The sequence below is a fragment of the Micromys minutus genome (genome assembly GCF_963924665.1).
Source record: "Micromys minutus genome assembly, chromosome: 19".
Taxonomy (NCBI): domain Eukaryota; kingdom Metazoa; phylum Chordata; class Mammalia; order Rodentia; family Muridae; genus Micromys; species Micromys minutus.
In genome coordinates this window covers 12,200,488-12,344,666 of record NC_137954.1, presented here as the reverse complement: position 1 = coordinate 12,344,666, position 144,179 = coordinate 12,200,488, and the positions used below count along the sequence as shown (strand labels likewise).

At 40.4% G+C, this 144,179-nt stretch overlaps 2 protein-coding genes across 57 annotated transcripts in view; one reads left to right on the top strand and one right to left on the bottom strand.

Annotated features, from left to right (window-relative positions):
• The first annotated feature begins 42,763 nt into the window (after window positions 1-42,763).
• Window positions 42,764-112,104, top strand: RAPH1 (Ras association (RalGDS/AF-6) and pleckstrin homology domains 1). 7 transcript variants are annotated; one of them, XR_013975446.1, is made up of 17 exons: window positions 42,764-43,043; window positions 66,728-66,847; window positions 73,254-73,359; window positions 74,681-75,186; window positions 81,019-81,108; window positions 86,915-86,989; window positions 93,722-93,799; window positions 94,366-94,525; window positions 95,568-95,689; window positions 96,758-96,823; window positions 97,963-98,106; window positions 99,029-99,139; window positions 100,159-100,257; window positions 100,902-101,022; window positions 101,945-102,087; window positions 105,305-107,410; window positions 111,953-112,104. XR_013975446.1 is itself a non-coding variant. In XM_080933477.1 (17 exons), the coding sequence occupies exons 2-16, from the start codon at window positions 66,728-66,730 to the stop codon at window positions 104,191-104,193; spliced, it is 2,007 nt and encodes a 668-aa protein (XP_080789603.1). In that variant the 5' UTR covers window positions 42,764-43,043; the 3' UTR covers window position 104,194; window positions 105,305-105,441. The 7 variants fall into 7 exon arrangements, 5 of the variants coding, with proteins under 5 accessions (XP_080789603.1, XP_080789600.1, XP_080789599.1 ...); XR_013975447.1 differs by having other exon boundaries at window positions 105,305-108,000; XM_080933477.1 differs by lacking the exon at window positions 111,953-112,104 and adding an exon at window positions 104,119-104,194 and having other exon boundaries at window positions 81,019-81,099; window positions 105,305-105,441.
• Window positions 112,105-114,146: 2,042 nt separating this feature from the next.
• Window positions 114,147-144,179, bottom strand: part of ABI2 (abl interactor 2) — a 67,710-nt gene continuing 37,677 nt past the window's right edge. For 8 of the 50 annotated variants that reach the window (XM_080933138.1, XM_080933109.1, XM_080933136.1 and 5 more), the window contains 5 exons: window positions 143,582-143,706; window positions 141,954-142,136; window positions 137,871-138,029; window positions 124,744-124,917; window positions 114,147-118,269 (listed from right to left, as the gene is read on the bottom strand). In XM_080933138.1, the coding sequence (XP_080789264.1) occupies window positions 118,094-118,269; window positions 124,744-124,917; window positions 137,871-138,029; window positions 141,954-142,136; window positions 143,582-143,706 (817 nt within the window). In that variant the 3' untranslated portion in view covers window positions 114,147-118,093. Of the gene's footprint in view, window positions 118,270-124,743; window positions 124,918-130,449; window positions 130,537-137,870; window positions 138,030-141,953; window positions 142,137-143,581; window positions 143,707-144,179 lie in introns of all 50 variants that reach the window. The other 42 variants (XM_080933126.1, XM_080933102.1, XM_080933121.1 and 39 more) reach the window with 14 other exon arrangements.

Below are 144,179 nucleotides of genomic sequence, written 5' to 3'. Positions count from 1 at the left end.
ATGCACTATGTACATGTTCCAGACAGAGTGAAATCAACCAGACTGTGTGTCTTCTCCTTGTGATGGATATGAAGGAATCTAAACATCTCAAAGAGATTCCAGAGGCATTGTAGAGTCTCCTGATAAAGCCTCCCCTAATCAGAGATGTGTGAAAATAGAACCCAAGGTAACCATGAACTCTGTACCATGCTAATGTTTTTTCTTTTCGAACTATGACTACTGAGCCTACTGCTACTGCACACTTTCTTCAGGCCAGACTTATTATGATTAGAGAGTGCCTCAACAGGACCAGGGTGCCTTTGGCATCCAGTTTCTACCTTGGCAAGAACCCAGCCTAAGAAGGTGCTCTTTGGCTCCTAAGGACCAAGCCCATCCAAAGCAAACAGTTCCCATCACTGTTTACAGCAGAACAAGCTTCTTCCTTTAAACAGGGTGAATGTGGAAAATCACTCTGCCAGACATTGCCTGTTATTTCAGCTTCTGAAACCCAGAGAGGGGCCCCTCCCAGCCAAGAGATCTAGTGCTCCTCCAATGGGAAAGGCATAGGGTGGGAAACACACCAAACGTCCAATCAGTGCTTATGAGGCAGCGTTGGTTTCTCTAAAAGCACATCATTGTCTTAACTACTTAGCTGATCTCCACCCAATCACCCCGTTTTGGCCCAACTTGAAAATTCTCCCCACTTTTCCAACACTACCCAGAAGAGTTGCATAATTTGCCCGTGTTCTTCTGGACTGGCATCAGCAAGAAAGAGCTTAGTAAGTTGTCTGCCTGTCATTAGCTTTCAGTGCTGTATCATTATAGACTCCTAATTAAAAAGTAAGGATTATCACATTATTACTGAAGTACGTGTAGACAATCAGTAGTGCATGCTAAGTTTCAAAAAACAGGGCTGGAGAGGTGGCTCAGAGGTTAAGAGCACTGTCTTGCAGGGGACCCGAGCTCAGCTTCCAGCATCCATATGGTAATTCACAATCATCTGCAACTCCAGTTACAGGGGATACAATACCTTCTTCTGGCTCCTGTGTGCATCCAGAGAGAGGAAGGGAGGGAGGGAGGGAGGGAGGGAGGGAGGGAGGGAGGGAGGGAGGGAGGGAGAGCTGAGGCTTCACAGACCCATGTCTGAAATTCAGTGAGTCATAATAAAGCCTCTGGACGACATGCCCAGTGGTTGGCAGTTATATGAAATTGAAAGAACACAAATATAGAAGACATACATGATTTGGGTATGGCCCTTAGCTGTTTTCTTTATCCTCCATTTCTACTTCTCAAGTGCTAGGCATCTTTGACTGAGCCACAACGGAATATCCACCGCTTCAAGTTCTAAAATGACGAGGCCAACTAAAATACCAGTGTTGAGTGTACTGGGAATAGTAGTGCTTATTTATATGGAAGCTGTTCTAGAGATGGAAACAGCATCAAAAAAAAAAAAAAAGTGCTCATTTCGACTATCCCCATCTCTACCCTGCTGAAGGGAGAGGTGGGCCTCAGGTGGAACCTCGAGCCTCAGAGCTTGTTTCTGACTTAAATACGGTGAAGTATTCAAATGCTTTACAGGGGTTAATGTGGGGCTGTCCAAGCTCCTGGTGGCTGATGGCTTGCAGTGGCGCATGAGAAGGGTCTCTGGCAGCATCTGCTCCTCTTTGCCCAGAAGTGAAGGCAGAGAGGAGAGAGAGTAGATGTCGGCTCTACTGTCGGAGTGCCTGATGTGCTGGGACGCGCTGCACATGGCTCCAGAGAGTTCCGTGCCCACAGACTGGCTTTTCTATCCCTAATCCCAGGGTTCTGTGTGTTGTGCATGAAATTACAGCCTATCTGCTCCATCAGTCCAGGAAGCGAACAACACCCACACCGGGCACCAGAGCGATCCTTTCCAAGAGCGTTAAGAAAACAAATATAGACATCTTTGTGTACTCCTTTTTAAATAAGAATCCCTTGAAATGTGGAAAATGTATTTAAATCATTCTCTCTCTCTCTCTCTCTCTCTCTCTCTCTCTCTCTCTCTCTCTCTCTCTCTCTCTCTTTCTCTCTCTCTCTCAATGGAAAAGATAAATTGAATGAGATTTGAGAGATTTTCTTAAAGAGAAGGTTCTCGGCTGGCTCGTTTTTATTGTATGGGAAGACACTATGGGAAAAAGTCGTCAGTGGTATTACTTGCCTATGAGCCCTGTGAGCTACAGCCAAACTGTTATGCAAACTGTACCCACTGGTGCCAAGGTGATATGATTGTTATGGGAGAAACCAGTCACTTTCTGATTAGATTTTTGAGCCTCGCAGTAGAGGATTTGTACCTAGAATTGTAAATCTGGTCGAAAGTCCAAGGCTGGGAAGGTCACAGGCCCTCAGGATAGGAGGGAGGGCTCTATTACAGTTGTGTTAATAATGGGCATATTATCAAACTACCTCCTGAATATTTACATTTATACTTATAGACTAGAGCTTTTCTCAGCCTTGCTCAAGAAGCTTCCCTCTGGTCAAGGTGCTGGGAATAAGTGACTGAGAACTTGGCACTAAACAGAACATCTGCCTCACCTTTTCCAAAGCTGGGGAGGAAACAGAAAGAATGTAGGAGGTAGAGGATGCAGATGAGCACTGTGAAATGATGTCTTCTGGACATGGTATGGCCGTTGCATCACGGACTTCCAGTAGCTATGGTTACTTGCACAAGATAAGATCCATCAGTCTTCCCTGTGGGTGGAGGGGGGCTCCTGAGGCCTGGCCGCTCCCTGGGGGGGATATTGACAGCTCATTATTGCTGAAGGAGAGGGAGTAGTTGCTTTCAGTACATGAAGCTATCAAAGAACAGAAACTTTTAATTAAAATGAATGTTAGTCTTGAAGGGTTAGGAAGTGATAGACTAATTCCATAACTAATTCGAGATTATGTTAAAACAGACTTTGAAAGTGCACGTAAGGACCGGTTACTATTCCTGAGCATGTTTTTATTTTGTCTTATTAAAATACATAATGCCCACTTCAACTCGTTTTTAATGCTGTTGAATTAAGTATGTCGATGGTATCAAACCAGTGCCACCGACTTCAGGCTGAGTCAGTTGTGTTTGTTTCTGTTTATAAGCCCCACCTCCTGCCAAGAGAGGGCCTGAAGTTGCTGTTGCAGTTGATCAGACAAGTCCTTCAACCTCCAAGTCTGGCAAAAACCAGTATTTCTGGTTCTGTACTGCTGGTGGAACCTTACAAGTACTGATTCATGGCAACCTGAGACCTGTGCAGACTGGCTCCAAGAACCCTCAGGAGTACTATATGGGAATTACTTATTTCACTAGACAAGAGGGGAAACCAGCCAACGTTTTGAATCCTGTAGACCCTGTGTCTTTGTTCTCAATGCAGGGCAAGCAAATCACTTCTGCCACCACCCCTAAGTGCACCAGGCAAAAAAAAAAAAAAAAAAAAAAAAAGCCCAATTTGAAAGCAAACATCTCAAAGGCATTGTGTCCTTGGCTGTGACTGTCAACTATCAACACAACCAACATTATCTCTCTTCTGCCGGCTCAGGGACATGTCTGGGTTCTGTCACCACTGGCCTTCATCTTGTCAAGAGAGCTTTCCAAAGGAAGGCTTCCCATTCACGTGTCTTCACTGTGTATTAGGAACCAGGGATTTTTCCAGGAAATCCCTGCTAAAGGGCTGGCTGGGCAGACAGTGTTTGATAACTCAGAGACACAATGTTCCTTTGGGCTATGAACCTGTTACCTCTCATCTTAGCCTCAAACAGTCCTTATGCAAGAGCTTTCAGAGGAGAAACTTCCTGATTCTGCAGAATCTAGTGTTTGTGATCCAAGCGACAATTTTCTCTTTTAAGCTTGATGTTGAATTAATACTATTTGTAGCATGGCCCTCCAGGCCTGGCTTTTGTTGTTGCTGCTTGGTTGCTTGTTTTTTCATGTTTACTAAAAGAATATGAAAAAGATCTTAATTCATTCCTGAACAGTTTTATGGCTTCTTTTTGTGTTGTTTTGTTTTGTTTCTGAGACAGGGTTTCTCCATGCAGCCCTGGCTGTCCTTAAACTCTGTCTGTAGACCAGACTGGCCTCGAACTTAGAGATCTGTCTGCCTCTGCCTCCTGAGTGCTAGCATTAAAGGTATGCACCACCAGTGCTGGGCTATGTTTTCTAATTAGAAGCTAATCCTGACCTTCTCCCACCCTCCTGTAAAAATCTTATCGGTATAAAGTTGAGAACAGTTGGTCCTGCAGTGGTTCAACTTGACGATCCACATTAGAACTCCCAGCCTTTCTCTGTAAGATCCATCACTATTTCTGACGAAGAGAGAAATAGACAGCGTTGGCCCACCCTGTTACTGCTGAGGAATTTCACTCTGGGATCCCTTTGCCTCTGCACTTCTTCAGGTTTGACTGACAGCTCTTCCTCAATATCAGAGTGGCTCCAAGACTTACAGAGAAAACAAATAAATAAGAAAATTTATGAATGAATGATTTTCTCTCTCTTCCATTCTCCTCTTTTAACTCCGGTCTCCTGGGTTTCATTCACTCCAAATTGCTAATCTAATCAGTGGGTCTTTCTCGGAAAGCTTGTCAAGTTGAAAAGAAGGAGACTTTCCAAGTACAAATCAAAACCTATTATCCTACCCCTCACAGCCTTAACGTTGATTGGCAACTAGACTGCATCTAGACGCACCTAGGATAAAGCCTCCTGGCACATCTGTACAGGTTAATCTAGTTTAGTTGATCTGGGAAGAGCCATCTTAACAAGTTGGAAGTACCAAGCCCATGAGCTGGGGTCCTGTACTGAGTAAATGAAACAAAACAAGCCAAGTACTAACGCTCATCTCCCCAGTTCCTGTCACCATACTGTGCTACCACAGACCTTTAAAGTCTGAGACAAAGTAAACCCCTCCCTCCCTAAATGGCTTTTGTCGGGTGTTTTGTTCCGACAAGTCACAAAACTAACGTGAGCACTAACTCCACACTCAATACTTTGAGTGGAGAGAAGTTAGCACCTGACGGTCTCTGGATGTTTGCACTGTTTATTCTGAGTTGTCAAGACTCTCACAGACAGCAGGCGTGTCTGATGGCTCAGTCTTTACCAGCACACGGGATTTGAGAAAGGGATGGGAAACACGAAAACAAAAGAAAATAATCTTGAAAAAAGGACAGCAGCCTCACTGGGTATAGAAACCACACTTAAGGGCAGGCCCTAGCTAACATAGTAGATGGCCAAGACAGAAATGAACTCAGTGGTATTTTTGTAGACATTTTGTCTCATGATGCTTTGGCTTTTTTTTTGTTTGTTTTGTTGGATTTTGGTCTTACTGGTCTTTTGCTTACATATTATGGCTTCTGATTTGTATTTTTTATGGTGTGTGTGTGTGTGTGTGTGTGTGTGTGTGTGTGTGTGTGTGTGTGTGGTGTGATGGCAATACAGAGAATAGTGATACGATTTGCAGTACTTGGGTAAAGACAGAGGCTTGAAAGTCTAAAGACAGCCTGGGCTACACTGACGGCCCGTTCTCTGTGCAGTCAGCCTACAGAAGATAAGCAAGAGAATTAGGAATTCAGGCTGAGCTACAATGAGGGATGAAAGGTGAGGGGGTGAGAAACTGACATGACATAAAAATATATCTACTTAATATCTTTACTTTACTAACAACAAAAACATTGCCGGAAAAAAAAAGAAGGTAGCATTTACAATGTTGTTGGAAAATATTCATAAGGAAATCACATATTCTTTCTGCCTCTTTATTCCTATCCAAAAGTCCTCTGTTTTATCCATTTCCATCAGAAATCAAATGGGAGCAATGAAGAAATAAAAGATGTCATTGTTGCAAACTCTTCCTCTCCATAACTATCAGCAGTTAACTTTACCAAAGAAAGCAGCAAACGGAGATGTCTGTCATTGTACCTTATCACCGTCACCTCATGACTTCATCTTCAACCACTGAAGACACCAGCAGCCGAAAGGGCTGTGGTCAGGAGGAACCATCAGACAGACAGATTACAAACCAACCGGAGCGGTGTCACACGAAGCCCCTGGAACTAAAGGCTTCCCTTTGCCATTTGAGACTAAACCTAGGCATCACCATCCACGCCGGTGACAGGCACTTTCTACTCACAGTAGTAACACATGTGAATACCAAGTGTGAAGACCAGGCACTCCCGTATCTCAAGGATAGGTTTACATAATTATGTGTGCGAACGCCTCAGATAGCCTTGCCAAGTGGTATTAGTGCGTTAGCTCCCTGACATTAAGGGGCCGGTAGTTGACTTAACATGAAAACATCTGACCTGCATGCCATTTGTCTTATAAATGTCAGGGGGGGATAAGTAATTAATCTGGCTTTTACATCTCCTGAAGAGCTCCTTCACCATCACCTTCTAACTTTGCTTTGCTTTATTATTCTGCCCTTGCCCTCTCAGAGCTCTCGTAATCTTCAGCAGCTTAACTTCCTCCTGAAACCCTGTGTACTGCAGCCTTTTCCATCGTATGTAGACCATTCCTTCAGGGCCTAGTGTCCATCCTCTACTCTGTCCTGTTCTCTGAAATTGTGTGGTCCCCAAAAGGTTTCCATGCTCTTCTTATTCCCCCCCCGTGTGTGTGTGTGTGTGTGTGTATGTGTGTATGTATGTGTGTGTGTATGTGTGTATGTATGTGTGTGTGTATGTGTGTGTGTATGTGAGTGTATGTGTGTGTATGTGTGTGTATGTGTGTGTATGTGTGTGTGTATGTGTGTGTGTATGTGTGTGTATGTGTGTGTATTTGTGTGTGTGTATGTGTGTGTGTATTTGTGTGTGTGTATGTGTGTGTGTATGTGTGTATGTGTGTGTGTATGTGTGTGTATGTGTGTGTATGTGTGTGTATGTGTGTATGTGTGTGTGTATGTGTGTGTATGTGTGTGTATGTGTGTGTATGTGTGTATGCGTGTGTGTGTATGTGTGTGTGTATGTGTGTGTGTATGTGTGTGTATATGTGTGTGTATGTGTGTGTATATGTGTGTATGTGTGTGTGTGTATGTGTGTGTATGTGTGTGTGTGTGTATGTGTGTGTATGTGTGTGTGTATGTGTGTGTGTATGTGTGTGTATGTGTGTGTGTGTATGTGTGTGTGTATGTGTGTGTGTATGTGTGTGTGTATGTGTGTGTGTGTATGTGTGTGTGTGTATGTGTGTGTGTGTGTGTGTGTGAGTGCAGACGTGTGTAGAGATCAGGGCGACCTCAGGTGTTGCCCTCCCCCTCCGCTTGGTTTAACAGGGTCTCTCTCTCATTGTATGTGCTCCAAGCTCACAAGCTTCCGGCAGCTCTCCGGTCTCCTTTAGCAGCACACTGGGATCACAGGTGTGCACTGCTGTTTCCAGCTTTCACATGGATCCTGGGGTTCCTAAGCCAAGTCACCCAGGACATCTCATATTCAGGGAACACTTTACACAGAGAGCCTTCTCCCCCAGCCCTTCTCCACAGTTTTTCTTGGCCCATGACTTCTACAATTACACCTGCATGTGCAGCCACACCACTGGTCTCAAAATTTCCCAAGACAGGTCTCCACCGACCTCCAGGATATCAGACCCATCATATCTAACTCGTTCCCCAAATGGCAAATACACAGACAAACTTTCTGTTCCTCCTGACTTTGAGATTTCCCAGCCCCTCAAATCCTGAAGCTCTGTTCCCAATTCTTCCATTCTACTTTTCATGGACAGTTTTCTGTCTCAAGCCGCCTTCTCCAGAGTGCATGCATTCATATAGTACCCTCTTGTAAGCGAGTATATGGTACATGCAGCTTATGGTCCTTGCTAGAAGCCCCTTGTGGAAAAACAAACAAAAACCCCCTTTAACCAATGGAGTTTCCCTGGCAGTCCCAGCATAGCAGTGGGTGTAAAAACGATTAGCCATGTGTGGTTGACACATGCCCGTAATCCCAGCACTCGGAGATAGGTGGATGGTGAGTTTAAACTCATCTACATAGTAAGACCCTGTCTCAAAACACAATGAGCATTCTCAGACGCATCGGCCTTGTATTTCTCACACCCTCTGTCATCCACAGTCAATGACACTGAGCTAGAACTGTCTTTAATCTTACTACTCAGGGGGAAACTACCAAAGAAACATTCTAAGTGATCCCATAACGTGCAGAGTCCCTACTGTGTGGGATTCATTATGTGTGTGGCCAGCATTGTCAGTCATCAGTGACCACATAAAAACAAAATCTATATTTGGAAGAAATGTGTGGGGAACCGAATGTGCGTCCCACGTTAGAGCTACTCCCTCGATGTGTTTCCTCTCGGTGGAATCCCATCTCCAGTTCCCTATAATTTGTTTGTCCTCTTATTACTCCCACTCTTGGTTATGGGAGCTCTGGATTGCTAATAGCTACACTCAAAACACTGCAACTCTAAACTCAGTGAGAGCACACAGCTAGCTCAGCAAGTGACTCAGCACTGTGACAGTGCCCATGCCTCCTCTGTCCCCGCTCACCGCCTCTGCCAGCTCTGGGTTTGCTGCAGCCTGGAGCTAATTAAGGACAGATAACAAACCTTAGGTTTAGGGTTTGCTAACACAATCAGCACCATATTAAAGGTAGCGTGGCCAGACTTTCTGAATTCCTGGCCGGATGCATGAACTTAATCTAACAATAGGAAGAAAGCTGGTATGGGGATTCTCGTAGCCTGGAGCACTGGAATAAAGCCTGCACCAACGATGCCACAGACAGCCTTCAGAAAACTCAAACAAATCACTCCATTGGCCTCCTCTTAGCATAGGGACTATAAACAGGTGATGATGCGTTCTTAAGGGTAGCTCATGCAACTCAACAATTTTTATGACTGTATGGCTAGTGGGCAGTACAGGCTCACACACATGTCAGCATCAGGTCCTCTATGAAAAGTCTGATTCAGTCAGAATGCTATAGCCAGTAGTTAATTCTGACAGAATTAGCATTTACAAAGCAAGCCTGATTCCTACTTAATGGACAGCGAGCTGGTTTGAGGGAGGACACCGGCACTCAGTTTCACACTGTGTGCTCACGGATACAGCCCCTAGGCTGTGCTGCCTGAAGCAAGGCTGAGGTACAGACACAGCTCTGATCCTTGCTGCCCCGTAACCTGAGCCTCACGCGCTGCTCTCCCTTGTCCACCTCCTCTGTCCCACTCGGGAATGCCAGACAACTGCACAACTCCCTCAGTCTGTCCCCTAATGGATCTTTGCTTCTCCTTACTCAGTGGGATATGCCAGTTCACTGAGCTCACCCTCGGGGTTCAGATCAAACCACAATTCCCATGAGTCTCCATCAGACCCGACATTCCCTTTATCTGTACTCATTAAACTTAACTCCTTCTATTAACATGTAAATTTCCTTTGGCTCAAACTTTTCTGTATACTCATGGCGTATGGCAAGTTTTTCCATGTAGAAGTCTATTAATACAGCATGGCATCAAGGATGGCTCAGATGTTTCCAACATCATGAGAGGAAGCAGAAAGCCTCTGGTGGTTTGGCTGTACTCTCGGGGCATCTCTAAGCCTTCCCTATGGGCTAACGGTCATTGCTAGGAAGAGTGTGGGTGTCCATGATGTTCCTTTCTCCCCACGTTTGCTCTGTGCAGATCTTCTCAGTATATTTGCAGCTCTTCCCTGTACTGTGGCTTCAGAGTGCTCTCTTTCTGTTACGCTATGTCAGAATCGAGCATGAGGCATGTGTTTCTAAAGTGCCATAAAAGGAACAAAAAACACAGTAAGTAGCGGTCTCATTTCTCCCTAAATCAACGCCAGCGTTCCGTAGCAGCCAGCCCAGAGCCAACGCTGCCTTCCCAAGTCTTCCTCCATTATCATCTCCGATGACACCAAAGGTATCATCACCGTCTGTAACTTACTCAGTTGCCAAAGAATACCTGGCATCCTGCGGAGCCCTTGGACAAAACTACACCTAATTGTGGAGAGTGCAGTCCCTAAGTTCTTGGCATTTCCTTTAACGTTGAGTGGCGTTAGTGGGAAGTGTCATTAATAAGTTACAACGCTGAATTTTCACAAACAAATCGTGAGTTAAACTTTTCAAGCAGGCACTGAGGAATAGAGCGCAGTTCTGATGATGTTGGCAGGGTCTGAAGTTATTATCAAATCTCTCTTTTGGTTTGTTTTTAAAAGTCAGTTTATGTTTGTCAGATTTTGTTCTGCTTTTGGCCTCAGTTTGATCACCAGGGCTTGTCTCTAAATGTTCGTAGATGATTTAGAAAAATCACTCTTATCTTAAGAAACTGAAAACTTTCCCTAACTAAGGATATTTTAAAGAGCATGCCAGTAGCCCTGAAGGCTATTCTATAAATACCTCGAACAACAACAGTACTATTTGAGTATATGTATAATCTTATTAAGAAAGAAAGAATACTTAGAGTGATTGTATTTAGATATACCTACTTTATAGTTGTACTTAATGTATTTCCAGAAAACCACAAAAGCTAACAGAAAAATCATTTAGACATTTTTTTGGCCAGGTATAGTTGAAAAATAAAAATTGTATATATTTAAAGTAAATATTGTGTTTTTATTCATGCATACATTGAGAAATGAATACCAGAATCAAGCTAAGAAATCTATCACATATTTGCCTTTTTTAAAAGGTGTATATCTTGAGAATATGTTCTATTTTAATTCCCATGATAAAATATTCTCACCAAAAGCTATTTAGGGAAGGAAAAGGTTTGTTTTAGCTTACAAGCACAGATAGTATTGAGCAAAGTCAAGGCAGGGCCACAGCTTGAAGGCAAGCCTACTTGTTCTCCCACACAGCGTCACCTCCAACCAAGAGACTCACATCACAGCGGTTGAAATGCATCCGAACGCTGACCAATGCTGCTTTACTAGGTCACTTATTGGCTGCTTTGTGTGAAGCTAGCTTTCTCACACAGTTCAGGGCTGCCTGGAGGGGCTAGCCCTTTCTACATCAGTTAACAGTCCAGACAATCCCTCAGAGACCTACCAACAGGCCAACCTGAACTAGGCAATACTGTAGTTGAGGTTTTCCTCTCAGATGACTCTAGGCTGAGTCAAGTCGATCATTAAAGTTACCCAGGACAAAATGTTTAAGATCTACTGTCTTAGCAAGTTTTAAATATATTGCTATTACTATATTAATTTTGTTTCGAGGTCTCCATAGATTGTTCAACTTATAATTGAAAGTCTTGACACAGTGTAGTATCAGCTTTTAAAGAAAGTATCCAAGGGTTTCAGACAGAATACAAATAGCTTTTGGCTTCTTAACTCCTCAGTTAACAGATGGTGTGGCCAATAGTAAACCTTCTTCGGTTGGTGACACATAGCCACCTAATGTGCACAAGGCACTATACTGGGTCTCCAGAACTGGGAAAAATAAACATTAAGGTAATAATAATCACTCTTTTATTGAAGATTAACTTCTTAAAGATCCAAAACAGGAGGATGAGGTTAAGCTGAATGGAGCAAAATCTTCACACAGCCCACACAGAACTGTTTGAGAGGGCTCCATAATCTTCTGCTGTTTCTTGGGATTGGTTGATTTTATTTTAGGACTAATAAGTTGCTGTCTGTTTTTTCAAAACTACGATTAACGGTTTAAGCCAGGGTCCTTGTGTTTCCTAACACCCGTGTGCCTGGCACCCTAGTGCTAACTAGAACCTTAGCTCCCCTGGGATGCAGGGCAGCAGGACAGAAGGACAGCAGGACCTATAGATGCCACTATGTACTCAGACAGCACAGCTGGATCATACCAGTTGGCCACATCACTCTGTCAAACTGGAGGGGGATGAGCAAAGCCGGTGGTGGAAACCCAGACTCCTTGTGTCAGGAGTACCTGGCGGTGTTCCATGTGTACTGATAATACCTGTTGACTTAACCACTTAAACACAGATATCTGATAAATGGCACGTAAGGAACCTCCCTACAGCAACCGAAATAACCCGAGCTGTGAAGATGCCAAAGTCCTGCAAGCAAAATGTTACTATAGGAATATACAGCGATGTGTTTATTCAAAAAATAAAAGAGAGAGAGAGGGGGGGGTATGTTTGGTGGAGGCGTGGTGAGGTGTGGTGGAAGGGGGTGCCTCCACAAGCACATGCTGAGGCATCCCTTCCCCCTGAGGGACCAGCCACAAGACGGTATAATGCAGAATAAACTGAATAGTATAGTTTATTCAGGGCATGTGGAGGGGAGTCGAGAGGGTAGTAGAGGCAGAAAGAGAGAGAGAGAGAGAGAGAAGAAGAAGAAGAAGAAGAAGAAGAAGAAGAAGAAGAAGAAGAAGGAGGAGGAGGAGGAGGGGGGGGAGGGGAAGGGAAGAGGAGGGGGGAGGGAGGGAGGAGGAAGAGGCAAGCAGCCCCTTTTATAGTGAGTCAGGAACACCTGGCTATTGCCTGGTAACTGTGGGGTGGAGCCTAGACAAAATGCTAACACACAGAATTAGTATAAATACCATATCTGCCCCTAAAAAAATTCCTTAAGGAAACACCTTCAATGTTATAAGAGAATTGTGTATGAAGGGCCTAAGTCAAAACAGTAATGATTCGAATGCTTCTGTTTATTGAGCACCTGGTATGTGCGTACTTAAAAGTACTGTTCCCACTCGGCTGGCCGAGAAAATAAACCTCAGGAACTCAGCTAGCAAAGAACAAGGTCTGTGTTGTATGATCAGAAGCCAGATGGAAGATTCTTTCGGAGCCTAATTTCTCTCTAAATTCACCTCAGTTCTCATGGCTAATTTAGGTGCCAATGAGGAAAAGGACGGAGAGGAAGGTGAGTAAGGAGAAAGGAGGATTGTAACCCAATGTCCGTCGCAGGAATTCTGATCTACAAGCCCATAATCCCCAATACACCATATCAGTTCTCAGTTTTAGGGGTTTTTTGTTGTGGTTATTTGGTTGGTTTTGTTTTGTTTTGGTTTTGGATTTTTTTTTTTTTTTTTTTTTTTTTTTTTTGTTGTTGTATTATAGTACCATTTTCCTGGAGTTGGAGTTTGTATCCTGAAAGACAGTATTTTCTGTATTTTCTCACTAGGAGGTCCCCAGCACTTCATACAGTGCCCATTACAATGCGTGTTGCTGAATGGTATATAGGATGGAGCGTTTTGAAGGGACTGTGGGGTGGGTTTAGGAAAATAGCTGCCCGATATGACTAAAGAGCAACAGAAACTGCCTGTCTTAGTCAGGGTTTCTATTCCTGCACAAACATCATGACCAAGAAGCAAGTTGGGGAGGAAAGGGTTTATTCAGCTTACACTTACACATTGCTGTTCATCACCAAAGGAAGTCAGGACTGGAACTCAAACAGGTCAGGAAGCAGGAGCTGATGCAGAGGCCATGGACGGATGTTACTTACTGGCTTGCTTCCCCTGGCTTGCTCAGCCTGCTTTCTTATAGAACCCAAGTCTACCAGCCCAGGGATGGCTCCACCCACAATGGGCTGGGCCCTCCCCCCCTTGATCACTAGTTGAGAAAATGCCTTACAGCTGGATCTCATGGAGCCATTTCCTCAGCTGAGGCTTCTTTCTTGTGAAACTCCATCTTGTGATAATTCCATCTTGTGTCAAGTTGACACAAACCAGCCAGTGCACTGTCCCTTACTCACATGAACCTCCCAGGGACGTTCTACTGCTTAAGGTCATGTGTCTACACACTTATGGTAATGTGCCCCTGATACACTAAGCATAAGGTGGTTGACACCTTGGTGTCTGTGACTAGGAGAGGGAGTAATTGGAAAGAGAGCATTGGAAAACATCATTCATTATTAGCCTGTTGCCTTTGCACTGGGAATTCCTCCCCCATTTTGCTCTCGATTTTCAATTGAATCTCTTCTTGGGCCAACAGTTCTTTATTAAATACGACTCAAAACATCTAACAGTATCATTGGTGCTAAGCTATGACAATGCCTCTGTAAGGTCTGACTTCTGCTACTTCTCTTCACGGTCACAGCGTGTGCCTCTCACTTGAGTTTTCTAACATTGTCATTCATTGCTTAGTCTCGTTGACTTTGGCTTTATCACAGAGAACAACTCTGTCTACAACTATGACTATCATGTATTGTTTACATGAATCACACAGACGTAGACGTAAAGGAGTTGTAGCTAAGTGAGAAACACAGAACAATAAATAAATAAAATCTGCACTTTTGAAATTGGTTAGTTCTCAGGCATCAGTGATGTCGTGGAAACCCTGGTAAGTTAAGTCTCATAAATCTTCAAGTCCTAGCCCATGACTGTAAGTATTTTGCAGCTCCCTTTAACAATGCACACCTCATAGAGCTGCTAGGAATGTGAAAAATGATCACAGGGCAAAGTGCATTGTGGAATAATAAAGCTCTGCTATGGTCTAAAGGGATAGGCTTGGGCTGGGGACATGGCTCGGTCTTAAAGGTGCCTAAATCCCTGAGTTCAGATCCCTAGTATACAAGTAAAATCTGGGCACAGTGGCACACACCTGTAACCCAACAATAGGTCTAGGAGCAAAGACATAGGGGGTCCCTGGAGTTCATTGGCCAACCAGCCTACCCAAAATTGATGAGATCCAGTTTAATGGGAGAGGGTATATAAAAAATGCAGAGGACAGAAGACACTTGACATCCACCTCTGCCTTGTACACACACACACACGCTCCAGCAAACTCCTGTAGCAACAGATAGACAGACGGACAGACAGACTTCACAAGAAATAGGCAAACTTTGATTCCTATCTTGGTTTTACCATCTTTTTTTGAGCCATTTAACATTGTATAATTATACAATGTAAATTTCAGAGTCTTCATTTTAAAGTGGAGACAACAGTACCTTGCAGGGATGTTTTGAGGCTACCTCAAGGACATGCTTTGGTAGCTCTGCCTGGAACAAACCGAGGATGCAGAAAACACTGTGTTCTCCTGAAATGGGACTGGCTTCCATCATTTTCTATTGCACAATAATGCACAGGATAAATTTCGATAAACAATGAAACAACAAAGTCGTAAATCAGTGATCAGACGTAAACAGTGGTGTTTTCCTGCCGAACATCGATCTCCCACTGTGCTGGAACTGTCAAAGGGCATCAGGCACCAAGGAAATGGCAGGAAGTAAGCATGACAAGGTAAGCCAGGCTGGCAAGCTCCAAGGAAACTGAGGGATAATCAGGAAGAACCCTGTGCGCATCCAGAAACATAAGTACAAGTCGCTCAAACAAGGTATATACAAAAAGAGAAATGGTTCTTTGGCTCCCTAAGATCTCGGGGCACTTTGGGTTCATGCCACTCAAGCTGTTTGTATGATTTATCAGGGATGGCTTCTCACCACAATCCAAAATGCATGACATCACTCAGCCTGCCTCTCAGCGCTGCTGCTGTATGTTGCTTCCTAATTAAGGCTGCAGACGATTGATGTCCACTGCACATCTTCCTGAGGAGCAAGGTGAGCGCGAACATTAACTCCAGCCCACGGGAGAAATGCGGTAATTGCTATCACTTGCTGCACAGCAAATCACGTCGTCCTGGAATTACAGATGAGGCACTTAAGACTAGAGAATCGGGCTGCATAAAATTGGAGTTCTGCTCATTTTGAGGGACATCCTATGAGGCCTTCTTCTCCGCCACTCTTCAGGAGATAAATTAATGACAATATAAGTTTTACTGTTTCTGTTCAGTTGGAGCATCATAACAGTAAGCATCATAAAGGTTCACTTTTCTCATCTTCAGAATTATTTGAGTGTATACATACTCATGTGTAAATGTACACATATGTGCATTGGCCCATACATGTGGAGGTCAGAGGACAATTCATGGGAGTCAGTTCTGTGGGTTCCAGGGATTGGCAGCAAGAACCTTTAACCACTGAGTTATCTTGTCAGCCCATGGCTTGTGTTGTTAGGTTTACATTTGCATCTTACAGTTTCTCAGGTCTCTGGCCTGTGTTTATTCTTGCCAGCTTAGAACAGACTTGTAAAATGTAAGCGATGACAACCATCCTTGAAAGGATGTTAGTAAGTGAAAAGTAACTTGGCTACTCCCATCATCCTGCATCTGACGCAGCTACTTCTTCCCTCTATATGGAAACATGAAAGTCCCTACCAATTGAACCAGAAACATACATGAAGCTGCACCAGGTGTGATATAGATTTTACATCATTGGCAAGAGTCACTTCAGAGAATAACCCCCTAGTTATTAAGTAACAAAGACTTCCTACCAAAGTCATTCTTATAAAGTAGACGTGCTACAAAGTTGCATTTTTTGGCAAATGCCTTCACCTTCCAACTTACCTACTTCAAAAAAAGTAAAGTTAAAATGCTTATCAGCTGGAGATCAACTCAATGATTTCAGCAAATAAAGCAATAAAATACTTAAACAGAAAACTGAAGCAGGTGGATAGAATAAGGTTGTTTATGGAAGAGAGAATGAATATGGACATGAATGTGTTGTACATTTGTATGCTCCAAAATAGAAATAGTACACAGAATGTGGGCTCACTTCTTAAGAAAGAGAAAAAATAAAATTCTAAATTCATGTGTAGTGAACATTTCTTGAAGGGTCTTTGAATATAATTTCCATATACTTGGATTATTTACCTTTTTCTCTTACAATGTTTGCTAACCTAAAGGCATCATGAGCAACTTGAGTCTCTGTTCCCTCAAGTTATACAACCCTATTTCTGCACTGGTCAGGAGAGTGACTCTGTTTCAATGGGAATCCCAACGTGTTTGGTTTCTGCCAAGGAACATGTTGGTGAAGGCATGGTGGTAGCATGAAGTATGACCAGGGTGTCTAGTTCATGCCTTGTCTAGGGTTTTCCCAAATCTGAAAGAACGCATGTTGATTGTTTGGCTGTTTGGGAATAAGAGGAGATAAACAGTCTCTCTTTCACTGGAGTGCTCTGTGGATTCGAATGGCTCACGAGCTACATTTTAAAGGACAATGTGCCCCTCCCCTCTGAAAAGATAGAAGAGAGTAAACCAGGACTTTGGGCTCAATCGAGCAGAAGAAATTGGGCTTCCGGGATTCTTTTATACTTGAAAACACGTCAAAGAAACTGGGGTGAATGTGTTCACAAGAATGAAAAAGCTTTCAAGAATTAAAAAGCTAAGTGCAAACCAGAATGGGTGGGGTTCCAGAGTAGCAGCTTGAACTTTGCTCCCTAGTCAGGAACTACCTACCATTCATTGACCTAAGACAGCTCAAGACACAGTCATAGAACCAGAACAAAAAGCAACTCTGAATTTGCCCTTGAAGCTGCCTCCTTATGTAAAAACCAGAAATGTCAGGAACAACCCTCTCCGCAAAGCATCTCATTGGTCCTGCTCTTTGCTGGGAAACAATCTTTCCTTCCACCAGCAGATGGGAACAGGCTGGTTTGATCAAATCACACAGTCAGGTGCCAGTAGAGTGGAAATTGCTGTCTCCATGCTCTCTGGCCAGCTCTTTCCACAGAACCACCAACCTCCTGTTCTAAAGTCTCCAAGAGTTTCCAAAAATACAAGAATTGCTTACTTTTGAAGTGCTACCAGCAGACAATGGACCAGTGTTGTAGTTTATCAAAGGCTTCTGCGTTCGCCTACCAATCCTGGAAGAAAATATCAGACCACAAAAGAGCAAGTCTCAAATGATGAGGACGACAGAGTAGCCCGACTGGCCGTCACTTGTCTCCTTTCTTTTCTCTACCTTCATACACTGAGGTTATTCCACCAGCAGTGACGCCAACAAACCTCCGTGTAACTGGGTTGGAGGGTAGACAGTATGCGTCTCCTGAAACAACTCTCCACTTCAAGGCTGTACAGATCATGTCTGATTTTGCAACTTAGTGGGGTTTCCAGCTAATGCCAGCGCTTTTTCTGAGTCAGTGCCATTATTTGGAAAGTAAATAAAAGAACTATTTTTCAGTCCCCCGAATATCATTCCAAATGCAAATACTTAGGGAAAAAGAAGTCTCGGGAAGTACCAGAAGAAACAGACTTTTCAAGCAGAAAAGAAAGAAAAACATTGTTTTTCAAATAGAGGATTAAGAGTTCTTTTATTTACTCATGGAGGAAAGTAACTAAATATTGACAGTGATCTTTACTATAGTTAGGATTACATACACGAGAGGCTGTTGACTCTAGATATGCCAGACAAAAGCAAACCTAAAACATTTCCTTTTCCGTCAGTACAATAAGAAATGATGGTATTATAAATAATATCCTGTCTCTGTCATGCTGAATGAGGAAGAGATCCCAAGATTTTTCTGCTGTAAAGAGATGGTCCCTGAGGTTCTCTTCATTTGCAGGCTTCAATTCTTTCTCTCCACCATGCGACAGGAGAGTAGCCGTCCATCAGCTTAGTTAATTGCAATGAATCAGTGGTAATAGGACATTTTACCTTGGGCAATTCTTTTATGTCTCACCATGTTAATGAAGCTCCTTAGAGTTAAACCAAAACCCAGATGGTTTAATTTGCAATGTCAGGAATAGGAGGTATTTTTTCCTTATGGCAAGCAAGTTATCTCTGAAGGCAAGACAGCATAAAACCTTCCTAATCCTTTCACATTGTTTTTTACAGACTCTATTGTATTGAAATGTATTGACTAATGATGGTAAAATCCTACAGGATTAGAATCCCTAATAGACTCCATGGTGTTTAAGAAATGTGCAATATTGCTTTTGGTAAGCAATTCCCAGAGCAATGTGTGAATTCCCTTTCCAAGGAGGAAAAACAGAATTATTAATTCAGACGTTCCCATTCCTCACATGGTTTTTTCCTTTTGCTCCACATAACACTTGACTCCTGTATTCACTCTTTTTCTATTGCTGTGATAAATACTTTAACCAAAGCAACACATAGAAGAAAAGGGTTTTTTTTTTCTTTCCTCCCCCCCCCCCAATTTTTTATTGGAAGTTCTCTGCATTTACATTTCAGATGTTATTCCTTTTCCATAATCTCCCCACCCTCCCCCATTGCCTCCATGAAGGTGCTCCCTCTCCCAACCACCCTCTCCTACCTCAGCACCTTGGTGTTCCCCTACACTGAGAAAATGAGCCTTCACTGAACCAAAGGCCTCTTTTCCCACTGATGTCACAAAATGCTGTCCTCTGCTACCTATGCACCTGGAGCCATGGGTCTTTCCAAAGGAACTCATTGGTTGGTGTTTTAGTCCCCGGGAGCTGTGGTGGGTTTGGATAGTTGATAATTTTGTTCTTCCCATTGGGTTACAGACCCTTTCAGCTCCTTCAGTCCTTTCTCTAGCTCCTTCATTGGGGTCCTCATGTTCAGTCTGACAATTAGCTGCAAGCATCCTCAACTGTATCAGTATGGCTCTGGCAGAGCCTCTGAGGAGGCATCCATATCAGATGAAGAAAAAGTTTATGGTTCTAGAAAGTTAGGCTCCACAATGTCAGAGACAGAGGTGGCAGACAAAGTGGCTGGGGCTGGAAGCTAAGACCTCATGACTCAAACTGCAAGCAGAAACAGGGAATGCACTAGAAATGTCAAATGGCTTTTGAAACTTCAGAGCCCACCCCAGTAATATACTTCCACCACCAAGACCATATCTTGTAGATCTACACAAGCAGTATCCCAATTAGGGACCAAATATTTAGATGCCCAAGACATCTAATTCAAACCACAGCTTTCAAATTAGAATTTGGATAAGCAGTTAAATTGGTTCTAAGTAAAACTTCAGGGTCCAACTTGACAGACATGCTTTGCTCAAAATAAGCACTGAAAATTTTTACTTTGCTTAATAAATTTTCACATGATTAAATGCAAATTCTAGTCAAAGAATTTGTTATCACTATCTCAGATTTTAGATTAGAAGTCTAATTATAGCAATAATTTGGGAGGAAGAAGAGAAGTTCATTATTGTCCTCTAGCTCCCTAACTTTTAACTTCAAATTTAACTGCCAAAAAATGAAACTGTTTTGTTATTTGACCTTGGATTTACATTATTGCTTCTTATCTAAGAAAGATTATTATCTTAAATAGTTTTTAGATGAACTGGAACCTCTCACAGTAACTTTTAGGTATCTACTTAAAGCTGTAACCATGGTTTCCTTCCACTCAAGCTCAACAAATTATTTCTTCCTGGGGCGGGGGGAGAAGTTCCATTTTCATGTAATCATGCCCTCCTCCCCAGCCCTTTCATCCCCCTAACTCTCCACATCCCCCCTCCACCTATAAGCAATTGCCACACCCATTTTACAGACAGGAAAAGGAAGCTCAAGGGTTGTTCGTGATATTCAAAAGCATTCCGTCTCTAAACCTAAATTATTAGGAATACTGAGTTTTGTGTGAAACCCGTAAGTTCTGAAACATGGTTTCCATGATCAGCCATGGCTCAGGGAAAGTATCTCAGTCTGAGGTCAAGGGTACAAACACACTTCTGTCTGTGACTTAAGGACTGGCTATAGGGCTGTTTCCAGTATGTAACACTGTGTCTGAGATTGCACTCTTTCCATTAATCTCAGTTGGAACAGCTAAACTGTAATCCAATAAACAAGTGATTTGTAATTAGATAGTGTCTTCTTTTGTTCCCCTAAAATAGTATTTTGCCAATTGTGCTCTTCAGAAAATTGCCCAGAGATGCTAATAGCTGTATCATAAGAATGGGCTCTCGTGGTGAATTTGAGAAATATTATTCATTCAGGACTTTTAAAGAGAATTTATAATGCATATTAGCTTGATAAAGGTACTGAGATCTCTTATAATAAAGACTCTTGTTTAATTTTATTTAACTATTTGCCCAAAGAAATCAACCTCTCTTTTGTAGAATTACTTTAACATTTCTCCATACATCCATGATGTATGAACTACAGATTCAGAAAAATTCCTATTAAGCTGGACTTGATGGTACACATATATAAACCCAGCACTTGGGAGGTAAGGAGTCACGACAACCACAAATTCAAAGCCAGCTCAGTTACATATCCAGACCTTGTCTCAAAACAAGACATTTAAACTAAAAATCAAAAAGATGAGAGTAACAGAATATGGCTAGGTGGTGGCCCACACCTTTGACCCCAACACTCGAGAGTCAGAGGCAGGCAGATCTCTGTGAGTTCAGGGCTAGCCTGGTCTATAGAGTGAGTTCCAGGACAGCAAAGACTACACGCAGTGAAACCTTGTCTCAAAAACAAACAAATAAAAAGGTGGCAGAGCAACATCACAAGAAAGCAAAACAAAATTCTAGAACAGGAGATGTATTTTGAAAATGTTAACAGACAAGAGTAGAAAAAAAAATGTGGACTGTCTGTGGGCAATTTGATGGATAAATCCCAAAGGGCCAGAGAATCCAGGCTGTAATGGCGCATCACATATGCTTCTGTGAAAGAGAGCTCCGAGGTTGTTCCGGGTTACGCTGAGCAAGAAACCCAGACAAGAAAGTCATAAAGGTCCAAACAATTCAGTGACAGAGACGGTGTCAGGTGCCAGAGAAAAGAGCAAGCTGAGAGCAAGGTTAGGAAGTACCGGCTGTACTGGGGGCTGGAACTGAGGGCCACAAGTTCTGTCTTAGGAGCATAAGTGAGAAAAACAGAAACTCTTGCCTCAGAAAGAGCTGAGGATATAGGCAAAAAAGAAACAAGAAGAGATACCTATAAAACTCATGTCCCTATACAACATGATACTACATTCTAATATAAATTAAATTGCATTTTGCACACGGTACGATTAGCAAGGGGCTGAGCCTGCCGCTAGAACCAAACTCTGGAGTTTCCACCTTCACCACACTCCCACCCAGGGCGCCTAGGGCGCTCAGAAGAGCTACTGTGTCTATACAAGGTGGATCCTGGCAACTAAGTATCCATAGTGCTGGGGCTGGAGTCTCTTCTGCAGATAATGAAACTAGGCCATCTTCGTTCCCTTCCTTAAAAAGGAAGACAGTGTATTTATACCCTAGGGCTGCCACAAAAAGCTGGCCAGACAGTGTAGCACCGCAGAGACACTACAAGAAGATGGCATCGTTACTTGGCCACACGTTCCCTTCCTGTCTCAGGTAAGAAGCACTCTTACATGCACTCCTCTTCTATGTTTTTCTTTTTCTTTTAAAAGATGTATTTATTATAGATGAGTACACTGTAGCTGTCTTCAGATACACCAGAAAAGGGCATCAGATCTCATTACAGATGGTTGTGGGCCACCATGTGGTTGCCGGGAATTGACCTCAGGACCTCTGGAAGAGCAGTCCCTGCTCTTGACCTCTGAGCCATCTCTCCAGCTCTGATTTTCTTTTTCATTCTTCTCTCAAACATTGTATCCCAACCACAGTTTCCCCTTCCCACCCACCCACCCACTTTCCCTCTTCCTTAGATTTGCTCCTTCTCCATTTCCCTTCAGGAAAGAGCAGACCTCCCAGAAATACAGAACAGAACATGACATAACAATTTACAATAAGACTAGGCACAAGCCCTCACATCAGGGCTGGAAGAGACGACCCAGTAGGAGGAAAAGGGTCCCAAGAACAGGCAAGAGACAGCCCTGACTCCCACTGTTAGGAGTTCCACAAGAACACGGAGCTATACAACCATAACATCTCTGCAGAGGACCTGGGTCAGACCCACACAGGCTCTGCGGTTGTAGATTCAGTCTCTGTGAGCCTCTATTAGCCCTTCTTAGTTGATTCTGTGGGCTGTGTTCTCATGGGTGTCCTTGACCCCATCTGGCTCCTATAATCCTTTCTCCCCCTCTTCAACTATGTTCATAGCAGCTTTATCCATAATAGCCAGAAAGTAGAAACAACCTAGATGTCCCTCCAATGGATAAGGAAAATGTGGTTTATTTCCACGATGGCGTATTACCCAGCTGTTAAAAACAATGACATCATGAGATAACTGTAGTTCACCACATCAGTTCCCTCCCATCTCTTGCTCAGTTGCTGTTTGTTTCACCCATGTAACATAATTGCAACCTGATGCTTGGTTTTCAAGCTACTAGAGAGTGATGAATTAAAAAAAAAAAAAAAAAAACATAGCTGTTCATATTGCATGTATATATCTTCACTGCCTTACTCCTACAGCCATGTTAAATATATATAAAATAAGCTTTCAACTATGTTCAGCTACTGTGAGGGAAGAACTATGTATGAACTCAAAAGAAAAAAAAAATACTGCGGTATCAGTGATGTCCACAGGTCCCTTCAATGAACCCTCAGATTCATCTCCATTTTCCCTTAGTTCTCTCCCCCTACCCAACCTCCTATTCCATCCCTGACCTCTTCTGTCTGAGCCAAAGACTTACCAAACTCTGACTTCCTAAGACAGCCATGACCATCAGAGAGGAATTCCCCCAGCTTTGGGGTGTTCTGGTACCTTGTATTCCTATCCATCCCTGTTTCTTCGCTTTCTCCCAATGTGATAACATCTCTCCCTCTACCCAAGGTTAGCTCCTCCCCAACCCCTTCTTTACCTCAGTTTGCTTTCATCTCTCCTGTTATCAATCACCCTTCTCATGGGTTTCTCTATCAACTCTTATCACTACTTGGAGATTCTGGAATGTTCTAGGTTCTCCTTTTTTTTCTCCTCCTCCTCCTCCTCCTCCTCCTCCTTCTTCTCTCTCTCTCTCTCTCCTCCACCCCCACCCCAGGTAATTCCTATTCCCATCTTTATTACAGAAAAATATCCTTTGGGGAAGCATTCTCAGACTTCACCTCCATCCCAAGGTTGGGATTTCACTAGGTCCTCCCCACCCTATGAGCCTGGGTAACTTCCACCTACCCTTCTAAACTGAAGGGTATGCACAAAGTGTGTCCAGTGCTTCACACAGCACATGCCACATGGCAAGGGGACAGCGAGAGGGGCATGCGGTCACTGAGTAAGTACAAGTCGATGTGATAAAAAGCCTCTACAGGCAGGCTGACTTGTCTAGGGACTGCCCTAAAGCTCTTTTAAATCTCCAGACATGACAAAGACCAGTTCCCAAATGCAAAAGCGCCACTGGGCCTGTGAGCAAAGCTCTCTGGATCCCAGCTGTTAGAACTAAACAGAGGAGAATGCAGGAAGTGGGGAAGAGACTAAGGCTTTAGCCCTGAAAGGAGACCAAACAGATCTTTTAAAGGGGCTTAGGGTTTAAGAGGGACATAAAAGTAGACAAGCGGGGATTAAAGGGAGCATTATTCTGGAAGGTTAAAATCAAGGAGAGAGGATAGGAATTTGATATGAGAGTCTGATCTAAATTTAAACTCGAGGTTCTTTACCCCCACACTACTAATTTGGGAAATGCAGCCAAGTCAGGGAGCTGTCAGAGTGAGGTTATAGTAAACATGCATGTGTGATCTGAAGTAGGCTCTGCCTAGTAGTTTATAGCCATTCAATTCTTGTAGCGCTATGTTCCTTTACCACTACATAGAGAGAAGGTAGTATTGGAGTCAACAGAGCAGAAGATAAAACTTGCGTTCTGCTTGAAGGTCCATTAGCAACCCTTTGATATGGTTTCTGCATGAAAAGTGGTCGTAAGTTATAATCAGCCCAAAACCATGTCACTAAGAAATTCATTTCGGGAGCTAGACAAGTGGTTGAGCAGTCAAGACCATTCATTGGCTGCTCTTTCAGAGGACCTGAGTTCAGTTCTTAGCACTCACACCAGGCAGCTAACGACGGCCTGTAACTCAAGTTCCAATGAATCTGATTCCCTCTTCTGACATCCAAGAGTATGTGCGAAGCACACATGCTACAACCCCACAACTGACCAAAGTTCAAAGTCATCCTTTCTTATCTAGCAAGTTTGAGGCCACCTAAGGAGCATGAGACCCAGCCTCAAAACAAAAATTACTATAGTTATTTTAAATATGATTATTTGTGTAAAACTATTGGCTTGAAAAGTGTTACTATTTCAGATTTATTAATGTGGAATATGAAATAAACAGTAAAAGGTTTGATGAAGATAAGGAAATCTGCCTCTCAGAATAGTTATATAAGCAGGCTTGATATCTGACACCAATAATCCCAGGACTTGGGAAACGGAAGTGGAGAGGTTGCTGAAAGTTCATGGTTAGTCTGGTCTACATAGAAAGTTCCAGGCTCTGATAGAAAAATAAATAAGTAAATAAATAAACAAACAAACAAACACTAAACATAAAGGCTTATTTCTCCCCAACACCACAGAAGTTTTGAACATTAATTGTTGCTGTTAAGTCGAACCTGGTGACAAAGGCATATAATTCCAGCTCCTCAGGAATCTAAGGCAGGAGGGTCACAAATTCAAGGCCAACAGAGTAAGATCAAGACCAGCACGGGTAAATTAGAGCCTGTCTCAAATAGTAAGAAGAGGGCTGAGGATAGGGCTCAGGGGTAGACCTATTTCAAGCTATGGCCCCAGGTTCAGTTCCCAGCACCACCTTTCTGTGCATCCTTAGAGTGCTATTTGGCATGTAGCAAGAGCCATAAAAACAAAACAAAACAAAAAAAACACATAAAACATTTTTAGCCTAGTATGATTGACACATGCTTGCAGTCCCACAATTTAGGAGGCAGAAGCAGGGGAAAAGAGAGTTCAAGGCTAGCCCATAATACATAGTGAGCTATAGGATACCATGTATGTATATGTGTGTGTGTGTGTGTGTGTGTATTTTTTTTTCAAGTATGTAAGATATGAAAATTCTGGAAAACAAGAATATGCAGACAGTTAACAATCCTTTAATAGACATGTAAATTTGTTGAGAGGGCCATTTTGTTATTTAATTCTGAGACCCTGTCTCAAACCTGTTTGTTACATAGACCAAGCTATCCTTTTTTTTGTTGTTGTTATTTTATTTTTACACTCGAGATTTTATTCCCCTCCAGGTCCACTCTCCTACTGGTCCCCATCTCACACCTCCTCCCTGCCCTCTGTCTCCATAAGAATGTCCCCAACTCACCCACTCCGCCAGACCTCTCCACTCCCTGGGGCCTCCAGTCTCTTAAGGGTTAAGTGCATCTTTTCTGACTGAACCCGGACCCCAGAGTTCTCTGCTGTATGTGTGTTGGGAGCCTTGTATCAGTTGGTGTGTGCTGCCTGGTGAGTGATCCAGGGTCTGAGAGATCTCAGGGGTCCAGGTTAGTTGAGACTGCTGGTCCTCCTACAGGGCCTCCTCCTCAGCTTCCTCTAGCTTTTCCCTAATTCAACCATAGGGGTCAGCAGCTTCTGTCCATTGGTTGGGTGCAAATATCTGCATCTGACTCTTTCAGCTGCGTGTAGGGTCTTTCAGAGGGCGGCCATGATAGGTCCATTTTGTGAGCACTCCATAGCTCAGTAATGGTGTCAGGCCTTGGGGATTCCCCATGAGCTGAATCCCCTCTTAGGCCTTTCCCCGGACCTTCTTTTCCTCAGGCTCTTCTCCATTTCCATCCCGGCAGTTTATTCAGACAGGAAAAATTATGGGTCAGAGTTTTGACTATGAGATAGCAACCCCATCCCTCACTTGATGCCCTGTCTTTTGTTGGAGGTGAGCTCTACAAGTTCTCTCTCCCCACTGTAGGGCATTACATTTAGGGTCCTCCCCCCCTTGAGTCCTGAGAGTCTCTGGTACTTTCTGGAGGGTCCTCCTAACATCCTATTGCCCAAGGTCACCTGTTTCCATTCTTTCTGCTGCCCCTCAGGGCTTCAGTCCTTTTCCCCCCACCCAATACCATATCATGTTCTCCTCCCCAGCCCACCCATGTCCCCTTTCCCTCCCGGGTCCCTCCCTCCCCCTTGTGGTTGCTTTCTTCTCCATCCCAAGTGGGACTGAGGCGTCCTCACTTGGGCCCTTCAACTTGTTGATTCCGTGGACTGTATATTGGATATTCTGTACTTTTTTTTTTTTTTTTTTTTGCTAATATCCACATATTAGTGAGTACATACCATGCATGTCCTTCTGGGTCTGAGTTACCTCTCTCAGCCATTTTTATCGTTGGGGCTTTTGCCTTTCCAGATGAATTTGAGAATTCCAAGCTATCCTCAAACTTGTGGCTATTACGGGTGTGAGTCACCATGTCTGGCCAGGATAAACTAATACTATGCATCTTTTACCACGAATTTTAAAAAGCTGAGTTCAAATAGTATTTTTATTTAAAAGTAGATCGGGGCTGGTGAAATGGCTCACTGATTCTCCAGAGGACCTGGGTTCAATTTTCAGCACCCATGTCCGGGATCACAACCATCTGTAACTCCAGACTCCAAGGATCCAGTACCCTCTTTTGGCCTCTGAGGGTAGTAATTACACAAATGATCTGCAGACATACAGACAGACAAAAAACCCCTCGTATTCCATTAAACAACAGTCTGAGGACACTACTCCAAGAATAGTTCTGGTTGCTGTAGCAAATAAACATTGATTGTCAAACAGCTATTACACATTCAAAAACTCTATCTTCTCAACGGTATGTATGGTGACCAGGCAGCTTTCTTTCCAACGGTGAGTTATGTCCCCAGGCTCCATGCATGTGTGGCTCTAGCTTTCCTAGGGCCCATTTTCATGTTTCTCGAGCTAGACTGAAGAAGAGGAAGGGTTGGGAGAAAGATTGAAGAAACTGAAAAACACACCTGCCTTTTAAAAGTCTTGGCCCAGCAATTCTGCTGGCCAGAATTATCATATGGCCGCATCTAAATGCAAGAAAGTTTGGAAAATCTAGGCCCCGACTCAGCAGTCATGTTCTGATAACAATTCCATGTGAAGTAGTACAAATTGTAAAATTCCCAGACATCTCAATAGAGAAATTTTAATCCAGGAACATGGTTACTCTGGCCGAGATACAAACACACCCTTAGTATACACATTTAATCCCAAACAATGAAGGGAAGGTTAGTGTGTAGAAGGAAGCACCAGGGTTGGAAAGTGATGACTAATTGAGAGGCAGGCAAAGTGACAAATCAGAAAAAGATTTGACAGAAGGGAATATGCTCAACTAACTCTCACAAGAACAGAGGGAAAGAAAGGCAACTGAAGAGAGAACAGCACAGAGAGGGGGATCACATTCCAGAATCACAAATTTTTTGTTACTTTACTGATGACACTGTTTTAAAAAAAAAAAAAACCTATTACTTCTGAGAACAACCTTATTTCTATATACAGATTGCCTCCATTCAAGTTTTTATTTTATATTTTGATTAGCTTACCAAATATCAGAACCCCCTTTTGGCTTTTTTTCATACATCCTTAGTTTTGATTAACTTCCTCTGACATCCCCAGTATTTTCCCACTTTTGTTCCGCATGCTTATTACTACCTTAGAGTAATAAATGCTAAAAATCCCAGAGCAGGGTTTCTTCCTTAGACCATTCATGTTCCCGGACTAAAGACACACCTGCAGCCTGTATATTTCTAATATGCCTTAGGCAGCACAATAGCTGGGCAGCTTCCTCCCCTCCATGCTGTTAGAATCCACCCCCTACTGATAACCTATCGAATAAATTATCACTTACTATTTACTATGTTCCATCTGGGATGCTCCTAACCCAATTGGGCAGCCCTGTGGGCCACGTGCTCCTGTCCCCTAGCCCACGGTGGCTCTCCTTCTCCCGCCTGCACATTCTTCTTCTTACATGGCAACTTCTCTCTTTTTTTCCAAGCCCTCGAAACCTCTGTCCCACCTATGTTTTTTCTGCCCAGCTATTGGCTATTGGCATCATTTTTCACCAATCAGAATTACCTTGGGGGCAGGGTCGCATGGGCTACGTGCAAACTCCAGGTATGGGGAGGGGCACACTTAGCGTTACTATAGACAGTAAAAGACAAAAACCTCAACAGTTCCCTTCTACTACTCCAGCCACTTAAAGGCTCTGTTTTTCTGGGCTCCACATACATCCATTCCCTCATAAATACACATACAGTAAGGTAGGCGGTAACACACACCTTTAATCCAAGCACTGAGGAGGCAGTGGTGGGCAGATCTCTGTGAGTTGAGGCCAGCCTGGTCTACAGAGTGAGATCTTGTCTCAAACAAACCGCTCTGCTCTGCACGGGCACCAAGTCAGTTGGTCTTTTTAGGAGCAAAACTTCCAGACTTTAGTTTTGTGGGGGTTAATCAAACCCCTGGCTCTACAAAGCAGATGAGCTGTTTATAAAACTCTTTTTTCCCTTTAGATGTGTCTGTTTTGTTCTCTGTGTATGAATGTTTTGCCTGCACATATGTCTGCGCACCATGTGTACCCGATGCCCAATGAAGTCAGAAGAAAGTGTCGGTTCCCTCAGGACCAGGGATACAGATATTCGTGAACCATCACGCACTGGGTATGGAACCCTGGTCCTCGGCAAGATCGACAAATGCTCTTAACCACTAACCCTTCTCTCCAGCTTCCGAAGAGCTCCTCCTTGATGGAGCTGTGTAAGAGCTTCTTTTGGGTGGACACAGAGCTTGAATATCCGGAGCGTTCAAAGTCCCATTCAAAACCCAAAGGATCCTCAGGTCCCTTCTGTCTGCTGACTTCTTTATGCGCGCCTAGCACAGGTTATGTTCTCACATCTCAGTCCTAACTCTACCTCTCTTTCCTCCCAGATTCAAGGTACTTATTATAATGGTCCACCCCTACCCACGAGCGCCGAGTGCTTTCTTTAACTTCACTTATAATTTAAAGTGCACACTCAGGAGCCCCGGTGGTATGCTCAGCCAGCATGTCCTACTTTAAATTGTATGTTCAGATGAGGTTTTACTTTTTTTTAAAGACATCTACCTGTTGCACCGTTCTTAATGTCGTTTTCTCTGCTAGCTGCTACCCTACTGTGGGCTGAATCACAGAGCTCACGGTTGTTAACGCCCTATAATCCCCTCACTCCAATTTTACAGTGTAGATCCATCATTTTAATAGACGTTTTAATCAGCCTTTGAATGAGGATATAAACCTTGCAGTTATCCAAGAGGGACCTCATAAAAAGTGTTTCCTTTCTTGGTTTATGTAGTGAAAGACGCCATCTTCAGTGCTTTCAAACGGTGGGATGAAATTTTAAGTGATAATTGGCAATGGAAGACAGCTTCTCAGCGTTCAAATGTCCCCCCCCCACCCCTTAAACTTGGTCCTGTTTCTGGCTCCAGGGGATCCGGGATATCTGGAGGTACTTTGTGCCTTCATTCCAGTTACCAGCATCCCTTGTTTTCCATGGAGATTTTAGCTTGATTTCCTCTCTCTCTCTCTCTCTCTCTCTCTCTCTCTCTCTCTCTCTCTCTCTCTCTCTCTCTCTCTCTCTCTCTCTCTCTCTGCTTCTTTCTTTTACTATAAACAGCAGAAATCCCAGAAATCCCAATGACCATTTATAGTCATGAAAGTATTCATCAGAAATCTGGAGAGAGGTCCTTCAAGACCAGACCAATTACTGCAATGTCGAAGAGCCAGCCTGCTTCTCTCTGGTCCCACTACCCTTTCCACACTGCCTGTAGAGTGTTCATATACTGCACATCATACAATGTCATACTGTACATATTAATGTTTGTATTTGAGGCCCGAAGGCAAAAGTTCTTTTCACCTCGGTTGATTAAAAAGAAAAAAAGCATGATATTTCCCAATTCCTGCCCTTTCTCTCAACAGGTGTTCTTTAATATTTCTTGGGTTAGAATTAGATTACAAGGTGACCTCTGATAGCTAGGAAATACAACTAGCAGATAACAGTGGTAATTTTTCTTTCTTTCTTTCTTTCTTTTTTTCTTTTTTTTTTTTTTTTTTTTTGGAATTTCCATTCCAGTTACTTTAGACCTGGAATCTATATTTTTCCTGACCTCTTAGGAGACAGAGTAGCATCAGGAACTCTAGACTCACTCCAGAGCCACATTACCCACTTTGTTCTTTCTCCCACCTAGGCTGTTCATGGCTAGTCCGTGACTGCATGGCTGCTACGCTCAGGAGACTCTTTGTACGAAGAGCTCTCCATTGATTTAGCAGAAGTCACCTTCAAAGGACCTGCTTTGTATGTCAGGGACAGCGTCTGGAGAACCCAGATCCCAAGTCCTCTAAGCTGGAAAGTTGGACTCTCAGGGCGTGGTAAGACTTCAATAAATGCTTTTATGAATGAATGAATGAATGCACAAATGGAAATGTCTACCTGGTAGATGTGGCTTTAAATATGCAAAGCCAAAATTTAAGAGGGAACAATTTATGATTTTTTTTGTTCTGTGTGATACTGGGAACACCAGTTTCTATGTGATAAAAGTTCTCACTGATGACTTGTTCTTCTGCTGTCTTCTGTTGCTAGGCTGCTTAGAGAAGACTGGAGGATGACATTTTTCTCTTCTTTCCTGGAGCTTTGGAGAAGAATCAAACACGTTCATGTCACACAGAGACTAATAATCTTTCAGTTAGCCGTCCATTTGTGCAGTTCCGGAGTCTTACACTGTAGCCCAGGTTGTCCTGGACCTCACTACACAGATCAGACTGGCTTCAAACTAACAGCCCTCCTGCCTCAGCCTTTCCAGTGTTGATATAAAAATGAGCCACAACTGGCAGCTATTGAAAATTTCTAACTCTGTCAACTGACCCAGACTGTAGGTGCTCAAAGCTAACATTTTAGAGATTTGTAAGGAAGGGTAGATACTGAGTAATTTGCTGATCAGCCCCTTGCCATTTAGTCTTCAGGCAAAACGTAGTTCCTGTTAACTCGGCTAAGCCGTGAACACTGCTGGTCTTTATGCCTTCCTCTTCCTGGTCCATAGCCAGAGACTGTAGCCCCTTTGTGCTTCTTTGCCTCTGGGAGTATGTCACAAGGAAGAAAGCAGAAGGACTGCAAGATACTTCTCTTCTGGGTTTGTATTATCAACCTCCTAAGCCCATGGAAAAGCCTGTTCTGGACCTGGTGGAGGAAAAGGAGAACTGGGTTTGCTTCTAGGGAGGAAGATGGTTCACTAGGAGGAAAGAGGCTGCAGAGCACTGCCCTTCCTCCTCCTTTTCTCATCCTGCCTCCCTAGAGGTACCTAAGCAACTCTAGCTCACTAAGACGCCTGTCCCTAGGGTGCTGTGAAAAGCAACAACTTTCTAACGCTGCGACCCTTTAATACAGTTCCTCCTGTTGTGGTGACCCCCCAACTATAAAATTATTCTCATTGTACTTCATAACTGTAATTTTGCTACTGTTAGAAATTTGTAAAGATCTGTGTTTTCTGACATTTTAAGATAACTCCTGTGAAAGAGCATTTCAACTCTCTCTTTAAAGTGGTCATGACCCACAGATTGAGAGGCGTCGGGTAGTGAGTGCTTCCTGGGAACCCCTCATGGGCTGATGGTGGAAGGGACCTTGTGGGCCTGCTTAGAAGGCGAGATAAGGACTAAGGGAGGAAAACCCCAATGGTGACTAAGGTTTGGATTTCTCTGACCCCCCAAAAAAATGGGGGACTCAGTTAAAATTAAATTATCTCCAGAAACCCAAATGAGTTTTTTTTTAATTATTATTATTCCATACAGGAGAATCAAAAGATTAAGACACATAACCAGAGCAAATAAATGCAAATGTTTGAAATCACAGCAAGAGAAGACTTCTTTCCCAGATGAAAAAAGGGGCTTCTTTTCACCAACAACTGGAAGTCTTTATTTTTTTTTTTAATCTGGTTGTTGTTTATTTGGGGGTTTTTTGTTTTGTTTTGTTTTTAATTTCCTCTGTGGTGAAGCATACATTAGGATATTCGAGAATGTGGCTTTGGAACACATATGAAGCTCACGGCATCTCATCACTGGACATTTAATTATGAAACCCTATACCATTCCTCCGGATTCCCCATTCACGAAAGCGGTCATTTCATCCCTCACTCACTCGTTCCCGGACCCACACATCCATTGCCTGTGTGTGTTTCCTGTCATGTACTCTTTCTTGTACAGCGCTTTCCCTTGGCTTTAGTAATATTCAGTGTCCAACTGCTGCTGCTGTAGGTTGTAAAGTCCATACGATAAAAAGCTTTGAAAGGATCGATTCTTCCCAGTGCCCTGGTAAACCCACTATTTGTTCAAGTTCTACGAGTTAGTATAAAGACAAGAACAGTAAATGGGAGTATTAACCCTGATCCAGCACAACCTAGTACTATGACCAACACAGGTTTTCTCCTCCAAATTAGAGCCCAAATGGACACTGAGAAGTTACTGCAGGAAAGGAAGAGGAGACATTTGCACAGGTGTTTGCCGTTACTTCCAGAGAACAGTTTGGGGTTCTCCCCAGTAGTGGCTTGAAAAGCTAAAGCTATGATACTTGCATTAGAACTCCTGAGGAAAAAGCATCAATGTCTAGGCACAGCCTATTGTTAAATATTGGGGATTATTTGATTTGTTTCTATATCATTTTATTGTTCTGGCTCAACATTTATATGCCCTCTTGTTAAAAAAGTGGCAGATGTGATATCAAAGATGGAAGAGGGTTATATCTGAACATAGTTATGGGTCCCCCCCCCCACACTTTGGAAGAAAGCATATCAATAAATCAAAGATTTTCTAACTTATCCCTGTATAGGTTTGAAATAACCCTTTCCTTTAGTGAAAGAAACAATAAAAAAATCTGTATGTTGAATGTAGTATTTTAATTTCATTAAAATTATTTTCTTTCTTTATTAATACCATTAGGCAGACTCACCCTTAATCTAGTTTCAAATAAAGACCACAAGGCAGCAAAGGCAGAGAGTTAATTCTTTAACTCATTCTTTACTCCTCTTGATGAATCCTACCACAGACACACACACATACACACACACACATACACACACATACACACAGACACACACACAGACACACACACATACACACACATACACACACACATACACACACACATACACACATATACACACACACATACACACACTCATACACACACAGACACACACACATACACACACATACACACACACATACACACACACACATACACACACACATACACACACACACATACACACACACAGACACACACACACATACACACACACAGACACACACACACACACACACACACACACACACGGTGGTAAATGATAAGTAGACAACAATAGGAAAGCTAAAAATTGCTTTTGATAAGACAATAGATAAAAAATTTTCCTCAAAACATAGTTTGTCTATAAATATGAGTATGTATGCTATGAAGTATGAGAAACTTAGATAAATAATTTAATTTCTACATATTGAGTTCCTTGTTTACATCTTCTGTGGCATACTACAGATGCATATTTATTCAATGAAAATCTGAGACACAGATGGATGTGCAGAGCTTATGGAAAGATAGTTTCAATTTATCATGTTCACCGCAACGTATTGGATTATATACTGTTAGGGAGCAATGCATTAAACATCGTTGAGCATGTTATATATTGTAATGTCAACAAAATTTTTACATATAATGTGCATATATGTGTATGTTTCCTATCTTTCTCTCTCCTTCTCCCCTTTCTCTCTCTCTCTCTTTCTTGATTCTTTTGAGACAGGGTTTCTCTGTGTAACCCTGCCTATCCTGGAACTCACTATGTAGACCAAGCTGGCCTCAAAATCAGAGATCTACTTGCCTCTGCCTCCCAAGTGCTGGGATTAAAGGTGTGAGCCACCACTGCCCAGCTGTGTTTTAATCTTTATAGATACCATCTGCGTGGTTATATCTCTTCAGCTCTGATTTATCGCTGTGACTATAATCCCTTCTGTTCAAGAAATATTTGAGGCAACTATAATGAGCTGACATGTGCCTCTCTTAAAATTTATATGCTGACGCCTCGACTTAGGTTGCCAGTGTATTTTCATATCAGAGGAAAAACAGTTAAGTGGGTTATTGGGGTGTGTGCTCTAGTCCAGAAATAACGGTGGCCATTATTGAAGGCTCTAAGCCACCAACACTTAGGAGATGACCTTGTGAACACTCAGAGAGAATGTAGCCACCCCAAGACAAGGAGAGAGGCTTTGGGAGAAACCAAGCCTGCACACATCTGATCTCAGACTTTTACCTTCCATGACCCTGAGACAATCCATTCCTGTTGTTTAAGTCGCTCACAATGTAGTGTTTTTTTTTTTTTTTTTTTTTTTTTTTTTATGGTGACCTGGGAAACCACTACAGCAATCTATTATCAATTAAGCACAGTGACAGTGGATGACAAAAGGCTCTTCAGCAGTATAAAAGAGTGTTCCTCAGCCTCGAGGGTGAGCTCGTTTCTGATTTCCAGCAACTCAGGACTAATTCCTGTGAACATCCCACCATTATTTCAAATATTACTGGTCCAAAGCTGAGCTTGTGCCTCTCAGCATCCTTGCCGGTGAGCAGACTGTAACAGAAGAGGAAAGGGCTGTGACTGTTCCCTGTGGCCTCTCTGTCACCCAGCACAGAGCTCCGGACTTGACAGGCAGTCAGCCTTTATCTGTTGACTTGGCAGTGACATTGATCCTTTCCTTGTAGCAGTTCTTCCACCCTGGGAACCCTGGAGGCATCTTCATGCTTCATGGACTCTCACACTCGCCCGGCCCGTCACCTGTGCCTGTCAGTCTCTGCAAATGACATTCAGTCTTCTGCCTTTTCTCATTGTTCAGCACTGGTGTCTGGATGAATACAAGTGACTTCCATTTCCCTCCTTACTCCCGCCTGTTCTCTAAGATCTGCCAAACTTCTCTTGTCAAATCTTATTGTCGCTTTATTTTATAGATACTGCTGGATTTTTTTTTTTCTATGTGTAGTCTCCCATACGAGATGCTGGAGGAAAATCAGCATGAAGAACTCATGGTCGCTGCCTTTAGAGGAAGTCGTGTCCTTTTAAGAGAATTACGCTACACAATTACCGCTGCACAGAGATCTTGGAAAGCAGGTTACTCAGCAGTAGCTTTGTCTAGAGAAACTGGAGATCTAGGAGGAGACGTGACTGATCTGTCACAAGCAAGAGCACTGTGGGGGGGGGGGGGGGAGACATTCCAGACAGAGGGAATCATATTGCAAAGATGCAGGCTTAGGGAAATAGTTATCAGACTCAACCATGGACTTGGTCACATACTCTATAGCATTGTTTCACAAACCTTCTGCTTAGTCTTAGCTCCTTCATAAACTGTCTTTTAATCTTATATCCCTGAATGGACCTCTTCAACTAATAAAACAAACATTTCTGTTATCTACTAAAAATCACCTTACTACAATATATTTGTTACGTCATCCTCCAAACCAAAATGCTTTTCTTTCTGAAGAGTTGGTTCCATGCCTGACCATGCCCCACTCTAAATGGATAGTCTGGTGGAAGTTTGCGTTCTGCCTAGTCTTTCCCTTTGTGGATTTTCTAAAGCTGAGCATAACCTTTTAAGTTCAATTTTAGGCATCAGACACAAGTCATTCACTCTTTCAACTGATGTGAATGGCGAATTTCACAAAGGCAGTTTAGTTATCACGTTGAAAAGCTAGCTTTAAAGCAGCGCTCAGTATCTGTGCGTCATCAGAGAATTGCTGGGCTCTGATTGGCTCCCTGCACCCACAGCCTGACTGACTCAGAGGTCAGAACATTCATAAAGGTTCAGGTTGTTACGATAACGGCTATTGTGTAACAGTTTGCAGTTGTTCCAAGTAAATATCTGGAAATGTCCAGATCTGTAGATTTTGTTGACAAGGTGCCTCTCGGGGCTACTTGTAAATAATTGTAATATTACAAAGAATGTTTGTAAGAGTTATATATATTACAAATCCCATTTGTATAAAGAAGCAGAGACATAGTTGCCAGTAAAGGTAATAGGTTCTGCAGCTGTTGTCTGAGAGGAGTGAGGAGTGTCCTGAAGGGAACCCTGGGGCCCTGGACCCAACCACCATTAATACCCGAACTTTGTCCCTCCCCCCTCCCCCGGCATTCAGACTCTGTGCCAGCGGAGTCTTTTACAAACCTAACTTCTTCCCACCCCATTCAGTTTCTTCTGAACACTGTTGTACCTCTAGTTTGTGATAGAGTTTTGAACTTAGTTGTTCTCTGGTTATTTTGATAGGGTTTTGTCTCCTACACTAAGTTTCTTGAATACAGTGATCTTTCAAATTTAAAATTGACTTTATGTACTTTGTATGCTGTTTTAAAGATTTGTCCATAAATGTTGACTTCGTTCTTTTTCTGACACAGGTCTCAGTATATACAAACTGGCCTTGATGTCTTTTGTTTTCTTTTAAAATGTAATGTTTTATTAGTTTGGGGAAATTGCATACATAAATACATACAGGCAGACAGACAGACATATAAGGTATTTTGATTTACTTCTTTACTCTGTCCTCTTTTTGGGGTTTTAGGGTTTTTGTTTTGTTTTGTTTTGTTTTTTGTTTTTGTTTTTTTTTTGTTTTTGTTTTTTTTTTTTTTTTGGTTTGGTTGGTTTTTTTTTTAAGCCCACTAATTCCAGTTTGTGCTGCCTGTATACTTGTGGTGGGAGACCATCCAGTGGAGATTGGATAACCTACCAGGGCTACACCTTTAAAGAAAACTGAACCTCTGTTCCCCAGAAGCCATCAGCTGTCTGTAGAGCCTCAGCAGCAGGATCGGCTGGCTCGATCTTGTGCAGGTCTTATGTGAGTGACCATTGCTGCTGAGGTCATGAGCACAGCAGTCTTGCTCTGTCCAGAAGACACTGTTACAGTTTGGTCCTCCCCAGCCTGAGCTCTTACAACACTCCCTTTTTGACAATGGTCCCTAAGGCTAAGTCTTGGGTAGCAGGTGGGGATGGATATTCCCCTAACAATTATTCTCTGCACTTTAACCAGTTGTGAGTTTCTGCATTAACTGCCAACCACTGCATAAAGATGCTTTTCTGATGAGGTCTGAGAACTGCAGTTACCTGTGAGTAGAGAGAGAGGAATCTAGAGGGATGTTTGATTCTATGTCCACTTAGCAAAATAATAGTAGAGTCACTCCTGTGGCCCAAAATCCTAAGGTAGCCCAGGCTGGCCCTCAACTCAGGATCCTTTGGTCTCACCTTTCCATGCACTGGGATTACAGGCAAGGGCCATCGTAGTTCAATAGTTCATTCATTTTAATTACCAAAATAAAATACATATTTTATTACTAAAAAAATTAAGGAAAACTTAAAGTATCATAATCATATAACCGTGCAACATTCTTGTCTTCTTGTAATTTCTTCTCCCCTTTTCCTGTATTTTTTTCACAAACTCATACTGCACCAAGTGTTTGCAGTTTTCTAACAAGCATGTACTGGGAGCATCTTTTCAGTTCTCATAAATACTCTTTCATAAACCATCATTTTCTTAAATTGTTTCCTGTGACTGGACATTTAAGAAATGTCGTTACTTGTCATCATCCCACAATATTTTTGTTCTGACTGTTTAGTGTTTATTGTCAAATGTGCAGACAGAGACGGCAGTGACTCACGTCCCCACCTGCAGGTCTCCTTTTGCCTGTACCAACAATAAATGACATTGAGTATGAAGGTCAGAGATTGAGTCTTGTGTTTCTCTAGCGATTATTACAGAGCTAGAAACATAATAGCCACTAATTTTTTGGTAAGTGGGTTAATAAACTATCTGTTCATTGACCTATTAGTTGTGTATCTGATAGCCCTTGATCTGGATATAAAAATTACACAGAATGCCATCTGCATTTGAAGCATAAATTAAGATGCTGACTAATATCAAATGTAACATGTACAGAAGTTACTTCCAAAGTCCTAAGAAGCCTTTTAGAATGGACAAGTTGCCTTGTTTTTCTAAGACTAGGAAGTACTGAAAGTAAGGAACATAAATTTAGCCTAAGAAAACTCTCCCGCCCATTAGCTATTTGGTCTAAGAATGAAATATGTCTGAGAAGTCAAATTTAGCATTCATTTTCATGGTGTTACAATTTTCTAAAAAATTACTGATTTGAAACCTCATTTAAAAGAAAACATACAATAATTATTTTATTATATCTTTCTCCCCGGAATTGGTGGAAGGTTCTGGAATAAGTTTGTATCCCATAAAGCAATATGTAGTGGAAAGAGAAAGTGACCAGGGTCAAGATAGGAGTTCTAGTCCAGCATCTTCCAGTAACAAATATTTAACTTTAGTTGGGTCATTTCATGTATTAGGGCAAGAGTTTCTAACTATAAAATAAAAATCTGGATATGGTCAGCATTTCCCAAAATGTATCCAGTGTAACACATCTCTAATGATCTGTTCCATTAGAGGAAGGATTTCCTAGTTGAATACGTTTGGGAAATACTGACTCTAACACCTGTATAAGAATCTCATGTATACATTACTGCACAAAAACAAGTTCTCTAGTTGAGAAATCCATTGGATTTTGCTTAGCATCTTTTATTCATTTGCTTAAAGGAGCTCAAAGCTACTTTGGAAACATGCCTACTGTATTAATCAGAGTTCCCTAGAGTAACGGAACTTATTGAATGGATACATGTACATTCATATACACACGAACAAACATACATATACATAATGATTTATTAGAATGATTTACAGGCTGTGGTTCAGCTAATCCAACAATACTTATGAATGGAAGGTCCAAGTATCTAGTAGTTGCTCAGTCCACAGAGACTGGACACTCACTTTGTCTTCAGTGTGGGATAGAATCATGAAGAAGTAGACTCGAAAGTCAGTCAAAGAATGGACTTGCTAGCAAAGGAGAGTATATGTAGGCAAGGAGAGATAACTTGCTTCTTCCATGGTTTTATCTAGTCTGAAAGATGTATCTTCCAGGACTGGGGAGATGGCTGTTCAAAGCATCGACGACTCTTCCAGAGGACCCAGGTTCAATTCCCAGCATCCACATGGTAGCTCAAGTTCCAGTGGGTCTGATTCCCTCACACAGACATACACCAAATGTATGTAAAAGTAAATTATAAAAAGGTGTATCTTCCCACCACAAATATTTGGGTTAGAAGTGTCTTCCTAGAACAAATTATTTAGTTGAGAAAATGTCCTTCATAGGCGTGCCCAGTGATTGGGGTTTAGTTAACTAGGATTTAGTCAAGTTGACAACTAAGACTAGCCATCACATCTACCAAAATCCTGTGAAACCTCTGTTTTTAAGAACACACTTTTGCAGACTAAGATAACTTTGAGGTGCCTAAATTCATGGTGTGTGTGTGTGTGTGTGTGTGTGTGTACACACGAATTCCAGTGCACATATGCACAGACACACCACAAGATCTCTAATTGTACCTAGGGCTTATCCGTTTCTCAAGACTACCTGGCCAGTAAGTTTCGGGGACATTCCCCTCTCTAAGCACTGGGATTAGGGATGGAAACCACTGAGTGCTAACCAGAACTAAGATCATCTTTGCTCAGTAAGCCCTTTGTGGACTGAGGTCTCAGCCTCCTCTGGTAATATTTTCCTGTATAACTATTTAGCTGGAATCCTCCTGCATTCTTATTTCAGGCTGGGTTCGGCGGTAGCATCACCCGCTCAGCCTCCCCAGACAGGAGCTTGCTTGCCGTTTGTAGAGGTTTCTCATTCAATCCTCCAGCCAATTTTCCACGAAATTCTGTAGATTCCACTTTCTCATTATATCCGGCACTCAAGGACCCTTCCCGCTGTACTTCCTCTGCCTCCGTGGAGACCTAGGTGATTCTCACCCCCTCTTATTTGCTTCCATTGTTCAATTTTTCTCTTGTCACTAAGCATACTCGGTTGTCCGAAACTAAAACTTGGTATGTGGTTTGATTATGCTCAGCCCAGGGAATGGCACTATTAGGGGCTGTGGCCTTGTTGGAGTGGGTGTGGCCTTGTTTGAGTGGGTGTGGCCTGTTGGGGGAAGTGTGTCACTGCGGAAGTGGGCTTTGAGACCCTCCTCCTAGATGCCTGAAGACATGCTTTTCCCGGTTGCCTTCCAATCAAGATGTTCTGTTCATAGAATGGAAACCCTAAGACACACTTCAAAGAGCTTATTCTTTATTATGAAGTTTGACCTCCGCGTAGCACATGAGCTCTTGATTAATACGGTCCTTTCTACCATTCCTCACCTCTCTGAACCTTCTCTGCATCTGTCCTGAAGAGATGGAATTACTTGGGAGGAAGCCTCTAGGGCATGCATGGTAATACAGCTAACATTCACACACCTGCACAGGCGTCTCTGCCTTTCTCTAGAATGCCTGTTCCCTCCTCATCTGGTTAGCTCCTCTCTGTCATTAACCGAGTAGTTTATCTCCCCACAGGATAGGCACTTCCGTTCTGGGAATAGACGAATTTTCTAGTAGTGGCTTCCCTGCCTCCTTGATCCAGAAGTCTGTGATTTCTGGGGGTCGGAGGCATCAAGTCTTTCTTGTCTTTGTATTTGTGACTGGGAAAAGCTGGCTGAGGAGCTATCTAAAGAGCACTCAGGAGCCTGTTTTGTAAGAAGGGTTCTGTAAGAGTGAGACTCTTCCTTGTAATGTTCATGTTCAAGCCAAGTAATAATAACATTTGAGAACAATGGGTTATTAGGTTTGGGCACCTAGGTATGTTTAATCTCAATAAACTTAGTCATAAGGGAAATGAAGAGGCTCCAGACAACATTTATATGCATTGTTGATTAAAAATGTCAAAGCATTTGTCATTTATACAAAGGTCTACAGTAGATACTGCACAGGGTATAAAATGGATATGCTATGGTATTCATTAAGAGAATATAGTGTGCTGAAATAATTAAAAGTAACAAATGATGACTGAATTCAACAAGGAAGAGAGGTCATGGGAACTGGCCACTTCCCCCATTTTTAGTTTATGAAATGATGCTATTTTACACGAGATTACTGAAGTACCTGCTAAATTTAAAATACAAAAAATGCATTTATTTGCTAAAGTACAAATATCTCAAGTGTGAAACAGCCAAATAACTGTACTGGACAGTTCTAAATGCCAGTTTGAAACAGATTGTGCAGCAGTTTGGAAAGACCACTAAGAAGACTGAAACCACTTGGAAATCTCCTAGAGTATCAGGAAGTAGAATGCAATTAGTCAAACTGGGATTTGATCCTAGAATAGAGAAATGAATAGTCATTCTTAGAAAGATCGCCAGAATTTCAGAAATACGTGATTTTTTTTTTTTTTTAAATCAAATTACAGAAACGGTTAAAGAGCGGACAAAACGACATGGGGGAAAAATGCTGAGCGTTCAATGCAGCCAATTCCAGACCGTAGTTTAATTTCTTTAATGCTAACGAAGTATATAGCCAAGCAAAGGTAATTTAATACTACCTTTCCTTTCCTTTGATCAACTTTACATGAAGGTCATAATAAGGACGTAGATCGAAAGAAATCTAAGTCTGCCTAAGTCAAACCTGCATTAAAATAAGCAGCTTTTAAGTAATTTAGAGCTTGGAATCAAACTCTCAGTATTTTAAATGTAGTACTCAGGGGAACATAGCTCAGGGCTCAGGAAAGATTGCCAACACCCTTGCTGCGAAGACATTAAGTAGAGAAACCAGGGACACAGATGAACAGGCTTTGGCGTGGAAAGGTAAAGATGAATGGAATAATGTCTGGTTCCTGAAGCTTCCCATACATTGCGCGATACTGCAGACTTTAAGCTAAAATGGGATTTCCTAAGGCAGTGCCCCCAGATTTCAACAATAGTCGGTGAGTGCCCGAGGAAGCCCCGGGTTGGTTCTGGAGACCGAGGATCCGGCAGGCAAAGGCGCACAGCCGAGACCGGTCTGCTCGTCCGCCCTCAGTCTCCAGACCCCCTCGGACCGGAGCAATTGGGGAGGCTTCCCGGGAAGGGCCGCGGCGGGCGGGACCGCGGCGGGATTTTCCTCTCCGCTCATTCATTCTCTGATTCATTGGTTCCTGGAGGCGGCTCACACGGACGCGCGCAGGAAAGGCAGGGCGCGGAGGACGGCCGCGGCTGGGTGCGGCCCCGGCGCCGGAGGGGCGGCCGGTGTGTGGGGGGCGGGGGGCGGCTGGTCAGGCCGCGAGGGGCGCGCGCGTGCGCGCATGCGGAGAGGCGCGCGGCCCGCTGCGCCGGAAGTGAGCGGCGGCCGTGGCGGGGAGCGCGCGCGGCCGGGCGCGAGTCGGTCCGCCCTCGGGCCGCGCGGCCCTCAGCCCCGCCCTGCGTGCCGGGGCCGGACGCGCGGGTTCTGAGAGCCGAGCCGCGGGGCTCTGCGGCCGCCCCGCCCAGTCCCCCCGCCGACGCCCGCTCTTCCCTGGGTCGGTCAGTCAGTCACGGAGCGCGCGCCGCGGGAGCTGCGGGCGCTCTCAGCGATCGGGAGAGGAGCGTCGCGCCAGGCGAGGCGGCGGCGGCGGCGGCGGCGGCTGGAGGGCGCGAGCAGCTGCTTCCTAGCGCGGGGCTCCGGGAGGGCCGAGGGGCTGCCGCGGTGAGTGCTCCGCCGCCTGGCCCTCGAGGTCCGGGGAAAAGGAGAGATCTGGGTGCTCGGGAGGCGCTGCGGTCTCCATTTTTCCCAGCGCCCAGCGTTGCCCTCCGGGCGAGCGCGGGCGGCTGCAGCCCGGGGCGGGGTCGTTGCCTGCCCGGCTCTCGGCGTCGGGCAGAGCCGGGCCAGGCGGCCCGCGGTGGGTAGGGGTCGGCGGGGCCTGGGCTGCACCCCGCGCCCCTCGGGGCTGCACTGTGCAGACAATGAGACCTGGGGCCGCCTGGGGAGGTGCGGCCGGCTGCTGCTCCGCGCTAGGGCGCGGGTGGCCGGGCACCGCGGGTAGAAAGGAACTGGCCCCCGGTAGCCGCAGAAACCGGCGGCTGGATGCGGGATTGTTCTAGCTTCCGTGCCCTGCCCGCCTTCATAGATGAGTTCACTGCAGAGATTTAGAAAGGCGGGGCGCCTTCTGTGTCTTCTAATTAAGCCGGCAAAGTAATTGCTCCTGTGCTTTTTAGCTCCATCTCATCTTTCCTTGTACATTCCCGCCGGAAATCCAAACTGCAATTCAGTGGAGGACGGCAGAAAGAGGGAAGGCTGCCTAATCATGTTGGTTGGGATGCGTCCGTTTTAAGACGCCTGAAAGATACCCTTTTCTTATTCAGACGTTGTCTTAGGACGGCCCCGCTGTGTGAACTGGAAACTGCTTGATCCTTACGTTGGTATAAACATGTGCCTAGGAGCTTTGGGAAATGATATGAGTTGCATGTTTCCTGTATGTTGCATTTCATACATTTTGTGGGAAGAACAGTTAGGGGTGGATGCTGCCTGCAGCATTTCTGGTGGAGAAGTGGAGAGCCGCCCAAGTAGGCAAAGTCCCCCCCTAAAGGAATTATAAAGGTAGCAGGCTGCGGTGAGGCATGATTCGATTATTAAATGGTGGTGTTGTGTTCGTAAGAGCACGGAAACCTACTCAGGTATAGTGGGAGACACTTCTACAATACTTGAGTGGTGGAAACAGCGCGTTAAAACAGTAAACTAACATTCCATGCGCAGAATAGGCTAGCTACGTGGTAGTAGACAAGCAAGCCGTTAACTATGCAGTAGTTCCCTACCGGTAAGCAGCAGTGCGCCACCTGTTTACCTTTCTAGCCTGTGGTCAAGAAGACTGAATAAGAAAACGTATGCAAAATTGGTAGCCCCCTGCCTATCCCTGAGGTGCTCAATACGTGAGGGGCGGAGTGTCGGATGTCTTCTGAGAGGGAGGGTCAGAAGTGAATGTCGGTAACTGTGTGGTTGAGGATTGTGTAGCATAAGGCAGCAAAGAAAAGGTTGATTCTACATTGAGACGTCAGTGGGGGAATCTGTGGAAGCTGCCAGTATAAAGTGGAACCTTTTAATAGGTTGAATAATACTCCTTTTAAAGACAGCATTTTATCATCATGTATTAATTATACATAATACTAGGTCTCATCATGATCTTTTCATACATGTGCATCGTGTATTTCAATTTCCACAGGACGAGCAGGATTTTAGCAGTGTAGACTGGGAAAAGGAGACATTTCACTTGTAGGTGGTGATTATCCTTTTAGAGCTGGGTTCAGGAGCCAGACATGGTGGATCAAGTCTGTAGTTTGCACTTGGGAGGCTGAGGCAGGAAGATTGACGTGAAGTACAGGTCAACCTGGACTACACATTGAGAGCCTACCTGAAGAACCATCAGACCACATAAAAAATAAAGTAAAATCCGAATTCTCTAAGTAGAACCCTGGGGAGGTGGCAAAATAAGACACCCTTTAAAACTCTTGGTTGGGTTTTTCCAGACACCAGTTGAAGTAAGTACAAAATGTCTACAAAGCTTTGTAAGTGATTTTTCATCAGACATTTTGTGGTGTTTGGACTGCTGCTCACTTGTGTTTCTCTGTGGTGAATATTGGTTCTACTTACTGTTCCACACAGACTTTTGACTCAGGTCTCACTGGGGTCATTCACTTAGTGTCTGGCAGACAGTAGTGGAGTGAGTGTTAGGCATCTTTTGATTGTGGCTTCACGATTTTTAACACTTTGTTTTCTGGCTAGATGCTTTTAACTGTTATCTTTGAGGATGATTACGTTGGGTTTTTTTTTTTTTTTTTTTTTGCTGTTTTGTTTTTTTGCTGAGTTTTGACTCTCTCCAAATAAATAAATGTTTGTGGACTAGAAACAAGGATGACAGATTCTGGGACGCATTTGCTTTGTTGGCTTTAGATTGAAAGTCATTGAATGTCAATACTGATCTTAGTCCCAAACTCTTATTTCTTTAGGAAAGGTAATATTAATGGAGTAAGATATGTAACTTCAGGCTAATTATTTGGAATTCTTAATTCCATTACCTATTAAATGGGAAGTTTGGGGTAGATTACTGATTTTCATTTGTTATTTCTTACTGACCTTGAGAATTTTGAGGAGCTAAGTGTAGTAACAGCCTGTATGTGAGAGGGGGGATACTGAGTTTGAGGGGGTCTACATAATGAGACTTTGCCCCAAGACAAAACAAAAGGAATAATTTTGCTGAAGGGCTTTTAAGGTTCTACAGACATTTGACCTAAAGTTCATAAAAAAAAGTTTAAAGATACAGCTGTGGGAGAGCAGTCACCAAACATATAAGAGCCTGGGTTTGATACCTAGCACAAAGCCAAAGTCTAATTTGTGTGCTTGAAGTCAGGACAAAGCATTACATTGAAATCAGAGCATATGAGAAGCAAAGACAGGGGCATTAAGGCTAGCTTAGGTTATATACTGAGGCCTTGACTCACAAAATTTTAATTATAATTAAAAACTGTTACTAAATACTGTGTACTACTTTCAGTGCTTCCTGTTTGTTGAATTATTTATGCTTCTATGAAGAAGGTTCTGTTGAGAAAATAAGCAGGGATAATAAGTTACTTTCTCAAAGACTACACACCTATAGTAAACAGGTTTAAAACTAGGTAGACTAACTCTTGTATTCTTACCACTTTCCTATGCTGCCACCAGCAAACTAGCACACCCCCCCCCATTTTAAAATGTTTACCCTTTTATACAACTGTAGCCATTTAAAGCATTAAGTTGTTAACTTTGGGCATTAAATACGGTCATGTTATTGTGTAACTGTTACACTGTCCTTTTCCAGAACTTTTTCAGAATCCCAAACTGAAATTTAACCTGTTAAAAAAAACAGTAACTTCTCCTCTATCACTGCAACTTCTAGTAGCAAAGCTTTTTTACTTTGTCTCTATGCCTTTAACACTTTGGGTCCTTTCTGTTAGTGTAGTCCTTGTTCTATTGTTCTTGGGCTTTTCTTTTTTATCCAGAATCTTATCTTGTAGCCCAGGTTGGACTGGAACTTATTATATAGATCAGGTTGACTTTAGCTAATCACTTTAACATGTTTGTTTAAATTCTTTTTAACACATTAAAAACTGGATGACCTACAGACTAAAGCTTGTGAATTTTAAATGAACACTTGAAACTTCATAGACTGAAGACTTTTTAAGGCTTTGGTCTTGTGTACTATTTATTTAATTGTCCAACAGTTTGTTACGACTAGTGCCATAGATTAAATAAGCAAAGCCAAGCATTTCTATGGAGGTTGTACTCATTCTGTTAAGTCATTGGTAAAAACAACAATGAACATTTAACAATAAATTCTGGTATCTTATCATAAATGTTTTGGTAGTTCCTTGTGCTTCTTTATTTCTACCCTTTTTTGCTTGTTTGCTTGTTTGTGTTCTAAGACAGGGCTTCTCTTTGTAGCCCTGGCTCTCCTAGAATTTGTTCCATGCGCCAGACTGACCTCAAACTCGGAGACCTGCCTGTGAAGAAACACCATGACCAAGCCAACTTGTGAAAGAAACATTTAATTGAATGCTTGCATACAGTTTCAGAAGCTTAGTCCATTATCATGATGGGGAGCATGGTGGCATAGTGCTAGAGAAGCAACTGAGAGCTACATCCTGACCCACAGGCAGCAGGCAGAGATGCTGAGCCTTGTGAGGGCTTTTGAAACCTCCAACAAGTTCACACTTTCTAACCTAACCCTTCCAGTTTCACTACTAGTGACTAAGCATTTAACAATAGGAGCCTATCTCCTTGGCCTCCATAGGCTTATAGCAGTACCATGATGCTTAAAAAAAAAACAATCCATGCAGTAGTCTTTCTTGGCCTTCATGCAAGGACATAACCTGACACACTTGGCCTCAGCCACTTTCCCGAAAGGAGATTGTACCTTTCTTGTATCCTTTCCTATAAAGTCAGAACCATGTGCTGAAGCTGCTAAATTCTACTGCTTAATGGGGTTGGAACTCAGCTCCCTCTTCAATAGCTAATACATCAGCCAATGTTTCTGTTGTCGATGGTTTCATTCATTGCTTAAGCTTTCCTTTAATTCCTTTTCACAAGTTGGAAGCTTAGCTGGGTGGGGGTTTTCCCTGAGGTCACCACTCCCTTTATTCCATTTAATATCAGGTTTTTCTTTCCACTTTTATCTCTTTAGCTCCATTATATTAACAGGTACTCACGTCCTCCTCAAACTGTACATTTTTTTGTATTTCTCTTTGTCCAGCTTGTTACAGATCTGCATAAGAGTGAATGCTAACAGCCATATGACACAGTTTTAGGCTGTCTTGAAATCTTTGCCAACCCCAAGTCCATCTGGAAAAGCTTGTGAAGTATCAGAAAATTCAGGTTACATGATCTTTAAAGCATCATCCTGTGTTCTTATTGCTATTTTAATAAATGAATCCTTAAAGCACATCACTAATTAGCTTTTTTTTTTAATTCTTTTTTTTTTTTTTTTTTTTTTTTTTTTTTTTTTTTTTGCAGGCAATACAATGCACAGTTTCTCTGCTTTAGTCAGAACTAGGCATATGGAGAAGTCAGAGATAAGCATTCTTTTCTCCAAAACAGAATGCCAAGGTACAAGAGGAATTACTAGAGAATGTAACTGAGGAAGCCAGGTGTTCAAAGAGACTAAGATAGAACTAAGGTTGAAAAGAAGTAAGGAGATTGGGTTTGGAAAGAAAGACAATTATTTGGTAAGAAAAAAAAAAGTCACTAAGATTTAGTAGATCCTTCTTGATTGATACCTTATTGTGTATGCCCCTGAGTCAAAATGGTGATACCTGGTGAAAACTGGGCATATAAATTTAGTAATGGGCTGAATTTTTGTTTGTTTGTTCAGGGTCTTGCCTGGGCTACGGTCTTATAGGAAAAAAGACTTCTGCAGAAATGTTCACAGTCTCAAACTGGAAGTATTGCAGTCACCCATTATTGGGAGCTGTATTAAGAAATCTATTTCAGGTCATCTGTACATACATCAATAGATTATTACTTAGCAATAAAAAAAGAGTTATCAATAGGTGTAATAACATAAATGAACCTTTAAGATAACATCTTCACTAAGAAAAAAGAAAGCTGGACATAAAAAAACCTATGTAGGTCTGATTCAGTTAATACAGGCAGAAGTTATGGGGATGTTACCTGTGGTGAAGCAACTGTGACAAGAAATGAAAATCATGTATATTTAGGAAACTATATCTTCTTAGGAGTGCTGAAGAAAATGCTGTCTATATCAGTCACTGTGGACTTGCAAAAAAATGTCAAGTCTATCAAACAACACTGAATTACTGAATTAAATACTTAACGAGTATAATGTGCTAGGGATAGAATTCATCGTCAGGCAAGCAGTGTACAACTGACATTTAAAGGCATTTAAAACTTGTATATCTGTAAATGTTTTATGTGTATGAGTAAACATGTATGTGCACCATGTTTGTGTTTGGTGCCCACGGAGGTCAGAGAGAGCATTCAATCCCCTAGTATTGGAGTTACAAATGGTTGTGAACCACTATGTGTGTACTGGGAACTGGACTTGGGTCCTCTGCAAGAAGGATGTTAAGAACAGTGCAGAAGATGGAGGCCTGGCTTGTGAAATTTCAGAAGGAAGCTTAAAGACTGTTACTATTTTGATTGTGAAGATTCTGTGGTTTTGGTTAGCTGGGGCTGAAGAATCAGCTGTGATTAACATGGACACTAAAGCAAAACCTTTGCATTACTGGGACTAAAGATGCTGGTCAACTGGAGCTAAGAAATTAGTGGTGATTAAGAAGAGACCAGCATCATTGAGGTGAAATCTTCTAGGAAGTGTTTTCTGAGAGCACAAAGAAACTGTGCTCCAGAGGTAGCCAAAGCTGTACCTCTAGCTGTGGCTGGACTTAGAAATGTGTAAGAGTCACCCAGGTGGTACTGGTTTTGAAGGAATGAAGGGGCCATGAAGAGCAGATGTGGCTTGGCACTGTGAGAGGTCATGGAAGGCCATTGGTGAAAGTGCAGCCTCAGTGCCATGGGGTGACCATGGCAGTGGAGAACAGGCAGGTGGAGCCTAGAAGACAAGGTGTGTGCTACAAAGGGCAGAGCTGGAGAAGTGACCCAAGCCCTTGGAGAAGCCCAGAAGATCGTGAGTGGATCCCAGACATTGGACAATTAGAGTTTGATTTTGCTTTTGATTGTGACTGTTTCCTATTTTTCCCTCTTGAAGGAAGAAGTGGAGCCCACAGTTAAGAGACTTTAAATTGTAAAAAGACTTTGATTTTTAAAAGAGGCTGGATATTTTAAAGGGATTGCAATCTTAATATGTAAGAATTTGTAAGGACTGTGGGACTCTTAAGGTTTATTTAGGTCTTGGGGATCAATAAGAAAGTAAGGGTTGAGGTTTAATAGTGATGTGTTTGTGTGTCAGGTTGACAAGGGGTCAATTGTACTGGCTGTTTTTGTGTCAACTTGACACAAACCGGAGTTATCACAGAGAAAGGAGCCTCAGTTGCGGAAATGTCTCCATGAGATCCAGCTGTAAGGCATTTTCTTAACTAGTGATCAAGGGGAGGGCCCAGCCCATTGTGGGAGGTGCCATCCCTGGGCTGGTAGACCTGGGTTCTATAAGAAAGCAAGCAGGCTGAGCAAGCCAGGGGAAGCAAGCCAGTAAGTAACATCCCTCCATGGCCTCTGCATCAGCTCCTGTTTCCTGACCTGTTTGAGTTAGTCCTGACTTCCTTTGGTGATGAACAGCATTGTGGAAGTGTAAGATGAATAAACCCTTTCCTCCCCAACTTGCTCCTTGGTCATGATGTTTGTGCAGGAATAGAAACTCTAAGACATTCAGCTTTCTTTTCCTTTTGGCTTGTAACAGTTTTTTATGTTATTTATCCAGAAATATTTTCTCTTAATTTGGTACTCTCCTGCTTTTGTTTACTTATTTTGTGACAGGAACTCACCATGTATCCCAGGATAGCTTCATATTCATGGTCTCAGCCCTCTTGAGTGCCAAGATTAACAATGTGTGCCACTTTGTGCCTGCTTACCTTTTAAATACTCTTAATAATGTACTCCATCAAGATTGTTAACTTTTACTTTTCTGACTATAGGCATGTTCTGTGTCCTAATAAATTCCTATATCAAAGTTGAAAATATATTTCTGATTTTCTCTTGTATGAGCTTTATAACTTTTCTTACATTTCATGCTATGATCTATTTTAAATTATTATTTTTTTATTATGGTACAGTGTGGAAATTGAAGCTCTCCTTTCCTTCATGTCTAATTATTTCAACATTTTTCAGGAAATACTTTCTTCTTTACCTACCTGACTTCCTTGTTTTGAAAATGATTTGATTATATGTGTGGATTAATTCATGGACTCTTATTACAATGATATCATAATTCCCTATTCTATTTTGCCAGTATTGTTTTAAATATAATTATTTTGAAGTCAGGTAGCATAAATTCTTCAATCTTTTCATGATTGTTTTGACTATTTTTTGATCATATACATTTTAGAATCCCCTTGTTTGATTTACTGATTTACTTTTTGTGATGTTGAGAGTTGAACCACTGAGCTACATCCTAGGTCTATCTTATTAATGTCTGTTTTTAAAAATGCCATTTTCTTTTAATGTTGGTTGTAATTACCTCGACTGCCTAGTTTAGTTCGCAGAGAACTTTCAAAATACTGCGTTTTCTAATGTATTTATGTTGCGCATCTGTCTGTGCAGGTCTTTGGTTTCTCAACAGTGTTCTATATTTCTTCATGTGTAACTTTTATTACAGCGTTACAGAAACATTATGTTCTGCCCTGTTTCTACCATTCCCTACACTCTGAAGTAATCCTTTATACAGTTTCTCTTGGCAATATAAATTAAGATTTGCTATGAAGATTTACCAAGTGATAACTCCATCTGCTGCAGGACATGACTATTACCTGTTCTGATGACACATTATTAGAAATAGAAACTTAAACTGTCTTCAGAAATGTAAAACTAAAGATATTTCCAAGGCTGGGATTTAGCTCCTAAATATTTAAAATTAGAAGTTAAAAGCTGTGTTAAATCTTTTGACTTGTATGGCTTTGAGACTAATTTAAATTTAAATGAACTGTGTTTCTCTCTCTTTTTTTTCTTTTTGGTCAACTTGATATAAGCCAGTGTTATCTAGGAAAAGGAGAGTTGAGAAAATATTTCCATCACATTGCTTGTAGGCAAGTCAATGAGACAGTGACTGATATGGGAGGGCCTGGTCTACTGGCAGGAAGGAGGATGCCATCCCTGGGCCTGTGATCCTGGGGTATGTTAGAAAGCAAAGTAAACAAGCTAGAGCAGACAGAGTAGTGAGCAGCCTTCTTCCTTGGCTTCTGCTTCAGTTCCTCCCTCCAGGTTCTTTCCTTGAGTTCTTGGCCTGACTTTCCTCTCTAAGGAGAAATAAACCCTTCTCCCTCCAAGTTGCTTTTAGTCATGGTACTTATCACAGCAGAGGAATCCTAACTAGGACAGCTAACATGGTCTGATCTTTTTAAGAAAATTTAAATTTATCTATTTGTGTGTGGGGTTGGGGGCAGGGTATCAGAACAATTTTTGAGAATCAGGTTTCTTTTCTACCATATGGATCTGGGGGAGCTAACTCAAATCTTTGAGCTTGGTGGCAAATACCTTTACACACTAAGCCATTTTGCTAGCTTTTCAGAATCTAAAGAAAAATAGTCTTACAAATTCAATTGGAATGTATATTTTCACCAGATAAGTTTACATTTTATGGTTTGCTTTTTTCTTATACTAATATTAACACAGTAATGTTCAAAGTAGAAAAATGAAACAATCTTATTCAGAAATTACTACATTTAACATTTTATTTTCTTGTACGCGTGATTGTGTTTGCACAGTTCATTGGGAGCACAACATAGTTCTGCTTTTTTTATTGAAAGTGTTTTCGCTTCCTGAGCATATCCATATATTAGGCTTTCTACATTTTGGGCTTTCCCAAAATTTTTATTTTTAAGTATAAAACATGATATAAAGTATAAAACATACACAGCTACCAAATAATCAGTTGTTTATATTTTGGTTTGAATAATTATGTTTAAAGAGGTATATGATGAAACTCCCAGAAAATTTGTATTCCCATGCATGCTTTAATATAACTACTTGTTCATAAACTTTTAGGTTTCTAGGGATGGAGCGATGGCTCAGTGGTTAGGAGCACTCGCTTTTGCAGAGGACCCAGGTTTGATTCCTAGCACCTACATAGTGGCTCACAACCATCCAGAGTCCCAGTTTCTAGGAGATCTGATGCCCTCTTCTGACCTCTGTGGACCACAGGCAAGCATGTGGTACACAGACATATGTTCAGGCAGAGTACAGATAATTTTTTAAAATTAGGTTGTTGTTCTATACTTTTTGACTTAATATACTTAGGTTGTTTTAAATGTGGGTTGCTTGGTTTTAGACAATGTCTTACTCTGCACAGTCTGAGTTGAACTCAAAATCTTCCCACCCCAGTCTCTAGCATATCTAGATCAAAGGTGTGAACTAGCACTGAGCACTTTTTGTTTTTTCTTTAAAGGTGAAGTCTTGTCCTGATTTAGGAGGCTTAGGATATCATGTAATGTCTCTTTTGGTGCTCATCTCTAAGTTGGACATTTAAAAGTGGTATCTCAGGATCATCATATAGATCAGTAGTTCTTGACCTGTGGGTCATGACCTCCACAGGGGTCAGATATCTTGTATATCGGGTATTTACCATTCATAACAGTAGCAAAATTACAGTTATGAAGTAGTAATGAAAATAATTTTATGGTGGGGATTATCACAACATGAGTATATCAAAGGATCCCAACATTAGGAAGGTTGAAAACCACTGATACAGATAATCTCCAATAGCTTCCCAAATGATGAGAAATCTAAATCTTCTCACTAGAATGCTCTCATTGACCCATGTTCTCCCATGTTTTTCAAGAAGCAGTTTTAATCCACATTCTCCCATGTCTTAATCCAAATGGTGAGGCTTGACTGTGAGTGTCTTTAATTGCAGTGAGCCATCTCAATAGCTGAAAAGGGAAATTTTCAGAAGAGTTTTGAATAAAAGTTTTGCTTATGTTTATTAACAGCAGAGTAAAGGGGTGTATCATAAGGAAAGGTTAGCTGTCCTGGCAGTACAGCTGATTGGGGAATTACCTAATATATATTAACCCCTGGGTTGTGAAATCTGTATATAATTGAGATGATTTTTTGGCTAACAGAACTCATGCCTGTTTTATTTCCTGTAATTTGGGTGGGGGGTGTATTTAATTATTGGTAAAATATAAAAACACAGCATCTGGCTATACTTTGTTTACTTTAAAACATTAAAGTTATTTTGTTTAGTTTTGTCTGTTTAAAGTTTGAGTAATTGTTGAGTGCTTATGATGTTAGAATAGACATTACTTATTCTTAAAATGCTAAATGTATATTCTTACACTTAAAAAAAATGCCTCACTATATAGCTTTGGCTGGTCTGGAACTATTCCAACTCACAGTGATTTGCCTGCTTCTTCCTCCTGAGTGCTAAAGGTGTACATCAGCACACCCAGCACACTGTTTTCTGTAAAGCTGCCCAATGCTTTGCTTGTCTATGTGTGTGCAGCTGCCTATGTGCATGTATGTGTACTACATACTTGTCTGGTCCCCATGGAAGTCAGAAGAGGGTGTCAGATCCTAAGGACTGGAGTCACAAGGAGTTACATATGAGCCAATATGTATGTGCAGGAAATCAAGTCTCGGTCCACTGCAAGAACAGATGCCCTTGCTCCTAATCCAAATCCAGCTCCAAATCTTCCATCTTCTTCCTTGTGTGTGTTTTAAATGATTTCAGATTTCAGAAAAAAATGTTGAGAATGGTCTTCCTCCTGTCTCAAAGATCAGCTGTCTATATTTGTGTGAATCTATTTCTGGATTCTCTGTTCTGTCTCACTGGTCCAGTTGACTGTTCTTTCCAGTACCCCACTCCTTTCTATTATTGTAGTATTGTATACAATTGCCTGATTTTATTCATTTCTTTCGGGATTGTATTAACTACTATAGATCTTTTGCATCCACCCAGGAACATCCAACCTTTTGACATAGGCATGGTGCTGTCATTTACAAAGTTCACTCTCTTGGGAACTGTACAATTGATTTACAAAAAACGCAAAAAGTTCTCATGGTGTTTTGAAGTAAATACCAGTCCTGCGTGAGCCCACATTCATAGCTATCCTGTTGTACAGTGCAACCCTCTGAGCTGAACACACCTGATTACTTGGTAGACTTTTCATGGGGATTCTGTTGACTCCATAGGTGAAGCCAAGAACTGACACCCATGAAGGTTGATATTTGTCAGGGTTTCTTTTGTTGTTGTTTTAGATATTTATCAATTTGGGCTCCTTTTTCTAGTTTACAGGGAGAGTTTGTTTGTTGCTTTTTTTTTTTTTTTTTTTTTTTTTTTTTTTTTTATCACATATGAACCTTGGATTTGTCATCTTCTTACATCGTTTGATCACGCAGTGCTTCTTGGAGGCCCACTGATGTAATGGATTACACTAATTAATTTTCAGATATTGAGTCAGCATTGCATACTTAGAATAAATCCCACTTGGTCATGGTTTATAATTCTTTTAGCTAACTTTTGTTGAAGATATTTCCATTTATTTTCATAGTTAATATTGATCTGCTATTTTCTTATGTCCGATTTTGGTGTTAGGGTTATACTAGCCTCATAGAATGAGTTAGAAAGTGTTCTTTACTTATATAGTTTAGAAGAGATTTTAGAGAATTTAATCAATTTCTTTCCTAAATGTTTTAACTAGACTTTACCAGCAAACTTATCTGAACTTTGTGTTTTCTGTTTTAGACAGTTAATTGTTGATTCAGTTTCTCTTAGATGTTATTTTATGTGTATGACTGTTTTGCCATCATGTATGTCTGTGTACCACTTGTATGTCTGGTGCCTACAGAGACCAGCAGAGACCCCTGGAACTGACAAACTGTTGTGAGCCACCATGTGCATGCTGGGAATTGAACCAAGGTCCTAGAGGAGCAGCCAGTGCTGAGCGCTTATTTTTCCAGCCCCTGATTCAGTTTCTTTAAGATAGTATTTTAAATTCACTTTCCTCAATATCTATATTATGACTTCACATTTAACACGTTTCTTCTAAGACATAGAGTTTTTTTTTAATTACTAGGGATTAAACCTGGGTGCTCTTCCCTAGAGGCAATGCTTTACCGTGAGCTACACCCTCATGCTCTCTTATCTTTTGCTAAGTGTTTATATAACATTCTTTTGCAGTGATTATTACTATAGTTGGATAACTATATACTGAGTTTGTTATTGTTGCTCATTCTTTGTTCCCACTTTTATCTTGTTCTCCCTTTCAACCCCTTTTTGTTTTAATAGAATATTTTCTCCTCTTCTTTGTAAATCATCTACACTTCCTTCCCTACTTTTTAGTGGTTGCTTTGGGAGTTTGTCCTAATCATTTTAGCTAATGTAAACACATTTTCAATAATACTGCTTCGACAACATAATTTGGATCCCTTATAATGACAGAATTGCTGAATCTTGCCTGCTTGTCTCTTGTATTATTGTTGTCATTCACGTCACTTACATGTAGGCACTCGTGTGTGTGTGTGTGTGTGTGTGTGTGTGTGTGTGTGTGTGTGTGTGTGTGTGTGTAATGTACACATCAGCATACATAATCAAATACAGCATTGCTACTATTATTTTGAACAAATGGTTATCTGGTCAGTTAAGAATAAGGAAAGTTGATTCTGAGCTTGGTATCTCCTGTCTGATGCCAGCTCTGTGGAGATTTAAGAAGACCATAAGTTTTAGGGCAGTCCAGTTGTGTATTAAGATGTCTCAAAAAATAAAAAAGATGAAGTTTTAATTTATACCTTCACTAATCTAACTGGATGACTAACTGTATCATAGTTCTTTAGTGTTTCTTGTGAAGCAGTTCTACTGATGACAAATCTCTCCGATTATTGTTTGTCTCAGAAACATTTCATTTTTCCTTCACTGTTCTCATTTGCATTGAGTTTATTGGAACCAGGACTGGTAGCATAGAAAGGAAATTTTCTTAAAATGAAACTAAAATAAAAACCAGTATGGCAACAGGCAACTTAGGATGTAATAAAAACTTTGGAGAAATGATTTTACTGAGTATTGTATATGATTTGTAAGAGCACTGAAACATACTATTAAGGACTTCATTTATATAAAGAAATAGACATAATGTATGCAATTTCTCTTGCTCTAGAAACTGCATAGAAGTCATTTCAGGTTCTTGCTGTCAGTAGAAATTCTGAGAACTAAGCCTTTTGCTCAAAAGTTCACTATCCTCATTCTCAGCATTGGAAGTCTAATGTGTCATTGTGTAAAGGACAGGAAATGAAGTCTCCAGTGGGGGGGGATCACTTTAAAAAAAAAATAGTGTCTCTGTAACCCAGGCTCTTAGGAGACTCACAGCAATCCTCCTGCTCAGTCTTCCAAGTGTTGGCATTACAGACATGTGCCACCATGCCCAGCTTTTCTTCACCTTTAAAGGATAACTTTTCATGGTACAGGGGTCCTATGTGTATTACTATTTTTTTTCTCTCAAAATGTTAAATAGTTTACTTTAATCTTGGATGAATTCTAAGGTGTCAGGTGGAGGTTTTGTTCTTTAGGCAAGTTTACAGAATGTTTGAAGTGTTTGACTTGGAATTCCAACTCAGTAGTGTAAAAACTGAAACCCAACTCTTTAATTAAGGAATAGGTGGTTCACAGTAAGTTTGGCCAACCTGGTGTACTTTGCAAGTGCCTGGCCAGCCTGGATTATAATAGTTCATTTTGTCAATAGGTGATACGTTGAATGATATGTGCAGTGGAATGAAGGACTTAGCAGTATGCCTGTTTAGTATTCATTTTTTTAATCTCAAAGGGAAGGATTATGGGAGAAGCTGCTGTAACTAGGGGTGTGCATGCATGCGTGTGTACACATGCGTGTGGAGTGACTATAAGACCAGCTATACATGTGAGACAATTCTAACATCTTAGAATCCATTCAGTCAAAATTAGAGCAAAACATTTGTTGAGAGAAGGGAAATGGGTGTTTCGGCCATGAAAAAAGCAGTCCACCGAACTCTACCTCCTGGCTGTTTTTATTTCTATCCAGGTGGGAAGATGAGAAGAACTGACATTTTGGAATTTTGATTCTCTTTTTACTCAGCATACTGTCTGGTCTAAGTACATAATGGTTAGCCAGGCATTGCAGGGCTTTTTTAGTGAACCTAATAGTTTTTCTAAGTTCTGCTCATATTTCACTGAAAGGTTATTAGAAAAGATAAGTAAAACCTGTAAAACCTTTCTAGTCTTCTTTTTGAGATTCTCTTTGAATTTGTTTCTTTATGGTAATAGAATAAAGATATTTCTACCATTTTTTATTTCTTTTCAAATTAGAATACTGTAATTCCTACCTCCATATACACACAAGGATTGGGGCAGGAGAGGCACTGAAAATGCAAAGCCATAGAAAAGACAACATTATCCTGAACATTTAATTTTATTGATCTGATTTTAGGCAGCTTTAAACATTTTTCTATCCTAATTTGTTTTATGGGGCAAAATTTAAAATTGATATCAGTTTTTAATATAATTGGCTTTAAAAGTTGAGGTATGAAGCAAGCCTCCTAGAACATGGTTTATTCTGTCACTGTGGTTGTCCCTTTGTGCTTCCTGGATTCCAGAATTCGTTGCATAGGAAGTCATATTTGACTTTTCATACCCATGACCATCTGTTCTATTCAAAGAGTGATTCTGAAAACAAAAGTAAAAGTAAGATTTACAACTATTAAATGCATTAATTAGAGGTCTGAGCACTTTGTACAAATTCCAGACTCCTGCGGAGATTTTATGAATCACTGTGGATAGGGGTTTGATCTGAGGAAAAGTGAAGCACACTGGTACCTCTTCTGGAACTAAGAGAAGATTGACAAATTGGTAGGAAATTAGAGTGAAGTTACCATTTAAATAGTAACTCCTCACAGAAGAACAACTCAAGGTGGGTGGAGAGGATTCCTCTAGTGTCAATTTATCTGTCTCTGACTTCCTCCTCCTTTCTTTCTACTTCTCTGCAGGTTAAGAAAACCATGCCAGTGATTTAACCAGAGTTCTGTCTAGTTGATGGTAAAGTTGGGAGAGAACAATCATTTGAGTTTTTCAGACCCCTGTTTAATTCTAGGTGGCTCAAACTAGAGGATTCTTAAAAGACGTGTTTTCTTAGGCTGATCTTTTTAGTGCAGTATAATGGCCATTCAGATTCAGGACATACAAATAGGTGATTTGCTTATTCGAAATTTCAGATTTAACAAGAATTTGTTTTAAAATGTTAGGAGACACAGAAATACACACAGAGACAGACACATACATTTTTTTAAAGGAAGTTTTTAAACAGAAAGATGATTAGCATGTATTATTTGAATACTTAACAAATTGAAAAATCTTATTTTTAGGATTAGGTATTACTGTGTAACACTGGCTGGACTAGAATTCACTGTAGACAGCAGGCTGGCCTCAACTCCCAAGTGCTATATGCACCACACCCAGGTTCCACGCAGTTCAGGCTTGCCTCAGACTTGCTATGAATGAGGATGATCCTGAACATGGCCAGGTAGGAGCAGAACTTTTAAAAGAACGTGTTGGAACAGAGATAGTAGTTGGTTCACATTTTGTCCTAATGACACTGTCCTTTGCCATACAGAAGCTTTATAATTTTATGAGGTCTATTCTTGATCTTAGAGCATAAGCCATTGGTGTTCTGTTCAGGAAAATTTCCCCTGTGACTAGGTGTTTGAGGCTCTTCCCCACTCTTTTATTTTTTAGTTTGAGTGTATCTGGATTTATGTGGAAGGCCTTGATCCACTTGGACTTGAGCTTTGTACAAGGTGATAAGAATGGATCTATTTGCATTCTTCTACATGCTGACTGCCAGTTGGACCAGCACCATTTATTGAAAATGCTGTCTTTTCTTTCCACTGTCTGGTTTTAGCTCCTTTGTCAAAGATCAAGTGACCATAGATATGCAGGTGGGTTCATTTCTGGGTCTTCAATTCTATTCCATTAATTACCTTCCTGTCTCTGTACCAATACCATACAGTTTTTATCACTATTGCTCTGTAACATAGCTTCAGGGATGGTGATTCTCCCAGAAGTTCTTTTATTGTTGAGAATAGTTTTCACTATCCTGGGCTTTTTGTTATTCCAAATGAATTTGCAAATTGTTCTTTCCCACTCTATGAAGAACTGGGTTGGAATTTTGATGGGAATTGTATATGATTGAACCTGTAGATTGCTTTTGGCAAGATGGCCATTTTTACTATATTAATCTTGCCAATCCCTAAGCATGGGAGATTTTTTCCATCTTCTAAGATCTTCTTCTATTTCTTTCTTCAGAGATTTGAAGTTTTTGTCATACAGATCCTTCACTTGGTTGGTTAAAATCACAACAAGGTATTTTATATTACCTGTGACTACTGTGAAGGGTGTCGTTTCCCTAGTTTCTTTCTCAGCCTGTTTGTCCTTTGAGTAGAGGAAGACTACTGATTTGTTTGAGTTAATTTTATATCCAGCCACTTTGCTGAAGTTGTTTATCAGCTGTGGGAGTTCTCTGGTGGAATTTTTAGGGTCACTTAAGTACACTATCATGTCATCTGCAAATAGTGATATTTTGACTCCTTCCTTTCCAGTATGTATCGCTTTGACCTCCTTTTGTTGTCTAATTGCTCTGGCTTGCCCTGTGTTTTATGTTATGTATGGGCCTTGGATTCCTGATCTTTCCAAGGCTTTTACCATGAAGGGGTGTTGAATTTTGCCAAATGCTTTCTTAGCATCTAATGAGATGATCATGTGTTCTTTTTCTTTGAGTTTGTTTATATAGTGGATTACATTGATGGATTTCCGTATATTAAAGCTTCCCTACATCCCCGGGATGAAGCCTACTTGATCATGATGGCTGATCGTTCTGATGTGTTCTTCTTGGATTTGGTTGTGGTTGATGTTTTTTATCAACACTGTGGAAGGGTTCGTTTTTGTCCCATTCATCTTTTTGTTGTTTGTTTTCTTATTGGCTGTGATTCTTAGGTGAGATAAAATCTCTGTGTCAGTTGCATTTCTCTCATATCTAGTGAAGTTGAACTTTCTTTCATACCTTTATTGGTCATTTATATTTCATTTTAAGAGCTATCTTTTCATTTAAGTTAGCCCACTGTAGATTTCATATTTAGTTTTTTTTGTTTGTTTTTGTTTTCTTTTAGTTGTCTGTATATCCTAGATATCCTGTTAGCTGTAGAACTAGCAAAGATATTCTCCCATCTTGGTAGGCAGTCTCTTTGTGCCGAAACTTACTGACTTCACAGTTCCCATTCGCTTTATGACAGAATGCCTTAGTATATTGTTCTTTGTGTAAGCACTTCTATTATCAAGATCAGAAAGTAAAACATGGATCCATTTCTGTGATTAGTTTACAACAGATAGTAAATTTGTTACTCACCCTAATACTGCCTTTATATTTAACCTTTGTCTATTCTATGTGGATCTAGGTTCCTACCTAAAATCCAACATTGCATTTAGCTATTGTGTCTCTCTTAAGCTTCCTCAGCCTTTATGATTTTGAAAGTTATACGCCAATTAATTTTTTAAAGATTTCATGGTTTGGTTACTTTCTGGCAAGAATACTATAGAATAATGTCTTCAGAGTCATGTAATGTTGGCTTGCCTCAACATTGCGATATTGTGATCACTTGGTTAAGGCAATAATTTGTGGAGAAATACTCTGGAAATATGTAGTCTCATTACATTCCCATTCTCTAGTTCTAGTACATGTTGAGGATTCCCTTCCTTGATTAAAAATAATAATAACTTATTTTCATTACTTCAGAAACTCAGTGCTGCTGGGTGGTGTTGGTGTACACTGTCTCAGTGCTTAGGAGTTCAAGGCCAGCCTGGTCAGGACACCCAAGGCTACACAGAGAACCCCGTCTCAAAAACCAACAACAAAAACAAAACAAAACACCCTCAGTGTTTGCTTATTATGATAATCACAAAATTGTGATTTCTTTTTCCTGTCATTTCATCTACATTAACTACTTGGTATTCTATAATGAGGAAGAGTCTATTTATTTATATCAGTATGGTCCTCTGATCTCCACATATGTACCTTTGCATACCCACTCATATACAGTAAATAAAGCAGTAAAGTAAGAGTGTAATAAAAACTAAAAACAGAGGCATAGAAATTTCAAACTAGCCTATTCTGAGTCAACAGCCTCTTGTCTGCTCATTGTCTGTCCACTTTTTACTGTGTGGTTTCCTATTTCTTCATTTCAGAGCCTTTCATCTTTTTGTGCTTTGCTAAATATAATATTCTCTTTCTCATTCTCTCTCTCTGGCATGTGTGTGCATGGGTGTGTGCACGCATGCATTTCTTACTTTGCAGCAGCTGTATCTTGCATGGTTGGAGGCACTCCTGGAACATGAAAGTCTTCACAGTCTATCTGCTGAAGTTTGCTTTAGAATTACTGTTACAGCAGTGCAGCAAGTGTTTCGACAAGACATTTTTGTGAGAAAGCTAATAAAAATAACTGGAAATGAACTAAAATTGTCTAAAGGGGTAAACAGTTGTGTTGTAATAGAAGAAAATAATTGAGTATGTCATTCCTTTTTTATCCCAATGATGCCTAGTTTCTTTATTGTATACTACAATATTATTCTAGTTTGTTCTGCCTTTAATCTAATCACAGCTACATAAAACTGCATCACTTGATTTCTTAAAAGTAGCTATAGCAAACAGTCATTTATACTTTAGTTACCAAACTTTAGAGAAAGTTCCTTAAAATTTCTTACCTTCTTGACAGTCTTTAGTAGGTAGGCATAGGCAAGTTGTTTATATACTGTAAGTTTGTAATGGCTTTGAGGGGAAATGTATCTTGGCAGTCAGGAGCTAAGGAATACCACAAAGTCACACAACAAACCTCACACGAGATTTATTGGGAAAGACACAAAAGGATGGCTGCCTCTGCCCAGGTGAGATTCAGCAGAGAACTGAGCAGGAGGAAGACTATATATAGGGCTTCTTCAGGGTGGAGCTTTCCAGGGTGGCCTTGGATTGGAGAGATATTTTGGCCTGGTCCTAGGGGTTTTTTGTTTTGGGTTTCTTGTTGTTGTTTTCTGTAGTAGTTGTGGTGGGGTTTGGCAGGGCCTAGCCATTCAAGCCTTGAGGGCTCAAGGATTAAGGAGCTTACATATATGGTCTGTTGGGTGGCTGAAGAGATAGCTTGGTAGTTAAGAACACTCTTCCAGAGGAACTGGGTTTAGTTCCTAGCACCAGCATCAAGCAGCTCACAGACATCTGTGACTTCAGCTCCCTCTTAGTGTCCAGTGCACCCACACATATGACATAAAGTTGTGCACAGACATACATGTAAATGAAAATTAAACAAATTAACACCATATGCCCCCAGGTACTTCTGATGTATACCACAGCTAGAAAAACATTGTCTTACAGGATAAATGTCCAACTCAATGGTTCTTAACCTGTGGGTCACAACCCCTGTCTGGGTTGCATATCAGATATTTATATTATGACTCATAAAGGTAGCAAAGTTACAGGTATGAAGTAGCAAAGGAATAATTCTGTGGTTAGGGGTCACCACAACATGAGGGACTGTATTAAAGGGGCACAACACTAGGAAGGTAGAAAAGCACGGTCTAACTCTTTCGGATGGGATGTAGTTCTACGTTTCCCTTGTCTCCAGCTTCCTTTTCTTCCATGAGTTTATACTTCACCTCAAGAACACTAAGCCAGTTAGAATTCCCAGCATCCTTATTCTCTGATACCTTTTTACTTACACAGTGGTTCCTCTGCCTAGAACATTTGACGATCTGTGCAGGAGGTACAGTTCCGTCTGTCTGTCCTGAGTGGTCAGTTTCACTACAACCCTCAGACCTTTCCATTCAGTGGTTGCCTCAGCATCGTCACCATCAACTTCTCTGGAGACAAACCCATTAGACTGAACTTGGGAGCCAATGCAAGTGTGTCTCAGACCTCAACTCCTGTGTACCTCAGGTACAGGACTTTGATCCCACTAGGGTCAGACTTTAGAGGTTCATGTTAGATGAACTGAGGGAAGTCACTGCAGCCTCCTCTGAGCCAAAACCCAAAAGCTTTCTGGAATTTTTAATTTGTTTTTTTAATATAGGATACATAACTTTGTAAAAAGCATTTTTTTAAATTAAAGGATAAAAAACTCTAATGAGTAAGGCACTATGACCATGTATCATGAGTTTTTCTCATGATTTCATTAGCTATGACTTGTATAAGTTGTGTTTCCTCCTAGAGCATCAATTTCCTTATATATAATTATCTCTACCTAGTATTTAGAATGCCTCTCCAGTGGTCTTTCTTGATACAGTCACTCTGCCCTCTGAATAAAAACCAATATGTACCTTTCCCCCTTTCTACCATGTTAAGAATACATTGCCTTCAGTGGTGTTGTGCATAGGAGGAATGACATGCATCCTTTTCCCACGGCCTAGAAGACAAGAGCTTGCCTTAGTTCTTGTCAGTTGTTTTCTGCCTCTCATCCATCCCTCCCCTCTCTCATCTTGCTCACTCTCACCTCACTTATAGTTTACCCTTCTGGATAATCACAGTTCCCTCTACTCTCAAACAAGAAATTGAATAATAAATCAGACCCCTAAACAGACTATTAGTAGGGGAAATGGGCATGAGTAATTAGTTTCGTGGAAAATTTAGTAAAAATAATATTACTTCATACTAAACTATACTTAATGGATAGTTACATTGTATGCAGTTGGGTTTACTATATACACTGTAATTCCTGACCCATAATAATTGAGCATAATTATTTACTGCCTAACATAGAACAATGGTAGATTAGTACCTCACACAAACTCCACCGCCCCTTAATGGGACTAACAAGATGATTCGGCAGGTAAGGGTGCTTGGCACTAGGGTGGACAACTTGAGTTTCACCCCTGGGACACCCATGTTGGACAGAACCAGTTTCCACAAGTTATCCTCCTAAATGTACATTCCTCGTGACCATAGAATAAGGATCCGCTAGGAAATGGGTTTTAGCTGAGCTTGTAGCTGTGTTCTGTTCTTAGTATAGTGCTTGCCATATGAGAGCTACTCAATATATGTTACTGAAAGAAAATGAGGTACTTAAAAAGATATATCCTTCTCAAACTTTTCTATATACATGGGAGCCAGTCAAAGCAACTCTAGAATAGTCAGTTCAAAAACCACTAATCTAGTAAATAAGTCATACAAATTTTCACACTGTTGTTTACTATTATTAAGCTTGGGAAAAGTTACTTATTTTTCTCAGTCCAATTTTCTTCATTTGCAGTTGAATAAAGTTAAATAGTTGATGTAACTATTTAAGTTGGCTACCTAAGTTAAGCTAACGCTGGGATTTTGAAATAGTGTTTGCCTAGCATTCAAGAAGTCCCTGGTTGTGAGCCCAGCACCACATACATTTTAGTGTGCACACCTGTAAATTCCAACGCTCAGGAAGTGGAAGCAGGAGGATCAGAAGTTTACCGTCATCCTTAGTTACTTAGAGTTTGAGAAGTGTGAAACCAGTCTCAACTGTATGATACCCCATCTCAAAAGAAGTATGTAATATTAAAACTTCTGTTTTGCTTTTTTAAAACAACTTATGTGTATGTATCTGAGCGTATGCTTGTGGACTGTATATAATACGCAGTGTGTGTAGAAACCAGAGAGGGCATCAGATCCCTTGGAACTGCACTTAAAAACAACTGTGGGCTTGGATATTCAGCCTGAGTCTTAACTCCTTGGCCATCTGTCTAGATTCAAATGAAAGGGTTTTTTATGAAGTACCTGCCTGTCCTAAATGCCTAATGCTCAGTGTTTTGTCAGTCCTTCATCATCTGTATAATAATGTTTATTTTATGGGCTTTGTTTTTAAATTAAGCTCTTACGGACCTTTTAAAAAGTTGGTGGTGGTGGTGCTGTGTGTGTGTGTGTGTGTGTGTGTTTAAATACTCATTTATTAAGCAGATACTTAATGACATGACTGTGATCCAAGAGCCAGTCACTAAAAATATATAGATACAGAAGTTAAGAATCTTTCCTTCCAATGAAAAAGAGAAACAATACATGTGACTATTAAAAGAAGCCTGGTGTGGTCACACACACCTTTAGTTCCAATACTGGAGACGCAGAGGTAGGCAGACCTACTGAGTTCAAAGTCAGCCTGGTCTGTATGAATTTCAGGAAAGTTAGCACTACATAAAGAAACTCTGTCTCTCCTCCGTCCCTCTCAACCCCCCTCCCAAAAAAATAATAAGAAAACTAAAACCACACAAGGGCTAGAATGTAACCAGAGCGGAGTGCTATTTTGATGGGATTCTTATCTAGGCAGAAACCTGAAAGAAGCAAGGGCACATAATCTAGAGGAAAGAGTTCCAGATCAGAGATCTGACATTGAAAAGGCTAGAGGCTGGAACATGTCCATATGTTCCAACAAGCAAGATGGGGTGTCTAGAAAGCTGGAAGAATGAGGAAACAAGAAATGGGGAGGAGAGCAGGTAGTGCATGTCTTCAATCCCAGCATTTGGGAGGCAGAGGCCAGCCTAGTCTTCAGAGCAAGTTCTAAGACAGATAAGGCTACACAGAAATGCTGCCTCAAAAACCATAAAGAGAAACGGTGAGGAGATGTCTCTGAAGGCTAGGAATTTGCGAGCCTTACCTGCCAGTGGCTTGGATTTTATTATCTTCGGTTAACTATGCATGCTTTGCATGTTGGTACATGATTTGAGGTACAGGATGTTCTCTGTTTCAGAATGTAGTTGTCTTGTAATGGATCAGGAAATGAAGTGAAATTTTAGCATAGCCTATAAAATAGCCTAATATTTATGGGATTTTGTTGAAATCTTTGGAAGTATATTTGGAGTATTACAGAGTCTGTCAGCAGAGAGATGGATCCTGTAGTTACACTCTGCTAATTGAAAGGAATGCTCTGTATGTTTTAGAAATTATTTGTGAATCTAGTCATAATTTGATAGTTTCCTTTTCTCAAGGGAACTAACTTCCCAGCCTCTCCTGTTCCTTAAAGACCTGTAGCTTCCTTCCTCATTTCTGCTTGTCAACATTGTCTTCATTGTTAATTATTTCTGTTTTTTTTTTATGATATCATTTAATTTTGAAGACTCCGTTTCAGAGAGTTACATCATACATCAAACCTTGTACTGGATAATTTTTAAGTTAAATTTGCAACTGCTCATTTAACACAAATTATCTGTATTTCAGATGGAGCAACTATCAGATGAAGAGATTGACCATGGTGCTGAAGAAGATAGTGACAAGGAGGATCAGGACCTGGATAAAATGTTTGGGGCCTGGCTTGGGGAGCTGGACAGACTTACTCAGGTTAGAAGTGTTGACAACTGGCTGAAGATTGGACACCATCGCTACATGTTTAACATTTCATATACAAATGATATGGATGCAGACACAGATTTAAAATATTGCTAAAAGAAAGAAAACATTAACAGGTTGATGAATATAAACTTTACATTGCAAGATAGTATCCTTTATGGTTATTATTTGTATATGCTTATGTGATACACATGTTCATCTGTGTATACATATACATGCAGGTAGAGACCAGAGGATACCCTCAGGGTTTCTACCTTTGAAGAAGGCACCACTTCTTTGAAACATGGGGTGTCCTCCCTCTCTCTCTCTCTCTCTCTCTCTCTCTCTCTCTCTCTCTCTCTCTCTCCTCCCCCTTTTAATGAGGCAGAATTGGAAGATTTTTATTAAGGATAGTTTAGTACAAGCTTAAGCACCAGGGCTAGAGTAGGGGAAAGGGGCTCAGAAGAAAGTAGGAAAAAGTTAAGAAAAGCTTTCCCTAAGAAGTAATCTCTAGATATGATAGGCCTTTCATTGGTAATATGCTTACCAATTTGGCTAGACCCCGAGGGATCTTGCTATGTCTGTCTCCCCTGAGCTAGGATTCCAAGTACCCATCATTTATTTAGATATGGGTTTGGGAGTCAAATACATGTTCTTCTAGGTGTTTTACCAACTGAGCTGTCTCTCCAGCTCCTTTTCTGAGATCATTCTAGGTTTTAAAAAACAGTCCTTTAACAGAGTTTCTCTCCATCTGAGAGGTGACTTAATATCTCTTTTATAAATTTGAGATTGCCAATGTGAGAGTGGCACTATTAGCAGGTGTGGCCTTGTTGTTGGAGTAGGTGTGTCATTGGGTATGGGTTTAAGACTCACACCCCCCTCCCATGCCTGGAAGTTAGTAATCTGCTAGCAGTGTTGAGATGAAGAAGTAGAACTCTCAGCTCTTCCTGCACCATGCCTGCCTCCATGCTGCCTTGTTGATAATGGACTGAACCCAAGACTTGCCTTGGTCATGGTGTCTGTTTACAACAGTAAAACCCTAACTAAGACAGTTTCAAAGTCTCAAGTTTAATTAATTATCTAAATTTTGACATTTTTTCTATAACAAATTTAAATACATTTGAAGATATTTGTATTTTCTAGGTTATATTTTTAAAATACTGATAAAAGTTTATTCAGACTACATTTAAAATAGTTCTAAAACTGTGTTTGGGTTTTGTTTTGTTGTTTTGTTTTATTGGGCTGTGGATTTCTTGTCACTGTGTGGTGATGACGCATGGTTGCTTAGTTTTGAGATGGGGTCTCATGTAACTCAGGTAGATTTACTTGACCCATTCAAAAATTACTTGAGCTGCCGAGCTCCATAGGTGAGGAACTAGATCTAACTGGGTTTTGGAAGCCTCAAAGCCCACCCCCAGTGATACACCTCCTCCTACAGGGCTGCATCTCCTAATCTTTTTTATCTGGTCTACTAGCGTGGAACCAAGCATTCAAATACATGAGCCTATGGGAGCCATTCTCATTCTAGCTACTGCAAATGTAATAAAAAAGGTAACGTTTCTATCAGATCTCTTATGTATGTAAGTACTAAAGCATTTCTGTTTAACTCCTCTACAGTTCTCAGGGACAGGCATGTGTATACAGATGTATAGAGAGTCCAGAGGTTGACACCTGGTGTATTAATAAGCATTCTCTTAAGGAACAGAACTAGTAGAATGAATTCATATATATTAAAGGAGGTGGTTATTAGGAGTTTTACAGACTGTGATCCCACCAGCAATGGCTGCTCCTGATGGGAAGGCCAAGAATTCAGTATTTGTTCAGTGCAGAGGTGCAGGTGTCAGCACTCCCATTCTGATGCTGCAGTCCTGGGGTAGTCTGTGTTGGATCCTAAAGGAGTAGATTCTAATACCAGCAAAGGAATAACTTAGCCACAGGATAGATGAAGCTGCCAGTGAGATAGTAAGCTCGCAGGCAAAAAAGCAAAAGCTTCCTTCTTTCATGTCCTTCTAAGTGAGCTGCCACCAGGAGGTATGGGCCAGATTTAGGGTGGGCCTTCTCACCTCAAATAGTCCAGTCAAGAAAATCCCTCACATCAGTGCACAGTTCCTTGGAATGGGAGTGCTGAGACTACACCTCTGGACTGAACAGCTACTGAAGTCTTGGCCTTCCCTTCAGGAGCAGCCATGGCTGGTGGGATCATAGGTGCAGCCAGCTTGATACCAGAGATTAGCCATTATGTTCAGTATCTACCTCTATTTCTATGGCATATTTACGTTGTCTGGATGTGGGGGCTGCATACTGTGGAGCTGGTTTTCTCTTTCTACCACGTGGGTCTCAGGGATTGAATTTAAGGCTTGACAGCAAAGGCCTTAACCTGTAACTGTCTCTGCTACTCTGTGGATTCTTCTTTCTTCCACCCTTCTGCACACTTTTAACTCCTAACACCAGACAAGATAGACAAAAGGATAGAAAGGAAAGGGAACATTGCATTAGACTGCTTCCTGCTGATTGGATCATCCAGTTCCTTTGCTGGCAGGACATCTAATTTCTTCTTCTCTCTTCTTTGAGCATGACTACTTAACCAACTACCAATAGCCACCCCAACCCTTCACCTCTCACCCCACCCTTTCACACCCCCCGACCCCCACTTCTTGGGGACCCAGAATTCCAAATGTCCCACAATCTCAGAAACTGTCTGCAGCTGATGAAATCACATCTCTGCTAGAGCATGAGGCAGATTATAGGCAGCTGCTGCAGATGGTCCAAAGCAGCCCCATATCCCCGCTCCTGAGATTAAAATCAATGCATATAAGTTATCTCTCTGGCCCTCACCCTTACGTTTTGGAACAGTCTCTTGTTGAACCTGAGGTGTACCAGTTGTCTAGCCTGGCTGACCAGCATGTCGCAGGATCTTCATGTCTCTGTCTCCCCACAGGCACCACCCAGGCATACATGCCCACCTCTTCCATGGGCGCTGCAGATCCAACTCAGGTCCTCATGCATGTGTTATAAACACTTAACTGAACCACTTCATAATTCTTTTTTTTTTTTTCTACAGAAAGCAGTGTTGTTAGAAAGATGATGGCCAACTGTCCAGTTATATGTTGGTGTGGTGGTTTGAATATGAAGTGTGTTTCCAATAAAATTAGGTGTTTAAATACTTGGTCCCCAGTCAGTAGCTCTGTTGGAGAAACTATTGGGGGAGGGGCTTGCTGTAGGAAGTATGACACAGGGACATATTTGAGAGTTTAAAGCGTCACACCTCTTCTGCTTTGCTCTCCTGCTGTGTCTGTGGTAAAGGTGACATCTCTCCGCTTCCTGCTTCTACCAACCCACTCTGCCAGGCTTCTCTGCAGTGATGGACTGACTCGTATCCCTCTGCAACCCTTAACACAATAAACTCTTTGTTTTATAAGTTGTCTCTGACATAGTGTTTTTTCCCACAGAAACAGAAAGTAATTAATACAGCTGAGAAGAGAAGAAACATATAGAAACGATAGTGTATAAAGGAAATTATCCAAGGGCCAGCTAGGATGTTGTGTCTGTGACCAAGTGGTTGTGTACTTGAGTAGGAAGCAAAAAAGAGAAAGCAGGTAGGAATGAGTGGAGCTGCCTTGGCTGAGGCAGGAACTCCACTTAGATGGTGGTTCTCCACACTTGGTACCATACTCTCACATACATTTCAAGTTGCCTAACTTTTCATCATAGAAATCTGTCATTAAAGAGAAATGTTGAAACCGATGCATATTATGACTTACTGTAAACATGTTAGTTTTTATGGGTATTTTAAGAAATAGTTGACTTACTAAGATTCAGATTTATTTCACTATTTTAGTTCACTGCAGTATTACCTGTGCACATATTCAGTGTTAATCATTAAACCTAAGTTTTAAATAGTTAATGATTCCTCTCAAACAGGTGTAAAAAGTGTGTATGTTGGGCATTTTCCTGGAAGAAGATCTGTAAGTTTTTTGCAAATTCTTAGCAAAGTTAAAAATCATCATATTACTAAATTTGTTAACCTAAGAAGAGTCTCTAAGTATTCCTTTGTTGTCACAGCACCATGGACAGGTAATTAAAATACATGTTTATTTATTTGAACTGTTAAGAGGTTGACTTTTCATAAATCTTCTGTTTTAGTCATGTAATTTTATAGAAAATATTTCCCCTTCAGCTTTATTGAAAGGATTAATTAAAATTGCTTCTGAAGTATTAGATTTAAAGTTAAAGGAAAATTTCTTAGCTGTTTTTTGAACTTTTGAAATAAAACATTTATTGGGTTGTGGATCACCTTCATTTGATAGCTTCAAAAACAAGATAAGGACTGGATAAATAGCTCAGTGGTTAAGAGCACTGGCCATTCGTGCAGAGGACACAGGCTTGGTTCTCAGCACCCAAATAGCAGCTCATATCTGTGACTCCAGCTTTGGGGGATTTAGCTACCTCTTCTAGCCTTTGGTACATGTCTTAGTTAGGGTTTTACTGCTCTGAACAGACACTATGACCAAAGCAACTCTTATAAGGACAACATTTAATTGAGGCTGGCTTACAGGTTCAGAGTTCAGTCCATTATCATCAATATGGGATCATGGCAGCATCCAGGCAGGCATGGTGCAGGAGAAGCTGAGAGTTCTACATCTTCATCTGAAGGCTGCTGGTAAAAGACTGATTTCCAGGCAGCTAGGATAAGGGGGCTTAAAGCCCAGGCCCACAGTGACACACCTACTCCAACAAGGCCACTACACCAAGGCTTTACTTCCTAATAATGCCATTTCCTGAGCAAAGCATATTCAAATCATTACAGTACATTTGCATACATTCAGACAAAACACTCATGCACATAAAAAACCAATCTTTAAAAAATGGAATGGAGACTGGGAGTGCATGTGCTTCCCTAGTAACCGAGACCAGGTGCCATTCTCAGTACCACTTATGGCAGGTGTGGTAGCATCTAACTAATGCTAGCAGTCTAGAGGCCATCCTCATTTAAGATCATTTTCTGCTGTATACAGTGTTTTAGCTCAGCTTGGGCTACCGAGGAGAGTATATCTAAAATCAAGATGGGCACTATTTGTATGAGCTATAAAATCTTGAGACAGGTAAATAATAAAGATAGCATTCTAATGTAACTTTATAATTCTATCTGAATTATAAATACCTGAAGTTCTGTTTTTGTTTTTTTTTCAAGATAGGGTTTATCTGTGTAGTCCTGGCTGTCCTGGGACTTGTTCTATAGACCAGGACGACCTGAAACTCACCGAGATCCGCCTGCCTCTGCCTCCAAAGTGCTGGGATTAAAGACGTGTACTACCATGCCCAACATTTTAAAACTTGAACTTACTTTATATGACATTTGTACGGAAACTAGATGTAAAACACTACTCTGGCTTTGAATAGTTAGATATCTTTTACTCCTCCTTCTCTGTCATTGTTGCAATTTTCTGTTTAAATTTTTTTTCCTCACTGTAGAAAAGTTACAGGTGAAAAGAATATCATTCTAAGAAGGTGGTAAGGAGTATGACCTGTGGTAGATTTAAGTGCCTGCTATGCACAAGGCCTTAGGTTCAGTCCCCAACATCACAAAGGAAGGGAGGCAGGGAGGGAATGAAGTTCATAATTGTCCTTTGTAATAGGACATAATATGTAATGAGGCTAGCTAGATCAAAAACATACTGAACTCTTCATGATTCTTTACCATATCCATTTAGTCATATACTTAAACTATTTCATAGTGAACCTATGTATAATTAAGTCATTAATTAATGATATATTTAAAAGGAGATTTACCCTGAACTGTGACAGTTTTGAGTCCATGGTGTATTAAAAGTAAGTATATATTTAGAATTTAGGTAATGAGTGAAACCCAGTTATGTTTTTCCTTGGGGCTGTCATTTAGAAAACTTTAAAACTTAAAAACTTTAGCCTTTTTAATATGTGTGCTGAATAGTTCTATGTCAACTTGACACAAGATAAAGTCATCTGAGAGGAGTAAAGCTCAAGAAATGCTTTCATAGGATGAGCTGCAGACAAGCCTGTAGGGCATGTTACTAATTAGTAATCAATAGGGAGGGTCCAGCCCACTATGGGTGGTGCCACCCCTAGGCAGGTGGTCTTGGGTTCTATAAGAAAGCAAACTAAGCAAACCATGAGGAGCAAGCCATAAGCAGCATCCATCCATGGCCTCTGCATCAGCTCCTGCCTCCAGCTCCTGCCCAGTGTGAGTTCCTGTGCTGTTCTTTAGACAAACAGTGATGTGAAGTGTAAGCTGAATAAACCCTTTCCTCTCTCACTTGGTTTTTGGTCCTGGTGTTTTCATCAGTGCAATAGAAACTCTAAGACAGAATAGCAGTTCACTTATCTTTTGTGTGATGAATGCCCACATTAATACGACTTGTTAAACTTTCTTCTTTTAAAGAGTTTGGATTCTGACAAGCCCAAAGAACCAGTAAAAAGATCTCCTCTTCGCCAGGAAACAAATATGGCCAACTTTTCTTACCGTTTCTCCATATACAACTTGAATGGTGAGATTTGATTAAGTAAAGTTCTATAATATAAGAATAATAGAAATGCAGTTCTAAATGTCAAACAGTATAAAAGTTATACACATAATTTGACTGTGTTGTTTTTCTTTTTAAAAGTTCTGTGCGCACGCGCGTGTGTGTGTGTGTGTGTGTGTGTGTGTGTGTGTGTGTGTGTGTGCATGTGTGTGTGTGCATGTGTATGTCTATAGGTATACATGTGAGAGTACAGGTCCCTGCAGAGGCCAGAAGTGTCAGATAATCTTGAAGTCAGAGTTATAGGTTGTTGTGAACCATCTAATATGGGTACTAGGACTCAAACTCAGGTTCTCTGGAACATGCTTTTAGCTACTGAGCCATCTCTTCATCCTGAGGTAACTTACACATATTCAGATTAATCACAGAAAAGGAACTAGAACATAACATGATTTTCTTGTCATGTATTTAATACTTGATACTATGCATGCTAAAGAGCAAGCCCGCAGCAATCTGATTGTATTATTTTCTGACTAAATAAAGTTTTTCCTGATAATTTAAAAATCAGCCTGTGTAACCTGTATTTAATGTACCTAGTCACTTCTTAGTGTTTGCAATAAATGTTCTAATTTTTTTAGACTTCCCTCCTTATGGTCTTTTTCTCTTTTGGTAATAACTATATCTATCTGGATACTGAATATATTAATAGTTGTCTTAGGGTTTCTGTTGCTGGGTGAAACACCATAACCAAAAGCAAACTGGGAAGCAGGGGTTTATTTGGCTTATGCTACATTCACTGAAGGAAGTCAGATCAGGAACTCTAACGGCAGGAACCTGGAGGCAGGAGCTGAGACAGGCATGGAGGGTGCTGCTTACTGGCTTGCTTCCCCTGACTTGCTCAGCCTGTTTACTTAGGAAAGCCAGGATCACCAGCCCAGGGACGGCACCACCCACCATAGGTTGGACCCTCCTCCCTTACCAATCACTAACTAAGAAAATGCCTTACAGCTAGTCTTATGAAGGTGTTTTCTCCTTTCAGATAACTCTCACTGTGTCAAGCCAGCACAGTAGTACAAAGTTACTTGAGAAATTGGAATAAAACCATGGAATAGTACAAGTTTTTTTCAGTGTGTCTTTAAACTTACAACTTTATTTTCCTTACCAGAGTTCTTAAAGAGTAGGCTTTTTGCTTCTAAAGAGTCTCTCAGGACTTCAAACCTGTTAAATACTTTGATTGATTTTAGGTCCAATAAAATGTATTGTTTTGTTTTTCCCCTCTGCCTGTGGCTTATTTATAATAGAGTGTATAGGTTGTGATTGTGTTCTGAAACTTCTGTCTTCTCTGTAGAAGCTCTGAATCAGGGTGAGACTGTGGACCTGGATGCTCTGATGGCCGATCTCTGCTCTATAGAGCAGGAGCTCAGCAGCATTGGCTCAGGAAATAGTAAGCGTCAAGTCACGGAACCGAAAGTTACTCAGAAGCTACCTGCTAGCCGACATACAGCAAAACATGGCACCCTGCGAGGATTCTCATCTTCCTCCAATAGGACAGCTCAGCCGTCCCATGCGAACTGCTCCCTGGAAGACATCACTGCACAGTTAGAACAGGCGTCCTTGATCATGGACGAGGCTGCCCAGCAGTCTGCGGCGGAAGAGTCCAAGCCTTCAGTGGCGCAGCACAGAAGGACCGCGTCCGCCGGCACGGTGAGCGATGCTGAGGCGCGCTCCATTAGCAACTCCTCCCGCTCCAGCATCACTTCTGCGGCCTCCAGCATGGATTCCTTGGATATTGACAAAGTGACGCGCCCTCAAGAACTGGATCTGACAACACACCAGGGGCAGCCAGTTACTGAGGTAAGTAGAGAAAATGTTTCTCTGTTACTTTGACCTTAAAATACAGAGGAATGGCTGGGTTTTGTTTTCTTTTAATTTAGTTTTAATGAACTTTCTTCTTTAACATTTAAAATTTATTAAAAGTACTTTTCAGCTAAATAAGCCCACAGAAAAGTGCCTCTGGACATAGTGTCACACAGATGGACTGGAAGAGGCTTACATTTTTTTTTCTTCTTGTCTTCTTACTTGTTAGAATCCCTTGAATTAACGCCAGCTATTCCATCTGATTTTTAAAAAAGGAATTATGATTTGCAATGTCATAAATAGTTAATAAGCTGACAATTGTTTTTAACATGATTAAAGTGAGGCCATAAGCCATGTAAATCTTCATTGTAGACTTCTAAGGTTTTACTGCTTAGAGTTTGCCCCGTTCTGTTATCCAAGGGCTAGTTAGTATGGTGTAGTAGAAAGAGAAGCTGGACTTCTCAGTGTGCCTTCCTGTCTTCCTCGTAGATGATTAAGAGACTCAGTATGTAGATGATGGAAGATGGCATTTTCCTGAGGGTCTGCGATAAGAGTGAAGGTGGATTTTTCATACATAAAGTATTTAACAAAAGACAGATTGCCTTCCTGATTTCCTTACATTAAGAAGACAGCAGTTTCGTTGTATGTTAGGAAGAAGCAAGAAAATGAATGGAGCCGAACAACGTCAGCCTTTCCAATGAGCTTGTATTTACAACTCTAGTACAAAGTAAAAGACTGTTGTGTTACTACCACTAATATGAGAAGAATAATAGAGACACTTGAAATCTATGCTGTCTCCCATCATTAGACTCTCCCCTGCCCAACTAACTTAATTATTTAGATTAACTTAAATTATTCAGTAACTCTGGGTATTTACCAAATGCTCAGCTTTGTTTTAGGTACCATGGAGCACAAAAGAAGCATTAACCATTGTGGTTTAAAGACAAATGAATAGTTGCAAAGAAAGTATGCAAATTATATAGACCAAAAGAAGAAATCCTCATTTATCAAAAACGGGTGTTGTCTACCTTCTGAATTCTATAAAGAATTTGAAAACCAGTTTCTACCTTATGAAGAAACCCAGTGTCTATTTACTTTCTGGCCTTGTTTAGCACCAGCTCCTCACTGTTCCATTTCATGCCTGTCAGGTTTACCTGCTAAGGCTTAAGTAAGCAGTATTTATTAGAGATATGTTTTTATCTTCTTCGTCTTGTTTGTTATTACTTCCTTTCTGTCCTATTATTTTGAGTTAGGTCAAAATGCATGAGAACAGATCTGAACTAATTACTAGACTGCCTGTCTATCCTGTCCTCTGTTTTTCTGTCTGTAAAATACCAGTCACTAAAGTTCAAACGGTGTGAGAGAACACAAAGTGAAAGTCCCAGCTCTTAGGAGACACATCAGATACCATGGGCACAGATAGCAATATTTGGTGGTGCAGTGTTTAATATAACATTTCCAATATGAAGTTTGATAGGTGAACTAGGAAAGGTCTAAAATCTTATCTGGCTCATACCTTTTCCGGAGTGATTTTTTAAAAACTAGTTTAATGTCTTGCTTCAATATTCTTTTTTCTTGATATACTATGTTGTGATTCAAATAGAAAAAACTGAGATGAGCTCATTAGATCCAAACCCTATGTATCAAATAGTCTTAAAATCAAATCAAATACGACTTTGAAAATTATAATTAGTTTTTCATACATGGAATTAAATATTTCTTACAGAATTATTAAATATCTTCTACCATACACATGTCATATTCTGCTCCCGGAATATGAGCACTTTCTAATCTTTGATCTGGTTCTTTTTTTTTTTTTTAAGATTTATTTATTCTGCATAAAGCGTCTGCCTGCAGTACACCTGCAGGCCAGCAGAGGGCACCAGATCTCATTATATGGTTGCTTGGAGTTGAACTCAGGACCTCTGGAAAAGCAGCAAGTGCTCTTACCCACTGAGCCATCTCTCCAGTGGAGCTGGTTCTTATAACATTTATTTCCCATATCTTTAAACCCTGCTGTGTATATTAGGTTCTGATGTTGAAAGGTAGGACTATAGCTTAGACTTCAGCATAAAAACACAAAATATGAACAAGCAAGACAGTGTGCCTCCAAAAGAACCCAGCAACCCCACTAGGCCCTGAAAAAAATGCAGTAGGGGCTGGGCAGTGGTGGTACCTGCTCTTAATCCCCACACTTAGGAGGCAGAGGGAGGCAGATCTCTGAGGTCAAGGCCAGAGATCTACAGAGCGAGTTCCAGGACAGACTTCTTTAGACATTTAGTTACAGTTCTTTATTTCCTTCCTTCCTTTCTTCCTTAATATGTGCCCTACTGAGCTAAACCCCCAACCCTCCCAAAACACGAAGTTCTTTGACTGTACACTTGAAGTTCTCTGCAAAACCCTATAAAGAATATTCTTTTAAGGGATAGAATTTTGCTTTTTAAAATCAAAACAAACCAGCCCCGCCCCCCCAAAAGAAACCCTTCATTTTCACTATGTTTATTATTTTAACTCTTAATTTGCAATAGTTGATTCAATTTGTTTAGCTTGGATATAACTAATGTTCTATTAATTTCTTTCCTATTAAACTTCCTTTTCCTCCTAGTCTCTTATGTAGGATTATTTATGTCTTTTTCCCTGAGACCACTCACCCTCTGCAGAGACAATTCTATCTGTCTCTGGCATGAAATGGCCCGGCAGCCAGTGTTTCAGCTGCCTGTTAGGGAAAAGAACAGGTTTGGATGTGGGATTGTGTCTCATCTGAGCCTTTGGATTTCTCAACACAAACACAACTGAGACTTGGGCTAGGCAGATTAGTTGTGAGATGGTGCCCTGGATATTGTAGGATACTTAGCAGCACCCCAGCCTGTACTCAGTAGGTACCAGTAGCTCCCTTCCCGTTGTAAACATGATTATACACCAGTGAGACATAAAATCACTCCCATTTGAGAATTTTATTTCTAGGCAGAAAATTAATAGCAAATTGGAGCCTCCCCCTCCCCCCAGGAAAAACAACCTTGGGTTTTCCTTTTCTTAGCATCTTTTTCTTAGGAGCATACTGAATTAAGATTAATTCTAGAAGGCTAGTGCAGGAGAATAATATGAGTTCTTCAGCCTGGCTGCAGGGTGAAACACTCCCTCAAACAAATCAGAATAAAAGACTGGCTATAGAGTGTTTCTAGGCAGGGCCAGAGACGTAGCCCAGTGGTACATTGGTTACATAGCACACACAAGGCTCTGCACTCAACCTCTAGCACCAAAAGAAAATGATTGTTCAGAAAAGTCACCAGGTACTACTGTTCATTTTAAAATCACCCCCAGATGAGTAAGCACAGACGGAACAGGAAGCGTGTCCTGAAGAACATTCTAAGACCTAGGCCCTAACTTTCTCGTATATGGTGTAGCTTTGGTAGGTGGGAAAGAACGTGTCTATGAGGGGCTTTAGACTTACATTCATTACTGTAAGACATTACTGCTTCCTGTCCAGTGTGACATTTTCACAAGCCTCGGTCATTCTGTGCTTACCAGTGTGGCCTCTTTTCCACACAGCCACCTGTCATTCAATGGGCCCGAGAAAGGTCCCCCGTGAACACATGGAGGCTGAAGGTGAGGTTGCACAACTGAGCGGGTGTGAGTCTGAACATGAGCACACTGCTGATGGGCAGGTGAAGAAGGAGCTCTGGGGAGCCACTGCTTCTCAAACAGGCTGTGTAGTCCTTGTGATCACTGCGGCTTCTGCACTAGAGCGCAGGTCACGAGGCTGTCATTGGGCCTCTCAAGTTGGTGACTACACAGACATACACTTTGTACCCTCCAGAAACTGTCCTTGTCTGCTTGTAACTTTGACATCTTTCAAACTCTTCATTTTTCTTTTTGTGGGATTTGGAAAGAAAGTAGAAATACCTCGTTAGTATCACTGCAGCCTCTTGACTTTTGGGGTGCCCCACAGTAGTCTGAAGACTGCTTTAATCACATCCCTCTACCCTGACAAATACAATTTTTAAAAATGTTTTCTTAATTTTTATACAATATATTTTTTGATCATGTTTCCCTCCCCCATTCCTTCTAAATCCTCCTCACCCATCCTCTCTGCCTTAAACAAAAATCAAGAAGTGAACACACACACAACCTCACAAAAACAAAAATCAGAATAGGCTAAAGACTAATAACAAAAATGTCCAAACAAAGCAAAAGGCGCCAGAATGTCACAAATACCACTGAGTTTTGGCCAATGACAGCTTGACACAGGGCCTGCCTTGACGCATGGTTAATATACTCTGTGAGACGTCAGTGGAGAAAACTTATTTTCCTTTGCCAGAGAGTATCAATTGCAGATAGCTTATTTAGAGATGGGACCCTGTGTCCCTTTCACAGTGCTGGGACCCCGCTTAGCTTAAATCCACTCAGGCCTTGTTTGTGCTGCCGCAGTCTGAGTTCAGATGTGTGTCTGTCCTGTTACATCTGGAACATTTACCTTACTACTCCTTTTGTTGTTGTTGTTTTTTAACCTCTAAGCTATTTGAGAGTAGGCTGCATTTGTCATGACCTTTTTCTGTTTGTCCTGGCTACTTCCATTTCTAGTTCCTGAGAGCAGCATTAACAAGATAGAATTTATAGACTTCTTTGCTCTAGTAACTGAAATAGTGTTACAGAACAAGTTTAATGAGTAATGCATAGAAAAGGAAGAGTCTTCATCTGACAAAGCATATGGCATGAAGACAAGGCAGAAGTAGTTATGCATTCCACAAGTAGCTACTTAAATATCGTCCAGATACTCAGTGCCTAGGCATCGCACTGGATGGCAGAGGATAAACTGGTGTCAGCAAGGACTGGAGGGATGGCTCAGTGAGCTAAGTGCTTGCTATAAAGCATGCGAACCTGAGTTCAGGTCCACAGTATCCATGTAAAAGCGGGGCCTGGTGATACAGGTCTGTACCAGTATTGCCAAATTAGTGAGCTCCAAGTTTAGTCTCTGTCTCAGCAAATATGGTGGAGCATTACTGAGGAAGCCACCAGACATCAGCCTATGACCTACACAGGCATACAGAAACACATCACACACTCAAGGTCATTAGTCACTCTGAAGACTGAATACAGAATGCTTTACAACTCAATGGCTGGCCGGCATCTTCTAGCGGAAAGATGTGCAGAGAAGTAAGAAATTAATGGGTGGCTAGGAAAAAGTACGGAATCAGGAACTTTGACATAACAGAGAAACAAGAGGCAAGTAGCAGGTTAGCAAGAAGACTTGAACATTTTTTGCCTCTTCCTTACCCTAGTGAGTTGACTTATTTCAATGCCAGACATACTGAAGGAGGAGATGCTTAGCTTTGGAGGAGGGCTATTTATTCTTATAAAATGTGAATGGTAGATGGGGAAATGTTGAATTTAGTACAGAATACACTTTGCTGGTTGAGATGTGATTTTCCTTGTAAGGGAAGAGGGAAAGAGAAAGGCAGAAGCTTGGGGAACTGGAGTGGAGGCACTGGTTTTGAGGGGTAGTTGACATCAGGGAGGAACATGGCCAGGGGTCCCAGCAAGTAAGGGCTCCTAATGTTAGCATGGACTGCTTGGGGCATAACAGCTGCTAAGGGTTTCTGGCAGCTGGATTGTCTAAAAGTAAAATATGGGTATTCTTAAATTGTTAACAGTTAGGCAGATCATCTGGTTCTTACCTTTCTACTTCTTGTGGACAAGAATAAAGAGTAAAACAGTTGCAGGTTTTTATTGCTGTTTATGTCACTTCAGTGACCCTTTTCTTTGTGGGGACTGGAGAGCTGCTCTTTCCCCTCCATTAGCTGTCATTCTTTTCCTTCCTCCTTTTCACAGCATGCTATCCCTCTGGGCTGTCCCAGTAAGCAGGCCAAGCACCACTCTGACTTCACTGAAGAGCAGGCTGAGCTGACACCTGTAAGTTCTGTAAGCATATCATAGAGCTATTTAAATCAACGAAGAAAAATAGATTCACTAAAATTCCAAATGATGATGTCTGATCATATAATTACATCAAATTTTCTTTTGTTTAAAAATTTATTTACAAATATTTGTAAATTAAAAAAAAATTCTACATCAAAATTAACCAGACCCAAAGTCTATACGACTCAATTTCCATACGGTTAGAGTAGGCATTTGGAATTGATTAGATTTTACATTATTGAATATATTTTATGTACTTGCCAACCATGATAAAAACAAAACAAAGCAATTCATGACAGGCAGAACTAGAAAAACAACTTAGCTTTATATCTGCCTTCATAATTCATATACATTACTTGCATTCAGTCCTTCTTTATCCCCTAAAATTTGGTATTTTGTCTTCTTCATGTTATACTGTACCTAGTGTACATTTGTTTATCTGTATACATGTATTATTGATGAATCTGTATATGAAAATGAACATGTGATTATTTTTCTTTGTCAGATTTGTTTACAGACAATTTGATGTGGGTCAAGTGGTATCTCAAAGCCTACCTACCTATCTACCTATCTATCTATCTACCTGTCCATCCATCTACCTACCTACCTACCTACTATCTATCTACCTATCCATCCATCTACCTACCTACCTACCTACTATCTATCTATCTACCTATCCATCCATCTACCTACCTACCTATCTATCTACCTGATGTTTTGAGACAGGATTTCTCTGTCTAGCTCAGGAACTCACTCTGCAGACCAGGCTGGCCTTGAACTCGCCCAGATCTGCCTACCTCTGCCTCCCAAGTGTTGGAATTAAAGGCATACACAACCACCACTTGACTTCACAGTGGTTTTGTTTGTATTTCCTTGATTGCTGGGGATATTAAACACTTTTTAAAGATAATTATTGGCCACTTGTATTTCTTTTTTTTTTTTTTTTTAACTGTCTTTTCAGTTAATTTACCCATTTGTTGATCGGCAGGGGCTGTTTTCCCCATGGTGTTCAATTCTGCAATTCTTTGTTCTGGCTATCAGTCCTTGTCTGAACTGAAGCTGAAGGCCCACCATGTGTGGGCTGTCTGTTAACGCTGCTGATTGTGTCCTGTGGTGCAGAGAAACTTATTTTCATGTAGTCCTTCCCATCTGTTGATAATTGGCGTTGGTTCTGTGCTGTTGGTGTTTTGTTTTGTTTTGTTTTGTTTTGTTTGTCTTAGTTCTTGCCTACCCCACACCTTGAAGGATGTCACTTATGTTTTCTTCTGAAAGTTTCAGTGTTTTGGGCTTTAAATTAAGATCTCTGATCTATTTTGGATGATTTTCTTTTTACAATGTAAAAAATATAAACAAAATATTCTGCAGGTAGAAATCAAGTTTTTCACATAAAAATTAACCCAGACTTTAAAGAAAATGATCAAAACCAGGCAGCCACCTTATAATGCAGTACTATTGGAATGTCACTCAGGCTAGACTACCTCACAGAAGGGGTTTTTCTCAGTGGACTCAGTTTAAAATTCTGAATCTTGGGCCTTTATCAGCTTCTGTAAGTTGATACAAGTTCTGTGTCAATTTCAGAATAAACCTAAGAGGTCTGTCCACTTCCACAGTCTACTCTCACCTTAAACACTAACAGATTTAGCTGTTCTTCAGGGTGGGGCCATAATGTACACTGTTCCTTCTGCATGGTACTTGACTAAATACCCAGTTTCTTCAAAAACATACTCTCTTGCTAGTGGCCTTTTTTTTTTTTTTTTTTAACCAATCAGTAGCTCTCGATCCTTTTCATCCTCTTTTAAAAATACAAATACTTTATAGAACTATCTTTACTACTTCCAACAAAATTCATAGCTAACAAAATCCCCTACATCCCTACAATGTAAAAGAATAGAATGTCTTAACATCTAGGATTTAAAATAAATAAATAAATAAATAAATTATAATAAAAATATGTGATGCATAAAGGTTTTGCCAGTGCTGCTATTAAAGAACTCAAGATAGTAGTAAGGATCCATCTGTTCTTAATCTAGAGTTCTCATGGAAGTGATCAGTAGTTTGTTCAAAAAAAAAAAATCACCCCCGTCCAAAAAAAAAAAATAGTAGACTATGAATGGCCCAGAATTAAAGTATGCTGTGATGGTAACGTACTTGACAGGCAGCAACATGTGACTGCCTTCTTTACTCCAGGCTTGAATTTAGAGCCTAAAGGATGGCTGGATTGAGAGAGAAAACACATGAATGGAAAGAAAATGGAAACATGCAAGCCATGTTTTTGTGTGATTTTATTGTAGTGTGTGTGGGCATGTGTACCACAGTGTGCGGTTCAGAGGACAGCTTTGTGAAGTTGGCTTGTTCCTTCCACGTTTCCTGAGTTGTGGGGATCAGACTCGTGCTGTCAGACTTCCCACAGCAAGTGCTGTGCTGTCCCGCTGACCGGAGCATGCTCTGTTAACAAGCAGCATGCGCACCATGGCTGTTAATGGCACACCTCAGCTCTCCGCTGAGAGGCTCGATTCCTCTTCCTTCTGCCAGGAGTGCATAGCTAGCTGATACGAGAGAGGGAAATAGGTAATGTTGGTGTTTATTTGAAAGAAGACGTATTTCAGCTCTGGTTTCTAGGTGCCATGCCTCCTGTTACACGCACCTGTAATTTAAATAGAAGCAACATGGATTTGCCCTCCTTTAAAAGGCCCTGACAATCTGCTTTTCTAGTTTTTTCTGTTGTTCAGTAAAACTTTCAGCCCAAATAATTATTATCCTTTCAGACTATTGCCTCCATTAGCAAAGTACAGTTCAGTAGTATTTTCGTGTCATTTTCATTATTTATATTAATAACTAAAAATCACTATGATGTTTAATATATACCTGGATCAAGTCTCCCTGACCTCAAAATGCAAACTGTGTCTTTTTAAAAATTATTTTATATGTATGGGTGTTTCGTCTGCATGTGTGTCTGTGCACCACGTGCATGCCTGGTGCCTGTGGAGGCTGAAAGAAGGCCTCAGTTCCCCTAGGACTGGAGTTACAGTAGTTGTGAGCTACTACATGGATGCTGGAAATCCAACCTGGGTTCTCTGGAAGAACAGCTAGTGCTCTTAACTGCTGAGCCATCTGTCTAATCCTCATGTCTTTTATTTATGTGTGTGTGTGTATGTGTGTGTGTGCGTGTGTGTGTGTGTGTGTGTGTGTGTGAGAGTGCCACACTGTCTGTGTATTCCAGTCAGTTCTGTCCGTGGATATCTTGCCGTGGGAGTACTGGAATTACAGACGGGCACCACCACCTCTAGCCTTGTACACGGATTTCAGAGATTAAACCTGTATGAACAGCAAGCACTTTCACCTGCTGAGCCATCTGGTCCCCTAGATCTGTTTCTTAAGCAGCCACCAAAATATTCTGAAAACCAGGTGGATGGTGTGAAGCAATTTTTTTTTCTTTCTCCCTTTTTTTCTTTCTGTTATTTTTCTAGACAGAGTACTTCTGTGTACCCTTGGCTGTCCTGGAAGTCACTCTGTAGTCCAGGCTGGTCTTGAACTCCAAGATCCACCTGCCTCTGCCTCCTGAGTGCTGGGATTAAAGGCATGGACCTTTAATCTTGAAATCCAAGGCTAGCAAATTATCACCCACCACCAAGCTCAGGGACCTGGGTGTGACCCCCTCAGTGTACACATGGTGAAGGAGAGAACTGGTTTTTTCAAGTTACCTGCTGACTTCTACACTGTACAACATGCACACACACACATGTCATAGAGGCACCAGGATTTTTTTAAACTTGAAATGCGATTATATGAATATTGATATTCCATTATTTGGGGCTCTTTCTGGAAAAGTAACCTTTGTAAGATAAATTGGGATATGTTTTCAAGAAATTATTTTCTTGGGCTGGAAAAATGGCTCAGGAGATTTAAAAAAAAAAAAAAGAAAAAAAAAAAAGAACACCTCTTGTGTAGAGTTTGGATGCCCAGGACAAGTTGGATGCCAAAGGCCAAGTGGGAGTGGTTCCCTGCCTGCAATCCCAGCCACTGGGACAGAAAGGGTCACAATAAACTAGCTAGATAGACCTGACGCGTCTACACAGTGGAGAATAACTGAGAAACACACCAACATCAACTCTGGCCTGCACAGGCACATACATGTAATTACCACATACACATACACCCACCCACATGTGGGGATACAGGCACATACCACACACAGATTACTTTTTCCAAATTCATGCTGTCTTACACATTTGTGTAAAATATTTTTTCTTGTGTATAAATGGCAATGAGTAATGGCGTCAGCAATAATAGCTTTAAATTTATTTTCTAGTCTTTATACTTCTGTGGTCTCTCTGGTCTGGGCTGAGTAGTAAAAACTAAATTTGAGTTTTCAGAAATGTCTGCCTGACTACTGTTTGGTGGATGAGATAACTGGACTTTATCTTTTGCTGTCACATAAAGATAAATGAGGGCCTAGGAATAATTTTCCCAGTTCTTAATGTTTGACCTTTTTGTGAAGATCATAAGGAATACCCCCAACACACACCATTAGATTTCTCTCTGTAGTTTGGAGAGGATGAGAGGGGCTGCTTATATAGGTTTATCCTGAGCTGAAGCCAACTTCAGCAGTGCAGAGAAGTGCCACATAAAGACTCAACAGTAGATCAGTGCTTCCGTCTTTAGTGTGCGTCATCTATACGGACTTTTTGGAAGTGTCTACTGCTCTTGCACTGGGCTTTATCTCCAAAACACTTGTAAAAGTAATGTGATGTAGTTAGATATGTAAAATATACCATTAAGGAACACTTTGATACAATACCTTCCATTCAGCATTCATTGCTTTCAATGGGGATATATTAAGCACTAATTTAAATTTGTTAAGGTATAGGCAAGTTCAGATGTTACACATATCAAAATAGTTGCAGTTTAAGGGTTAAATACAATACACATATATACACTTGCATTACAATGTGCTATTTAAGTTATAAAGAGGGCCTTGAGAGGTAGGTAAGTTGTTAAGACCGTATACTACTCCAAAGAACCTGAGGTCAGTCTGCAGTGCTCATCCCTGGTGGCTACACCTGCCTGCATGTGCACACACAGACACACACTCATATAGTCTAAAATAAAATGGATGTTTTTTAAGTTATTAAGAAGGTATAATTAGTAGTTAGGAACTACATTCTGTGCATCATTGCTAGGGAGAGATATTAAATCACTTCAGTCAGGAACAGATATTCACTGTTTATTTTCTGTGAAAGTCTTTCCTTTGCAACACCGTCCTGTAATGAAAGGATTAATAAACTTTTACTGGGAACAAAATATCAGGCAAAATACATATGCATGTTTTTCTTCTTGGTGTGGCTTTTATTGAATTGATGAGAAATGGTTTCTATTTTTTACGATGTTTGTATTCTAATCAGAATTTACTGCTTAAATCTCTATAAATCTTACAGATTTTTAATACGAAGAACTATATTTACTCATTGGCCTTCGACATGGTTTTATCTGTGCTTTCTGCACAGCACTCTAACCACTAGTGTGTAAGCCAGACTAGCTTTATGACTGCATGCATTACTCAGAACCCCAGCGATCAGCTAGTTACCTGTAACATAACCCAGGGCAGAGGTGGGGTTTTTACCTTTTACCTCCTTTTCAGTTGTTGGTGCTGGTTTGGTTTTTGGTTTTTTGTTTTTTTTTTTTTTAAATTCATAAAAATAGATGTGAAATATTTATAGAATCATTCTTGCTCTGTTTTATTTTAAAACACATAAAGCCTCCACTGACTTCTCTTCTTGCCTTTTTTTGTTTTTCTCTCTTCCTGCACAAGCACTCCTATCTGGACAGGGAAACCTCCCTTCTTCTGAGAAACATTGCGGGAAAACCTTCCCACTTGCTGACCAAGGTGATGCCACTGTTCCACATGCATGTAACTGTACTGCCTGTAGACAGAATATTGCCTCTGGTTGTACTTGCATTCTTTGTACCCCTTTCTAAGAGTAGTGCCGTTGTCTTTGATAAGGGTGCTGTTTCTCTTGCTGCAAGTAACTGTCTTCTTAATCTAATGAATGTTAATATTCAGAGCCAAATATGTTTAATAATTTCACTTGATTTTGACTTCTATAGATGCCTAGCATTCCAAGTGTGTTGCACTTTTTCTAGCTTAATTTTCTATTGCATTTCAAAGCCTAAAATTATTGCTTTAATTTAACTTTTGCTATTAATGGTTTTATGCTGTAAGTTTCTTTTGCAAGCTTTGCAGTCTCTGCTCACATTATTACCTCTAGTTTAACTACAGCATTGACTTTCATAGACAGAATTGTTATTTATATTCACTTAGTCTTACTGGTAGAAGAGATCACAATTTGAATTTCTTGGTTTTTTTTTTTTTTACCCTCAATTTGATCCAGTTCAACTGGATTTTTCTGGGATATTGTTTTAACTTAAAATTTTTTATTCTTGTTAACAAGGTAACAATAATCAGAGCTGAATTTCTTTTTTTTTTAATTAATTAATTTATTTATTTATTTATTTATTTTATGTATGTGAGTACACTGTTGCTGTCTTCAGACACACCAGAAGAGGGCATTGGATCCCATGATGATGGTTGTGAGCCACCATGTAGTTGCTGGGACTTGAACTCAGGACCTCTGGAAGAGCAGTCAGTGCTCTTAACCACTGAGCCATCTCTCCAGCCCCAGAGCTGAATTTCTTAATCATTGTCTTAATCATTATCTTATTTAAATAGCTCAATGTTAAGTTCAAGAATGCCAGACTTGCTTATAGTTTCTGAAGAATAAACAATTTAGAAGCTACTTATGTTATTATATCTGAGAGGGTTTTTTTCTTTCATTATTCATAGCATAATGTTAGAAGATATGCTTAATGACTAAAAGCAAAATCTCTGAGAAGCAGCTCAAAGAAAAAGACTTGTCAACAGAAGGAGCAGTGAGACCACTTCTTCCCCAGTCTGCTTTCTAATCAACCCCATAGTCAGAGAGCCGTAGGTCCGCATCAGAAGGAAATCCATTCAGGTTTGGGCTTTATGCTTTCTAGCCTGAGAGACAACCTCATAGCTTAACTAGGCTCTGTTCTAGAAGAGGGTACGAGCCCTTGCGATGTCCACTGTCCTTGCTCCTTTCAATTCCAGGTAGTTGATAGCTGCTAAGGTTTTCTGAACATTTTCCTTACTAACACTTGAGTCCTGAGAGATCCCCTCACCCATCATCTCCCTGAGGCCCCACAATGTAGACACATTTTCTTTTTGCACTTAGGGTTGAGCATTCTGATCACCTGTCACTTAGTGTCTCAAACCTGTAATGAGCCTGTTGTGGTCCTCAGTCTACGTCATAGAGCAGTCTCAGTGCTTACCCAACCCAACCCCGAGTTGTTTCTAAACCTGCCCTCCATCTGTTTGTTACACTGTTTGCAGATTAAGTTTCACATTTGACCACTTCTCTTGCCTGTTTTTCTGGTAATCTCTATTGACCCTTGTACTATGAATGGAATTAGTACACAACGCTATAAATTGGACATATTGCTTAGGGAACACATAGTCTCTTATGGTGACAAAATAGCCAGGCATTGTGGTATACACCTGTAATCTAGCACTTGGTGGATAAAGGCAATTGGATCATTTCATCTTGGCTATACAATTAAATTAAGGCCAACCTGGGACTATAGGAGATCCTGTCCTCAAAAATTAAATGTTATATGTGTGTGTGTGTGTTTACACATGTACATAATATATATACATATATCTGATATACACACATATCTGTATCTATATATACAAATGTAAACATAACTAAATTATGTTAAGTGCTATGAAGGAAACAGGCATGGAGAATACTGAAGATAGGATGGCATCATGGAAGAGGTTGCAGATATTCCTAAGCAACCCACACCACAGAGCTTCTCAGATGAACCCTACTCTGACTGTTGTTGTTGCCTCTCTATCAAAGCACCTGGCTCTTGTGAACTATGTGCCCTTCCCTCTTTGGTGCTGAGTATTGAACTCAGAACATTTCATATACCCAACGTATTCCATGTCATTGAACTGTTCCTTTTAGTCCCAAGTATATGTACCTCTGACTACCAACCTTTAGAGCAATCTGGCTTTCTACTTTAAATAAAGCTTAGTATCCCAGTTCCCAACCTCCAGATGTCTGCTAATATTTAAGAACAATGTTAGGGGGCTGGAGAGATGGCTCAGCAATAAAGAGCACTGACTACTTCTCCAGAGAATCCAGATTTCAAATCCCATCACCCACATGAAAGCTCACTGTGGCTCTAACATGCATTCAGGCAAAACACCAATGCACATAAAATTTAAGAAACAGGTTAGTTGTAACCATCATTTTCTTGGCTTCTGAAAAGATGCTAAACTGCTTTTACATTATGTCTTTAACAAACATTTTTATTTTTTTGGTACCACAAAAGCTAAGACTATAAACTATTAAGGACAATAGAAATCGGTTGTGATATAACAAATGTGTAGTTAAGCACTTAATAAATATGTGTACAATCGTAGGAAGCCAGTAATTTTTGTGAGTCTGAGTTGTTACAGTGGTTCTAATAATCATACAAGTCTTGTATTTTTGTAGAAATTTAAGTTAGATATCATATACAATATAACTCTGGTTTAGCAACCTTTAGATATTTAATTATTAGTTCTCTTAATGAGAGTTTAATATAATTTTATGATTTCTTCAGAGAAACAGTTAACTATAATTCCTCTGATTCTATGCCGAATTATATAGCAGAGCCTCCAATAAATATTAGATTATCACTTCAAGTTCTCTTTGAGTTAATTTGTTACTTTAAAATTTTTGCAGTCTATGAAATTTTTCCAAGGAAACTGCAAACCATTCTTTAGCACCTTGTTTTCATTGTTTGCTCTGAGCCTATAATCTGTTTCTCAGATGCAGTCATTCATACCCTCTCTCAGCCCCTGGGACTGTCTGAGTACTGATATTCTAATGTTTATACCCCAGAGAACGTTGCTACCCAGCGTTGGTTTTCATTTAATCATAAGATCTTTACCCAGTTTTTGTCCTATTTGCAAATTTGAGGAGGGTTGGCATTTGATGGTTATTGATAGCCACACAGGAGTTTTTCCAGTAGAAAATGGGTTGTCTCTTGCTCTTTTAAGAGAAGGAGGAGAGAAAGTTGTTTTTATGTAAGTGAGGTGTCTCTTACTATGTCTGGGGTAACTGCGAGACAACACGAAGAAAGGGTTAGTGTACAGAGATCACGGGCAGAAGACTGCAGATTGGAGCTGTCGGCAGAGAACGATCAGGGGAAGCTTTGTCCTTTGCATTGGTGAGCGTGGGTTAGCACTGCCCTGAAGAATTAGCTACTGAAAGCCTTCCTTATATCGTCCACATACATCAACACAGACTTAGTGATCTGTCTCCTACACAACACAAAGAATGTAAGGTGGTTTCCTTTTTCCTAATATTACTATTGTTAAAGAAAAACAAAAAAGCAAGCTGTGATTTAAGTAGAAAATACAAATAGAACTCACAGAAGGAGAGCTTGGGGACCCACAGGAAGTGTGTGGCATGCAGTTTGATTCTTTTTATTTACAGCGTTGTTTCCAGTAATGATACTCAGATCTCACTGTAACCAGATTTATTTCTTCAGAAATTTTGTAGAAAGATTATTCTTGCATTAAGCTAGAGAACAGACTAAAATTTACCTATCTTGGATTTAAGCAGCTAGCTCTGAAATTTGATATTAACTTTTATAGACCAGTTTATAAGGACCAAAGATGAAGCCCAGTGGTAGCTACTTGCTTATTATATGCAAGGCCCTGAAAACAATTTTTAAAATGAAATTATATTGACCAATTTTTATAGCTAAAAGAAAAGCTAGACTTGAATTTATCAGGAGAGCTAGCTCTTCCTGTTTTGTGTTTAAAAAATGACTCCTTGATGTGTACGAAGTATAATTGATTAAACGTATGTTAACTGGTTTCCCAGTTCTCTCACTGGTCAGTACTTCAGTGTGTGGAGCAGGAGCTGATCATTAGCTTAATTAATTAAGCTAAACCTGTCACTGGATTTGACAAACAGTGGTATCCTAAGATATAAAAATGGCATTAGAAAAACACTGTTACTGTATTTGTAACTCATCAAAGTATGGTATTTGTTTATTTTATATATAGATTCATTCTTAGGGCAGGTTTAACATCTACTGTACTATGACAAACAGTAATCACATTGCCCTGAAAGGTCTGTGCAGTCTGCCTAATAAAGCCTGGCTTCCTTCTTAGCCCCTGACTCTTTTTACTACCCTTTCCAGAGCATAGTAGAGTTGCAATTAATCATATAGTATGTAACTTTTATAGATTGAATTCTTTTACTTATTAATATGTAGATCCACAGTGCCCATTTTCATTTCTTTTTAGTGCTGAATAATATTTAGTTGCCAGGATGCACCAAAATGTATCTATTCACTTACTAGAGGAAATCATTGCTACGTCCATGTTTGGCTGATTCTGAATAAAGCATCCATAAGCATCTATGTGCAGGTTTTTGTAGACAGTTTGCAGCTGATCTGAGTGAGCACTAGAAGCATGACTACTGGACCATATGGCAGTAATGCTTGGAAGTTTGTGAGAATCAGCCAAATTACCTCCAAAGTGGCTGAATTATTTTACATTCTCACTAGCTGTGTGCCATAGTTCTACATCCTCACCAGCATTTGGTGCTGGTGTGTTGGATTTGGGGCATAGTAGATGTATGGGATCTTGTTCATTTAACTTGCACTTTCTGGGTGATAAGAACTATTGATCATCATTTCATGTTTCCTGAAGAGGTAGCTTAGTGGTTAAGAGTTGTTGCTGTTCCAAAGGACCCAGGTTCTATTCCCAGCACACACATAGTGGCTCAAATCACCTGCAATTTCAGTTCCAAGGAACCTCGAGTCCTCTTTTGAACTCTGCAGGCACTACACACACGTGGTGCACATACATGTATGTATACAAGTCAAATATATGTACACATAGAGTAAAATACTGGCAAATTTATTTTTAAATATTTTACTTTTAGAAGTTTGTGCTTATATTTCAAATATATAAAGCATTGATTATAATGCTTTCTCCCTAATAAACTTTAAATTTAGTTTTCAGAGATGTACATAAAATGTGTAAGAGAATAAATTTATAAAAAACAATTTTACATTAAAATTAATCTACATATTTTATGACGCTGTTTATTTGTTTAAAGGTTATATAATCTTTTAGTCAGAGGAATATGTCTTTAATAGCACAAGAACTAAGTATTAGTTCTCTTCATTATTAAGATAAAGTCCTTTGTTCTTTGGCTGTTGGGTTTGCAGACAGTGTTTCCAGGCCTTGGTCAGTCTGTTAATTCAGTGGCTCCATTCATTGAAGGGGATCCAGTTTCTGGCACATAAGCCTTTCCCTGCCCCCGTCTCTCAAGTCCATGGGACAGTAACTTAAGCTTGCAAGGAGAGGCAGCATAGTAGGAAATGGAAAGAGAAGAAAGCTTTCAGAATTTTGGTGAACAGGGGGAAAAAATCAGTAAATACATTTAGCTTTTTTTCCCCCTTAACCTGGAAGTGTTAGCATTTTTTTGAAAACTAATACATGGATTGTGGCTTTTCATGCACAATCCAGAGAGGATAAAATATGGCTGATATAACTAGGTTTTCCTTTGTTTTTGTTTTTTAGAGGGATGCGTACTAAAGGATTATAGGAGATGGTAATTATATAGATATTTTAATGTTTTGTATTCAGAAATAGAAAATAATTCTTTATAAACAGAAGCTTACTTAAACGAGTTTTTATTTTTTTTAATTGGAAATTACAGCTACAGTGTTTATTATGGCCTATTGCTGGAACTTACCAGTAAGTACTAGTATTGAATACTGTATTCTGTTAGAAAAATGGATGACGATTTATTTTTGGTTCTTTAATTTTTACTGTTGTTTATAATCTTAGGTTTTCAGAGTGGAATTACTTACAGTTGTTATTTGTAAAGTTATACTTAGCACTTAAAAACGACTTATTAACAGATTAATTAATTTTAATTTACTGACATGATTGTATTGCATAATTCTCCAAATCAGCAAAACTTAAAATATAAGGCAGCCTCTTGTTTATATTAGCATATTGATAAGAATTAATGTTTGTACATATACTTTTTGTTAAGGGCTTTATATTATTACAACTAAGTAGATTGGTTTTGGTGTATATATATTTCCAAAGATCTTAAATTTCCAATGTAGCGAAACAAAACAGTGTGTGGAAATCTTGCATGACATCTGGAGGGAGTCTGTTGAAAGCTGTGTGAGTGTGGCAAATGGGCAAACAGGAGGGGCCCATCTGCACTGTCGCCCCAAACCCAGAGCTTGAAAGTTGTTTGCTTTATGTTGACAGAATCAAAGTTAATTCATTACATCGAAGGTTCCTTTCTTTTTCTCTAGAACATAGGAGCTAATCCTGTTGCTGAACCTGTGCTCTCTTCTAATAGCTTGTCTGTTTCATCTTGTGAACAGGGCCATACATGTTCTTACTGAAATTCAGTACTAGCCTCATAGGGGTGAAGCCTTCGCTGGCGTCCTTACCCTCTGAGCAGCAGTTTATCTGAAATCTTTGTGTTTGCAGGAAGAACAGGCAGCAAAACTGAAAGCTGAGAAGATCCGAGTTGCTCTGGAGAAAATTAAAGAGGCTCAAGTGAAAAAGGTGACTTGTGGCTCTTTGCTGGGTTTGAAGTATTTACCTTAGTTTTTCTGTCCTGTTTTGCTTTATGAAAAATTTTCTTGTTTAGATATAATGTTTCTGGACCTTATGGAAAACTGTGTTCTTCCTAATGTCTTTTCACATGTGGGTTGTGTGTGTGGTGCTTTAAGAAAGGAAGCCTTTGTTTCTAGACAGGTCCTGGGATGCTTAACTCAGGAGGCCACTGTGTACTCACAACTGATGTATATGATCACTCTGATATTGTAAAGGTTTCACACCTGATCTATACGATCACTCTGATATTGTAAAGGTTTCTTGCTACTTTCAAAACAAACAAAAATCAGTAAGACAGATTCATCTTAGCACAATAATCATATATTAAAGGGCTTAAAACATATTTAGGTAGGTTTCTTGATATTCAGATTTTACCTGTAATAATAGTGTCAGAATAGTCATATTTTTAATTTATATTTAAAGACATGAGTCAGAATGCTATTTAATATTTGAAAAATGCTTTTCTAGAATGCCACTTTTTACGTTACAATATAATTGATTTTTACCTGCTACAGCTGGTGATCAGGGTCCACATGTCTGACGACAGTTCTAAAACAATGATGGTGGATGAGAGACAGACAGTGAGACAAGTGCTGGACAACCTGATGGACAAATCTCACTGTGGCTACAGTCTAGACTGGTCGCTGGTGGAGACCATTTCCGAGCTACAAATGGGTTAGTAATGCCGCTGCTCCAACTGCCTATTAGCATCTGTGTGATCCAAACCTTCACCCTGCTGGAGACCCTGAGACATCTGTGCTTTCTTCCTGTAAAGTCATCAGGCACTTTATCTTTTTAAAATCTTGCTTTATGACGTTTTTCCTAGTGTATCTGCAGCGTTCTTTGAATAAAAGATGAGTTCCAATTCACACCATATTGTTTTAAATGATTAAAGCAACATTTTTAACAATAACAGATGCCTTCCTTTGGAATAAGAGTTCCATAAATTTATTTAAAAACATTATTAAAGATTTTTACACTTTTATTTATTTTATGTATCTGCATGTATGTATGTGTGTCATGTGCATGGAGAAGTCACAAGAGTGTCATATCCTCAGGCACTTCAGTTACAGATGGTTGTGAGTTAGTTGATTGTGGTGCTGAGAACCGAACCTGGATCCTCTATAAAAACAGCAAGAGTTCTTGGTGCTAAGCCCAGCACTGTGATTTCCTAGGTTGTGTGCAGAAGTCTTTAAGAAAAAACAAAGCACATCAACAAATTTGTTTCAAAGAACACTTTTAACATATGTTCAGTATTATTTCATGTGTGTGTTTTAATGTGACACACACCACCACCACCTTGAACCCATGTTTAAAGAAAAGAGCTCAGTCACAGAAACATGCATCAATAATTCCAGCACTGTATGTGGGATGGTCCTGTCTGGCATCAGTGGGAAGAGAGCCCCTTGGTCCTGTGAAGGCTCCGCCCCAGTGTAGGGGAATGCCAGAGCAGGGTGGCAGGCATAGAAGCAGGGGGAGGGGAGAGGGGATAACATTTGAAATGTAAATAAAGAAACTATCCAATAAAAAACCTAATTCCAGCACCAGGGAGACTGAATGGTGGTCCTCATGCTCAGTGAGAGGCTGTTTAAATGTCACGTGGAAAGCGACTGACTTCTACACTCACAGAGACTCTGTGATTCTAATGTGTTTTATCTTGCCTTTCGTGTAATTTGGATGTATACTAACAAAAGGCTGGTATTTGATTTTGGGACAGAAAGAATCTTTGAAGACCATGAAAACTTGGTTGAAAATCTTCTTAATTGGACAAGAGACAGCCAAAATAAGCTTCTATTTATGGAACGCATAGAAAAATATGCACTTTTTAAAAACCCCCAGGTAAGACTGCATAATTTATGAGTGCTGAGTCAGTAGGGTTAAAAGTCTGACAGCCACAGGATTGGCCATTGTAGCTGCAAACCCGTGTGTTTTGGGACCAGGAGCTGGGTCTCAGAGAAGTTTCCAGCCCTACATGGGGGTAAACTTTGGTAAAAAGAAAAATAGTTCCAGGGGGTTGCTAGGTTTCTCCTGTGTGAATCCAGAGCTTGTTGAGCCCAGCAGTTCATTAACAGTTGAGGGTCTCATCTCACCAAAGCAACCCAGGGGGCTTAGATAGCTAATTCTTTATTTTAATTTCTTTGCTGATTTACATAATGCCTTACTTACATCTTTTATCATGCCAATATAGTGTTTCACCAAACCTGTGCCTGTCTAAAATCAGCCTCTGAAGTAATGTGTTTCATTATAGCATTTCCAGATGTACTTTATTCTTGCTTGTCATCCACTCCTATTGGTCCACTTCCTTCCCAGTAGGTCAGGATTCGTCTGTCTGTATCCTCAGACCTCACTGCAGTCCTTTAATGAAGAGCGTGTGTTTAGGAATGCCAAAAGATCTTTTTGTAGAACACCAAAAGAATAGTTATACTAATGACTGCGGTTCAGATTTTAATTAAACTAAGCAAATGAGATTACTGTTAAATCAAAGCCAGGATATGAATCGTTACCTGGAACACCCTACTCCGTCCACTGCAGAACTGTGCTGGCTTACCATATCTCAGGAAATCATTCCTTATTTCTTCTACTTCTTAATTTGTAATGCTTTGGGGCATTTTTATGTAACTAGTTAAATATTTCAGAATACTTGCTGTTGCATATATTGTTACATTGGCATGTGAAGGAGGGCATTCTATGGAGTGTTTATTTCATAGCAAGATGGAGGTGAGCACAGAACATTCTCATGGAGACAGCTTTCTGCAGGAGGACTCTCCTCGCTAGACTAGCAAAACCGAACTTGGTGATTATTGTCTGGAACAAATGCCGTATGCATTTACTTCACAGGAATAGCGGAGGAGTGAGTTTATCCTGTAATTTTCATTTCATTGTTTTGTTTTGTTTTGTTTTGTTTAGAATTATCTTCTAGGGAAGAAGGAAACCGTTGAGATGGCAGATAGAAACAAAGAAGTGCTCTTAGAGGTATGACTCTTCACCTCCGAAGTCGACTTCCAGTGTTTTGTGTCTCCCTGTTGAGCTCCTAAAAAAAATCTCTTCCTAAATAATCTTTTTGCCAACCCATAGTTCAGAGCATTAGAAAGAGCAATGCCCTGGAGAGATGGCTCAGTGGTTAAGAGCACTAGCTGCTCTTCCAGAGGTCCTGAGTTCAATTCCCAGCAACCACATGGTGGCTCACAACCATCTGTAATGAGATCTGATGCCTTCTTCTGGTCTGTCTGAAGACAGCTGCAGTGTATTTATATATAATAAATAAATAAATCCTTTAAAAAATATTTATTAAAAAAAAAAAAAAGAAAGAGCAATGCCTTTTAGGGATTGCAAGACAGGAGGAAGAGATGTGACTGTGCTGGCCATATCGGCTCTTCCGGGGCAGGAGACAGCTCAGTCAGCAGTGTGCACTGAGCAAGCATATGACCTGAGTCATAGCCCCTGCCACCCACAGAAAAGCCAGGCACTTCGCTGGAGTTCACCAACCAACCAACCTGCCACTGAGCTTCAATGACAGATCATGTCTCAACAGCTAAGGTGGAGGGCAGCAGAGGAAGACACCTGATATCAGCCTTTAGCTTCCACACAGGAGCATGCGCACAGTACACACACCACAGAGAAAAGAAATGGAATTCAGTACATACAACTCAGCTGAGTTCATAGGAAAATACTCTGTCGTCATGACAGACATTGTATGCTGTGGTGTGTGTAATCACATGCAGCGTTACACATCCCTAACTGCAGACATGGCAGAGGAGATTGCCTGGGTCCTCTTCTCTCTGCCTTAGCCCCTCGGCACCTGCAGCCAGCCCAGCTTCTTATGTAGGTGGAGGGATTCAAACTGAGGTCCTCATTGCTAGCACAGTAGACACTCTTAGCCACTGAGCCATTCCCCAGCCCCATGACTCACATTTGTATTAAACTTCAGGATTGCCACAGTACTTCTAAAGTAAACTTAAACTGTTTAGAATAAACAGTTCTTTCGGAAAGCTAGTGTGGCTTTAATACAAAACTATTTTGTTTGGCTACTGTTATGCGTCTCACAGAAATAAATAATCCATTTTTCTGAAAATATAGGAATCATAAATGTTTCCAAATGATTTTTTTTTAAGGAATGTTTTTGTGGAAGTTCCGTAACTGTCCCAGAAATTGAAGGAGTCCTTTGGCTGAAAGATGATGGCAAGAAGTCCTGGAAAAAGCGTTATTTTCTCTTGCGAGCTTCTGGTATCTACTATGTCCCTAAAGGAAAAGCAAAGGTATGTCCCTGCTCTGTCCTTCCACACTTTCCACGTTATGCTAGCTGCTTTTACTTCGTAGCAAAAGTACCATTTTACCTGTGTAAGACACACAGAAGATGGTTTCATTTATTAATCTGTTGTAAAGAGGAGGAAGCTAAATACTGTTCTTTTCTCTGATCATTAGTTGGGTTCAACTCAATTCTATACTATTTCCCCATTTAGATGGTGGTTGTAGTTGCTGTTAAAAGAGGATCTTATTCGTGTAGCTTATCCAGTGGGGTCTCAAACTCACTCTGTAGCTTAGGATGACCTTGAATTCCTGATCCTCTTGACTTCCCCTCTTCCAAGTCCTGAATGCTGGGGTTACTTGTATGCGTGACCACAACCAGCTAAACAGCTTTGTTATCTGGGGCAGGGACAGGTCTTGCTGGAGTCATGGGGAATGGCTTTCTAGGACCACGTCAACTTCAGTCTTGTGCGGTGTTTTACTGAAGTACAAGCTGCTGTTTGTGCTTGCTTGGGTTCAGAGTTGTTCTAAACATTTACAGGATCACCCTAGCCCTAAAGACAATGAGCGTAAGTTGTTGCCTCTGAGGTAACTCCCAGCAGACAGTCACTGTACTTGAGTTTGCTTTTTACCCACTCAGCTACTTGGTAGATTCTTGTTCTTTCCTGAGAGTGCTGCCATTCTTCTGTTACCTATTACTCTTTTATTGTACGTGATACGCACACTGTGTGCAGTATCTTTATAAAGTACTGACATTTTTTAAACAGTCAGTATTCATTAGGAATAGATAACAGCAAAATGGACTGCCTTTTGGTTACATTGTAGACTGAAGAAAAATCTTACTTTCTACCTAATAAAGATTTGATTGTCAGCAAACAAACCCTTGCCTGGTATGAGACTTGCTTATTTGCCCTATTTGGGTGTTTTCTTTAGGTATCTCGGGATCTAGTGTGCTTTCTCCAGCTGGACCATGTGAATGTGTACTACGGGCAGGACTATCGGAACAAGTACAAAGCACCCACAGACTGCTGTCTGGCATTAAAGGTAAATTATAGTTGATACTAGATAGAAGTTACTGGATATTTGGACCTTCACCGGGTGTCTGTGGAAAAGAATAGGACGACTGGGGATAACTCAGCAGTTAAGTATTTTAGCTCCATCCTTAGCACCAGGGAGAATAAGGTAAAGGGTAAGGTTTGGTCTGGTAGCTTACACCAAAATTCCTAGCACTCAGGAAGAAGAGACGAGATTGGGAGTGTGAAGCCCTGTCTTTAAAAAAAGTTTACAGTGAGACACATTTTTTTGTTGTTGTTGTCCTGAACTTTATTAGTAGAACTTTATTAGTAGAACCATCAGAGGACACCATTTCCAATTTCAAAATTCACCCACTTTCATCTGGTCCAGAAAAAATGATGTCTCTACCTTCCCCACTCCCCCCAGATCATGGCCATATAGTCTTATCTATGCTGTTATTAGGAGTTTTCTTCTCTCTCCACCAGGTTTAAGTTCCTCACACCAACTGTGGCCGTACAGTACAGAGGAGTGGGCATATTTAGTGTTTTTAGTCATCTAAATTAACATTTATAAAGACAGCCTAAAAGCCTATGAAGATTCTGGAAGAATTGCTGAGATGTGTTATACATTTTGGCTCCAGCCCCACCCTCACAATGCTCAGCACTGTTTAGGTCAGCAGTCAGGTGTGGCCATGGCCTCGAGTCCTGGGTGCTACGCTGTGGATGCTCCACACATATTTGGTAGAGTTGTTTATCTACAAGGAAGGAACTGCTTTGGAACATCTAAACCATGCTTTCCTGGGTAGACATTCCTTTTCTATTTTCCCATCTCAAAGGCTGAAGATTCTATTGGCTTAATCTTGATAGGGGTTTTCTATGATATGTAAAAGGAATATTTGAGAACTTCCCAGGTAAAAAGGTTACATGGGCTTAAGTGTGGGCTGTTTTATTTCACTTAATGGTGGTATAGGAAGTATGCACTGTGTTGACATTTCTAAGTGTCACTTCTCTAGAAGACGTATTAGTTGGATTCTGCCTTTAATTTTATAGCACCCACAGATCCAGAAGAAGTCTCAGTATATCAAGTACCTTTGTTGTGACGATGCAAGGACCCTGCATCAGTGGGTCAATGGAATCCGAATTGCCAAGGTACATTGCCTTTCCAATTGATGTTGCAACAATGAAGTGGTTAGTTAGATGCTGAGTTCCTGAGGTGGGTCTGACTGTTTCATGCTCATTACTCTGCTGCTGTCTAGTTTCCTCATATCCTCAATGCCTTTCTCCTTGGTGGCTGGGAGTCACGTCGGTGGCTAACACACACGGAATGATGCTGCTGTCAGTAAGAGACGATCAGTATCCACGTGATCTGTTTCTACTTTGCAGAGTGCATTATGTGATTCTTATGTAACCAAGTTTAGCCTAAGCAAAATAGGTTTTTTTGTGGTAGTTGTCTGCAGATCTCTCCAACACCCAAAGAAAAATTTTTAAATTAAGTTATGCCTATTTTTCAAGTAGATTTGGGGCATGTCCCTAAATAGTGCTAAGAATCTAGTCCTCTTGAATTTGAATTGATAAAAACTTTTATTTCTATTAACATTGTTAAAATTGGTAGTTTCTGCTGTTCTTAGAACTAAGGAAAATGAGTGTGAATATAACAGTCCAGTACTAAGGACTACGTGGAGTGTAACCAGTGCTATACAAAGTGGACCAGCACAGAAATACTTCCTCCCTTCCCCATGACCTTCTACGTGCAACTCAGGGCTAGATGTCACCATTTGTTTGCTTTTCCTTAGTATGGGAAGCAGCTCTACACGAATTATCAAGAAGCCTTGAAGAGGACAGAGTCAGCTTATGATTGGACCTCGTTATCCAGCTCCAGCATTAAATCCGGATCCAGTTCTTCCAGTATCCCGGGTAGGTCAACTACCACACAGCACTGTTTACTACAAGTCTTATCAAGAGGGTTAGAACTTTCCACAGCCATACTTAATTTCCAAATTATAATCGGTGGGAACTTTTATTTCTCAAGTACAGTGTTATAGACTAGCTAAATATTTGAAATGCATTCCTAATGCAGTGTTGGGTTTTATACTTGTGAAGTTTATTTTAAAATACATATGCTGAGATATGATATACAAGCTTCTTAGAGCTGTACTCATAATCCATAAGCACACTGCACCCCTACCTACACAGCTTTCCTGACATTTCAGTACAATAGAAACAACTACAGTTAAGGAAGCCATTTAGGCTGTACACTTTCTAGTATTCACAGGGAATCAGTGACACTGCAGGGGGCTTCTAGATTTCCATCTTTAAGGAAGTATGCCGTATTCACTTCAGTTAAGTACCTCCTTCATGATCTTTCCAGTGATTTATTTCCATGTCATTGCTGAGTCATCTTTTTGTCCCTTCCCCCAGCTCCATCCATGCCTCCCCAACTCTCAAATGGACAGCCTCTAAAGAAGGATTTGTTTATTATTACGTGTATGTGTGTTGAGGACCATGTGGGTGCACCAGAAGAGGACACTGGGTGCACACATCAGGAGGCTTACAGCTGTGCACTGGGGCAAACCCCAGTCTTCTACAGAGCAGTACATCCTCCTCAGACTGAGATCTCTCTCCAGCCCCACAAAATACTTCTAAATGATTTCTGCACACACTTTGTTCCTCTGAAAAGGTAGTGATTTACTTAGGAAAGGCATAGGGTTGAGAAAGCAGTGACTTCACAGTGGAGAAACCCAGTGAAAGCTTAGCCAAGGAATCAGCACCAAGATAAGGTTTTTCTAGTAGAATATATTCACTGACTTTGATTTGGTTCTTTAAATATTTTAACCAGAGTCTCAGTCAAATCACTCCAATCAGTCTGACAGTGGAGTGTCTGACACCCTGCCTACTGGACACATCCGTTCCCAAAGTTCCGTGAGCTCCATCTTCTCCGAAGCCTGGAAGCGAGGCACCCAGTTGGAAGAATCCAGCAAGGTAATACACAAGTTTTCCTTCAAGTATGAATCTGTGCTGTCCACGTCTAATCTGTGCGCTTTATTCCTTTACTCAAGTCTGATTTAGTATTTCTTACTCTTCTTTCTTAGACCTTCATCTTAATTATAATGGGGAAACCAGCTTAGCATTGTCTATAGTGACTAGTGAGTGACCTAAGATCTTAATTTCTAATGCCAGTTATTTATCCACTATTGTAACTATCTCCCCCTTTCAACTGTATACAGTTTGCTGCAGCAACACCACTGCCCTAAAGTTCCAGAGAAGTTGCTTACAATTCTTCATTTTTAATTAACTCAGATTCATTCCTTGTCTTCAGTCTTGAGGATGAGTCTAGGCATCGATTAGTTTTCTCAAATGCTCTTCAGAATCTGGACTCCTGTATGTGATATTCAGTGACCCTTTAGAATGGTTGTCAGCATTATGGACTATAATGTTAAGAGGTTTTTCTTTTTTATGTATCATGAGAATTTCAGACAATACAGTGTGATTTGACCATATTCCCCCAACTCCTCCCAATTTCATGTGCTTTTTTTTCTTTAAATCTCCACTGAGTCGTCCAGTTTGTGCTGTTGGTACATACATAGGTGGCTGTCCACTGGAACAGGGTCCACCTACCAGGAGCCACATATTCCAGAAGCTATCAGCTGTCAATTGCTCCTCAGTTAGAAGTGGGGGCTCATGAAACCCTTTACTCTATATTCTAACTTGCTTGCTTTTGTGCAGGCAACCAGAGTTGAGTTCATTAATACAATGGATTTATAATGCCCTGAAGAAAACATTTCACTTGGGTCCTCTCCAGTGAACATTTTGTTCTCTCTCTTCCACAATGGTCCCTGAGGAGATGGGAATGAGATATAGATGTCCCGTGGCAGCTGAGCACTCCACAGCTCCTTACCTACACCTGCCCTGTTGTGAGTTTATGCATTCACCAGTGTCTCCTGCACAATAAATCTTCTCTGCCAAGACTTGAAAGCTACCCTACAAGCTTCTGTTTTTTAAGTTCAGTCGAAAAACATGGTAGTCCTCAATGAAATAGCCTCAGAACTCCTGTAGGAAAGAAACGCTGTGCCCTGGGTGCAGTCCTCACTTCAGTGAGAAAGGCTCTGTTCCATCCTTGAGGAACCAGTACCCCTGAAGACTATTTTGCTTTGGACAGTCATCATTTTGACTCTTTTGATCTGAATCACAAATACAAGCACATTCACAAATTTTTCCTTAAAACAAATTAATTACATAATTTGCACACGTGGTTGATTAACTGGCATGAGGGTAGGTGTGGAAATAAGTAGTCAATAATCGCCTTTAAGCTGGGCGTGACAGTGCAGGCCATTAGTCTCAGCACTCCTGGGGGGAGGCAAGAGGATCTCCATGAGTTCAAGCCCAGCCAGAGCTACACAGAAAAACCCTGTCTCAGCAAACAAACAAAAGTAATTTCTTTTAATGATGTAAAAATTTTAAATACGAGTAAAACCCTTTATCAAAAACCTTTAATAATTCCTTCGTCCACCTTAAAATCATCCCCCAAGTACTGGGGATTGAATTTGGACTTCATAGGTGTTAGACGATCGCTCTGTCACAGGCCTGCACCCCAGCCGGACAGACTGCTGTGTGTCTGTATCACTGATCCCAGCTCCTTATGAAGCAATTGAGATGGAACTAATACACTAGGCATGTAAATGTTTAAAATAAAATCTTTGCTTTGGCTGGGGATGTAGCCTAGTGGCAGAACATTTGTCTAACATGTACAAGATTCCTGGTTAGATCCTCACCACTGTCAAATAAAACAGACAAATACCTGACAGTTATTAACACTGAGACCCATGTGCATTTTAAATTATAAGGCTTCCTATTTGTATCTACCACGTTCTACAAAATTCAACAAAATGAAGACCCAAATGCTCTGTGATTAGGAAGCAAAGTCTGTCATAGTTTCAGAAAGATTGAGCCCTGTTATGCATAATGTCAGTCTGTCTGAGTCTTAATCCCTGTGTGTTTCTTCTGTTACCTCAGACTCAGGTGCCACATGAGAAGGCCAACACAGCTAAGGTCTGCATCCCTGAAGCAGCCAAGACAGGGTCAAGTTAAGGTCAGGGGCTGTTCTCTAAAAACACATTAACCTGGGTGACTCCTATAACCAAATCTTACAAACTAATGCTTTTATTTTAATGTATAATTTTTACAGAAACATGTGAACGTTGATAGGCATTAGAATTTAGCTTTATGAATACTAATTAGATAGATATCATTCATAATTAAAAACAGATGGGCTACTTCATTTCTTCAGTTGTTCAAAGAGCCAAAAGGTGTTCCCAAAGTTATTAAACCAAAAGCCCTTTCCTATTTCAGAAGTCCGTGAGCTACAAATCTGTGTGTGGTTGGTTCAGGCCAGGTGTAGTCATTTCAGCAATGTTAGGTACTGCCCAGATGGAGTGATGGACAATTTACTGCAAACCCTGGCTCCTGCTTCCCCATCATTTCCTTTAGCTTGACTGTTCCCTCTTATTCCTCTGACTTCTTCTGTGTAATGTTTTATCTTTTGCTGTAATGTTTATAAAGCATTTCTTTATGTATTTTCCAGTAAAACAAATGTAAAGAATGCACCCCCTTACCTGCATTGCTGGACTTCTGTGCATGTGGATGCAAGTGTTTCACACGAACACGAGTGTGTGTGTCAAGCTCATTCATTGCTGTATGCACGCCTGCTGAGCATTTTCATATTCTCACATGTCAGCTTACTAGAATCAAAAAGCCGCCCTCACTCCTCAGGAAGCCCTCCACCAGCATCCTGAGCCTAGGATGTTATCTGCTTGATGTGGATGCAGTAACGGACAGAAGGTGAACTCTTGAGCACAGGAGAGCATAGGGCAAGGTTTGCCAAAATCCCATAGCCAAGAGCAGAAATCACACACCCCGTCACCACCCAAATGGCTTTGCAACAGGAACTCATTCCTGGATGGTTAGGCAGTGTAGCTATTAGAATAAATACTGCAGGGTGAAACGAATTTTCTCTGTCCTCCTTACCCAGGAAATCAGATTTTAACCCTTCCTGACATTGTCCGTCTTTATAATCACCAACTGCTGCATCCTCTATGCATGTCCTCAATTCCTTGCTGTTTAGTTTCATGGAGCTAAAGCTTACCTCTGTAACTGTTGTGTTGTTTCTCTCCCTCCCACTCCCTTTTTATACTCCTTTTAGGCCAGAATGGAGTCTATGAATCGATCCTACACTTCACTCATGCCCCCTCTGTCTCCTCAAACTAAGATCATCACCCCCTATACTGCCTCACAACCTTCACCGCCTCTGCCTCCTCCGCCACCTCCTCCTCCTCCTCCTCCACCTCCACCACCACCACCTCCTCCTCCTCTCCCCAGCCAGTCTGCACCATCTGCAGGCTCAGCAGCCACCATGTTTGTCAAGTACAGCACAATCACCAGGCTGCAGAATGCAGCTCAGCATTCAGGGACCCTGTTTAAGTCTCCAGCACCATCAGTGATGCAGCCTCTTCCTTTGGCTTCACAGTCCAAGGCTCAAATTGTGGTGCCCCCCAATGGCGTTATTCCTCCACCCCCTCCTCCTCCCCCACCCCCAACCCCTGGCTCAGCCATGGCCCAGTTAAAGCCAGTGCCATGTGCCCCATCCCTACCACAGTTCAGCCCCCAGCCTCTTCCACTGAAGATTCATCAGGTTCAGCATCTTCCTCAGGTGGCCCCTCCCACACCTCCACCAGCTCCTCCCATCCCTGCAACTGTCCCTCCTCAAGCACCCCCTAAACCTCTGGTGACCATTCCTCCTTCAGCCAGCACAAAGACTGTGTCACCAGTAGTAGCACAAGCTGTCCCACCTACCCCTGCACCTCCAGTGCCCCCCACAAAGAAACAGCCAGTTTTCCCCGTTTCTCATGTTCCACCCACTCCCCCTGTCCAGCCTACCCCCTATCCCCCACCAACACTACCCAAGCAGCAGAGCTTTGGGGTAAAGCCACCCCCCTCTCCACTGTCCCCTGTGCCCTCAGTTGTGAAGCAGATAGCCAGTCAGTTTCCACCCCCTCCCACTCCTCCTCCTGTGGACTCTCAGCCCCTAAAACCCCTCCCAGCAAATGTCACCCCACAATCCCCTCCTGCAGTAAAAGCAAAGCCCAAATGGCAGCCCAGCTCAATCCCTGCCCCTTCTCCAGATTTCCCTCCTCCGCCTCCTGAAAGCAGCCTGGTGTTTCCTCCGCCCCCTCCTCCATCCCCAGCCCCAGCCCCACCACCTCCACCACCACCACCACCACCACCCATGGCTTCACCTACCCCTGACAAAGGTGGATCTCCAGGCAAAAAGACAAGTAAGATGTCCAGCCCTGGGGGGAAGAAACCACCCCCAACCCCGCAGCGCAACTCCAGCATTAAGTCCGGCAGTTGTGCAGAGCACCCTGAGCCCAAGCGACCCTCAGTAGACAGTCTAGTCAGCAAGTTTGCACCGCCAGCAGAATCAGGGTCTCCCAGCAAGGAGACCCCACCACCTCCTGCAGCACCCCCCAAACCTGGGAAACTACACCTTTCTGGAGTCAACCTTCCTGGAATCCACCAGCAAGGGATTGTGTCAGCAAAACCCTCTGTTGTGAGTGGGCGTGGAAAAGACGTCGTGGTGGAATTTCCATCTCCACCATCTGATTCTGACTTTCCACCCCCTCCACCTGAAATAGAGCTTCCTCTGCCCCCTATTGAAATTCCAGCTGTATTCTCGGGGAACACCTCCCCAAAAGTGGCAGTTGTTAATCCTCAGCCGCAGCTATGGTCTAAAACATCAGTGAAGAAGGCCCCTCCACCTACCCGGCCCAAACGCAACGACAGTACCCGCCTCACTCAAGCTGACATCTCTGAACAGCCAGCAACGACCACAGTTGTGCCACAAGTGCCCACTTCTCCCAAATCCGGCCTTAGCGTCCAGCCTGGATTCCTGGCTGATCTCAACAGGACACTGCAGCGCAAGTCTATCACGCGGCATGGCTCCCTATCCTCTTCACGTATGTCCAGAGCAGAACCCACAGCCACAATGGACGACATGGCACTACCCCCACCACCACCAGAACTGCTGTCTGACCAGCAGAAGGCTGGCTTTGGAGGTAGTCATATTTCGGGCTATGCAACATTGCGAAGAGGACCCCCTCCCGCTCCTCCTAAGAGAGACCAGAGTACTAAGCTCTCGAGAGACTGGTAGCCACAACTTATTTTCATGCTATCTAGAATCAGTTCTGCAATCAGTTCATCTGATCATCTGTGAATCCAGGTGTTCAGAGCCTCCCGATATGTTATTCAGGTAGTGTCCAGCTGTGTGCGTTTGTGTGTATATGTGCTGCATGTGTGTACATGGATGTACACACAGCTATAGATTGTGTGTATATACATATGTATACATCTGTGAATGTGTATATATACAGAGAACTGATTCTATTTATTCCTTTTGCCTCTTAATCCGAATATGGAGTTTTGTATATTTGGGTAGAAGGAGACATAGGAGGAGATATGTTATCACTTAGGACTCGTCTATCATATGGATTGGACCAAACACTAGAAGGTATTTCCTGTGTCTGTCCACGTGCCACTTCTCTGTGCATGTGTAGAGGAGAAAGAGACGGGCAGTTTCTCAGCTGGCGTATCATCAGAATGTTTGGTGTGTCTGGTAGGGCTTTTTTATTTCTCCCAGTTGGCTGGATTTAGAACTGCTTCTCTGACTTAATACTACAATGTAAAGGGGCACTTTTCATCAGGAAAACCATTCTACACGGGTAAACGGTACAGGAAAGGGAAATCCAGAAGGTATTATCTGTGGTTGTACATAGGAAAGTCATGGCTGCTCTAGTTGCCGTAGTCCTGCCATGACCCCAGCCACATCAGATGTCTTCACAGGTAAGCTTTGTGTCCACAACACAAGGAATACTTCACGAATGATCCTGGCTACTTTTAATATTGTCTTGCAAGGCTTCATCAACTTGGTTTCATGGTTCTTGCTTTATTGTGAATGTCCAGCACACATTGTAATGTACTGTCCAGTTATGTCTTTAGGTCACAGTTACCTTCATATATAATGTGTGCATTCATATACGTTTGAATCCACAAATAGTCTGAATATGAAATATATACCATGCCCAGTTTGGTTCATCATTATAAAGACAGTCGTCTGCTGCAATGCCTTCTTTACAAATTGCTCTATAGAAAAAAAACTAAACTGGCCTCTGTACTGTATCTTTCATGAAGTTAAAATGCAAAGAATCCATTTGGGGATGGGATTATCATGAACAAAAGGAGTTTTCATAATTTTATCCATAGCTACTAGAGCTGCTAAGACCTTTGTTGTTTACAGCTCGTGTAGAGATTTTCTAAGGGACCAGGAGTTCTGATGGAGCAGTAAGTGACATTGGCAATGCATTGCTCTGATGATACTACTGGACTTCACACTATCCTGTGTGCTTTTGGTACTTTTTCTTGGTCCATGAGAAGTGTGTGCTTATCAACTTACAGTGGCGGGTTGAAGGGAATAAAATACAACCTTAGAGCTATTTTTTAAGTAAGAGAATAAAAACTGGCCATCCCACCCATTACAAATGAACTTATCTTGTTAAGAAAGTCTGTGCCTGTTGAAAAGGTAGCCAGTGCCAAACACAAAAGTCTTTTGGTCCTGTCCCTCAAGAAGGAAGTAACTGCAGTGAGACTGGGTCCAGGTTGATTGAAGAATATAGTATTTGTACTAATGCATCGCAAAGGTTGACTGAGAAGCACCTCCCGTCACAGCTGCAGCCACAGTTAGGGAGGAAGAGGACCATATAAGCACTGTGCTTTTTAAACCCAACTTTCTTTCAACTTGTTCACCAAATATTTATGCTTGCTGTTCCTATGATGAAGTGACCTTTAGCATACTGCACTGTTAGTTCCCACACGCACAACAAATGTAGTGAGCCTGAGCACAGACGCCAAGTCCCACTGAGACTGAAATAAGTGCTTCCCCATGCTTACCTGTGGCTCTTAAGACAGCGGGTCCAGTTAGCACCAGTACTGATTTTTTTTTCTTTTTAAATTAAGCCAGGTAAGACAATTTAAGATTTCCCTGAGTGGAAAAATATGTACTTCTGATCTAGACTAAGCCCTAAATCAACAAACAGCCTTTTTTTCAGTGTGGATTTCATGGGAATTCTTAAGGCATCCTGAGACATGACTTCTATTTCATTGTCTTGGGAGAGCAGATACCTTTGAAAACCAGAATGCCAAGAAAATGGGAGAGCGGTAACTATCCATGTCTAACTCCAGTCAGGTGACAGCATGCAGTTTATTTATATTTCTCAAAGATAATAGCTGTTAATTTTTAAAAAGGTGATACATCCCAATCTTTAAGTGACACATTCCAATTTTTGTTTTTAGCCACATTCAAATTTTTGTTTGAGGGTTTTGTTGAGGTGTAGTTTTTGTTTCTTCTGTCTCTAATGTGTTCATGGATAAGACCCACTGCCAGACAACACTGGTTCTGTGCCTTCTCCCACTGCCCTCTGCTTGGCAGCTCTAGCTTACCTGACTTTCTCAGGCCAGTCAAAGTACCTGGAGGCTGCGAGGACACTGACTAGTGAATAGGGTAAAGGGCCTTGTGCTCCTGAGGGCAGGACAGACAGGTGCTTTTCAGAATTGGCGACTAGCTTTTTAAACAACCTTACTTTTTATTATAGAAGTAACTTTTAAGAGTCTCTAGTGCTCACGGTTTAGCAGCAGAACAAACTCCAACTCACAGGCGGCAGGACAAACACTATTCTGTGGTAATCCCATCACCTGGCTGTATCTTAAAGATTACCAAAAAAGCTGTATTTTCATCAGATAAAAATTTAAAGTAATAAAGATGACAGTGGGGTTTTTTTTTTTAATCCTCTAAAATTAAGGTGCTGAATTTGCCTAACCAGAATTGAGAAATTTCAACAGGGTAACAATCCAAGATTCAGATTAACATGGATCCGGTTTCAGAACTGGATGGATTTGTTCATCGGACTTTGAACAGTACATTTTGTCCCCTTTACTACTCAAAACCAATTTTATGTTACAAATATAAGGCAGTGTTAAAGCAAGTAAAAAAAAATCCATTTAAACATTTCCATGTATCTTCAGAAATCAGAAATAGCATTCTAACTGACGTCCCAGATTCTACTCGTTTATTAATTAAAACAATCGTCCTGTATGGTTAGGTGACAATTTTCCATAAAAGTATTATTTTGTTATACATGAAAAATGGCTTTAAAAAATACCTTTTGGAACTTTTTAATTTCCACTTTACATTATCTGTAATATGTAACCTCTCTCCAAACTTACCCAAAGGGAAATGCAAGAACAAAACTGAATACCCCACCAACTTTTAAGATGGTCCTTTTAAAATCCAATGAAAACATGTTATACCTTTACAACTCTAGCCATCAAAAGTTACAAGTGCTCAGTGCCCTTAGGAGGACTATATGTAAAAGAAACCTAAACTCTAGGTGAGTTTACTGAAATAACATACTTCATAAGTATACAATGTACGGGAGGGGAAGGGGTTCTATTGGGTTTCTCTCAAGTAAAGTAAACCATTTTAGAAAGCTATCTGCTGTTATCCCCAGTGCCTTGAAATCTTTAGAGGAATAGCATTTAAAAACAACAAAAACCACAAGTAAACTTTTGAGGTGCTAATGAAAGAGAAGGAAGGTAAGTACTTTTGAAATATGGGCAGAAATGGGAGGGAGTGACTCTTTTACAAGAGTTTTTTTTCATCCACCTACATGGAATCTGCTGCTGCTTCTCAAAGATGTTTAGAAAAATTATTCAAGTCAGCACTCAACCACACTTAATATCTGGCCAAACTGGGAGCATGCTGTTCATGGGCTGTGAATGTCAAGCAAGGGGTAAAGAACCAACTTCCTTAAAAAATCAAATTCTTACGAAGACATGGTTGCAGCAGAAGGGGATAGGAGGGATACATTTTTAAATTATCCATTAAATTTATTACAACTTAATACCAAAACCTGCCCCATTTCACAATTCCACCTCCTAGTTCTTCCTGTATTTGTAAATAGTCCCTCCTAGAAAATAAGCATTAACTGGAATGCGTCAAATGACTTTGCTTAGTTTTATTATCAGCCACCTGTGAACTCTTCTTCCTGAGATATATAGGGTAAATAAATGATTAGCTTGTGCTAAGTGTTGTAAAAATGCTGTTTACTGTTTTCAAAGAGAATTGTACAGTATCTTTAGGCTGTCCTCTTCTGTTTCTTAAGGCTCACTGACTTCCAACTGTGGGGTTTTTGTCATAAATAGATATAATGTAGAAATATACTTTTTTAAAGCATGAGGATAAAGGAAATGTACCTGAAAGAACATTATCAGGATTATGCACAGCTTGATAAGGATGAAGTTGTGGTTTTCTTTCAGCCTTGTTGCTATTATTTTCTTCTGCATAAATGTACACTCATTTCATTATGTGCCTTGCTCCCTGATTGTGCAAAGCTATATATATATACACACAAATATATATATATATATATATGAGAGAGAGAGATATATTCACTCAGTACTACTGATGATGTTTTTGTTCTACTGCTGGGTTAAGTTATTGTCTGAGTTATATTCGCCACTTGTCATAAACTATTGTAATGGCTTAGGGACAGTGGTCATATAGCCAGAGTCAATTTGTTTTTTCAGTTACATTATTTTGTCATCTATCCCAATTCTTAATAAAAAGAAATTTCCATAGATTCCATTTAAACACAAGGATTTCAAGTGTTTTGGATGAGAGCCTGGTTTTGTAGGGTGGGAGAGATGACTCAGCTGTTAAGAATGCTTTCTGCTCTTCCAGAGGAATTCAGTTCCCAGCACCCTCGACGGGCAACTCAAAACCACCTATAACTCCAGCTCCAAAGGATCCAATGCCCTCTTCTGGCCTCCAAAGGCACCTGAACATGTGTGGCACACATACACTTAAATAAATAAAAGTAAATTTTTAAAGAACCTGGTTTTACAGATTGTTGTGTCAGAATATCCTGAACAAGTTACACGCTGGAGGTAAGTTAACTACACTTAGCTCCCTATGTCTTCCTTGTTTATGCCAATAAACTGGAGATCATTAAACATTACCAATTAGGAAGTGGTAAGGGGCCAGCAAGTAAAGGTGTTCTCCAACAAGCCTGACAACCTGAGCTCAATCCCTGGAACTTACATGGGTAAAAAAACAACTCCCACAAGTTGCCCTCTGCACGTGTGCACAAATGCAGTAAGACATGTTTTTTAAAATCCCATTTTAAAAGTAGTGATAGGTTTTGGCTTTGTAGGTTAGGAATTTATTTGTACTAGCGGGGCAGTGGTGGCACACTTTTTAAAACAAATACCTTGGCCATATAGCTAGGCTGTTCTCTGACTCACTCATAACTTAGAATAACCCATTTACCTTAACCTACAGTCTGCCCATGGCTAATGGCCTGTGCTCAGGTACCATGCTTCCATTTCCTTACATTCTCCTAGGTGGAGCTTCCTGTGCCTGGCTCTATCCCAGAATTCTTTCTCCTGGATGCCTCTCTTAGTTCCTGCCTAAGCCATGTGCTTTTTAATTGACAAGTGGTATAGCCATACAATATATACACACAATAGATACTCTCTCTTTTACGGTATAGACATGCAGCCAACAGAACATGCAGTTAGCAGTTCTGAGTTCATCTCTCAAGAAACATGGTAGAGCCTCTGGATAATTCCCTTCCACATACACAGAACTCTTCATTCTTAGCCTCTGTACAGCAGTTACTCGTGTATTTAAACTTACTGAGATTACCTTAACACTGAAACTGATTCCACTTTTCAGAACTGTACTCTGCATGAAGGGAAAAACCAACAATAATGTCAATAGAGAGTCCTCAGGTGGTTGTACTGTGTCTTTAAATATATTCACATCTTCTGAATATCTTTAAAATATCTGCATCTCCAGAAACATCAGTTCATTGCTGATATTGCCTTATGTGCAAATCTCAAAGGCTTATAGACTTCATGAAGTTGTCATTCCATTTTTAAGAGACTTCATCTTAAACTAAATCATGTATGTATTTAGGAATTATCTTGATGATCTAACTTATCTGACTGCCAAATGTTAGAAAAACAGTAATTCTGACAAGTTCATATATGCCTATATAAATTCGTAACACAATTACATTCACTGTCCTGACTGAAACTATGAATACACACTATGATTTAGAAGCACAATAAGGTATTGGGACTACAATATTAAATGGATACATTTAGTTTCAGGTTACAAGTCACCTTACCATTTATCATCAAACTATAATAAAACTAAAAGTTACTCACCATCTGTCTGTACTGCTGCTTGTAAAACCTCCCCTTGGCCCTGGCTCTGAAGAAAGTCCACAGCAGACCCAAAATGACAGGACAGTGAAACAGATGGCACCCTCCCAATCTCCAACTCGCCAGGGTGTGAATCCACACACCCTAACAAAAACAAAAGGCTGGAGTCCCAGTTATCTTCAGACACCAGAATACTCTCATGACAAAAATTCCCTTTTCTTTACAGAAACTCCTTGCAGTGGGAAGGTGTTTTAGCTGAGTGCTCTGGTCTTCACAGTGCGTGTCAAGAAATGACAAAAGCATTGTGGAGGATGGCTGATAAGGCAGCAAGAAGTGCAGTATTCTCATCCTGGAGACAGACTGCACAGCACACAAATCACTAGACAACTTCTGTAGTCATATTTGCTGGAATCTTAACCCACACTTTTTTGTTTTTAAAACAACTCTATTCCAATGGTGGAAAATTTTCACATTTAACAAAATTTAGTCGTATCTGGAAAAAGCAGTTTCTAATTAAAATGGACAGTTGTCTTTAAAAGTATTTCAGAGACCAAAGTTGCTAAAAGTGCAACACTATTTAAATGTACAAGTGTTAAGTAATTGAACAGTACGTCAATGCTTACAATCACCTGAGAAAGTAGTGAATACGTAAATGATTCTACAAGACACTGCAATATATTTCATATGCTTTTTATTTGGGTCAAGTTCCTAGTACACAGCAGTATTTATTCCAAATACAATTTAAAAATTAAGTGAATGTCCCTCATTCATCTGGAGGTGCTTAATGGCGCACATAAGGAATGCTCCTGGGAACAGTTGTCTGTTCAAGTTGCCTGAATGGTTTTTTACTCAGTACCACCAACTCTCTGGGAAGTGGGAGTGTCACTGCCAGATCATAATTGTTTACATTCTTTTTGTAAACCATTTTATTAAGAAAAAAAGGTACATGGACATAAAACATGATTAAAAACTGCTTTTCCATAGATTTCTGAACTTGCAAAAGAGACTTCAGTTTAATGTGAAAATAAGCTTTTTTGTTTTTACAAAAAATTAACATATTTAGCAAGGTCATTTACACAGCTAGGCCCTGTCATTGTATTTGTCGATTTTTTTAATAGAGATTCTCAATAAAACAAAGAGCATAAAGTAAATTTAGATAATCAGCTCAATGCCTCCATTTATTAACTTTGTAAGGCTCTCGTAAGTAAGGCTGTGTACTTCATTGTGCCCCGTTCTGTTCACATAGAACTAAATACAATGCATTCTTGCTACACACAGCTTTATAGAAAGATACTAATAAATGAAGTCTTAGAAGGGATGAATGATTATTTCCACTCAGGTTGCACTTAACCTCCTTTAAGCAATCTGAATACTTTGATGGTTATTTATCAAGACATGGCATATTTTTTTCAAGTATAATCCTGAAAACAAGTAGAACTCTATTTCTTTAAAAAAAAAAAAAATACAGCATGTTTAGTTACAAAGTTGGTACGGTGGAAAGAGAACCCAGCACTGAGTCAAGAATTAACTAGCTGTTGATCTGAAACAAAGCATCTAACAGCACTGTGAAAGTGAGACTGGGGCAAACAGTTTTAAAGCTCATTAGTTCAAAAACAAGTGGTGTTAGGGAAATGTCACCTTCTGGATGGAGTTCCTGGCCAAAGCTATTCAGAAGTAAACACCTCCCATTCGTTTCAAAGATTTGGCAGTCTACCAACCATTTCTTCTACCAAAGCCCTTTTGGAGTAAAGGACACACCATGATCTCTCCATTCCAAGTTTACTGCAGAAAGGCGGCCTTAAAAGAAAATGAGAGCTGACAGATAAAAGCACTGTCACTTTGCTGCCCCACACAAAAGAACCATCTTTAATCAACATGAAAGTGTTAGTGAAGCAACTGCAGGGCAGACGTCATTTGTGAGGAAGCATAAGCCGGTCTCTAGCCAGGCAGTACAGACAGCAGTAATACTGGTAAGGAAAGGGTAAGAGCTGTTGTTAGTGACAGCAGACCTGTGCTAATCCCTAGATGAGGACAGCAAGTACCTCTCAGGAAGACAGAAGTAGCCAAAAGGAAAATACTGTAGGAGACATCTTTAAAAATTCGTATTTATTACAAACACAGCAGGCTGAAATCATGGATCTAGATTTCAAATTATTGGCACTATTTTTGCTCTTAATTTGCCTTGGCTATAGGATCAAACACAAGTGTGCATCTCCACTCTGTCCCTGCACCTTCAAATATTGACAGCAAAAGAGACAAATGTCAGTCTTTTTTTTTTCCTTCTTTTTCTTTCTTTCTTTCTTTTTCTTTTTTTTTTTTTTTTTTTTTTTTTTTTCTTTTAAGGGTAAAGGAACTGTGCACAAAATCAGACATTTCAGAATAGACCAGAACCCTCAGTACCTGTGTCTTGGTAAAGTGGATACATCCTGGTCAACAAGGTTTCAACATTTGTTAAAAATTCCTAATATCAACCATATTTTAGTTTATGGGCAAATAAGTGGGAAAATTTACAATAAAACAGGAAATAACCACAGTATTAACAGCATGCAATCTATAAAATATTATACACATTAAAGTCTCCAATTATTGTAGGCCTGGCTCATTGTTACAGAGTATCCTTCCAAGACAATTCATAGAATTCAAAACTGCAAAAATTTAAGATGGGGGGGGAAGAAAAGCAGTATTTTGCTTTTTAAATCATATCAGTACTCAATAATACAAGGGGGAGGGGTCATCTGTCCCAAGGATTACCCCCAGTACGAGTCTTCAGCACAAAGGATTTCACAAGTGTTTTCTGCAAACCCCATTTCAGTAGGAGTCTAGAAGGTAGCTGTATTCCTAGTGCCTACCACCAGTTGTTTCTGTGACTACAAAGCTAGCTGTTTTCTGGGTTTCTAAATGTCTTATTAATCCACTAAACTTGTTCAGCAAAAGGCTACTTAAATAAATAATTAGTGCAACTATTTTCAAAAGTTTCCATGTACCAATCAGAGTTAAACGTTCATATATAGTCTTGCTTGGGTCTATAATGGAGCTAAATGTTAAGAACTCAGGGACATATCCTGAAGACAGTCAAGATGACCTAGAAGCAAGTTAAAGAAGATCCAAAGCATTCAGAAAAAAATCTAAAAGTTGATGTTGCAGGGTAGTTTTAAAAGAGCCTGCTCCTGCTGGAGTGGCTCCTCCTTGTAATCCTAGTATTTGAGAGGCTAGAGCAGGAGGAGCACCGTGTCTGAAACAAACTGAATCCTGCAACCTTAGAGCAGAAATGTCTTGAGAAGGACACTGTTTGGTCGAGTTGCACAGTGAAGCCTCAGGCTCAGGTAACAGATCTAAAAGTGGAGTGTTAGCTGCTGCCTTACACTCAGCCTTTCTCCACATCTACAGCACTCGTTCTAGCATTGCTAGACGGCATGTGCAAGGCCCGCATGACGGCTTTACTTCCTCTTCCTTTTCAGTAGATGATGGGGTGCCAATCATTTCAAATATATGCTAATTTTCATCAGTGCGACTGGGTAAGTATTTTATCTTATTAGTCTTTTCCAGCACACTCTTTGTCTGAATCACAAGGTTCAGACTATTACTAGGAGTACTGCTTTAGAGTCTAATCACTTCAAATCAGGAGGATACTTATTTTTCTATAGCTGAGAGAATAAAAAATGGCTTGGAATCAGCTAACACTGCCATTGATAATGGTCCAAGAGCACAGTAGCAGCCTTTCATTCCCAGTCCAGTGACTGTCAAGAGACCTGACAACTAGTTTCTTCTTAAAAATAGGTGGGGGTGGGGATTAAATAGGAAAAGAACAGTAATTGCTGGTCTGCCTTCCTAGGCCCTACTCTGAAACAGCAACTAAGGCTGCAGCTTCTTAGGAACCTGTGTGTCCAACCAGCTCACCTCAGTGTGTGAGTACCTACCACATTCCACATCCACATCGGGTTCACTGGCTGCTATCAGCAATGCAGTCTCATGCAACAGTGCATTAAAATGAAACTGTTAACAACCCTGGGAATGTTGGGAGACTTTCACATTTTGTCATCCTTATAATCTACAAACAGAACAGAATGCAAGGGAGTTCAGGATTAACTCGCCCAGCGTACTCCAGTGCTAAGAGAACACAGGATTTACAGTGTTAAAGAAGAAAAACGGCCTTTTTAAGCAATCGAAAAGTAGTTAAATAAAGTATTTAAACACTGGTTCCTTCCTCTCCATATACTGAAAGTAAAGGGCAAGGGTGCCCACCAGGCCATGAGGTCAGCCCCAAAGCAGAGGCAGTGAGCATCCAACGTCACAGATTCTGCAGGAAGAGAAATCCAAGGGTGTACAGTATTCCTGAGAAAGATCCCAGATTTTTTTTCTCAAGTCAGTCTTGGTCTTAAATGTTTCAGCTACATGTTCAGGTTGGTATGCCTTTTGTGACTGAGAGATTGCCACATTTTCAATCTAGATAGCATAATGAAAATGACAGCACAAAGACCCACTTGTTCACACTTGGCTTTCAGTTTTTGATACTAGGGGATAAACCAAAACAGTGGTAAAAGGAGTAACTTCATCATTTGTATGCGTCATTCACTTACTGGGAGGAAGTCCCAGGGCCTCTAGCTAATCTGGGAAGAGCTGACCTCCTGGAAGAGAAACAGCTGTGCGGGCTCTACTCCGAATAGTGCATGATGGACTCCACGTAATTCCCAGGGAAGAGCCCGGTCACTCCATTCATGACCCCCTCATACCAGCCATCATCATTTTTCTTGATGACATAGATAATGGCTCCTTCCTGAAAGGACAGCTCATCTTCCTTGTCTTTTGTATAATCATAAATTGCCACAACTAGGGAGAAACAAAATAGAGTGTGAGAATACCATTCCTAGGAAAAGATAAGACCAAGTAAGCCCTCATACACAGCAACTTTCTAAAAATTACCATTTATATATATTTTCTATCCAATGACTAGTTTAACACAATTGAATATTCCTTTCTTTAAAAATAAAAAGAAAGAAAGAAAGAAAGAAAGGGTTCTAAATGGCAAACAAGCAAAAAGAAAAGTCGCAAGTCAAATTTAGTTAAACTTACCCTTCGGTGGCCCATAAGAAAAAGCAGAGAAAAAGCAATCTAAGGATCATGAAATACAGTTATCCATTTCAGCTTATACCGAGGCTCCATATTGTGTGAAAACAAGTGCTCCTGTTTAAACACACTACTGTTCTGAGATACGCTGTGAGGCAACTGAGGAAGAAGAGCAAGGCCCATCGCCCCTTTTCTGGACCCTGCTATCAGTGAAGACTGAATTCCTACAAGCTACATCTACTATACATATACTTTGTCTTTCAAAACATATATTGCATGATGTTACCAATTTAATACATCCGTAATAATAAAGTTCTAAAAGAACCAGGGCGCCTGGTTAAGTTTCAACATGATTTTTATTGGTTTAAGTCACTTGGTAATAGGTCTCTGAACTTTCATCTCTGATAACCTCTGGTTCCTAACATTACATCTACACTCAAAAATTTTAATAAAATCAGGTAACTCAAACCTTAATTCACATCACTTAAGACTTAGCCTTTGCTCCAAACACTGGTATCTTCTTGCATACCATAAAGAACATTTTTCAAAAAAAAAAAATCTTATTTGCGCCAGCAATAGATGTGGTTGGTAGGTGAAGATACTTCCAACCCGCATGACAAACTAAGTTCAGTTCCTGGGGCCCACATAACAGAAGGAGAAAAACAGACTCCTAAACACTGTCTTTGACCTCTAGCATGGCACTCACATATGCATAACATAAATACACACACACACATAAATTAATTAATTAATTTTTAAATTAAGAGATATTTCCAGCTGTTTTTCTAAGCACACACTCTGTACCTTGTCTTAAAACTTAAGGGCTAAGATAGAACCCAGTGGCAGAGCCATGAGCTCTGTGCTTCTGAACCACGTTAGTAATCTAATGGCATCTCTCGGACATAATTATCTTCTATTATTGGGATACACTAAGGACATCAGAAGCCTAATTTAGAAGATTCAGGGTGTGGTTCTCTATCTAGAAATAATTCAGTGTAATTATATAACAAGTTTAGGTATTAAAAATTTTGAATTAAAGTGTTTAATGTTACCAGTCAATCTGTATTTTCTTCAAGAAAATTCAATATTCTCAGTACTTACAAAAATGTACCCACTGAAAGGTAATCTAGAATAACTATCTTTATATTGATAACAGTAATTTAGTAGACTCAAGGTAATCTATGTTCTTTAGAATATAGAAATTGGGGATGGTAGATTTAGCTTAGTGGTTCAGTCCACAGCAGAAGGAGGGAGGGAAGGAGAAAAAGGAGGGAGAGAAGGAGAGAGGGGAAAAGGGAGAAAAGACAGGGGGGGGCGGTTAGGAGGGAAGAAGGGAGGCAAGAGGAGAAAAATTGCCTCAGATTTCATAGCAAATATAAGTCTGGACTGTGGTAATGGTCATGCAAGAGATTGTGTGTGCGTGCGTTTGCATGCGTGCACACAAGCGTGAGTGAGTGCATATGTGCATGTGGTGTGTTTAAGAAGGTAAAATCAGTGATCAACTAAAATTAACTTGTTTATTTTTACTCCCCTGAAAAAACCCTATTTAAAACTACCAATTTTCATTCTATGGAAACACAGATATACATGAAATGTTTGACATCTAGCTATTTTTCTGTAGTTAGAAGCAAAAGAGAAGTAATGGTGCCTCAGTATTTCAGTACTAACATGAAAGCACTGTAAACTCCCAAGTACACTGGCTCCAATTACCACTCCAGTGGAGAGTATCCCATATGAAATGCTTTGGCTGAACGAAACTAAACATTTCATTTAAGTTTACTATGAAACTGTTAGGGGGCTGGAGAGATGGCTCAGTGGTTAAGAGCACTGACTGCTCTTCCAGAGGTCCTGAGTTCAATTCCCAGCAACCATATGATGGCTCAGACCATCTGTAATGGGATCTGAGGCCCTCTTCTGGTGATAAAAAACAGTGTCTGAGGACAGGGGACAGTATGCTCACATACAATAAATACATACATACATACATACATACATACATACATACATACATACATACATACATAAAACTGTTAAAGACAGAAGAGGTAATAAAGAAAATGGAAGGAGGCGAGAAAGCTCAGGAGGGCAGAGGAAGGTGGACTACAGGCATGATCCAGCTACCTTCTCTCACAGACAAGTGAGCTGACAAAACAACAAGCACCCAACACTGAAATGAGATCCTCACTCATCTGTCTCCAGCACAACATAAGCACTGGACATTACAGATCCATACTCATTATTATCCATCCACTGAATTATAATAATAGAGCAAATATATACATGGGAGAGAAGTGGGACATCAGAGTGCTCTGGAGAGGGAGAGGTACAGGGACAAAGATACACAGAGCATCAGCAACCACACCTGCCAATGAACTCTCGTCAACTGGTTGGCAAGCTGCTAGAAATCAAAGGTAAACCAAGTTACCATCTCCACATACCATATCTTATTATGTCTGTTATGAGGTGAGATTTTACTTACAAAACTTGTTTGTTAAGTAAAACCTGCTTAACCATTTGAAACTGATCTACAATCTTCCTGAGGTGACCAAGGTTGAATCTGACATTATCACTAATAAATTTAGTGACTTCTTAACAATGTAATCTGAATAAAAAGCAATCTGAGAACTTACTGTAGCTGTTGTTTCTATGAAAACAATGCTGCTTTTTTAAAGATTTACTTATTATGTGAGTCCACTGTCACTCCCTTCAGACACCAGAGGAGGGTATCAGATCCCATTACAGATGGTTGTGAGCCACCATGTGGTTGCTGGGAATTGAACTCAGGACCTCTGGAAGAGCAGTCAGGCTCTTAACCACTGAGCCATCTCTCCAGCCCACAATGTTGCTTTTTTAATGAGGCCACGTTTCCTCTGCCCCCAAAACACTAAACTTCACCCAAAAGTGACCGATACACCACCCAGACCCCTCGGTCCTGTTAGGCAATGATTACCTCTCCTCCTCCAACGTCTTCTTCCAGTTCCTACAAACACTGTCTTCTGCTACTCCCAGGGAGGACAGCCAGAGAGGAGGGAGTTAGCCCTCCCTCCCTCAACCTTCCCTCATTACCACAGTCACTGTCTGCATCAGTGCACTAGCCTCCCAAGAGGACTTGAAAAACCTGGACATTTTCCAAGCAGTGTAAGGACTGAACTTGACAAACTCTTTCAGACCTTCAACTCCTACACACACGGCCTCCTGAAGTATTCTGCTTGGGATGATGCCCTGGTCAATCATCAATCAGTGGCTCTTGGTTCCCTTCTGTCCTTCTGTTTTAGCAAAAGAAGTGCACTATCTCTAGGGATACTCTTTCTAGCCCTTTGCATGCTAACAAAAGCCTTCCCACCAGCTGCCTTCAGAGCTAACCAGTCCTTCTGAGAGTCAAAGTGCTCCCACCTGTGCTTTTCCTCTAACATTTAAACAAGGCCTTAAAATGCATACATCGGCTAACGTCATACAAATTCATTTTAAAAACAATATTACTTGGTTTTTAACTCTGAACGTGCTAAAATAACTGAGAAACGATGCATTTTGTGAACATTTCTAAGTCCCCACACTTGCCAAACTGAATGCTAATAAACAGAGGCCAGCAAATCCCAGAACTCAACACAGTGAGTTCAACAGTTTAGATCTCAACTCAACTATTACTTTCTAATTCACAAAGCCCAATTTACTTCCCTAAACTTCAATCGGCCACTTGGTCAGTACTACAACAGTTCTTGCATTTGTTGCCTGAAAGCACTCTTATGTTAAATGCAGTAATTCGTTTAAAAAAATTATTAGTTTATTAGTAAGTTCTGTAAAGTGATAGGCACAAAAAGAATGCATAAAAATACCTGTCACTTCAGGTACAATGGCATTTACTCCAGCACATGAGAGTCAGAGGGCCTCTAAGTTTAAGGTCAATCTGGTCTACATATTGAATGTGGGTCAGTTAGGGCTACACAATGAAACCCTGTCTCAATCAAAACCAAACAAATATTGGTCTCTACCCAATCAAGAGACACGTACACACACATATACATACACACACATACACATATACCATTCATGTGTGTATGCACGCTCGTGTGTGTGTGTGTGTGTGTGTGTGTGTGTGTGTGTGTGTGTGTGTGTGTCCTGATTAGTTTTGACTGAGTCAGGGTTTCACTGTGTAGCCCTAACTGACCTGGACTTACTACGTATACACACACACACACACACACACACATAATGAATACTATTTGATTTGGCCTTACATGCCTACTGCTTTGGTTTTGCTTTTTAGGATGTTTTTGCTCTTTTGTTCTTCCTTGTGTGTGGATGTGTCTATCGTCCAGGTCTAGGCTGTAGAGCCATTCCTCTTCTGCAGTGTCATTCCAGACCCAAAGTTCAGAATCAGTCTGTCTGTCCCTAAAAATATTCTGCTTCTCATTCATTTTCCCTCACCTTTCTTGAAAACTGTGACATTTATAAAACTAATTCTGTTTGTGTGGGGCTCAGTCAAGCTATGCTACAACCTGTTATTCAATGTCTTAAAAAGTATTGTTTTGTATATTTTCCCCCATTTGCTGTTTGAAGAAAAGGAATAAATCTGCTTATATTTGCTCTACCTTGGCCAAAAGTGTTAACTCCTCTAAGATTCATTCTACCTGCATTCTGATTGTGTGTCTGTGTAACTGCACGGCAGTCTGCATTCATGAGTGCAGGTGTTCACACATCTCAGAAGCATCAGATTCCCCTGCACACTGAGTAGAGGTAGCTGTAGCCACCCAACATGGGTGCTAGGAGCTGAGCTCAAGTCATCTGCAAAAGCAGGATATGCTCGTAACTTCTGAGCCGTCTTGCCAACCCAATAAATTGTCTACTTCTTCACACAAGCCCATGGGTAATTTGGTGTGTCTGAATGATAATGACACACAGGCTCACAGGTCTGAGTGCTTGCTCCCTAGCTGGTAGACTCTTAGGAAAGACTAGAGGGTGTGGCATTGGTGGAGAAGGTGTTGTCACTGAGGTTTCAAAAAGCCCTTATGAGGTCCAGTCCCACCCCATCTAGCATTCACCCTCTCACTGCCCGTCTCTGTCTCTCTCCATCTATCTAGCTGTCTGTCTATCTGTCTTCCTCCATGTATGCTCTTAGCTACTGCTCCAGTGCCAGACTGCTGACAACCCACGCTACCCTACAAAGATCAGGAACTAACCCTCTGAAACTGTAAACAAGTCCCCAGTTAAATGTTTCCTTCTGTCAGCTGCCTGGTCGTGGTGTTTCATCACGTCAATAGAACAGTAACTAAAACGTAATTCTAACGTGCAGCCAGTTTGGAGACATAGTGGTTTGGTTGCTTCGTTTCTTTAACAGAAAATGTCCTTCGACATCAACAAATCCACACCCACAAGCTGGTTAGAGTTTTTTTTTCTTTTTGAGGCAGGATCTTACTATGTAGCCCAGGCTGACCAGGACCTCACCATAGAGCTTAGTCTGGCCTTAGCCTCCCAAGTGCTGGAATTGTAGGTATGAGCCACCACGTACGGCTGAGCTTATTGCTTAGTCTTGAGACCTGGAAGCTCCTATCCTATGGTTACCTAACAGAAGGAAGTTTACACACACAGACACAGAACTCAGACACCAATATAGACACACAGAGAGACAGACACACATACACACACACACACACATACACACACAGTGTTATACAAAAGAGACTGAGGCATCATTATTCTTTGGAAGAAAAGTTCCCTACAGAAATACTCAAACTCAAAATGACTCAAAATTAATTATCTGAAAGTTCAGCACAGTGGTAGACAACTGTTACCCCAGCATTAGGCAGAAGGTTAGAAGCCAACCTGGGCTTCCTGGTAAGACTGTGTATAAAAATAATAATAATAATCAAAATAATAATAATTATTATTATACTGATAATGATGGCTGAAAGCATGGGAATAGAAATGAATAATTTGGAAAAAAATGTCCTCTACCTGGGGAATTCAAAAAAAAAAAAAAAAAAAAAAAAAAAACACTTGTTTCTTATTTTGTGTTATATAAATAATTTGTGAGAAGCAAGTTCAATAGTATAAGAGAAAACATAAAAATGTACTAATAAACTTCAAAACCATAAACCCTGTAAACTGAAAAAACCAACATAGATAATTCAACTAAATAAAGCTTTACATGTAAGTAAAAATAAGCCTCTTTTCTGAGCAGCAGGCCTCATTTCTACAGAGAAGTTTTCTCATTCCTCGAGACGACCTCCGGACACTTACCCTTTTCCAAGTAGGACCGTGGCGCCCATGGTGGGTCCTCTTCGGCGTAAGGGTCACTGTACTCAACCACAGCTGCCTCCTCCTCATCATAAGCCTCTGGTGGAGGTGGTGGGGGTGGGGACTCGTCAAAGACTGGCTCTTCCACAGGTGGTGGTGGAGGTGGTGTATCTGAAACTAAGAATATATCAAGCTGACAACAATGTATTTTGTAAAGTTCAACATTTATCTGAACTTCTAGATTCATTAAATATAAGCCTAGACTCAAAAAAAATTATCTTTCAGATAATGAGTGAGCAAGAGTTTTCCCACCTTTATGTCTCAGATCTTCAAGCCTGGCTTTCCCTCCTACTCAGTGAGTTTGGTCAGAGGACTTACTGTTAATTAGGCCTCCAGACCTTTCAGTATTAACACATAATCACTTCTCTAAAGAAATGAATACAATATAATGGGCTTTATACCCTACTAAAGTAGTTATCAGAAATATTAATAACTTGGATAATTACAAATACATAAAAAGTAAAACTAGTCAAAATACACAAGTTTTTACAATCTGTACATCATTCTCAATAAAATTGAGACAGGTTTTCACATTATAAACCAATCAAACTCACAAGCCTACTGCCTCAGCCTTCCAGGAGGTAGAATTATAGGGACTCACCACACTGCTAGTCTAATTTTTATTAAACAGAATTATACCAAACTGGGGAGGGGGAAAAAAATCACTAATAACTTTGGAAGTTCAACCACTAAAACATCTTGTTTTATGAACTAGTTTTGTTTTTAACATTAAGTTCAGTGATTATTTGAACTTTCTTGAGATACATGTCCATATGTATTATTCTAAGAACTTAAAATATACCCTACAGAAATAGGCTTTGAGGGATCAGTCTCACGACATTATAGATTCAACTGCAAACCTGAAGAATGCTAAGTACAATAAGCTGCGTTTACAGCCCTCAGCTCTGACAGCAGCACTGCTCCTACTGAGAAACTGAGCGGCCCTGTCCCTAACCTCAGTCACCAACAGTCAGATGTGCCCAGGCCACTCTGCTACTCAGTGTCCCCCACTGAGCATGCTTTAGAGAACAAAAAGTCACTCACTAAAAATTCCTATTTCCTAAAATATAGAAATTCTATATTCCTATGGGATTTGGGTTTTTTCCCTTGGGGGTGAGGTGCTCACTGTGTAGCCTAGGCTACCTCAAACTTGTGCCTGGCACTAGTCCTATGTTGTTTAAAAATGAACAAATACAAAAAAACATAAAACACAAATCTATGCTCTTAATAGATCCTTTATTCGAATTGGTTTTTGTACACCAATATTAAAAGCAGCAATAAAAAACTTTATATGTTTATAAGAAGCAAGTTAACTACATAGAAACAGAGATCCAAGGGACCTTCAGAAAAATCAGAGAAATTGTGTTATAAAATTACAAAATACAGATACTGTTAATTTCACCTTCGTTGTAGCCACCTCAGAGCCCGTTGAAAGCCTGCCAGTTACTGTTTACTTATGTAGAAGCCAGTTATACAGCTAGTGCTGCATAATACATTGGTTCACTTAATCTTTCCCTTGGAGAGGTTTTTATTCATATTGTACTTTTTTGCAATTCTAGAGCTCAACTCAAGATCCTTAAACATCTTATATCCTACATAGACCCTCTGAACTACTCCCCAAGGCCAAGGTGCTGTTTTTAATCTTAATTTTATAAATGTGAAAAGAAGTTCCCAGATTAATGTTACTAAAGCAATAGACGAAAACGCATCTCTGCCCATTGTCTTCGAAGCTACACAACTACCAGGTAAACCCTGTACCATGTGAGCCGTGCTTCATCACCAATAAGGCACCCAGGAGCCTCTTGTAGCTAGGAACGAGGTTCAGCACTGAAGAGAGCATACAGGGAAATGTCACCAGGACGTGAACAACTGAACTTTGATTTACAATTAAGTAGTGTGACGCTGTAAGAAATTATAGTAGTGTGCATCGTCATAGAGCAAGTTCTTTATGTGGGGCCAAGAAAGGTCTCCTGAGCTGTGATAGCTGGGAGGTGGTAGTAAATTATAGAAGAAGGCAGGCTTACACACACACACATACACACACACACACACACACACCTGTCTACAAAGAAAATAAGAATTGTCCAAAATAGGACAGGCAGAAAAAAGGATGGCTGAGTTTATGTTCTCCTCAGTGAATAACAGGGGTGCATATGAGAACTTATTTAAAACTATAAAAGGAACATACCTGTGCTTTTTAACACAGTGTAAGTGGTTAATATGATTGGTTTCCAAGTGACTCCAGACTATTCAACACATTTAATTTAATGCAAAGAATATGTTAGTTCCATAGGCTATCTTTAAAATAATGCTTAAAAAGCCTTATGATGAGTCTAAAACAAAGTACACATTTCTCCACAGTCTGTGTTTTGAAGAAAATAACACTCATTTGAATGTATAAGTCCTGCCACAAGTGTTAAGTCTGTCCCAGCCTCGGGTGGCTAGGAACCAGGTTCAGCTCTGGGAAGAGTATAAAGGAAAAATGTCACCATATCCCACACAAAGGGAGAAAGAAAGAGCTGACAAGAAAGAGGTTACAAAGAATCCCAAAGGAATCAGTTATGAGAGGAGCCAAGTAAGGAAGTGGCTTTTAAAATACTAACACTGCTATAATAGTGTTCTACAATTATCTACTCAAGTGACAGCTGAGTCTTGAACATCAATCAAGTACTTAATAACATTAAATTAAAATAGTACTTCTACTTATAAACTATTTTTGCTGTTTCTACAAACCTTCTACCTTGCACTAGTTACTGTTAAAAAGTTAATGACAACTAGTTCCGTAATCCTGCTCATCTTTGAAGTCCAGTTTTTGAAGGAGAAAAGAAAATATTCTGATAGACTGTTAAATTGGCTGGTACTCTCTAAAATAATTTGTTCAAACTGAGCAGCAACATTTCAAAGAACACGTGGCAGCAAGTGAATGATGGGATTACCCCAGATAAACACTCATCTTATCAGTCAATTTAAAAAATAAAAATAATTTAAAAAAATCTTTCCACTCATTATTCAGCTAACTTATTTACTCAATGAACTTAAATAGATGTGTGATAAGAAAATGTCATTCTTGCTATAATGACACTGGAACTAAATGTAGAACTCCAAAAAGTCTAATCAGTCTGTATACTTCAGGAAATTTTAAATGCAGTAAGTCTACCTTACAGTTAGCCTCTAAAGGTTATACCTTTTAACTGGCATAAGGACATCCACAGCTGTGCTTGGCACACACTAGACAAACTGACCATTGATAGGAAAAACATTTTCTCCTGGAGCCAGCATGAGTCACACACAAACCAAAAGAACAGTAGGCTGCAACGGCATAATTTAAAAACATAAAGAATATAGTTGGACATAAATAAAAATAGTGGTTACATGTAAAAAGCCATCTTCAAAAATGTCAATGTTTTAAAGCTCACTGATACTCATAAAGTACCTTCTAATAAACAGGTATAAACAGACTAGTTTTAGAAACCAGCAAATATAAAAGTAAAAGGACTTGACAAATTCAAACTTTGGGCACTGTACTAGCTACTTTTAGGTCAACTGGACACATACAGTCATTCTCCCACCAGACTGGCCTGTGGCAAGCCTGTGATGCATTTTCTTGATTGATAGGGGAGGCCCAGCCCATTATGAGTGATGCATCCCTGGGACGGTGGTCAGGAGTGTTATAAGAAAGCAGGCTGAGCAAGCCGTGGGGAGCAAGCCAGTAAGCAGCATCCCTCCATGCCCTCCGAAACAGCTCCTGCCTCTAAGTTCCTGCCCTGCTTATTTCCAGCTCTGACATCCCCCAGTGATGGCCTGTTACCTGAAAGTGTAAGCAAAGTGTGATGTGTGGAAAGATGTGTAAATTAAATGAAACCTTTCTTCCCCAAATTGCTTTTGCTTATGGTATTTGATCACAGTAATAGAAACCCTGAGACAGGCACTAAGACTGTACTACAACCAGTTAAAAATACAAAATTTTAAAGAGGAGGGCCCCAAAATGCCTGCTATCAGCCAGACCCTTTTTCTAAGTGCCAGGGATACAGGTAGCAAGCAAAATTAACTAAGTCCCTGCTCTGACAGACCTTACATTCTACTGTTAAATGCCTACTTCCAGGAAACCATAACAAGAGGTCATAATTATTTTTAGCCCAGGAGTGGTACCATCCACTCTTTATATGAGAGGTACACAATGGGGCTACTATGGCCTGATGACATTATATATTAAACTGATGTACAATTTTACTCTTGAACAAAGCACAGATTTGCACCTCTCCCACAATCACACGATAGTCAGAAATATCTAACTTGATTGCCCCAAACCTATTATTAATAGCCTGCTGATAGGAAGCCTTATTATTATAGTCAATTAACACATATTCTGCCACATGTATTATATACAGTGGAAAATCATGAGAGGTCACAATTAATCATTCTCAACATCTACCCCAACTACTAGCAGAAATTAAACCCAGGGATGTGCACATTAGGCAACCACTGTACCACCCTGAGGGGAATGTTTTTACCTGAGTAAGCAGTGTATTGGGAATGCAGGGATGATGAACCTAACATTATATTTCAAGTAGAAAATATAATGAACTTTAGCACAAGTTCACAACAGTAATGGGTTACAAAGAGTTAACAGTAGTACAGCATCATGAGGTTAATTTTATGCAGCTATGATTTCATTAATACTGCATCTTCAAACCCATGTTATTCATGGATCAACTGTAATTCCCCTAAGTTCAGATTTCATGATGTTATGCAACTTTATGACTGATATAGCCTCTTAATCACCCATCAGAGAAACTGTCTATTTCTTTCTATGATACTCATCATTACATGTTGAGACAGCCCTCCCCATTTAAAACAAAGCAAGTTTCCTTAATGTTTTCCCAGAAGAATCAATATACCAATAAAATTAGATAAATAACTATGCATGATTCAAAAGCAGAACACAAACCAAAGAAAATTCACTGATGGCTGCTTCATTGGAGACAAACTGGTGTGGTCCTTTTTATACTTGAAATGGGAGAATGATATAGCCAGGCCATGTATAACATTGATGATCTCATAATAGCAAAATAGGGTACCAGTGTGTTCAGGCAACTGAGAAATAAGCAGGATATTTATTTGGCAATTAGAGTATCTCCTCATGCAGTTTTTCTCTTATGTTACTATTTTATATCTATCTGTCAGACCTTTACAACTATATGGTGGTGGTGGTGGTGGTGGTGATGGTGGTGGTGGTGATGATGGTTTTTTTGGTTATGGTCCTGAGAATCAAACCTGGGATTTCATGGAAGCTAAGCATGTGTTCTGAGTGTAACTTCCAGAAACTATCATTTTAAAGCTATGGGAAAGCAGAGACATTTACCATAATTTAATGGTAAGTATAAGTGTGGATATGTGCATGTGAGTCAGTGTCTGCAAAGGTGGGGATCTTCCTGGAGCTGGAGTCCATGTCCTGTGCTAGAGGAAAGCACACTCTTAGCCAATAAGCTCTCTCTCCAGTCCACCTCAATTACTTCATCATCACTAGTGATTCGTACAATGACTTACTCAAATGTGGGAAGCATTAGTGAATGACTATCCAGTCAGTCATATGTAAATTACATTCTATGCCTATAATCTGATCTATGCATAAAGAAGACATAAACTTACTATTTTCTTGGACTCTGGCCACAAATCCCATTAAAGGTAACTGAGGAGTTACCTGTAGGATGGAAGGAGGAGGAGGAGCAAGAGATACTGCAAAAACAAAAAAGGTGCGGAGGATAAGGGGTAAGGGCAAGTTATATAAAAAGAAAGGATAATACAATAGAACATATAAAGGAGGTACACCACTTTTCACAAATACTTGTCTTCCTTACGGATCCACTTTTGAGAGTAACTTTATAAACAAAGCAATACACTGAAGAGTTTTGGTAAGCTTTAAAACTACAGCCAAAACTATTTATCACCCACGATCTACTCTACCATGTAACGGGAACACATCCTCTTCCTATCTGTTGCAATTATCATGAACAGTTTGGTTCATTTTTTTAAGTGTCTGTCAGTATAGGAGAAACACTTGACATCCCAACAACCTAAACAGGCCTTATATTATCCCAAGAACAAATAACAGGCATTATTTAAGAATCAGGTGCTGTTTACTGCAGCTTTTTGTAACTCCAATTCATCAAACTTCCTCCTTGAGCCTACAGAAAACACCACTTTTTCCCCAAGGCTGCATCCCTCCATCTCAAATGCATGGCACAGTATAGGAATATGGTAAGCCTTCAACAGATATTTACATATGATTAAACAAATAAGGTAAATACCTCAATAATTTCTGAAGGTTAATTTAACAGTTTCCTTGAGAAAGAGAATATACACTATCATATCCATATTCTTGATAGAATTCTCTATTTGCTCCAAATTTCAAGTAACTACTAATATTGTTACTTCACTCAGAGATAGCACACACACCACCTTTGTCTACCTTTCCTAGAGACAGTGCTGGCCACAGGGACGAAGGCTACAGAGAACGGATCTCTTGGATGAGTACTTGAGGAGATGTATGTTAAGCAGACAGGAGGTGAGAAAGACAATCAAGCTTAAGGAACCAAGTTAGGACAAAGGCTCAGAGGCATAAAATACCATGAGCAAGGTTCACAAGACCAGAATGTTTTCTCTATCTGGCTAGAAGAAGGTTTGTTTAAAAATTAAACAGGCCATAGCTGAGAGGAAGAGGCAGACAGATCTCCGAGTCTGAGACCCGCCTAGTCTACGGAGACTTCCAGGAAAGCCAGGGCTACACAGAGAAACCCTATCAAATACAAAATAAACAGACAAACAGTGCTGGAAAGTTGGCTCACTGTTTAGAGAACTTGTTGCTTCTTTACAAAGGACCTAACACACCCACGTGGTGGCTCACAACCATCTGTGTTGCCCAAACACTCAGTAAAGGTAAAATGATTAATACAAATCACAGAAAGGTGAATGTGTGGGCATGAGAAAGAGCCTAGTGTAAAGAACCTAGGTAAAATATTAAGGCCTAAATGGAACATTAAGGCCCAATTAACTCACCTGGATAGCCTGCCATTATAAGGAAACTTTCCCATACGTTTCTACTGTTACTAGGAAACTTTGTTGTTGTTGTTTTATCGGATAGTTTATTTATTCACATTTCAAACGTTATCCCCTTTTCAGGTTTCCCTTCCACAAACCCCCTATCCCATTACCCTCCCCCTGATTCTATGAAGGTGTTTCCCCAGCTGGAGGCATTGGTCCCTGGGAGCTGGGGGTGGGCTAGCTGGTAGAGACTGTTGTTCTTCCTGTGGGACTGCAAACCCCTTCAGCTCCTACAGCCCTTCCCCCAACTCCTACATTGGGGGAGTCCCTGCATTTAGTCTGATGGTTGGCTGCAAACATCCGAATCTATCTGTATTAGTCAGGCTCTGGCAGAGACTCAGAAGACGGCACTAGGAAACTTCCTAATGCCAAGATCGAGTACATATTCTGTTATGTTCTGTGTGCCCTTGGAAACCAATTATGATAGAAGTCAGTAGAACTGTTTTGTTGGTTATCCACAATAAACTTGGACCCGAACTAACCACCCAACAAACTGCCTGTCTGCACCTGTGTATATGCTTTTATGGTATGAACTGCCCTAGGATGGTCTCCAAGTTAAAAGAGGCACCTGCAGCGATATAAGAAACTATCTGGCATAAGACTTCCATGTTGAGTAGTGGCCAAGTAAAGTTCCCAAGACCTCCCTGAGAAGTGACATCCTCCTTGGCAGAAAGAGACATGTATGTAGGTAACTGTTAACCTGTAGACAAGTTAAGACATGAATGTTAGATAAGGCAAGTCCCCTGCCACAGCTGGATACCCCAACCAATGGAAGCAGGATAAGTGTGCAATAGAGACATGTTCCTAAGGAAATCCCCATCCCTAAATCCTAATTGGTAAACAACTTGGCACAGATGCTTGTGAATTTGGAGCTTAAAAACCCTAGGAAGGGGCTGGAGAGATGGCTCAGCGGTCAAGTGCACTGACTGTTCTTCCAGAGGTCCTGAGTTCAATTCCCAGCAACCACATGGTGGCTCACAGCCATCTGTAATGGATCTGATGCCCTCTTCTGGTGTGTCTGAAGACAGCAACAGTGGACTCATGTGCATAAAATAAACAAAACTTTAAAAACTAAAAAGCTGTAGTTCTTAGATGTCCACAGATAAGCAGTATCATTTAGAAAAAAAGCTACTTCTGAATTCAATGAAGAACATTATGTTTAATTATGACATATTAAATTTAGCTGGTGGTATTTTATATTTCAGGAAGAAAAATAACTTATGCAATTTATTTCAAACTATATTTCTTTAAAATAAATATCCACTTAGAACAAGAAAGACTTGTAGAATAATTTGAGTAATTAGTAATAGGAAGCTGTGTAATGATACAACTGGGTTACCAAAAAACTGTTAACCTTGTCATCTCAGAACATTCTTTTTAATTACATCATTTTGATGATACTTTTTCAATACAAAGTCACCAGAAGGTGTTATGCTCCCCCCCCAAAAAAAAACAAAAAACCTAGCTGATTATGACTTACAGTCTAAAAATATACTTTGCATTTAATAGTTAGTACTGAGAATCTATTTGTTTTACCAGGTCAAATGGGAACATACTCAAGATTTTTACCTATGGGTTGTTTGGTGTGGTTTGCCCCCCCCCCCAGCATCTCTCTAAAACAGCATTAAAACACAGCTTCTTGCCACTGCTCCTTCTTTACTAAGCCACACCAGCCTCTAGTCTGCGGTCTAACCTCCTGCCTTTAGAGACAAGGGTGCGGCGTCAGCCATACTAACATTGCCTTTTTACTGGCTTTTCTGTACATCCCTGGAAGGGAAAGAGTTTAAACACTTTAAGATCATATAGCCTCTAGTTTAAGAAACATTGAGTTACTGTAAGTTAACTGCTACAAACAGCTTCATACTCAAAAATCGTGATTAATATCTTGTTAACTAGGTTTGTTATATGTGTATAAATGTTATGTAAAACCCATATGTAGATATATATATGCACTCTTTAATAACAAGATGCTTTATATTCTCTTTTTTACTTCTTTTTCTCGTTTTTTAATTAGATAACTCTGTATTTACATTTGAGATGTTATACCTTTACCCCGCCCTGCTCCTGCCCCCCCTCCCCCAGCATTTGCCTTCACAAAGGTGCACTCCCTCCTAATCTCCCTCTCCACCCCACTGCCTTGGCATTCTCCTACACTGGGATAACCTGCCCTCCCTGGACGAAAAAGCCTCTTCTCACACTGATGCCAGACATTGCTATCTTCAGCTACATATGCAACTGGATCAAAATGTCTCACGATGTGTGCACAAAGGTTGGTATTTTAGTCCATGGGAGTTTTGGAGGGTTTGGTTGATTGATGATAATGTTCTTCCCATGAGGTTGCAACCCCTTTCAGCTCCTTCAGTCCTTTCTTTAGCACCCTCATTGGGGTCCCCGAGTTCAGTCCGATGGTTACCTGCAAGCATGCTCAGCTGTATCTATGACTCTAACATTGTCCCTGAGGAGGCATCTCTACCTGGTTCCTGCCAGTAAGTACTTCTTAGATGCTTTATATTCTTAAAGAAGACTTAACTAATAACTATAACTCTCTTCACTGTTGGCAAATAAATTTAAGTATCAGTTTCGTTGGTTTTATAAACTGAGAACCAAAAGAGTTTCAGTTGTGTTCTAATAAAGGTTTCTTTCAGTGACTTGCTTCTGAAACGATCTCATTAGAACTCAACTACCTTCTAGTTTGAACTTGACACTGTCATTCTATGTTTTAATCTGTTAGACTGCTCTTTATCAGACTCAAAGCAAACTACATTAGTGGGAATGCTGTCAGACTTATACCCTACAGAACCCTATTGCCACATCAAACTTCACTCTTCAGAAGCATGCATCCATGGTAAAGCTCTGACTGCAAAATACGGACTCACACAAGCATCATGTTCACAAAATAGTTCACTAAGCATAAGATCTCACCAAAGAGTTGTCAAAAAAAAAAAAAAAAAAAAAAAAGACATGCTTGGGTTTGAGGTACAGGAAAAAGATAGAACACATCTGCCTAGCAGACTCAAGGATCATGGTTCAAATACCAAAGACGACTTCTCCCTAAAGCACTCTAATTAACAGAGCTGTAATTGTCTTCTTTAAAGCTGCCAAATTCTAAGAGAAGAAAGGCAGAATTTAGAATACAGAAAAGACAAAGTCACAACTGGGCTACTTCTCATAATCCCAAGAATTCCAACTCACCTTAGTTCCTTGAGTGTGTAAAATACTTAGATTAAAATCCCTCCCTAATGATTTAATTTTACTTTAAAATATATTTGGCATATATGACTCTGATTTATTACAAAAGCATTATCAAAATAGGAAACATTTAGGGCATTAGAGGTACAAGTCAACAGTAAAGCACTTGCCTAACACAAAGCCCTAGACTCAATCCTTAGTACTTCAAAAATTAAATACATGAAACAAATGTTTAAACAGCTGTCAAAATTTATTTATAGAAGTCTCATAGAAGTATTGAGTATATACACATAAAATATTCCTTCCATATTATTCCTAAGCACCTTGCACATCTATATCAAAGCTGTAACGGTGACAACCTCATTATGGACCTAACGTATTTATCCAAACCATTAAATAAAGTAAGAAAAGGACTATATGCAGTACTTTCCAGATACCCGAGAGAGCTAGCCCATCTTTCAGGAAACTATTAAGTAAGCTGTAGCCAATAAACTAAAACTGAAGGACAAAATAAACAATGCGTGAGATCTCACTGGCGAACCATGAGATCATGCACCCAACTCAGGAAGAGTGAGGCAGGAGAATAATGTGAAACCACAAATTCAAAATCTGTCTAAATAAGACATCATATTTTTTAAAGTGGGGAAGAATAATTTCAGAAAAAAAAAACACTTGTGCAGTTTGGAAAACACAACTAGAAGCAGAGTATGTGATATGTTCTGGCAATATTTAAGATGAAAATGAATTTTAAGAAAAACAGACTAAAACACTTAGCATGAAAAAACAAATATATTTCGACCAGGCATTTAGGTTGTTGTACACCACATTCTGCACTGACTAAACTTTAAACACAGCATTCAATATATGAGAGGAGCCCAGGACAGCGAAGAAACTTGGAAAAAGACAGAAGGGTTTTATTTGATATTCAACAATATTTTTGAACAATTTTCTCAGAACACTGCATAAGGACTAACAAGGACTCCACCACTAGTATGTCTTATATTGTAATAAAGTCTTCCCTTCCTCCTCTTTCCCCTCTACCAAAACCAGAGAAGGCCTAGCAGGTGGGAACAAAAATCTTTTTAATTTGAAGGTGGGCAGGACATGACAATAGAAAAAGCATGAAATACAGAATCAAAAACTATCACACTCCTTCAATCCCAGCACAGAGGCAAGAGCAGCAGAGCTCTGAGTTCAAGGCCAGCATGGTCTGCAGAGCTACATCTAGGGTTCTACACAGAGAACCCTATCTTGAAAAACAAGCAAGCAAACAAAAAACCTTGACCTTGGTTTCATATGCTGCAATATATGTGTGTGTGTGTGTGTGTGTGTGTGTGTGTGTGTGTGTGTGTGTGTGTGTGTGTGTGTGTGTGTGTATGTATATGTTTATATATATGAGACTGAGCAACCATCAATTTTGGGACTAAGAGAGCATTCAGCAATTAAGTTCACAACTGCTCTTCCTGAGGACCCAGATTAATCAATTCCCAGCACACACAACTATCTGTACCTCTAGTTTTAGGAGATAGAGCTTCCTTTTCTGGCTTTTGTGGGCATTAGGTATATACATATGGTACAGAAACATACATACTTGCAAGCAAAACACCTACATACACATAAAATAAATAATTTTAAAACTATCACCAATCTTATTTTCTATATGTGAATCAAATGAGATAACATAAAAAGAAAGCCTTTTTTTTTTTCTTTTTGCAAGGTTCTAAAGAGCATAATTAAGGCTTTACTAACAGGTAGTAGCCACAGTATAAATTTTCCACTCCATAAATTCAATGATTGTGAGACATAGAATGATTTGTCCCTTAAGTCAGAGGAGCTCACACAGGCTTAACTACCTCTTCACAAAAATTAAAGACTAAACAGTAAGTTAACATAATACATTCATGTAGTCAGGATGTCTAAAGTTTCTTTTGCATTCTCCAGGGAATGAACAAAATACTATTACATGTAGCATTAAATGTGCAAGGTTAGCTGTTCTGTAATATATGATTCAACTCTTTATCTCAACTGTTATATTTGAAGTGATTTCTAAAACCCATCACAGTGTTTAATGTAATAACTGTGTCAAGACAGTTTGACTACCTAATGCAAAACACCTTTCTGTGCACCCAACTTATGTGACTCATAGAGCAGCGATGGCTCATTAAACAGAAGGAAATACTATTCTTACATGTGCTCCCCTTGAGTCAGCCAGGCTCTCATTCTGCAGCCTAGACTGCTGGCTCTCCTAGCCTCTGCCCCATGAATACTGAGATTAGAAATGAACATGTGGATATCTAGCTTAGTACCAGCTGGGTGTTTTGTTGGTTTGGTTTGGTTCTCCAAAACAGGGTTTCTCTGTATAGCTGGTCATCCTAGAACTCATTCTATAGATCAGGCTGGCCTCAAATTCAAAGATACACCTGTCTCTGCCTCCCAAATGCTGGAGGTCAAAAATGTGTGCCAGCACTGCCCCAATTCAGTATTAGTTTTTCAAAGCAAATGACTAGGCACACTAAAAACTATTCCATTGGGGAAAAGGGGGATAAGCTCTTTAGCTTTACATATAAATCACAGATTGACTTTTAAAGTAAAAACACAGTATCATTAAAACTCAGTACTCATTCATTCTTCTGTCCATTCAAAAACAGTCTAAACTACCAAATGTGTAGAGGAGAAACGCCTATTGTATGGGTTAATTATGTGTAACCAAAGTGCTTTGTTTGTTTTTTTATGGTGTAATATAAAAGAAATTAAAAGAAACAGCAAAAGAGAACTCTAACCTGGATTCTGGTTATAAAAAGGACCTCCATTCATCTGATTCTGCAGACTTGTTTGCGAAGTTATGGAAGGAGGGCGTCTGTAGGGCAGTGAGCCCCCTATTGTGGGTGGTGTGTGGCGAGTGGCAGGCCTATTCATGCTGTAGAACTGAACGGGATGACCTGGGAAATGGACAGAGCACAAACGCATCATTAAAAGACACTTTCCTCAGATAATAAATACTTTATGTACATCATTCACTTTCTAATAACAGTATTAAAAATCACAGTATCCAACTTAATGTAAAATGATAGTGCTACTCTGCTGACACTGTATTAAAGCACAAAGTAGAAAAAGCAAAATAAAACTTTTGGAGAAGTGGCATCTAAATCAAAAACTAACATTTTTACTTTCTTTTAATCATTGACTTATTTTAAAAGCACAATTAATTAAAATGTACACTGCAGGTATAGACAGAATGTGTGTGTCCCAATGCCAAGTCTCCAGTAGAGCTATCCTCAACTCTGGGGTCACACATCAGATAACCTGTGTATCATACACTATCTATACTATATTTCTATCATACACTATCTACATTATATTTCTATTATATACCATCTACATTATATTTCTATCATACACTATCTACATTATATTTCTATCATACACTATCTACATTATATTTCTATCATATACTATCTACATTATATATATTTCTATCATACACTATCTATACTATATTTCTATCATACACTATCTGCATTATATTTCTATCATACACTATCTGCATTATATTTCTATCATACACCATCTACATTATATTTCTATCATATACTATCTACATTATATTTCTATTATACACCATCTACATTATATTTCTATCATACACTATCTATACTATATTTCTATCATACACTATCTACATTATATTTCTATCATACACTATATATACTATATTTCTATCATACACTATCTACATTATATTTCTATCATATACTATCTACATTATATTTATATCATACACTATCTACATTATATATATTTCTATCATACACTATCTATACTATATTTCTATCATACACTATCTACATTATATTTCTATTATACACCATCTACATTATATTTCTATCATATACTATCTACATTATATTGCTTTTTATTCTTTTCTTTTTTGGTTTTGTGAGATATGGTTTCTCTGTATGTTCTCTTGCTTTTTTTGGAACTTATTCTATAGACCAGGCTGGCCTCAAACTCAGAGATCCACCTGCCTCTGCGCACCCCAATCCCCAAGTGTGGGGATTAAAGGCATGCACCACCACTGCCCAGCTACATTACAACTCGTAGCAGTTTTTAAATTACAGTTATGAAGTAGCAATGAGGTAGTATTATAGTTGGGATCACCAGAGCCTGAAGAACTGTATTAAGGTCGCAGCATTATGAAAGATGAGAAGCACCGCCCTGGTGTACCAGTGTTAAAGAACAACAGCTGTAAACAGTGATTAGGTCATGAGGGTTCTGTTCTCATTAATAAAATGATGCCATTATCAAAAGTGGATTTTTTCCTTTTCTATCCTATGTACACAGTCTCTCACCAGATAAGGAGCCTACATATTCTGCCTCCAGAACTAATATAGCCAGAGTGATATAATTTGTAAATAATCTAGTCCACAATATTGTTATAGAACACAAAAAAGATTAAGCCCCCCCTCCAAAAAAATAATTGCTTAAAGCAGCCACTAAACATTGGAGACTAAATGAAGAATCAAATTCTGGGAAAGAAAAAAAAAAAGCAAAGAAAAATGTTTGACATAGTCATACTCTAAAATATGTGGTGATAAGTTTAAAAAGGAAACAGAATTTCAACAGAACACTTGATGCTTTAATGCCAGGCCAACCCCATCTTTATACAATTCAATATACCCATTCTCTTACAGCTAGATTATGTCTTAAAATTAGCTTATAAAAATGAATCAAAAATTATCATCACCTCAGAAACCCATCCATGTTTATCACTCATTTGAACCTATTTTACTTCTTCAAAATTATTTCCTGCTAACACCCACTGGAAACATTCTTTCCCAATCCATCCAGTTTCCTAATAGAATTCAAGCCCAACTCCGACTTTACTTTATCCTCACTCGGTGCCCACTCAGCCAGGGCCTCCATAATAGAGTATTAGAATGCCATGAAAGAATACCAGCAAGCAACATGGGAGGAAGGGAATGAAAGAAAGTCAGGGAAGAGGAGGAGATGCTGTGCCATGAGGGGAAGAGGAGGAAAAGGTAAAGAGGAAATAACAAGACAATAGGGAGGACAGCATTGCCTAGGACCTTTGAGAAAGATACTCAATTGTGAATTTTATAAAGTTGGGTCCACTCTAAGTTCTCATCTACCTTAAGTCTCTCATGTACAGCCAAGTACCTATTATTATACCATCATTTAATTGCTAAAATTAACTCTTCGTCAGGGGTCACTGATTATTTCTGTGTCTGTAGCATTAGTAAGATTTCTCTATTTAACTAGCTGGACTAGTGTAACAGAGTTGTCTATCTCAACCAAATGACTACCCGTATTTTCACGCATCCAATACAGAAAAAGTCTTCATAAGGATTATTATAGAAGCTATCTCAATAGAACACTATCCAAAATCCAATTTGGACAAAGACATCTTTTAAAACATGTTCTATTAGTAGCCAGGTAGTAAGTGGTACTTTTAATCTCAATAATTGGGAGTTAAGAGGCAGATGGGTCTCTGTGAGTTTGAGGCCAGGCTGATGTACAGAGTAAGTTCCAGGACAGCCAGGGCTACACAGAAAAACCCTATCTCAAAAAAAAAAAAAATAAAAATAAAAAAAATAAAAAAGGACTCATTTACTAACCAGTATTATATTAACAGTTAAATATATTTTCCTATCCCAGCAAAATGTTATTTGAAGTTGAAGTCTTTTCCAAAAGAATGGATTACATTTATTTATAAGGAGAGCACATTCATACCAGAGAGAGAGAGAAGCTCAATTTATAAAAGCTGGTTCTCTCTACACCATATGGGTGCCAAGGATCCAAACTCTGGTTATCTAGCTAGGTAACAAGCCTTTGGCCTGCTGAGTCATCTCCTTAGCAATATGTTAAGATCTTAAATATCAGTCAACTTAAATAATCTTGAAGTCCTTTGAAAGTATAATTTATGAGTTTATTGTAAACACAGAGGTTTGTAATTTGCTATATAAAAAAATACTGCATTAAAATATATCTTCTGGGGGCTGGAGAGATGGCTCAGCAGTTAAGAGCAGTGACTGCTCTACCAGAGGTCCTGAGTTCATTCCCAGCTAACACAGGGTGGCTCACAACCATCTGTTATAGATCCCATCCGATAGTCTCTTCTGGTGTGTCTGAAGACAGTTACATGTACTCATAAACATAAAATAAATAAATCTTTATTTTTTTAATTGTCACAGGTTTTTATTAATGACTTAACCTATAATAATAGTGCTGGGGTGTGTGTGCGGCACAGGTATTAGATGCAGATACATATGCATGTGAATAGTTGAGCATGCAGAGGCCAGTGGTCAACCTTTGATGTTGGTCCACAGGAGCCACCAACCTTTTAAGTTTAAACAATATCTCTCACTAGGACCTGGCACTTAACTTTGGACTAGGCTGACTAGTCAGCATCCCCAAGAACCCACCTGCCTTCAGCTCCCCAGCACTGGAATCACAGACAGACACCTGGCTATTTGTGTGTGTGTACTGGGGATAGAACTCAAGTTCTCATGCTTGCATAGCAAGTTCTTTACCAGCTGAGCTCTCTTCAGCCTCCTATAATAGTTCTAATGTTTAGTTTTACAACACTATACAGAAGTTGACTCCATACTAAGTTCAGAAATACTTAACAGAATAAATTAAAGTAATACACTGTTTCTTTATTAGACAAATGTACCAGATTTCATCCCATTTTTCTCAGTAAATTCTTTGTTCACATGCCACTTTCTGATTATATTTATCTTCATTAAAAAAAAAAGTATAAAGTAAAGCCACATCAACAAATATGAAGCTGGAGTTTCAGGAATGTCCAGATGATTAGATCTGTCTGCCATGCCAATACTCACCTGTGGGGGGGTTAGAAGAAATAACAGGGGGAGTTGGAGAAGTGAAGCCATCAGCAAGGGTCTGTGCACCCCCAGCAGCAGCGTCTGGGGCAGTGGAAGAGGGAACAGTAGCAGGAACAAGAGGGGTGGGGACAGATGCAGAAGTAGCAGGAAGGGGAGGAGTGCCAGCAGAGCCAGCAGGGGCTGATGGGAAAGAGGAGTAAGAGGCAGCATTAATAAGGCAGTCACATTAGCATTAGAAGAAGCACTGGAATATTAAGAGAATTCAGTGCTTAACTCTAGGCAAAAGAATCAAGCACTGAAAAAAGAATGGTTAAGGTCATTAGGTGAGCAACAAATAATTCAAGATGCTCAGGATAGTACAGAAAAATGTTAATTGGTTTAAAACAAGCCTTTCTTTTTACCTGAAAGTTACTAACTTAGAAGAAAACTTTCTGTATATTGTTATTTTTATTATGAAATGTTCTAAGTATATAAAGCTATAGTAAAGCAATAATATTCTTTTAGAATTACAACAGACATATTCCAAACAGTAGATTATCAGTTTAAAAAACAAACCAAACTTGCATACCACGTCATGTGACTTTTGTAAGAAGGTACTATTTGTATTATAATTAAATATGTTATTTTGATTTTGGAGACAGGAATTCTTACTGTTCTCCTGGCTTAGCCTACACGTTAGGGTTACAGGCACATGCCACAATCTATTATGTAATATTCTGTCTTGCTGGGTTTAGGGTTTGGTTTGGTTTTTGATTTTTGGAGAAAGGGTGTCTCTGGAGTTTGGCTGTCTTGGGCCTGCCTCGGGTAAAGGGTGTACCAACACACACAGCTTATCCTGTTGGGTGTTATTTTAATTAAAGTTTTTTACATGTGTGTAAGCCTGAAAGAGTTTATGTCTGCATGCAGTGTGCAAGAGTACATAGACATCCAGAGGCCAGAAGAGGGTGTTGGGATCTTCTGGAGCTGAAGTCACAGGCAGCTGTGAGCCACCCAGTCTGGGTACAGAAACCAAGCCTGGATCTTCTACCAGAGCAGGAAGGGCTCTGAATCCATCAGCTGCTCTCTCAATGTCTTTATGTTCCTGTTTTTAAAAACTAAATTCAAACTCTGTCTTCAAACCAAACAACTATATCTTTCTGTTTCAGGAAATGGAAGAAGTCGTTTTTCAGAAACTGCCAGATTTTAATGCTCTTCTAAATTTACATTTCCCATCCTTTATTATCAAAATGATTTCAAACCATGTCTTCACCATTTCCAAGAAAATGTAGTTATAATACAAACTAAATAAGTAGCTCATACAGTGATGAACATGAAACCTCAAAGCACCAACTAAACCATCACCGAGGACATAAAACAAAGTAGCAAAGCAGAAAGATGGCAAAGCCCTTACAATCACCTGGGTATGTACAGACTTCTCACAAACTTATGAAGTACTATGGAAGTCTTCTTTAAATTTTTCATTAAGAAGAAAACCCATCTTTAGGAGACTCTGGATTTAACAGCCAGCAAAACACACACACACACACACACACACACACACACACAAGAAAACTCACTAAATTCAGTAACAAATTCAAATTCAAATTCACAAAATAGAACCAAACCAATGACCACTAATGCTTTACCTGGAAAGACACTGGGAGGAGATGGAGTAGGAACAGCGATGGGAACCCCCACACTTCCACTTCCGCTGTTCTCCCGACTGCTGCTCCTACTGCTGGGGTGGCTTCCTCCACTGCTCCCACTGCTGCTGAAAAAGGAAGAGCCACCAAAGCATGAGTACAGGGGCACAGTCTCAGGGCTCCCACGCATTTCTGAAACGAACATAGCCACAAAAAATGTGATTCAAAAGGCTTCCATTTCAAATATGAATTCCTTAATATGTAAGGAGAAACTCTGAGTTCAGTAAACTTGTTTTGATACCTATTTATAAAGTCTATCTTATAAAAATATTTAAGTAAATTCCCTATAAATATAAGGGCTTAATACCTATCTAGAGAAGCTTTTAGCAAATTTTACTAAATTATTTTATTTTGGTTTGTAATGGCATGGTGATATACTAACATTTTATTATGCATAGTTTTTCATCTGTAAATTTCCACCAAAAATAACTTGCAATTTCTATTCCTGGTTAGTAACGGTTTTTAGGTTAACTTAAGTTTATCTCTGGGATGTCTTTTTCACCTTCCTGGCTGTTCAAAGTTGTATGAGAACATGAGGAGA

Excerpts from the sequence above, each read along its gene's own strand:
- RAPH1 (XM_080933473.1), top strand. The coding sequence starts at position 66,728 with ATGGAGCAACTATCAGATGAAGAGATTGACCATGGTGCTGAAGAAGAT. Across the intron at positions 66,848-73,253 it reads AGCTGGACAGACTTACTCAG|AGTTTGGATTCTGACAAGCC; the intron begins GTTAGAAGTGTT and ends CTTCTTTTAAAG. Across the intron at positions 93,800-94,365 it reads AAGAGGCTCAAGTGAAAAAG|CTGGTGATCAGGGTCCACAT; the intron begins GTGACTTGTGGC and ends TACCTGCTACAG.